Here is a 103396-nt window from a genome sequence, read left to right as displayed (position 1 = left end):
GTGTGCGTGTGGTAGTTTTTTGAGGCTGTGGCCCTACCCTTCTGTGCAGAACTACTGCTTGTGGCCAATGAGAAAAACCACGTGGTATGAAATAACCACTGTGCTTCTCCTTTCACCGTGTAGAAGGCAGCCCATGCTGTAAGTTATTGCTTGGAAAGACAGCAAAGCTGCCAGCCCCATTACACGCAGCCCCCAAACTGTTGATGCAGGGATGACTTCTTCCTAAAAGGAAACCAGCTCCCTTCAGAAAGCAGATGGAGAGGCGTGTGGGGCTTGTTCTAGTTGGCCTCCTGCCTGAGAGCATTTAAAGCATGTATTTAGGCTTCTTTCCACTGGTATTTAGAGGGATGTTTTGCAGATGTGTTATACTAATCATTCTTGATGTGTTCTCATGGAATCTCCCAGACCTCGAGCCCTCACCTTAACAACGGGCGTACATGTCACGCCTGCTCCGCTCTTCAAACCGTTTGGGTGCTTCTGTTACAATCATAACCTGGATCTCACAATATTTTCTGGGGGTTCCTTTTTTGAGACCACTCTCCTCCGTTCAGAGCTGCAGTTCCTCTGAAGGATCTTGCCGGGTTCACTGCATGGTCTCAATATCAGGTATTTAGGACACTTGGCCCAAGGCTGTCTACGTTTGAAACAGAGCTGTCGTCTTTACAAGACACTTTCTGTTCCGTAAATAAAACCTGTAGAAGTGGTGAGACAAAACACAGCGATAGAAAACTAAGACGTTGGACTATTCATGAACAGCAGGAAACGCTTGATGAGCTGACAGGTTCTAAGCCAGTGACCCAGGCAGCGGTTTGTTTTTTGCTTCAGCCCCTGAGCACAGAAAGCAACCTCCCCTCTCCCCAGGCACCACAGAGGGGCAGGCACACGTGGGTGATTTAAGAGCACTTTATTGTTCTTTAAGGCTACTTTTAAGTACAAAAAAAAAGATGGCCTGCCAAACCTTTTTTTTTTCCCAGGTGAAACAAGGCCACAAGAGAATGGTATATTACAGATTTACAAACACAGAGAGCATCTTTCCGACTGAACTGTAGATAACCTGGCTCTGTGAAGAAACTTCGCCACGTCTGCCCGTGGTGAGTTCCGTTTAGTTCCCTTCCACCTCCCCCCGACCCTTTGGCTTTCGTGACATTATTGTGTCTAGTATAGGTTTTACTGGACATATCGCATTAAATCTTTATTGCCCTCAAATCCATTTACCTATCGCAGATAAGTAAATGTAACCTTGTAAAACAGCTATTATTGAAAATATTAGCTTTAAAAACATTATCTTATTTGCGTTTACAAAGAAATATAGGAGTCACATTTTCCACAGAGTCCATCTACAGCATTAGTATTTTACTGTTACAACGCTCAGTAGCCTGTAGCAATAACAAACTAGTGGCTATTAATGCTAATGCAGTGTTCTCATAGAATAACTGTGTTCCTGCACTTTTACTGTATTACAGACAAATCTACAACAAAAAAAAAGATCAACTTTTTTCTCCAAACAAAAAAAAAAAGAATGATTACAATAAAGGAAAGGGAAAAATTAAATAGCTACATATCATTAACAAATTAATTGTTCCTCAAAAAATACCTACAAATTTCTCTGTACATTCTTTACGCACAGCGTAACGATGGTCTTAAAGTTACCTATATAAAAAAGTGTTCTTTTAACAGTCTTCCTACAGAGAGTAGGGTACTGAATGCCAAAGCAAGGAAGCGTTGACTACCCAGTCAGACGGTAGTGAAATGTGTAAAACTGGGGGCCTAGGGGGGTTGTGGTTTTTTTAATGGTTTTAAAGAAAATTGAGCAGCCACCTTCTCAGCAAGGGTAAGAGCCGATCTCCTCCTTCCCTGCGGCTTTTCCCAATTAAATAGCTTAACTTCAAAAAAAGAACTGGAAAATAAAAGCCACAATGGACCCGATCCTGTAACACAGTCCAAAATACATCGCGTGGAGTTCATCTTCCAACTCGTTCTGACTTTCTACACTGAATCGATCCTTTCAGGTAACCCAGTATAAAAAAAAGCCCAAGCTGCAACTGTACTGGGAAGATGGAATGTACGGGGAGAGTAGTTACACTTAACAAGAAGAAAAGCTCTTAGTACTAGCACAGCTGTGGGTTTACGCCTGCCTCTACTGCCTAATTTCTAGTTAGTAGCTAGTAATATAGCAAACGATAATAAATGCAGTAATACCTGTATAAAGTCTTCTAGTGGAGGAATGTATGCTGTGACTCGGCATAGGTTTATGAGTAAGCTTAACAAAATTAAAGATTGTAGCTCACAAACAGTAGCGATCTGTTGTCCAGCCAACATACGTAACGGTAGCGGCTTCTGCAGCCAGTTACAGGTGGATTACACAGACTAAGCAGACGGTGCTGCAGACAGAAACGATTACTCAGTTGTGCGCAAAGCTCTAGCATCTTGTACCACGCATCCTATATCTCTAAACTGCGTCGCTCGAGGCCTGTCCTGAGGCTTGTCCTCTGCCGCCGGCTGCCACTAAAGTGAGTATCAAATACAAATATCATAGAGTACGACTGTACCAGCAGTAAGTATATCTAGGATCATTACTGACAAAAATAAACTAATTCTGAAGAAAAGCTAGTAAGTATTATGGTTCTTACTGTCTATACATTAATAGATACCAGCTATTTTTTATAAAACATGCATCGTTAAGCACTATGGAACCCTCTGACCTCAGCTCTATTCTAACAAACTGCAGTGTTTAGGAAAAATGCCCGTGTTCTGTAAATTATGCAGTCCAGTTGCAAGCACTAAAGCACCTGAAATCTAAAGAGAGAAAGACCTATAACCTGTATGAGACTTCCCCTTCCAAAGCAGTTTTTGCTCTAAGAAAAAAAATCAAACTGATAGAAATGTCATCCTTGAACCCTTTTTTTCAGCAGTTTGCCCTCAAAATATTCGCATCTTCCAGAAAGTTGCTACGCAACCTCAGTCCTCCTCCAATAGTGCAAATCAGACATGACAGTTCTTTTCAAGTATATACATACAGAATTACTTCACAGAGGGAAAAAATAAAAAGGCAATGTAAGCAAACCAGACGAATTCTAGTCTCGAGAAGCTAAAAGCAAGAAGCATTTGGGTCAACCAACTACGTGTGATGGCTTTTGTGGATTAGCATGCGTTATTTTTTGTAAGGGGCATTAGATTTGCATCAGAGGTTTCTTTGGTAATTGAGGCAGGAAAAAAAAAAGGATGCTACATCATCTGAATCTTTATGAAATAGTTCCTGCTATCATCTTTTAAGGGCACCCTTTGACAAATAAAAAGTGAGTACGCAAAAACTTGTGTCGAAAACTAATCTCCCCTCCCCCAACACTATTTTAAGCCCTGTTCAAAGCTCAGTCAAACCATGCAAATTCACACACGGGTCGGTCCTCTCTTCATGAGACCACGGAGGGCGAGTGATTGTGATTGACCATGTGGGAGGAAGGGGAAGACTGGCCCCGCCGGGAAGCAGACTCGGGGCTGCTTGAGACTCCGTCCTTCGCGGCTTTAATCTGAAGCCACGTATCCCCAAGTGCTTTGGCAAAGTGGTCGTCGACTGATCCCGTGATGGACACGGAGTTGGCCACCGGCTCCGGCTCCTTGTAGTTCTTGCCCAGGCTCCGGCGGAAGTGCTCCTCCACCACGGGGTCACAGGCAGTGGTAGCTGCAGGGAGAAAGGAGGCACAGGACGCGTTATTTCAGTGCAGAATCCCAGTGCAGAGGACTGGACCAGCAGGTCCAGGGAGGTCATTCTCCCTCTGTACTCAGCACTGGTGAGACCGCTCCTCGAATCCTGTGTTCAGTTCTGGGCCCCTCACCACAAGAAGGATGTTGAGGCTCTGGAGCGAGTCCAGAGAAGAGCAAGGAAGCTGGTGAAGGGGCTGGAGAACAGGCCTTATGAGGAACGGCTGAGAGAGCTGGGGGTGTTTAGCCTGGAGAAAAGGAGGCTGAGGGGAGACCTCATTGCTCTCTACAACTACCTGAAAGGAGGTTGTAGAGAGGAGGGTGCTGGGCTCTTCTCCCAAGTGACAGGGGACAGGACAAGGGGCAATGGCCTCAAGCTCCGCCAGGGGAGATTTAGGCTGAACATTAGGAAAAAAATTTTCACAGAAAGGGTCATTGGGCACTGGCAGAGGCTGCCCAGGGAGGGGATTGAGTCACCTTCCCTGGAGGGGTTTAAGGAACGGGTGGATGAGGCACTGAGGGACATGATTTAGTGACTGATGGGAATGGTTGGACTCAATGATCCAGTGGGTCTTTTCCAACCTGGTGATTCTATGATTCTATGGACTCGGAACCTGTACTCTCTCCTGTTTCCTTGTCATCTCAGAACAAAGTGAGACTTCTTTACATCATTCTAGAACTGGCAGGGACTGGGGCGGGGAGGAAGATGGAGTAATAAATGGAGTTCAGTGCTCGTGCGTCTCTGTGACCCGCAATGGGTCTATCAATCACCATGGTTCTCCCTCAGGCCAGTAGCAGCCGCAGTGCTGGTTCTGTGGGAAACCCCTCCCTAAACCACCTGCAGAACGTACATTTAGGCCAGAGCAGAATTAGACATGGAAGCGGTTCTTAAAAATCAGTTCCCAAGCCTGCTGCCAGCAGTCAGGTGTGAGAAGACCCCATTCTAAACTCCAGCGTGCCCAGAGCCCGTCTCGAGGGTTCAGCTGAACTGAGACACGTGTGCTGGGAGCCAGGCAGGAAAGAGAACGAATCCTGGCCCTGGCGTTGGGCACTTTGGGCATTAAAATGTTGCAATACTGCTAGCAGACAAAACGAAAAACCTTAAAAATCAGGCTCTGAATGATAACAGGAAAAATTCCTCAGACTAAAGATGAGTGGGCTGCAGTTTTACAATTCAGAAACAATACCTGTGTGTCTAGATGAGATTTAAGTATTTTGACTAATAAAGTTCTTGGGATCCAAGCTGTTCTCATTCATGCTACAGAAAATCTGCACTGAGCCTAAAATAAATGCAAGTGTCATGCACAAAGATCTCTTCGAATGAGAGTAGACAAGTATTTTCTGAAAACATTTCCCATTCTTCCACAGCCTGTGTGAATACAGCTGGGCTCTCAGGAAAGTGGTGCCCGTAAAGGAGCAAGAGCAGTGTCCTGGAAACCATTGAACATGTTGGATCTCTAAGAGTGTGATGTATCCTGAAGGGGGGACTCACTTCAGAAGCTAATTCTAATTTTCAACAAAACACTGATATTAAATAAAGAATCACTATTATTAATAAATATCAGTATATTGTTTGTAAATATCAGTATTATTAAATAACTATTCTGTGATTGTACGATTATGTCAACACAACAAATAATTGTTTCGCTCTACGTCCAGGTGTCCTTGCGATTCCAGCACTCACAAAAGCTTCACTGATGTTACAGGTCTGTGTTCTTTTAACTTTTAATGGCATCATTTTTCATTCAGAGACCAGTCCCCTACCCACACTTCAGCCACAGGACAATGAGCCCAGAAGATGACAGAATCACAGAATGGTTTGGGTTGGAAGGGACCTCAAAGTCCATCCAGTCCCATCCCCTGCCATGGGCAGGGACACTTCCCACTGGATCAGGGGCTCCAAGGCTCCATCCAGCCTGGCCTTGAACACCTCCAGGGATGGGGCAGCCACAGCTTCCCTGGGCAACCTGGGCCAGGGTCTCACCACTCTCATGGTGAAGAAATTCCTCCTTCTGTCTAGCCTAAATCTCCTCCTCTCCAGTTTATACCCATTGCCCCTCGTCCTATCGCTCCAAGCCTCTGCGAATAGTCCCTCCCCAGCTTTCTTGTAGCCCCTTCAGGTACTGGAAGGTCACTAGAAGGTCTCCTGGGAGCCTTCTCTTCTCCAGGCTGAACAACCCCCACTCTCTGAACTCTCCAACCCCTGTCCTCGTACGAGAGGTGCTCCAGCCCTCTGATCATCCTTGTAGCCTCCTCTGGGCCTGTTCCAACAGCTCCACCTCATTCCTATATTGAGGATTCCAGAACTGGACGCAGTCCAGATGAGGTCTCATAAGAGAGGAGCAGAATCCCTTCCCTCGCCCTGCTGGCCACGCTTCTTTTGATGCAGCCTAATGCTCCCACCTCCCCCCTCCATGGGCTTTTAGGCTCCCAACTCCTTCCCACTAGTGCTGTTACAGGGATGCGTTCTGGCTGCCGAAGGCTCTGCCAGGAACTTCTGGGAATGCTGCGTGTTCAAGCCCTGCAGCAGCAGGTGTAGGACTCCAAATAAAAGGGCTGTGTCTTCCCTGGTCGCACAGTGAGAGGAAGCGAGGAGCAGCGTCCCAAGGCTTCCCAGCAAGTACTGCGTGAAAAGATCTCCTGGAAAGTACCAAATGCACAGAAGGTAGGAAGCTAAAGCTCCCTGCTTGGGTTGCCATGGCAGCTGCCTCCGAAGCTTTCGGCCTTATCCATGCAGAGAAAGGTGGAGGGAATGCACTTTGGCAGAGTCTCTGTGTCTACAGGAAGAGATTTCTGTGACTGCAGCTGAATCATGAAAGTCTAGTGCCCACGGAAAGAGCGGGACAACTGCAGCTCCCAAAATAGGAGCGTGGTTGGATCTGCCAGCCCTGTCTGCCACTTGTCAGTCCCACTGAAATAAACCAAATGATTTATTCGTCTGTGTGAGGTGTCCGGTTTTGTACAAGAGGCTTTTCAAAACAACAAAAAAAAACCCCATCTCTCCCTGCTTTGGAAATGGTTCAGCCCCCCTGGGAGGGGCTGATGGTTGGAACCGCTGCAGAGGGGACGTCTGGGGACACAGGATGGACCTGTCTGTTGTCTCCCCTCCTTTTATTCCTGTTAACACACCCTTAGGGTCAGGGAAAGGATGTTTCTTCTCACGAGTGTAGATGTGTAACTTACTGCTGGAGGGTCTCTTGTAGGCCGGCACCGCTGAACCACAGCCGCTGTGAGCAACGGGGCAGTGGGAGAGGTTACAGTTGCGGTTGTTCGCAGAAGCGCAGGTGATTACGGAGGGACGGTTCTAACAGGGGAGAGAAAAGCAAACTGTCACTTGCTGAGGCAATTGGCCAAAGCCATATTAGCAGCAGCTCATTGCTTAATCACTTGAGATGTACAGACACCAAACTGAATCCCAGCAGTGAGACGACCCATAAACTGTCCAACTCAATAAGTAGATTAAACCCCCAAATAGTCAGCTGTTAGCTCTTTGCCTGATTAAAAACACAACCACGCTGTTTTTCCATAATGGTTCGCCGTTCTTACTCCAGTGGAGAGCAGCCATATGGAAAAAGGGCAGCAGAAAAGCAAATTGTTAAAGGCATTGAAATCACTTCACAGGGACTGTTTTAACTTCACCGGCATCCGTATATACAAAGTAAATGCCAACACAACAAATCATTGTTTCGCTCTGCGTCCACGTGTCCTTGTGGTTCCAGCGCTCAGAAAAGCTTCATTGATGTTACAGGTCTTTGTGTTCTTAGCGTTAACCAACTTTTAATGTCATCATTTTTCATTCAGAGAGCAGCCCCCTATCTCCTACTTCAGCCACAGGACAATGAGACCACAAGATCATAGAATCAGAACAGCTTGGGTTGGAAGGGACGTCAGAGCCCATCCAGTCCCACCCCCTGCCATGGGCAGGGACACCTCCCACTGGATCAGGGGCTCCAAGCTCCATCCAGCCTGGCCTTGAACACCTCCAGGGATGGGGCAGCCACAGCTTCCCTGAGCAGCCTCGGCCAGGGCCTCATCACCCTCACAGTGAAGAAATTCCTCCTTATTTCTGGTCTGCCCCTCTCCAGTTTATACCCACTGCCCCTCGTCCTATCACTCCAGGCCTTTGTAACCAGTCCCTCCCCAGCTTTCCTGTAGCCCCTTCAGGTACTGGAAGGTCACTATAAGGTCTCCTGGGAGCCTTCTCTTCTCCAGGCTGAACCACCCCAACTCTCTCAGCCTGATGTCATATGGGAGGTGCTCCAGCCCTCGCAGCATCCTGGTAGCCTCCTCTGGACATCTATTCTCATACTCAGTTACACAATGTATGCTTGGTACAAAGTATAAACATATAATACTCTTGTTGTGGTTGTTTGCTGTGTTGACCTCGAAACAAAGCTGTAGGAAAAGAAACGTCCCAGTTTCTCCATCTGGCTGAATGGAAATCACACAGCTATTGGAATGTATTTGCTTTGCATCTTGCTATATTTTATGATGCAAGCGGTCTATTCTGCTATCCTTGATATGAGTTGACTAGCAAGTGTCCATACAATTAACAGAATTGACAGAATTAATACCATTTTAATTTCTTGACCATTTTAAGAATCTGCGCAAGAAATCCACAAAAATCGCTGTGTGAAGTCAACGAGGAGGGAACAAGTTTGCATTGTTTAGTGGAGCTTTAGAGAGAGTAAGACCAAGACCAAAGTCAAAAAGAGGAGCTTCCAAAGGTAGGGTTAGCAGTATCTCTCCAGACACATTGGAAATCATGGAATTGCAGAAACATACAGGTTGGAAAAGACCTTTAAGATCATTGAGTCAAACCACCAACCCAGCCCTGCCAAGCCCACCGCTAAAACGTGTCCCCAAGCACCTCACCTACACAGCTTTTAAACCCCTCTGGGGATGGGGACTCAACTGCCGCACGGGCAGCCTCTGCCAGGGCTTGATCACCTTTTCTGTGAAGCAATATTTCCTAATATCCAATCTAACCCTCCTCTGGTGCAACTTGAGGCTGCTTCCTCTCATCCCATCCCTTGTCCATTGGGAGCAGAGCCCAGCACCCGCCTCACCACAACCTCCTTTCCGGGAGCTACAGAAAGCACTGAGGTCTCCCCTCTCCAGCCCCAGCTCCCTCAGCTGCTCCTCACCAGACTGCTGCTCTAGAATGTCAGAACGATGCCACTGACATCTAACTTGCTTTTGATTTATGTGCTGTCAGTGCAATTAAGAAAAAAAGTGAATTATTTGAGTTTTTCTCTAAGCGGCTCACATGTGGAAGTATTTATTTTCTATTTTACAGGAGCCAAGATTTTGGGCATCTCTGAAGTGGTTGAGAAGCCTAAACACGCTCATGGCTTCAGCAGAGTATTTTAGACGTGGAAAGACAAGACAGAAACAGATAATAAAAGAGCTTGTCTTGAGAGTGCAGGTACCAACACCACAAAGGGCCTGAGAGGGAGGACCAGGTGTCTTGCAGCGCCCGGCGAGGCTCTGTGTGTTCAGCTCCACTGAGCCGCTACACACACCTACGTGAAAATACTGAGATAAGCTGGGAATTTAGAACTAGCCACTGCAGCTGCTGAATAACCCTACGCTGCCTAAAATAAGAAGCCATTTTTCCCTGCCTCTATTTGAAACAAAGTAAGATGAGATCCCATTCAACAACTTTCAGATTATAAACCAAAACAAATCATCAAACCTGGATTTCTTATTTTCAATACACCCTTTTCTTTGTACGATTTCTACTCCGTGCTCTTAGCAAGGTCTAACCTCAACATCCTATGTTCCCAAGAAAACAGATTCTAATCTAGCTCAAAATGTCAAAGATAACAAAAGAGAGAGAGGAACCTGCTAATGGGTGACAGGACTCGGCCCAAGCCAAACACATCTCAGCACAAGTGTGACGGTGGCCGCTAGGCTGAGCCGCAGCGCTGGCCTTATCAAAGGGCAGCGGTGCCGTCAGTGGAAGCCTGTCCCGTCCTCCTCTGTCATCGCCGGACGCCGAAAGCAAAGAAGAGCCGTCTGCCCAGAACAATAACTCTGCAACCTGCGCACCAGCAACACCAGCGTAAAGCCAGGCCTTTTGGCACAGCAAAATGCAAAAGACCCACGTACACAGCCGAGCACCGTGAAAATTTACCCAGCAGACATAAGGTATGTGGCTCCGGAGAAAAACAGCTGCCATAAACGGCACGTGAAAAATCCTGACTGCTGAAAGATTGAACACTTGAAGTGTTTCCCCTACATCGCAGGGAGGGAGGGAGGGAGGGCTAGCGGAAGAAGAGTTAGGGGGCAGGTGTCAGTTCAATTTCTCGAGGCCTTTCTCTGTCTCTCCGCTCGCGAGAGGGACAAAAGCGACTCTGACATGTAAGAAAACTACTTGTGTACCAATGGTAGAGAGATGCCCACCTTCAGCAGCTCTGCAGGAAAACAAACACCACGTACAAGGCAGCAAGTGAGAGCCCGAACAACCCCCCAGCCCTACTCCAGCGTAAAGGAAATAAACTATAAAATAATCAAAAATCATTGTTTATCTTTGGGAAAAGTCATTATGAAATAGAGAAACAACATTGATCCGAGCAATGCAACGGATGCCATTGGCTGCTTAGAACAACTAAGGCCACTTCAGCTTCTTTCAGAAGGAAAATTCAGTGCAAAATCCTCCCCTGTGCCTGCTCTTCTTCAGCAGCCCTAGCAGGAGACAGCTGGGATAGAGGGGAGGGAAGCATTCGCTGATTGGCAGGAGGAGCGCGGGTGAATCTCCTCGGTGCCTGTGACCTGCACCAGTTGCTGCCTGGCAGGTACCGGAGCTTCGTGAAACCATACAGTGAGTCTGAATCTGCTTTCCCCATTAAAACACACGTATCCACAAGCTCAGCAAAGCATCGGGAAAAGCAGAAAGACTCCAGAAATGTGTGACAGTCAAATATCAGCAATTTATTTGCATTCAACAGAACAAGGTGCGACATTCCTCGTGCATTTTAAAAATACATTTTGCTTCAAGAACAGCATCACCCGCCTACTGCAAGTCCCCCACGTTCTGCTCACGGCTGGGGAGCCCTCATTGTGGCCACAGCAAGGATTCTGACAACCTTCCAGAGCTCCCATCAACCCAAAGCCAGTACCTGCTGCCGTTCCAGAGAAGTCAGTGTAGGTGCGATGCCAACTGTTCGGGTCGCATCCATGCTGTTTTTGGTCAGTGCTAGAGGTTGATCCATGGTCAAGTTTGGGATTGAGGCGTACATGTGGTTGGCGTGAAGGCTCATGGTCGGGGCAGCAGCCCTCTCTATCGGGCTGCGACTCCTGTCTCTGTGCTCCTTCCGATAATCTCCATTGGCAGTCTTGTTTCTAACACACAAAAGAAAAAAAGGTGAAAGGAGTTACTATTGTCACAAGTGATAATGAGATCTGCAGCATTAAATCCCCCCAAGAACCGCAAGGCAACGTGCTCTGCTGGGCTGTGAGGAGGGTACGGACGCCCTCAGTGAGGCACCCGTGCTGCCCGGCCACCTCCCTCCCAGTTCCATACGCTGGCTCCAGCAACCAAGACTTTTCTTCAGGTCCTGCAGCTACAGGCACAGGGTACGGGCGACAACCAATGGTGCTTTGTTAAGGTCAGACACCTCCTCATTTAATGCCCCGTTAATCCCCCTCTGTCTCCTCACGCTGCAATGTTCTCTAAGCATTACTGAAGGCCAAGAAAAGTTGATTTTTCTCAAAAGGCATGGGGGTTGATAGCAGCAAAATGCAGCAAGGAAAGGCAGGAAGCAAAATCTTCAGAGCAGAGAATGACGGAAAAGCAAACTACACCGCTCTTATCTCAGAACCACTTAATTACAACTGTTCTTTAATAAAGTCATTTCCAATGACCACTGAACAGTGAATCTCAGTGGATGTACTCAATTAGCCTATCACTCATCACTATTAAAGTAATACTGATTTTGTACTTATGTACAAGTTATTTGTTTCCATATGGCAAGATAATCCTCATTAAAGGCAAACAGATGAGTCAAAGGGAAGGTGCTGTGCTCGTGTCACTGACGGCTGCCATTTGTAACCACTTACTAGGGATGCAGCACCTGCTGCCTCGGTGTGGAACAGCAAGTTTCATCGACCTTTCACGCAGGAAAGCACCAGGAGGACACAGGTGGTTCTAGGGAAGACACACTGTCTTCATATGACTCTTGAAGTAAGAGACGTGTCCTACATGTCCCAGCTATCAGTCTGTCAAAGCTGAGGCTCTTTCTGCCCCGTTTTTTTAAGATTATCATAGCAGATTAACTTGCGGGAGCAATCTTTAAAAATGCTCTGATGAACATTAGGCAGAGGCCATAAAAAAGTCCTTAGAGAGCAAGATATATAAAAAGTGTTTAACAGCGAAGTAAGTTACAACTCCCAGAAGCCACTGCCTGTTTCAGTGTCCAAGAAAGTCTCTTGAGAACTTAGGTTCAGGCTGGACATCAGAAACATTTTTTTAATGGAAAGGGTCATTGAGCACTGGCAGAGGCTGCCCAGGGAGGTGGTTGAGTCACCTTCTCTGGAGGAGTTTAAAAGACGGGTGGATGAGGTGCTGAGGGGCACGGTTTAGTGATTGATGGGAATGGTTGGACTCGATGATCCTTTCCAACCTGGTGATTCTGTGAGAAGGAGGCTAACAGCTGAGGGGACACAAAAGTCCAGCCAACAGAGGGAACTGAGGAACCCCAAAGCTAAGCAACAGAAGTGCTAGAGAAAAAACCTGCAGGTTTATATAAATTAAAGAATGACCTGGATCTCTCCAATGGTTACTTGTTGGTTAGAAACAGACAGGAGGGTTACTCTGCCTTGAAGCTACCTTTCATTCAGGGGGTCTTTCCGTTTCTTTTTAACATAAAACGAAAAGGCTCGTTCTGCGGCTGCTATAGCTCTTGCATTAGGAGAGAGAAAAAGCCATCACTGGCTGTTTATCGTCTTCATGCCATTCCTGAGATCATTGCTTTCTTCAACAACCTTTTTTTTCCAGGGTACTACTTTCTTCCAATAAAAACCGTTCCCATCCCTCTGCCATCCTTGTGGCCCCTCTCTTGTGAGAGCTAGAGAAGCTACAGTCCTTCTCGAGATGAGGGTCCAGATCTCCGCTGTGTGCAGGAACAGGACCTTGGCTGAACTAATCACAGGAGTTGCTTGGTTGCACAGAAACCCACTATTTCTGTTTGAATCCAAACTCAGCTCGCTTATTGCGGTACAAGTTAGGGTTAATGTGACACCAGGTACCCAGTGACCCCAAGACACAGTTGATTCTCTGCGCCAGATGCCCCTTAGGAGAGGACAGCCAGCAGGGTAACCACAGTCTGAAACCATTCGGATCCCCTCCTCATAGAATCACCAGGTTGGAAGAGACCCACCGGATCATCGAGTCCAACCATTCCTATCAAACACTAAACCATGCCCCTCAGCACCTCATCCACCCATCTTTTAAACCCCTCCAGAGAAGGTGACTCAACCACCTCCCTGGGCAGCCTCTGCCAGTGCCCAATGACCCTTTCTGTGAAATTTTTTTTCCTAATGTTCAGCCTAAACCTCCCCTGGTGGAGCCTGAGGCCATTCCCTCTCATCCTGTCCCCTGTCACTTGGGAGAAGAGGCCAGCTCCCTCCTCTCCTCCCTCTTTTAGGAAGCCTATTGCTTGCCCCTTTTAACTAATTACAAATCAGTAGTTGCAGATGAGCAGAATCAACCATAAGATCTAACCTTTACTGTTTCACAGCTGGTGCTCAGGATGTTCTTTGAAAATCACGTGTTCCTTGACTCCTCCTTTACAGGCCACATCCAGAGACAGCGAAGCAGCACACAAACCACCAGGAAACACATTCTCACAGCTTGACGCTTGCCTCGTTTGCCAGTTCTGGTCCCATTTCAATTCCCAAGGCTGCTTTGCAGTCTCAGCATTCAGAAGCAGGCAGCTTCGAATTGCATTGCTCTGAGCTAATGACGGGTGCGAGGGGGTGACTCAACAGCAGCGCGACAAGACTCCCTACTTCAAGTACAGTACCCTCATCTAGAATTACAGCCGAGGCAGCAAACTAATCCTTTGCCGCCCCATAGGAAGCCAGCATGGAACTCGGTAAACAGGACGGCTTTGCAGGGTGGTTTGGTCCCTGTACAAGAGCCATCAGGGAAGTCGCACACAGAGAGGCGTCACTAACGTCGTCCTGCGAGTACTAAAGACAAAGCTGGGCAGGGACGGCTCTTTCTTCCTGCTGCAGTGTTGTATCTTGGGCGGCTGCAAGCCAAAATCTTACTCTTCAACTAAGTATTATTTGGTTTGCTACAATTTCAGTAACTCCTTGGAGGCTGCAATCCCACATACAGCTCCAGTAGGTTCCTACTTTCCACTGCCTCAAAGGAAAAAAACCCCTGTTTGGAACGATTAAGTTTTGCTTCAACAAGCACAAGCTGATTTTCAAAGAAAAAACTGTTTCCTCCACCAAAAATACTTGTAAAATGAAACAAAAAAAATGTAACCAGACCAGTTGTTTGGGTTTTCTTCTTAGAAGGGTGATTTCAACAACTTAGTGCTGGGTGGGGAGGGGGCTCTTAAGTGAGAAGGGAGGAACAAACCTGCTGAAATTCCCGCGCAAAAGATGTTTTCCATTTTACAACAGCACCTATTTCAGTCATGCTGCTTTGAACAAAAAATAACAGCCCTTAAATATCAGTGAACTGGTAGTTCTGCTGCCAACAAAAACCCCCCAAAAACCCAAACCAAACTTTTCTGCAATGATTTCTGGAAGAAGGGACTGAGAAACTGGGCAGTGGGGTAAGTCTGACGCCAGGAAGGGCGGGCAGACCTGCCCTAAAGATACCTAAAGCTATCTTTCTGAGTTATCTCAGAAATCTCAGCAGGCCACACCCCAGCCCTTTCTGCCCACAGATAACTCCCTCTTCCTAAATTAGAACAACTCCTCTTCCAGGCAGGGAACAGTTTATACTCCACTCCTCAAAAATCCTCTCCTCAATTCATCTGCCTTCAACAAGACAGTCTCACCAAGACACAAAAAATACCTGATGCTTCTGCTACCACCTCTGATATTATTTGTTCTGAGCCCAGCTGAAAATTTTACAGCCCTGTGTAGAATAGTAACGTGATAGCTTTGCCCTTGCGAAAATACACCAGCGCTTCTGAGTCCTTTCTGCTTCAATATAAATAGCAAATCCCGCAGACACCTGACTCCACTTGTAAAACAACTGTACAGAAATTATTTAGAGAGTATTCATCAATTTCGTGTGATTAAATCATTGTAGTTTAAAATGTAACTTTAAAGATAGTTTTCTATTAGAAACCAAAAGTTTGTTAGGTTTTTAAGATGATTACTATCAAGAGAAATAATTCTTTTTTTTATATGAGATGCTTTGTCTGAAGTGGCAATCAAAATCGTGTGTGTTTGAAAATAATTACATTTCACTGAAGTGAATTAGCTTAGAAAAAATTCCACAGGCACTGGACAAGTAGAGAGACGCATCTCAGAGTTCAAACACAAGGGCAGAAAATTACAAAGGAAAGTTTCTGACCATGTTTTATAAGTAATTTAAAAATACATAGTACAAATAAACCCAGCTGTCCAAACAGCTCTACCATCCCCCGACTCCACTGTGACTTAAAAATCGGCATGTGTAAGTCTGGACTCCCTCTGGTGTGGTCCCGAGGCCAGGGCACCTCCACTGGCTCAGAAAGAGCTGGTGATCCCATCGGCCAGACCCTCACTCTTGCTGCCTTCAAACAGAGGTTTGGGAGCTACTTGCAGGTTTATCTGAGCAAAATTATCCAAGATTCCAACCTTCAATCCATTTCTCTGCCGCCTGAAAAACAGACCTTGTTTTCCATGTTTCCTCCCCAGTGAATCATAACCGAGGCTCCAGGACTTACCAAGCATCATGTGCTTGGATGGATGACAGACCAAAACCACACACATCCTGACTGCCAGCTCAAATCTTCGGTTCTCAGCAGGGACAGTTAATGGAGAGCAATGGTTCTCCTCCAGAACCTCAAAGGTAGCCCAGATGTGGTGTTGTTAACATTTCTTCGTCATACAAGCCCTAAGCACGGCTGTTCCGTCCACTGGCACAGAGTGGCGGTAACTCATGCTCATCCTACAGCAACAGAGTGACTCTGCCAAGGGCTTCAGGAAAAAGGAAAACGCAGAGGCCTGCTGAAGGGGACGGTTCTGCTCGCGCTCGCTCCCAGCCTGCAGATCCTTACGGAACAGATGCCAGATGCTGTACCTCCCAGTGAAGAAATCACAGACGTTTCACACTCCCCATGGCAGAAACTGAGCTCCGACCCAAAACGGTTGGACTGTTGGGGTGCGTTTTTGCTTGCAGGAAGAACAAGGATCCACTTACAGAGCTTTCTCATTGTCATGTTTTTCTGCACACATGCATAATGCATAACTGCATTTCATTTGTCTCACCTAATTCAAATATTTTAATATTAATTCAAAGATTTTAGTATTTTCACCATCTTGATAATATTAGTTCACTAACATCTTTCACTGTATTTATTGACAAGCTCTCCAGGCTGAAAGAGAACAGCTGCTTTTGTTAAAGGCTGTTCAAGGATTTATAATCCCCAGATACGAAGTATCTTCTCCACGTGATAGAGAGCACTTCCTGCAGAAGCATCTACTTGTGTACCTTAATTTTGTTAGTAGCAGTAGGAAAATAAGAATTTAAGGTGATATTTCAAAATACAGAGGCAAAAATCACTCAAGTTTTTTTAAGCACTCTAAATTCGCTAAAACAAAAATCCAAGCAGAGCCTGAAAGTGTGAGTGGTTTGCTCTTTGAGTGTCAGCCAACTATCTGAAGCATTCAGAACATGAAAAAATACTCCGAACAGCCTAAAACACTGCACAAACCACATCTACTACGAAAGCCTGCCACCAAAACACACAACCCTTTTTCACCCTATTCCACAAGCTTCATGCTCCCCTGTTGCTTTGAGTAGCCCTTGTCTTTTATGGCTTCGTACTCCATCCCAAAAAGCGAGGCAACAGGCAAGAGGTGACTGGTCTTGCAGAGATCTCCTCCCCCAGAGAGGCTGGACATCCAATACGGTTTCCTCAGAGAGGCAAAGAACACCCTCCCTCTCGCCATTGCTGCTGTTTAAGCATCATTATACACTTCTCCTTCCCCCACTCGAGTGGAACAAGGAAAGAAGCAGGTGGCTAAGTTTGCGCTTTCTGCCTTGGGCTAGAACCAGCTCAGCAAAGGCAGCCAGGATTTGCAGCACTGCCTGGAAGTCTCTCCAGCAATCAATAATTAAATTTAACTCTTCCCACAAAAGAGCTTTGCTTTTTTCCAGTTTCTCAACCAGAGCATCAGGCTCAAAGTGGAGGACTGAGCAAGTCCTTATTTACCCAAGTCCAGGAGTGCACAGGCACCAGCCGTCCCTATTCTTCCCCGTTCTCCCTGCTCCTCGGGAATTGGAATTCAACAGCTCCTTCTCTTAAAAGCAATTCAATTCATGCAACTTTTTTTAAGCTTCATTTTACACCTCTGAGATAAGAAGTCAAAATAAAATCACTGAAAACACGAAGGAGAAACAGGATAATCCTACATATAAAAAGACTTTCTGTATTTATCCTTACCAAAACAAGATTAAAGCCTTGGACCAGATCCTTACTTGCAAATGTAATCAGCCAGGAGAACAGACTTCAGAGTGAAAGAAACGAAGCAATAATTAGCTGTGAAATGTATAAAGGAGTGTGCCACCGCTGCCTGCCTGCACCAAGCAAAAAATATTCCGATACAGAAGAGCTTCCCTTCCTGAAGGCTTAAGAGTCACAAGTGTGAAAGAATGCAAGAGAACCGCATGATGTAAGACCTTAGTCAAAAGCCAAACCCACAAAACTGAAATCTAAATCTCATGTACAGTAAAATCAATTGACACGATCTCAGATCCTACTTCCATTTTCCCACAAGTTTTTTGTTTTAATGTTTGGCCATTAATTCTCCAGCACTCCTGGTTTCAAAAGGTAGCACCCGTTGCTGTATAATGGCAATCACTCATTCCATTCGTAAGCAAAATTCTGGGATATATTAAATAAAGAATTATGTCATAGAATCATAGAATAGTTTGGGTTGGAAGGGACCTCAAAGCCCATCCAGTTCCACCCCCTGCCATGGGTAGGGACACCTCCCACTGGATCAGGCTGCCCAAGCCCCATCCAGCCTGGCCTTGAACACCTCCAGGGATGGGGCAGCCACAGCTTCCCTGGGCAACCTGGGCCAGGGCCTCACCACCCTCACAGTGAAGAAATTCCTCCTCATGTCTAGTCTAAATCTGCCCCTCATCCTATCACCACAAGCCTTTGTAACCAGTCCCTCCCCAGGTTTCTTGTAGCCCCTTCAGGTACTGGAAGGTCACTAGAAGGTCTCCTCAGAGGCTTCTCTTCTCCAGGCTGAACAACCCCAACTCTCTCAGCCTGTCCTCGTATGGGAGGTGCTCCAGCCCTCGGATCATCCTTGTAGCCTCCTCTGGACCTGTTCCAACAGTTCTGTATCCTTCTTATGTTGAGGATTCCAGAACTGGACACGGTACTCTAGACGAAGTCTCAGAAGAGAGGAACAGAAGGGCAGAATCCCCTCCTTTGCTCTGCTGGCACATGTACACTCATATAGTCCAGAAACACTCACAAAGCCACCTTGCTGCAATAGGTAGAGATTGAAAGTTACCTGTAAAAATCAAAATCTATAATTCGACTTTAAAACAACAACAAAGACATTGCCCCACAACATCTGCTCACCCACTGATTGCACTGCTCTGAGCTGCTTCTGCCTGCTGGCTCAACTCCAGACATCCTACATTTAGGGTCCCATTTTGTGTCATCCACCTAACGGCTCCTCTTCAAGTACCATTATTTTTTGAAGAGTGTTTAAGTGAGACCATCAGTTTTAACATACAATAAACATGAGGAAAACTGCTGAATCACAGAGAATGGTTTGAGTTGGAAGGGACCTCAAAGCCCATCCAGTTCCAACTGCCTGCCAAGGGCAGGGACACCTCCCACTGGATCAGGTTGCTCCAAGCCTCACCCAATCTGGTTTTGAACACCTCCAGGGATGGGGCAGCCACCGCTTCTCTGGGCAACCTGTTCTGAAAGGGTAAGTACAGTCATTAATTCTGCTGAGGTAACTAAATAGGAACTGGCCTGTTAGGAAAATAATTTATTTTTTAAATCACTAATGGTTCAAGAAGCGAAGCTGGATCAACAGAGGCAGAGCAAAGTCAAAAGTCAGAGCAAAATCAGTCAAAGTCCCAGCAGTATGACTGCCACAACAAGTGTCTAGGTCATCACAGTTTCCCAAACACTCTATGACTTCTGGAACATAAACATAAATCCACTTCATCTCTGCAAAATTTTGTTAAACTACATCTAGGTGGAACCCGACAGCTGACTACAACTCCCATCAGTTCTGACTCAGTTTCCAAGGACTGAAGACAAAATCTACTTGGCCTCCCGCCAAGCTCATTAGTGAAAGAGGAGAAACTTTCTGGTCCTCTACCCTGCAGTGCAGCGTCACTGGTTCCCCTGTTGTAACAGCCGGTCAGAGCAACAGCGCGCTTCTTGGCAAGGAGACAGAAGGAACCACACTTGTAAGATTTATCTGATGTAGCTACCTCCCCATAACTCTCTCTTCAAAGAACAACAGTAGCTCCAGTTGCCTTTGAAAAACCGGCACAACACACTAGAAAATGTGTAAGTGAAGAACTACTTCTGGCAGCTGCGAAGACAGAAGGTGTGAACATGTCAGAAGCCAAAGAAGGCTCTGACGAGGAGGCGGCCAGTCTTTAGAAGACACTGCTACTAGAGCTACAGAGAGCGGTCTTTTGGGAGATGGTTTTAGTAGAACTGCAAAACCCAGACATACCAAGGCATGGCAGAAACTCAATCCTACAGTTGCCAGTCAGGTCTCAGAACCAAGGTTTCATTTCAGGTACAAAAGTAAACTGCATAGACATCAACATGGTACCTGGGTGCTTGAAGGCAAAGTCAAATGCAGCCAGCGAAACAGCACAGAGCCTGCCAATGTTCGCATCTGGAGAGCAAGTCACGCTACTGCATATAGTGGGGCAGACAGAACACGAGCTAGAAAGGCAATTCACTGCTGGAATGGGAATTAAAAGTGTCTGTGCAGGAGTCTGAACTGTTTCAAGTCTGTAAGGCACTCTGAATTGCTTCGGGGGTGGGGAGTGGGAAACATCCAGAAAAGCAAATGGTAGAAGTTGAGGTTAAAGGGACACTCCGAACTTTACCTAAAATTTCTAACAAGTGGGAAGGAAAATCTGACAGCGTAAGGAAAGAGCAACGAGTCTTCCACGAGAATAGCTAGAAGATCAGAGGGGAAAGATTCAGAAGCAGCTATAAAATGATTAATTTGTACCCAACTGCAATGCCCACTCGAACGCCTCTGTCAGATGCCTCCTCCTATGTTCTACCAATTCATGTGCTGGGTCACGTGCAGCTTTTATAATTCTGCCGTGTTCACACCCTTTTGAAGTCAAACTTGGCACATGCAACTAACCTTTTACACTGAGTCACTGGAAAATACTGTAAAAACTATTTCTGATCACACAGAGAAGCCTACGGGCCAATGTCAGGAGAAAGCTTGCACATAAAATACATGCGGCAGTGTGTCATGTCCCTTTGCGACAAGATCAGCCACATCCATGCGTGCTCGTCGCTGCCAGGGTACATCAGTCTGTTCTGCTGGCTCTGGGGAAACTTGGTGGTTTTGACAGTGGTGAAACTGTGCGGGACTGTTACAGGAAATAAAAAATGGCAGTTACATTCTCGTATAACATTTTCTGGGTCATTCCTTACAGTATCTTCTATGTTTTTTATACAGAGAAAATACTCTCATTCATCACTCGCTGCCTGTCATGCAATTATTTCTGTAAAGGTGGGTACTGCCTTAGGTCAATCTGTTACCCTCAAGTTCTCAGAAGTTTATGAGACTTTATTTAGTTCGCTCATCTAAAAGACTGCATCAGGTAGAATCTTCCGTAGAAGAGCAAGGTAATAATTTTCTCCAGCTAAGTGATCTGGGAAGTAAAAGCTATCAACAAGACGAGAACGGCAAGTTTATTTAGTATGAGCTTTAACGACACAAGCCAGTCTCTGAAAATAGGGTCAAGGCGCTGGAATTAACTATGTCAGATTGTCAGGAGATGGGATTCTAGAGCTTTCTTTTCCAACTTCAATAGTTCTTAGGAGAAACAGAGGGAAGGGCCTGGATCATTAAAGCTTAGAAGTCACAGTCTCTATCCCTCACTCACACATGTAAGCTTAGCTGGTGTGACGCAGGAAATGAATGCATTTTCAGAAAGAAATTTCAGACATTCTCACAAACCCTAGGCTTTAGACCGAGAACAGTGCTTAAATAACTGCTTTTAAGAAATGAAATATTTTCATGGGCTGTTTTATAAAAGGAACAAACATTTCATTACAATTTTATTGAAACTGTTTGTAATTGCTAATAAAGTCTGAATTATTGAAACCTCCAGAAGCACTATAAACACAATAACAGCTTCTTTATATTTTGCACAACTATTCATAGAATCATAGAATAGTTTGAGTTGGAAGGAACCTTAAAGCCCATCCAGATCCAACCCCTGCCATGGGCAGGGACACCTCCCATGGGATCTGGTTGCCTCGAGGCCCATCCAACCTGGCCTGGAACACCTCCAGGGATGGGGCAGCCACAGCTTCCCTGGGCAACCTGGGCCAGGGCCTCACCACCCTCACAGTGAAGAAATTCCTCCTCATGTCTAGTCTAAATCTGCCCCTCATCCTATCACCACAAGCCTTTGTAACCAGTCCCTCCTCAGCTTTCTTGTAGCCCCTTCAAGTACTGGAAGGTCACTAGAAGGTCTCCTCAGAGGCTTGTCTTCTCCAGGCTGAACAACCCCAACTCTCTCAGCCTGTCCTCGTACGGGAGGTGCTCCAGCCCTCAGATCATCCTTGTAGCCTCCTCTGGACCCGTTCCATCAGCTCCATCTCCTCCTTATGCAGAGGGTTCCAGAACTAAAATTCACCTCAATACAGTAAAATAACTCCTTTGAAAAGCTGATGACCAGACTGCTACTGCCAGGGTCGGGAAGGTTACTTCTACAGCTGAGATGCCCAAGTTCACCATCAAACTCTGCAGTTGACAGCACTCCCACAGAAACTTCTGGTTTAAGGGAGACCTTAGCTAGAAAAGCCAATGACAAGCAAAAATGCTGTGTTTTTACTTGTCTCCCCTTTTTAAAGTGATGATGTAGGAATAATATAAATCACTATGCTTCAGGAAGGACCGTTTCTTATGGTTCATGTAGCAAGAAGTCAGCTGTGTCCACACGGACCTAAATCTTCTGCTACAGCTGTGACAGACAGAGACTTTCAAGGCAGGACACTGGCAGAACACACAAATCGACCTTAACTTGGCTGTGCTGCGCAGCTCCTCTGTTACTGACTGTAACTGCACATCTGTGCCCCATTAAAGGCCGCATGGAGCAGTAATTAGAGCGCGCGGAGACTTCATAGAATCACAGAATGGTTGGAGTTGGAAGAGATGTTAAAGCCCATCCAGTTCCAACCCCCTGCCATAGGCAGGGACACCTTTCACTGGATCAGGGGCTCTGAGCCCCATCCAACCTGGCCTTGAACCCCTCCAGGGATGGGGCAGCCACCACTGCTCTGGGCAACCTAGGCCAGGGCCTCCCCACCTGCACAGCAAAACATTTCTCCCTAAGATCTTGTCTAAATCTTCCCTCTTCCAGCTTCAATCCATTCCCCCTTGTCCTATCCCCGCACTCCCTGAACGCTTCCCAGATGTTCTGGGAAGTTTTTCTCATAGCTTACCACTCCCCGTATCTTTCCCTTCCCAGCCGGGGACTGTGCCCCAAGCCAGTGCCAGGGAACACGGGGAGCTCCGTGCCTAGGGTTCAGGGATCAGACTGTCTTCCCTGCTCACATTCCATCGCATTTTAGGAACAATATTTACATTGGGGATGAGGAGTCGTGGCCAGCTGCTGGGCTGCAGCTTGTTTACAGGGCTCGTGGAGTTATGTAAGACATTTAAAGGACGACTCCAGCCGAGCACTCTGGACACGGGTATCTCATTTAGCCAGTGTTATGGGGGACAGCGGATCCCAGCGACGTTTTCCACCTGGGGAAGGGGTCAAATAACTGAGGTGCAAACCTTCAGGCTCCAATGGCGGCCAAGTCCTTTTATTTCCCTTGCTGTTTTCTTTCAGGATAAATCCTGAAGGAAACCCCGAGCGTCCCTGCGCCGCCTCCCCCCGCCCGCCCAGGGCCTCCTGGCGGCGGCACGGGCGCCATGCCTCGTCACGATAAGAGTCTCGCGTCCCAGCAGGCTCCACACGCTGCCCCTTAGCCAAGATCACGTAGGACGTCAACCGGCTGCCTCCCCGGCAGATCCGGGCACCACACGCTCCTTTCTCCTCCGTTCAATCACGATTGGGTACCAAAAAGGGGAGTGGGAAGAGCCGGGTCCCAACGAGGGTGCTCCTCTGACGCGAAAAGATGGCCACGGCTGTTAGAAAGAGCCAGGGAATGCTTTCCGCCTGTCCATGCTACGAAGCAGTGCCATTCGCTCTGAGTCAGCGCTCAGCGATGTGGCAGGAATGAGTTAAAACCAGCCCGCATGTTTTTGCAGGAGAGAAAATGAAAGGAGACAGCCCAGTCCAGCGCTTTCAGTCAGGGGAAAAAACCCACTTATTCAAGGAGAAGTTAATGTATCATTTTATTCCAAATCCTACCCGTACAGAGTCATTGTCTATAGCAACCGTGTCCATAACATTCTAACTCTCAAGAGCGCAACTTTCTAGTAAATGGTACATCTGTCAAACTGCAGGAAACATCTGGGAAAACGGTTAAATAAGAAGAAGTCAGATTAAATTTTTGTTTCCATATGGGTAGGATATACATCTACAGTATGTTTGCAGTACGTTTGCTGGTTCTTTTCTTGCCTCCTGCTCAGCTATCAGGGTTTTGGGTTGGTATTGAATTCCACCTCGGTGCAGATATATGATGATTTACACCATGTAGTATTTCCCCTTCTGGAAGATGAAGGCTTGTGGTGATAGGACAAGGGGCAATGGGTATAAACTGGAGAGGGGCAGATTTAGACTAGACAGAAGGAGGAATTTCTTCACCATGAGAGTGGGGAGGCCCTGGCCCAGGTTGCCCAGGGAAGCTGTGGCTGCCCCATCCCTGGAGGTGTTCAAGGCCAGGTTGGATGGGTCTTGGGCAGCCTGATCCAGTGGGAGGTGTCCCTGCCCATGGCAGGGGTGGAACTGGATGGGCTTTGAGGTCCCTTCCAACCCAAACTACTCTATGATTCTATGAAGAACAGCCCCATGGGTAAAAAGCCATCACTGAGGCTGCAGGGTTTCGTGTTTGGTCTGGGTTGCTCCAGGCTCCTGGTAACCTCCAGCGAGTGGGCAGTGCCTTGCGCTGGCACCATCGCACAGTGATGATGAGGCAGCCTGAGGCCTTAACGTGCCACAGAAGGTTTGTGCTTCTTTACAAACAAAGGAAAATGAAAGTGGAAAACATTGTATTAAAGCAGAATTCTGGAGCTAGCTAACAAAGCCCTTCTGTTTGCAGGTGGGGGCACCTGAGCTAACATCACCTGATCTTTCAAGTACTTCAACATATAGACAAATTTTAACAGATCAGGTCTTTCTGTGTAGGACTACAAGCCACCAATCAATTTTTAGCCGTGAAACTGTTCCTAACACACATTTCGCATGTGCTTGGCTACACTCTCCTGACCCAAAAGGGACTTGAGGACTTTCTGAAATCCCCCTTTGCATAAGAACTTCTGCAAAACTCTGTGTTAAACATTAACTCAGGCATATTGGCTCTCTCAAGTCTGTCTCTGAATGTTCGATTTAATGTACGCTTGCTGGACACGATTACAGAATAATCATGCAGTGTGTGTTCTCCATTAGTAAGCGAGAAAATGTATCTGGTTTATTAGGCCCATCATTCAAGCAATGCATACAAGAAAAGGATAAAAAATAAATGAGGAAAAGCAATTTGAAACCTGCTCTGTAATCCTTTGTCCCCTGTCATTGACAAGGGCCAGCAGAGCTGTTCAGCTTCCACAGGACTGCTTTGAAAACACCAGGTTAATCCCAACACACTTCTCCATGCCAAGAGAACAGAGTGAAGATGCCTGCAACCAATCGAGAGACATTTTGGGTGTTCTGAGTTGTGTGTTGGGCTTTTTCTGTAATTCCAAGTTGTTACAATAAAATGATAGTGTAAACTTATTTCTTAATACCACACAAAGTTTGGAACCAAAAAAAAGCAGTAGTTAGCAGCAAAGAACTTTGCTGAGAACTCCCACGCTATCTCTACAACCCAGTTCTAAATCTTTTCAGACCCTGCCTGGAGCTGGAGCTAGCCCCCACCACAACGGTGACATGATTTTCTGGAGAACATTCCCACCCTGCCTTCTCAGCAGGGTCAGGGAGTGCTAGGGAGGAAGGTGACAGAGACCTCCTCTAATAAGCAATGTTGTGTCTCGAGTACTGCAGATCTTACTCAAAATTCCTTGCTTTGGGCCACTAAGAGCTTGAAGAGGACACAGCCAGCCCGATTATGAGCAGGACGATGGATGAAATGACCTTCTAAAGCCTATCCTAACCCAATTTATTCTATGATGTTTGACTCCAGGCAACTTTCAGGACAGCTTAAGATAGATATCTTAAAAAGGGTGCCAGAGTAATTCCTATCACAGGGTCATTAAAGTGAGCAAAATACACTGGATATTCATGGAAAGAAATCTATGATACATGGCAATATCCAAACTCTGGGAATCTAGCCTGGCTTTAGGGATCAAATTTGCCATGATTCTTCACTGTAAGATATGAAGACACAACCTAGAATTTGAAAGAGAAGTATCTGGGTCTGCATAGTTATGCCCAAACCCGAACCTTATGCCATACGCAGCACACTGTCTTATCATGCGAAGATCCTTCTTTTTTCACAAGAAAAAGCAAAATTACATACCACATGAATCAAGAGACAGACTGTTCCTTGGACACCTACTTAACAGCTGCAAATTTTTGTCCTAGGATGACTTTCATTTAGAAATTAATTGTCATTGTGACCCTCATACCACTAGACCAGGTGAGAATTATGCCAAAAAGACTGAAGGGAAAATATTCCACTCATGAGGCTGCTCGTCCCAAACCAAAAATGCTAATTTTGAGCCCGATGTACTTGACAAGCAAATGGGAATAACAGCCCCTGAATTTCAATACAAATTCAAATGGCCTCTTTGCCACATAATTTTACCAGTAATGAAAAATTTGGATCCTTCTGAAGACGTCAGTGACATCAATTTACCTTAACCTTAAATACAGTGAGTGGATCCCACAACGTGCTAGCGTACAAACTGTTTTTAACACAGCTACACTGCGTGTGTATAAAGTATTAGCCACAACCACCCCTTGCCCTAGAGCAGTTCAGCGTTACAGATTTGCTAGTTCCTAGGGAAAATCAGAGAAGCAAAATCAGCCTAGTGTAATTTCTTTTAAAAAATAACGATTTAAATGTTGTGCTCTTGGTGTTTACTCAGTTTATGTGCTGCTCAGCAAACAAACCACCATAAGAAGGAACTGCAATCGGCTGCCTCCGCTCCCTGCTCAGACTCTTACGGCAGAGCTGGTGCCCGCTGGGAAAAGGCTGATGTCAGCTCTTAAGAGCTCCCTGCAAGGATAAGGAGGCCTTTGTTTTCAGCTGAACTGTGAAAATGAGAAAATACCTCCAGCCTGACAAACAAGAAACCCACATAACACAGGTCAGGCCCGAGACCTTCACTTAAAGGTACAACACGCTTCATTCATGTTCCTCTCGCGTCGCAGTGCCCAGGGAGAGTTCACTATGCACGGGAGTTGCCATGAAATGCTAAATACACCTTGGAAGTACCACAAAGCAGCTTCATGCATTAGGAAAGACTGGTATGGCTCTCCAGCCACTTCCCCCATACGTAAAGCGCTTGTAATTCTTATATAAATCAAGTTCTTAATTACTCTTCTGTAAATCAAGGTGAACTTAGTGAAGTCATATGAAAACAAAGACACGTTCCAACTTGAGGCTTAAAATAAACTCACTTCTCCTTTACAGAGCACCAGAAAGTAGAGTATAGCACAAAAAGCACATTTTACTTCAGCAAGATTACACTTTAGCGAATGCTTTTTAGGTTAAACACTTGAGGGACATACAAGACAGCGTGAAATGCAAATAAAGGATTGTCACATGACGGTGTCTAGGTTTTCATTTGGGGTGGAAGTATTATGTTTTCCCCGAGAGAGGAATGACCACAAGAATACAGAAACTGTATAAATACACTCCAGCATGCTGTCTTAGGGTAGGCAGCTTCACATGCAGATTTTTAAAAACTGATCTGCAACGTCTCAGGTATATCTTATTATCCCAAAGCTGAGAATTATCTCCTCTGAAAAGCAGAGCCTTTGATAAATTGCTCTTTGCACAGGAATTCCATTACGTACTTCAAAAACATAGCAGGATTGCCAGGGCATTTGATTGACTCTGCTCCAGCAACTGTGCTCCAGTAGTTGTGTTTTTCCATGATAAAAGTGAACGCGCCTACCTAATCACTGGAGACACATCAGGGAGTTACACCTGAGCAGGGGTTATCTCGAAGCATTCAGTTCCAGAAGTAAAGGCACTAAGATATCCAAAGTACTTGAATGGATTCATTCCCACTAAAGCACAGTGACTGAGGCACCCTGACATCTGATTACTAGTGAACGGTTCTAGCCATTTATAACGAACCTCAGCACATGATTCTTGTCCCATTTACCTTTCCAACCACAACATGCCGGAGTTAGGAGGAGGAATATACAACTGCTTCATGGTCCTACAGACACAATCACAAACACACAAATGCCTCAATGAGAGCTGTTCGCATCAATAAAGACTTCTGTCTTCCAAGCACTGACTTCCAAATGAAAAAGATCCACTCATCTGGACGTTTAGAACAACAGAGGACATTCAGCCAGAGGCGTAAGGCTTTGAACACCATTGTGTGGCAAAGGCGTGCGGTCCGCAGCACCAACACTGGCTGGGGCAGCTCTGCCTGGGAACAGTTTGCATATCACCAACTCTTTTGTCCTACACTTTCGGGGGACTTCCTCCTGACAAGTTCCCACTATGTTGACTCCACATTTCATCTTGATAGTCCAAATCACCAAAATGGCTTTGCTGTCACCAAAGATACTGCGCCATCTACTCCCCAGATTACACTCTGCATCTTTTACGGATTTGTTTTCTAAACCAAATCTTGTTGAACTTAGAGTTGTAGAGCCTCCACGTCACTACCACCTAACTGTGTGCCATTAAACAGTTCTCTCCCTAAATCTACCATCTTTTCTTCAGTGCAAACAAGCCAACCTTCTCCGACACACTCCCCATCTCCAAAACAGAATCTTTACGATACTTCCGCAAAGTTTGAGTGATCCACTGCCACAGTTAAGCTGGAAAGCCATAATCCAAAAAAGAGGGAAAATGCAAGAAACATTCCAAAAAATAACATCATTGGTGGTGGCAGCAGGGTAATGGGAATAAAGGAGGATGTTTGTGAACTTTTTGATCTATCTGAAATATACAGACATTCAGCTATTTCAGACAGATCACAGAAGTCTGAGTTTTTGCAATATTAAGTTGAAAGCGTATTTTCATGTAGCCAGGTCAAAGTTATAAAATAAAGTAGAAAGAGATGGCCTTGTGTATGTTGTGTCAGATTATGACTCATCTGCAGTAGACAAATTAATTGGAATAGATGAAGTCCCGTCACATGAACACTAGGCAGACAACCAGTGCTTTTCATTATGAGAAGAAAAGATGCACATTTCATATGCAAAATTGCAGAAAGAATCTGCTGAGTAAAAACATACTGTATTGGATCAATAAAAACATACCATGCTGGAAGAGACCAGATAGCTCTAAAACATATTGAAGGGATCAGGTGAATTAACTGCCTCTATCTTCCAGTTTTGAACGTCGGTTGCACATGAGTCTGTTTGGTCAGACTTCATTCTTTTTACAACCCCCGCTGTATAAAGTGTTATAAAGCACTTAACTGCCAGCTGTGTTTTATTTCATCGCTAGCAAACGAGTTTTTAAAAAATCACACCTTTTCCCACAAAGTTACGTAATAATTCAAAAATGCCATAAATTTCTCCAGTCATGCTGTGTACATACACCACAGAAACGCAGCACATGGTTCGTTCAACACCAGCATTCTCCACTCCAAAGAAAGGTTATAAATAGTTAAGTTTTCAGGAGGAAAAGCAAGGTATGTTGGAAATGAGAAGCCTCTCTCTGCCTGTGAGCTCTTATTGTTTTGCATTACTTCAGCGCTGGATTCCTGATCTGTAACAAATTCCAAGACTGCAGACGACAGGCCCAGCCTCTGACTAACACTGTGGTGATTTATTTGAGGATAAATACCTCCATCCGCATCTTATGACTGAACACAACAGTCCACAGCAGTGCGGAATGCGAGGAATGCAGCGGCTGCAGGAGCTGAGGCAGCAGGGAAAGGCGCACAGCTATCGGGCCCCCTCGGACTGCTGAACGCTCCCATCACTTCCTCCAGTCAAGAATGAACGGAATGCTTTAAGCCTGTGCTGGGTGCCAACCAGGCTTGTATTCCCAGGAACGCAAGGATGGCGAGAATGGCATTTGACGATTACCCAACACATGCACCTAACTCAGCGACACCTTACCTGGACGAAAAATTCCACATCTGACTGTCAGAGCTGCAGTGCAATTGTTTAAGTAAATGTTTAGCACCAACTGCAGCTCGCCCAGTTGTCAAGGCAGACTGCAGAGCAGCTGGTGCACAACCTCCCGGCCTCAAAAAAACGCAAAGGACTTCTGTTTCTCCTCCTCCTGGCTCCCCGCCCCCATAGCAGAGAGTACAGAGCACTCAGAAACAGGGGAAGTGAAAGAAGTGGATTACAAAGAACAAAGGAACTCGCAAGAAATTGCAAGGTGAATACGTATGTTTTACTATAAATAGTTAAGTTGAGCTAATTCCTGTTACTTCATGCTGTACAAAAACAAAGGAAGACAAAGCAGACCCATCTAATCAGCCTCCGCGCAGATCTTCCACGCAAACTGGAACAAAGGAAACATCTAGCATGAAGGTTTAGACCCGGTATGATTTTAGCACACACGAAGACAAAGGGGGTAGCGTTAGATTCTAGGAACCAGAGGTAACAGAATTGAGACACTTACAGATGTGGATTGAACATTCGACTCATTTTAGACACGTGGTCATTTTCACAGTCTAGCTCCTCGTCCCCTTGGTCCATGCTGAGCTTTCTCTTGTTGGGACTGATCGGAGGAGGGCCTGTTCGGTGGTTGGTTAGGGCAGAGGACACGGGGAGAGACTGCATTCTGGGCTCACCTCTTAGCGCTGCCTCACCTGCAGGAAGACGATAAGTGAGAACAGACATGACAGGGAAAGAGAGGTAAAACAGCACGCTCTTCGAAAACATCCTAGCAGAGAAATCTCCCAGCCAGATATCCGGTCTGCATAGGCACGTTTAACATGGTTGTAAGATGACTGCAGCATCATAAACCATACTTTAGTGCTTCACACTGGAATAAACAGTAGAAAAAATGGCCTGCGAGAGGGGTAACTCACCCCAGATGATCTGAAAGCTTGAGCTAACACGTCTTTCCAACAGTGTTTTTATTCAGAAGCATTCCTTCTCACAAGCTGCCATTCCAACCCTGAACTTTCATTACCTCACTCTGCAAAGCATGACTATTTGCAATGAAACACGCTTTGTTCCTTCTCTTATGGCTGTGGTTATAAATTCCAGGACTACAGTTCACATTTATGCCGGATATACAAGATCTAAAACTGAATACTCGTTCAAATTCTCAAATAATTCCTTTTATAAAATGTGGTCCCAAACAGGCTTGTCAGGTACACAACTGCACAAGGTAAAAATTAAGGGAAGAACTGCAACTCGCTGACACAAGTCTGTTTGTCCTTAAATGTCCTTCTCTATATCTTTAAACTACGTTTGGGGCAACAAATGAGCCACCACAAACCGTCAGCGCAAGAATCGCAACATCTCAGTTTTAAGAACGCCAATTTTCAACTAGGCAGCCTGGTGGCAAAGTGTCCAGCAGATCATAAATTTAATATCATCTAACACTTATCAGAAAAAGCCATTCACAGCAAGCGTACATACAATTAATGTCAGAAATGATACTGTTAGCTTGTGCATAAACACATTCACATACTGTTACTAAGCCGGCACCAAAGTGTGACCACAGCCCTTCTCCCATTTTGATTAGCTGTCTCGCTACAGGTACAGCCTGAAGCGCAGGCTTTTGCATTTCACCAGCAGTTATGGATTTGGCCACTCTCATCCTTACAGCCACAGGGCACATTTCGATTCCAAAGGGTTTCAAAGATCTTACAAAAAGCTTTGGGGGCTTCATAATGGGCTTGGAGAGGAGGAATCGAAACAAGCAAGGTCACCGCCTATTCTGGTAACATCCCTGAAACAGCCACTATAGCTGGAGTTGAAAATTTGTATTTTTCCTACACTGCCAGAAGTATTTTTTCTACATGGCCATAATTTCCAGAACTAAAATTAGGATAAAGTTAACTCCATCTACACAGCCCTGAGGTACCTGACAATGGAAACCTTTGTATGCCACCACACATTTTCACATCATCACCGAGGCAGATGATTTATAAAATGTTGCCCTAATTCCACACATGACAAATATTATTTTGTTGGAAAACAAACGAGTGAGGAGAAAAACTCCTGAATGTTTACCAGTAAAAATAAGCGTTTTGCCAATTTAGTCAGCGTAATATAAACTAGCAAACATACACTGACCTATAATATACCACAAGCCATGATTTCTATTAAAGACTCTGGCACCGAATCTAAATAGGAACTTTCCATCCCAGCTCTAAATAGCAAGAACTGTGCTCTACTGCAAATGCTCTCAGACAGACACCGAGACCCTCTCCTGCTGGAAATAACCAGAGCGTTAATTGGGAAGACCCTGCAACCACTCTAATGTCACAAGAGAAGCTTTTATCAAAAAGACCTCTCATGTGAAATAATCTTCATATTGGTAAAATGTCTGTGTTTTTCCCCTCAGCCTTTAGACTTTGCCAGTGGAAACCTCCACTTTCAGTGTTCGTACTGCAAACCTAAGAGCTACATCATACCAGTTTCTCAGGGAGGAACCTCCCTCACTTCTGTCTTCGAAAAAAGGAAGTTAATGCACATGTCAAAGGATAAAACTTTCATCCATGCTGAGGCTTGTGGCACTTCTAGTCCCACTCAAATGCAACCACTCTTCTCTCCCTAGGGTCTCAGATCGCTTCTAAAGACTCAAATGCAAAGTCCCATCACGGGAATCAGAAATCCCGCGTAAACACCTAGCTCCAACCAGCTTCTCCTAAGAGGTCCCAACAGGAACACCGGCAACTTTAATACCCATGTAATGAATACCCACCATGTTTACAACAGACAAAAATTTCTAGATATTGCCCCATTCAGTAAGTTAGAAACTTTTTCCCAAACAGTGGCTCAGAGCCTGACACAATAAAATTGCCTCAGTGGCTGGTTTGAGAAAAAAAATCATAAAAATTCACCTTATTATAGGTACCGTAATAACAGCATTTAGATTAACATGCAGAGAGAGTACAAAATCTGGTAAAGATGCTATTGCTGTTGCATGTTTGAGTCAGAGAAAACCATTTTAAAGAAATTTAGTGAAGAGAGGGATGGCTTCTAATGGAAACCTGTTGAATATTGTAACGCATTTTCCTAATTATGAAGGAAGGTAGTGCTTATACAGGGAACACTAAACCCTTCAGGTGAACACCGCAGAGCCGTCCAGCCTACTCGAAGCACTGCAGGGCCGTTCAGCCAAAATTAATCAAATTAACAGACCCGAAACAGTTGTGAGCATGTGAGAGCTGTCAGAGCTCTCAATCCCTTCTGCAATGGGTAGGAAGATGCTAAGCACCTCCCCGCGAGAAGACAGTGGCTGGTGCTCAGTGTCTTCCACGTAGCCCACCCTGCAGGGCAGGGAGAACAATACCAAACCACAGTCCAGATAACATGGTAAGATCAAGAGGAAAAAGATCTCTATGCCGTTTATGAGGATAAATCACATTTTCGTACGCTGTACGAGTACTGCAAGTTTGATTAGGGCTAAAAACATTATTTAGAACAAAACACTATTTAAACAAAAAGGCCATTTCTTTCCTCCTTACCAAACTTGAATTTAAAGCAGAGCGAGAGAGAAACCACAGCAGAGCCCACCCCACAAAATGCTGGGTTTCCAACTGGATTTGTCTCCCCAGCTGCCCACACTCCATGGAAACCAGACTCGCATCACACAGCTGGCAAGACAACACTCTTGATAAAACAACTGTGTTTTATAAAATTCCCCAACTCTAAAGTCCAGTCTTCGAAATCCATCACTGTGACAGCTTGTGTCTGCGCAGCAACTGAGAGCCAAGAGAGCAAACATGTTTATTGTGCCTCTCATAATACTTCTCTTTGTTTCAGCAAGCAGCTGGTGTAAGGCACTCCAGATCTGCTGCTTTCAGATAGTTCTGCTCGCAACTATTCATACTAGTCTTGTTTTTCACCCGCCCTCCCCTTTTTTTTTATTAAAACTGTTAGGCAACATGATAAAGCACAGACAAGCTAAAGGCAGATAACAACGTGACGTAGTGTCTGCCTGCATGGCAGTGCCACAGCAGTGGGCTCCGCTGACAGAGGGACATGCCGTCAGCAAGAACGTTCTTTATTTTAACCACTTAGGGGCCTAAACTGAAAATTAATCAAATCAGCATACGCAAATGAAAGGTTTGTAAAACCAGCGTGGCTCTTTTCAGACACACACCCCACCACTTCTCCGCCAACTCTGGATCTTCAATGGTATTTGCCTTTCTCTCGCAGTTCAGTCAGCGGTGTCAGTGTCCCTACCAAAACATCTATGCAACACAAGCATCCCAACAGCAAAAGTCATGTTTTTACAAGTGTGGATTTGATAGTGAGACACCAGAGAAGTCTTAAAATATGTCTGAGAGCTCCAGAACTTACCAAAGACTAGAAAATAAAATATACGCTATTTTGGCAGTGAGTTTCCTTCCTCCCTGACCTCGCCACTCAGTATGGGCTGCACCAAGACAGGGCCACCGTATCCGGTTCCCCCTCCCAATTTCCTCTCTCCCACTGGCTACTATTAATGTATCAAATCCCAGCATTAATTACAATCCAGTAATGAAAGGCTTAAGTCTTTCCAACTGAAGACCGACCTTAAAACAGATTGAAATTAAACTCCTTGAAAGAGAAGTCCAGCACTGCCCTGGTCATTTTACTCTTCTGTTCTGCATCTGACAAATGGCTTTGTCCACAAGAGTTAATTCATTACATTAATTCATTGACACATTCATTAACTTTGGGGGACAAAAAATAAACATGCGCTGATGAAGATCTTCAAGGGAGGTTTTTCTCTACTGATTCGAGATGAAAATTCAACCTTTGTGACACATGAGACATTTCTGCTGGAAAGCCAAAAAAAACCTATATATATGCAAAAAGGATACTCCAGAATGACATTTATTTACTAATCCAATATTCTAGCAATCACGAGGAGATTAAATTAGAAACAAACTGGAATGAATTTATAACCCATCACATCCATTCTTCCACTATCTCAAACGCAGCAGTAGGTCTGTGCCAAAAGAAATTGGGATAAATGGCATGAAAATTCCAACTGGCAGACAAAAAATCACACGATTTGGGATATCAAATACCAAGCAGGGAAACCACTGCAAGTTATTCAATTCAACAAGTCAACAAAACAAGTTATCAAAAGACAAGAATCACAGCACAGTGCTGCAGGATTATTCTGCAGATGCTGCCAGCTGCCTAGTTTGGTCATTGCTTCACCACCTGCTCTACATTGTCAGAGGATCGATATCCTTGAAAGTGTGAAATTGCCCAGAATTTCAGTTAGACTACAGATAATCTTAGAAGTATGTTATTTAAGGCAGATTTACTTCACTCGCCAGACTAAAGAAGAGAGATTAATCCATGCCCACTCCTTAGCAGTAAATCTTTGGTTCGTGATAAAACATACCTTATAAAAGTCATAAAAGGTATCTAAAAGATAGTCACAGACAATATTATTTATATAATCGCTGAACATTTCTACAACCCCCACTCAAAGAAAGAAAGAAAAATGCCTGGACTCTAGTTTCTATAAAAGATATGATTTAAGCTGAGATCAAATAAGATTTAATTCTGAGAAGCAGTCTGCCAGACGCGGAAAGCAAGGTCACAGTAGTCTGTATGTCCTTTATAGCGTATAAACTAGGCCTACCTGCAGAGCATAATAAAGCAGCAAACTACAGGAGCCACAGAAAATTAAGTATTAATGGGAAGCGCCAAACAACAAAACACTGCGAGGAAATCAGGTCTTGGCAATATTTTTTGTTATAACCAATAGATTTCTTTCAGTAGCCAACTTAACTGATTCACTGTCCAACACGTATTTTACTGACTTGCTTATAAGATGACAAAAAGCTGATTTAGGAAACCAAAAAGTCCCATGCACATTTACAGAAAAATTGGCAACAGCTTGCTGCTCTCGTCCATTTACAAAACATATGAAAAGCACTTACTTCTGGAAGAAAGCTCTGGCTACCACTGTGCACAGATCCGTGGCCAAACCCAAAACACAGTGATTAAATCAGCTATTCTGTCCTGGCTCCTCTGTCACACCATGCCTGCTAATGAGGGACACATTATGCTTGACACTGCAAGCAAGAATGTAAAATAGTGACCCCTACATTCAATCACCTCCACCCACTTTTCCCCCCTCTTGTTCAAAAGGCTGCACAAAGAGAGGAGCCAGCGTTTAGGCACAGTGATACCACTCACGAAGTGCAGGCACGCTTGCTTAAGGATCCTTTTGAAAGCCACCTCTCATTCATCAGAGGTGAGGAGCACAGGTTAAAGCAGATTTCAACTTAATATGTCTGGAAAATGCTCTATTATATACAAAACACTGAATTGTGGCAGGCAGAAAACGGCCAACCTGCCTCCCTAAACCAAGTGGATTCGCTCCTTCAAGCTCACTATGAAAAACAAACTGCACCATCTTACCTTCTCTCTCATCATACTGGAAAAGCATAGCCACAAAAAACAGACAGGCACACTCCCCGTTACATATGGGTACATATGACTTATATGGGTAACTTCCGGTTCCACAAACTACTTCATAAACACAAGAAAAGTAAAAAGTCTCTGCTCACCTCTTAAATTATGATTTAAATTAATTCTCCTCACTCTGCTAACCAGGTACCAACTGAAAGAGTCTCCTTGGTGAGTAGGCAAGAACCTGATGGCATGAAAAGAAGGACAGCAGATATGCCACAGAGAAAGAGGGATGGAATGAATTTTAACACTTTGGTGTGGCAGAGCTCATTAATTTTTCCTCTGTCAAATGTCAATTTTCACATCTCAACAGTTGCAACTGTGGGGCTGTGTTCAGTTCCAACCCAACAATGAACTTGGTCTTAGATCTAATGGTGTGGCATAAGGCCACTCCAGAAACGTGTGGAACTCCCTTTAAGACAATGTCTCATCTAGCTAACTCTTCTGCTTTGAAAGTCTAAGAATGGTTCCTTTCTTCTGCTTAGAGCACCCTTACCCATGTGAGCTATGGCTAAGAAAGATTCCAGCCACCTGGCAGACAAGGTCAAAATACAATCAATGATAAAATACACTGATGTCTGGATGATCTGGGGGCTGGAGCACTTCCCATCCGAGAACAGGCTGAGAGAGCCGGGTTTGCTCAGTCCCGAGAAGAGAAGGCTCCACAGACACCTTAAAGCAGCTTCCAGTACAGAAAGGGGCTCCAGGAAAGCTGTGGAGGGGCTCTGGATCAGGGAGTGCAGGGATAGGGGGAGTGGGAATGGTTTTAAGCTCCTCAGCCTAATGGTACTTCTAATGAAGAAGGCTTCAGACACCTTTTATTTGGTGTAAGGGCATCCCAAACAAGGGCGGGGATGAGAGAGAGAGGAAGACAAAGGGAGAAGCATCATTTACGTCTTCTGTAGAAAACAGTAAATTCCACGTTCTTGTATTTGCTGAGAAAACATGACATTAGTACTGACTGATCAGCAGGAGATATGATCCGTGTAATTCCCTGGCAAAATGTACCGCACCCTGAGTACAATCAGCGGTTCTGGTGTATCCCTACACCAGTCTCCAGGTACAGCAATACTGAAACGTAGTCATTCAAGGCCAGGTAATGTTTTCTCCTCAGTGCAGCTGAAATCTCTAAAGACTGGAGGTGAGTGTCTGTGTGCTAAACCCATGGAAAGAGGTGAAATCTCACCTGTCCTACTGTCTCATGATGAGGCACTTGCACCTTGCAATGTCACTGGAACGTTTATGGGACACGAACACCAGATGAAGCAGGAAAAAAACCATCATGCTTATCGTTACAGCAATTCCTAACACAGAAATTAATTCCAGAATATGTAACTAAAACTAGCACTATGCGAAGTTTAACTAATAAACATTTCATCAGAATTCTGTGCCCTTTAATTCATTCGCAAAACTCTTAGACAGCACGGTCTTGCTTCTGAGAAGCAGTTTGTAAAAGCTGCCAGATAAAAAGATTTACTTTTATCAGTGTGATAAGGTCATGTTATTAAAAATGTGAAAACACTACCAAGGAAAAACTGTGAATGAAATGTAACTCAGCCAACCTGCCGGAGATGCTGCTTTCCAAAACAATGGTGGTTTCCAGGTCTAGGTGTTCTTTTGTCACCCAGCTAAATGACTCACTGTTACATAAAAGACGTGGAGGCTGAACTGATCAAACACCAGCCTGTCTTTCAGTAGAAACAATCAAAGCCAGGAGACCCGCCGTCTACTGCAAAAGTAAATCCAAGTCACAGCAAGGTCACAACAGAAAAAAAAAATGTTGGATTGGGTGCTTAGGCAGTATTTCAACAGATGAAAGGAGATCTCATAACTGTGCATTCTCATGAAATGGCAAAGACAAACAAATAGGAAATTCAGTTTGGGAAAGCTCAAATTTGAACAATTCTTCCCAAGCAGAAAGAAACATTGCTAACCTCTCCCTGTGTGTTTGAGTTCTGGTTCTGCTAGCGAACAGCAAGGTAGACCTTCAGGTCTGAAACGCCCCTTTCTGTTTCAGCAGCTGGTTTCATGTGTACGATGCTCAGAGACATGGTTTAGTGGCAGATAGGAATGGTTGGACTCAGCGATCTAAAGAGGTCTTTTCCAATCCAGTGATTCTATGATCCCGTAACATCAATGAGACTCTAGACTATCACACTGGGTGATCAACGCTCCCTGTGGACATGAGCACAGCCAGTATGTTCTACAGCAACCATGCTCAAAACATGGATTTGAAGACGTTCACTTGTAATGGGGTCATATTAAAAGTAAATCCAGTAAGTTGTGCACTGTTTCTTTCCTAAGGATTTGAAGCAAATGTGCCATGCAAAGTGAAAAAAATATATTCCCCTTATTTCAGCTGGAGCCTATTTTTAGATACACTGCCAGTTTTTAGTTGTAGTTTACTACAAACATGCTCCAAATACCTTTTTTCATATTATTCTCTTTTGCTACACGTGGAAAATTTCAGAGCATCAAGGAAAATGATCTTGCTAAAAGAGCAGTGAAATCCAATGCTGTACTTCCCAGTAACGTTTCTTTTATTCCCCTTTGATTTTTTCCCAAAATCCTGTACTTGGAATCTAAAAGGTGATACAGAGAGAGGATATAAATGCTGTATTTTTAAAATAGAATCATTAAAGCAAACACATTTGAAATGTTAGTAAAAGCCAGGCGCACATGAGTGGCTCCCTTCAGAATGGACTTGGAAGGACGCAAGGTTGCTGTTTACACCACTGCACCGTGCGCAAGTCCTACAAAGCTTAGCATTCAGTTCCCTGATGGGATTCCTGTTGGTAGCTCACAAATGACCTCAAAACAGTAATAAAAAAAAAAAAAAGCAAGCCATAAAAACCAAAGAAGTCTCGGCTAGCACATTTTCCCCACCCAGCAGGTGGCCGAGCAGTCAAATACTCAAAAGTGCTGCCCCAGAGCTGGAGGAGGCAGGATTGGAGGCCAACCTTACCCATCATGTGCACACAGACACACAATGGGAGCTGCTGCCACCCTCGTGGTCCCCAACACAACAATCCCCTCCTAAACCTAGGTGAAATAAGCAATTGGTCTAATGAACACAGGCAAAACTTCATTTTCAGGTCTGCTTTCTGCGACTTGACTGCAGCTTGTCTGAAAGGGACTCATGTATCTGAGGAACACAGAGCCCCTTCAACTAAGCTGGCCAGAATACTGAAGACTTTAATCCACAGAGCAGCAGAACAATTCCAACCCATCTCCCACAAAGAATTCATTGTAAAGAACAAAATCCCTTTGTCCTTCAAAGTGGGCTCCAAACTGCCTTCTGCGCAGGGAGAGCAATGTCAACTGTGCAGGGCAGGCAGCACTCCGAATCCAACAGCAAACCCCACCAGCCATTCAGATGAAAACAAGATAGCCTTTTGATCGTGCTATTACAGAGAGAACGAGGAGGATGTGCAGCTTGCCAACTCCTCACACGCGGGCTTTTACTGTAACTGAGGCGGAGGTATGACCCAGCCAGGGCCTCAGCCAGTGGAAGAGGATATTCAAGCTCGTTATAAGCACCACAGCCCTGGGTGACATAGATCCTTCAGCCCACTGGCTTTGTCATATTCTGAGCGACAACGCAATCGTCTCCCTCACAGGTTGCTCGCATGCAGGGTTGTAATAACCAAAACCTCATGAAGGCTTAGACTAGACATAAGCAGCAACTTCTTCACAATGAGAGTGGTGAGGCCCTGGCCCAGGTTGCCCAGGGAAGCTGTGGCTGCCCCATCCCTGAGGGTGTTCAGGCCAGGTTGAATGGGCCTTGGGCAGCCTGATCCCGTGGGAGGTGTCCCTGACCATGGCAGGGCATGGAACGGGATGGGCTTTGAGGTTCCTTCAACCTAAACTATCCTATGATTCTAGGATCTGCTAGAAAAGCACAAAGAACAGCGTGGCTCTGAGGTGGAGAGGGTGCCATACAACTTTGCCAAGGATAGGGGTGCTGGTATAATAAAACATATATAAAACATCCAAAATATTGCTGCTCTTCCTGAAAGGATTGTCTTCCAAAACCAAAGAGACACACAGGCACGCACCACCACAAAGGAAAGAGACAAACTTCATTTGGTTCCTCTGATGTAGCAGTTTTCAATCTTGGACTCATAACATGCAGTGAAGATAAGTCACTATATTGAGTCACTATATTGAGTAAAAAACCTATCAAGAAATCCACAGTAAAAAAAAAAAAAGGCAACTACAGAGTACCAGAGGCTGAAAACTGCTGTTCCACTAGAACATTCAGTTGTGAAGAACCCAGTACCAGAGAACAGTATCGATTTGTCCTCAAAAGGACTGAAGGTTACGGATCTGAACGCTCCCGCCCACTCCAGCAGTCGGCACTGCTCTGCAGGGGCTGGGATTGCCAGAGGTCGTCAGATTTGCAGTTGGAATACTGCTCAAGTACTTCGGTACCGAAGCAGTACCGAAGTTACACTCTGCTTCCCAAAGGCCTTTAATTAGGGCTTTGTCTTCCTCCTCCTAACCTTACTAGTCTTCTGCTGAATCTCCCCTTTGATTAAGGTAACGCCAAGCTCCTTGTTTATTTATTTCAAAGTTGCAGAAGCAACTCAATCCTGATAAAACACAGAAAAGTCAGGGATGTGCAGATGGGTTGATAAAACCCCATCAGTTGTAGGTCCGAGTCCCACCATTTACATGATACTGGCTTCACAGGATGCAGAAATTCAATCCCTTGCTGCACTGTGATGATATCAACCCCCATTTAATTAATGGCTAAATCCTTCCCCATTTTACACAAATAATGTACATCCTAAACATTTCTGCAGATCTCTATCCTCCACCACTCACTGAAGATGTCCCACCCCATAATTAAGCTGGCACTCTATTAAATACCACTGAGAAGTTTTCAACAGTCACTTCAGGGGCAGTAGGATCCTGTAGTCATAAAAAAGGTTTGGGAGCACTGCTTTAGCTCATAAATGGGTTATCAGCTTGCCAGACATTGTACGAGCGCTGCCTCAGTCTTTAGTTGTAAGGAGGGTCGTTCCGTCTGTGTACTAACCCAGGCGCTAGAGGAGCATAATGAGGCTCCCGTGATCCAAGAGGAGGTGGTCAGAACCTTGCTAGCCCAACTAGACACTCACAAGTCTATGGGGCCGGATGGGATTCATCCAAGGATATTGAAGGAGCTGGCGGATGTGCTGGCCAAACCCCTTTCCATCATCTTCCAACAGTCCTGGAAGACTGGGGAAGTCCCACTGGACTGGAGGCTGATGTTGTGCCCATCTACAAGAAGGGCCGCAGAGAGGACCCAGGGAACTACAGGCCTGTGAGTCTGACCTCAGTGCCAGGGAAAGTCATGGAGCAGGTGATCTTGAGTGCTATCATGAAGCACATGCAAGAGAACCGGGTGATCAGGCCCAGTCAACATGGGTTCACAAAAGGCAGGTCTTGCCAAACTAACCTGATCGCCTTCTATGACAAAGTGACTCGGCTGCTGGATGAGGGAAAGGCTGTGGATGTATCTTCCTGGACTTCAGTAAAGCCTTTGACACAATTTCTCACAGCATTCTGCTTCAGAAACTGTCACCTCTGGCCTGGCCAGGCGCACACTCTCCTGGGTGGAAAACTGGTTGGATGGAGGGCCCAGAGAGTGGTGGGAAATGGTGTGAAATCCAGCTGGAGGCCAGTGACAAGTGGGGTTCCCCAGGGCTCAGTGCTGGGTCCAGCCCTGTTCAATGTCTTTATCAATGACCTGGATGAAGGCATCGAGTGCACCCTTAGCAAGTTTGCGGACGACACTAAGCTGGGTGGAAGTGTCGATCTGCTGGAGGGTAGGGAGGCTCCAAAGGGATCTGAACAGGCTGGACTGCTGGGCTGAGTCCAACAGCAGGAGGTTTAACAAGGCCAAATGCCGGGTCCTGCACTTGGGGTACAACAACCCTATGCAGTGCTACAGACTAGGAGAAGTCTGTCTAGAAAGCTGCCTGGAGGAGAGGGACCTGGGGGTGTTGGTTGACAGCCGACTGAACATGAGCCAGCAGTGGCCCAGGGGGCCAAGAAGGCCAATGGCATCTTGGCTTGTATCAGAAACGGCGTGACCAGCAGGTCCAGGGAGGTTATTCTCCCTCTGTACTCGGCACTGGTGAGACCACTCCTCGAGTACTGTGTTCAGTTCTGGGCCCCTCACCACAAGAAGGATGTTGAGGCTCTGGAGAGAGTCCAGAGAAGAGCAACAAAGCTGGTGAGGGGGCTGGAGAGCAGGTCTTACGAGGAGCAGCTGAGAGAGCTGGGGTTGTTTAGCCTGGAGAAGAGGAGGCTGAGGGGAGACCTCATTGCTCTCTACAACTACCTGAAAGGAGGTTGTAGAGAGGAGGGCGCTGGCCTCTTCTCCCAGGTGACAGGGGACAGGACAAGAGGGAATGGCCTCAAGCTACACCAGGGGAGGTTTAGGCTGAACTTCAGGAAAAAATTCTTCACAGAAAGGGTCATTGGGCACTGGAACAGGCTGCCCAGGGAGGTGGTTGAGTCCCCTTCCCTGGAGGTGTTTAAGGCACGGGTGGACGAGGTGCTAAGGGGCATGGTTTAGTGTTTGATAGGAATGGTTGGACTCGATGATCCGGTGGGTCTCTTCCAACCTGGTTATTCTATGATTCTATGATTTAACTTAAGTTTCTTATCCTGACTCATCTTCTGAAAAGAATATAAAATTAACTGCCAGCATCAGAGGACACATTCCTATTTTGCAACTCTACTGGCCTCAAAGATAACGGAGCAGACCTGCAAGGTCCCGTGGCTCAAACAGGGGAACTTGCAATTTTCCATCCCACTGTTCTTTGTACCAGCTCATTCCTTGTATCAGCTAAAAAGACTCAACAACTTCTCCCGAAACAGCTTTCATCACCTCAGTTTGGAAGGGGTCCAGGATAGATGAACCACAGACACAAAGGATTTTAGACCAAAAGCTCCCATTCCTTCCGTGACCGCTGAGCAGAAAGCATCTCGCCCATACAGCATCAGTTTGAGTTTCAAGGTCACAGTTTTTAGCTGTTTAGCTGATTAATTTTTATTAGCACGTCTCAAAATACACAGGTTACTAACAGATCACAGCAAGGTCTAGCAGCCACAGTGAAGCATGGCAATCAAGGAACTTTGAACATCGCGCTCGGCTTCATCCCTGACTGAGGTGAATTTAACCAATAATAGCTCTTTTTTTCCCCCTCACAAATAAGGATAATGATTGCTATTTATTCCACAAGGGTGGCTGAAGGTTGAATTAAACTAGGCTTCCGTGAGGACTGGAATTCTGCAGAGAGGAATACATACATACAAATACCTTACAACGAGTGTTACAATGTTTGTTATCCTACTTGCTTCTAAATGGGCTCATTGAGAAACACTTGAAACCAAATAGGGTAGCGTTCAATCTACTGTACAACAAAGAAACTCAGTACATTCCCAGATCAGCTGTTAAGGCAAGCATAATGTACCTTGAAGTGGTTACAGTCCTAGAAATTAGGGGTTTTAAGGGTTTTTTAAGGAAGATAACTTCATATTTTTTCCTGATGAGCTGAGTTAGACACATTTATTACAAAACATCGATAAGAAAAGCTTTTTCTAAGAGATGTAAACTAGTCAAGAATCTGTAAACACAGAATCATTAAGGTTGCAAAAGACCTCTAAGATCATCCAGTCCAAACATCGTTGCTAATGCTGGAATCCCTATTTTTGACACTTTGGTAAATGGCTCAGTACGACGCCTATAGCAAGACAAAAGCTAAGTGTTCACCTCTTTAACTGTAGCCACTGGTTTTAGAGTATTCAGCAGGAAAAGTGTGCACGTCAGCATTCTCCCAGCTGGCTCCAGGAGATTTAATTTATGCCGACCACAGAGTGACTGCGATAGCTCTCTGAGATGCCACAGCAGGAAAACTGCAGGGTGGGGGTTAAACAAGCAGCAATACACACCAGATGGCTGAGCAGGACAGCTAAAAGATCAGGAGCACAAGGAAGCATATTGAAAAAAAAAAAAAATCCCCTTCAATGCCATAAATATTTATACTAAATCCAAGAAATTGGCTGAGTTCAAACTTGTCCTATGTGAATCATGCAGCACTTCCCTCACCCCATCTCCAGCTGATGTGTTCTGTATAAAACCACCACAAAGGAGGCGCCATAGTTACGTCAATTTTTTTTTTTTTCAACGTGCTAAGAGCGCTTTTTGTAGAGCTCCTGCTTTAGAACAGATTACTTTCCAAAGAATATAAACAGAACAACTAAATAGCCTTATTTTACTTGGCTAGCTCTGGTGTGGCACTTACTGACTTAATATTCACAGAAACAGCTTCCTTTTGATTGGACAACTTTGACTTCCTTCATGCAGCCATTTAATTACAATTACCAATGCATCACAGACAAAACAACTCCAATTTAGTAATCTGGCACCAAGAAACAACAGTCTTCTGAAAGGTTCTGCTCTGAAAGTGTCAAACCTGCTGATTTTATAAATATCTAAATTTACTTTCAGAAGTGAGCCATACTAAACGTTAACAGTCAAGTAACAAAACTGGGAGTCACATCTCTGCAAACAGTGCACTAATGCCATTTTTAAATCACAGAATTGTGGAAAGGTTTGGGTTGGAAGGGACCATAAAGTCCCTGCCATGTGCAGGGACACCTTCCACCGCGTCAGGTTGCTCAAAGCCTCATCCAGCCTGGTCTTCAAATCAAGTAAATACTCATTCTCAAAAAGACAACGGCTATTCCAAAAGATCCACTCGGCAGCTTTGGTTTTCAGTCTTCTTACATCAACGACTGATGGTAACTACAAAGGCTACTGACAATCTGTTACTGGATTTTTGATTAAAATAGAAGATAATATTTCAAATTTGGCTTACATTCCCTCAGAGCAGAGCCCTTCCTACCCTGAGCAAAACAAGATAGGCTCATCTACTGAATTTCTCTTACTTTCAAATGCAGCTCATGTTTAAAGGCAAATAACATATTTCTGCATGCTGAGGAGCAAATATTAAGTCTTGCAAACCAGGGAGGCGTAATGCCGAGTGGTTTCTGTCAAATGAGTTTCCAGGAAAAACTACTGCTTTTTAAACAAAACTGGTTCCAAACTTCTGCTGGGAGAGCAAACATATTTCCTGGAACCTGCTAGCAAGGTTTGGAAGACAGAGGGAAAGTTATATACTACAGTGCTTGATTCTCATTGCTGACAAGGAACACTCCAAAATGACGAGTGAAAATGAACATATCTTAAAACCACTGTTGACAGACACTTGTAATGATGGGCATTATGAAAAGAGAAGACAGAGGCCACATTTTCTGCGAAGGAACTAGACTGGCTCATCCCTGCTGAAGGCATGTTTTCTTTTCTTCTCATCTGCCACAAACACTGCAACATTCTACTTCATCCCCAATATTATCCACTTTCATCCACGTACACCGCGCTGTGGGTGCCATCCTCCTCCCAAGACAAAACAAGGCACGAAGTGGCACCTAACACTATCACAGGAAAAAGATGGACCCACCATATGCTGCTACGTTTACCAAGTTCTTGTTCTTAACGCTAGCAATCACCAAGTCAAAAAATTAAGAAAAGAGATACTTTAAGAACTCCGATACCAGCAGTGCCTTGAAACTTAGGCAAAGGGTACCTTCTAAACTCCATTTTGCCCTTTTGTCTCTACACCCATATTGATTCTTACCTGAGAGTTTCAGGACTCTCATTCCTATTTAAACTAGATATCTGAAAATCTTTGATGAAGACTTACCACCACTGCATTACTTTCCTTGCCTGGAACAAATGCTGTGGTGGTCCCAGGAACACTGTTTCCTCAACTTCACCAAGGCCAAAAAAGAAAAGGCTGTATGGAGCTCCTTCTAACAACTCAAATACTCCAAGCTTGGCCTGCCTTTCAATCTGTGCCAATCCGCTGCTGACGCTAAGAATAAAACTCTTCCAAATCCAGCCATCTGGTTTACAAGTTGACACAGATAACGCAACTGCCTGCTCCAAGCTGCCCTTGTGCTGAATGATCACAGAATCACAGAATTGTTTGGGTTGGAGGGGACCTCAAAGCCCATCCAGTTTCAAACCCCCGGCCATGGGCAGGGACACCTCCCACTGGATCTTGCTGCTCCAAGCCCCATCCAACCTGGCCTTGAACATCTCCAGGCATGGGGGAGCTGTGACTTCTCTGGGCAACCTGGGCCAGGGCCTCCCCACCCTCACAGTAAAACATTTCTTCCTGAGATCTCATCTCAATCTCCCCTCTTTCAGCTCAAAACCCTTACCCCTCATCCTACCCCTGCCCTCCCTGATCAAGAGCCCCTCCTCAGCTTTCCCGAAGCCCCTTTCCATACTGGAAGCTGCTCTAAGGTCTCCCTGGAGCCTTCTCTTCTCCAGGCTCAACAACCCCAACTCTCTCCGTCTGTCCTTGGACCGGAGGTGCTCCCATCATCTCTGTGGCCTCCTCTGGACTTGCTCCAAGAGGTCCATAATCTTCCTGAGCTGAGAACTCCAGAACTGAACACAGGGCTCCAGGTGAGGGTCTCTGGCCTCTCTTCCCATTCCCACCAACACTCCCAAGCTACACCAGCCACCAGCACACCCCAAGCTACACAAGTCGTGACATCGACCTGTAGAGACAGACATGAGAATGTCGGCTCACTCTTCAAGAAAGATGTTTGGTGAAGCACCAAGGGGGATCTGCCTCCAGGAAACCAAAGCTGTGCAGTATGGCACGGTGCTTACACAACAACATCTAGCAGCTCTACATCACCCAGCCAGTTCTACTCCACAGCTTTTCCTGATGGGGAAAGGAAACAATGACTCTGGGCATCCAGCAATCATTCCATGCTGATTTGTAAAGTAATTTTCAGGAACACGATACAGAACTGCACAATGAAGAAAAAAATTGGCTGGCTTTAAAGAAGAAATTAAACTCAAAACCACTCATGATTCCTTAATGCTGAAAAAGTATAATACCATTTTTGTCCACTCTCTTCCAGAAACTTGTGTTCCTCACTACCTTACGCTATTATCAGTGAAAAATTATAGGCTCTGTCCCGCTGGATTAGCGTTAGTGTAAACAACTTTGCTAAATTGCCTGGCACACTGTCTGCATGCAGCATACTAAAACTCTGTAGCCTGTTCAGCCAAAATCAAATATAAAGGCCCATCTGTATTAATCCTTGAGAAGAAATTAATAGACGACTATTTTCATGCAAAGCAGATATTTAAAAAAGGCAAACTCAATACATATGGATGAACTTGTTCATTCATAATTTCAGATGCTACACAATGAAGACTGTTGTTCAAGCTTTATTTTTTCTCTAACAGTTCTCCATACAATGCACTGCATTGTTCAGACTCTGGAGCAATTGAGGCTTTTTCAATGTCTCCTAAAATCCCTGGATATATATCCAAAGAGACCTGGCAGTGTAACAAATTTGACTTGTGAGTAACAAGTTACAGCCTTTAAGCAAATTGCTCATTAACACAGAATTGCACTTACTGCTACAAACCTCACTACCTTTTATCTCCAAACAAACACGCTGCCTATCTTATCGACTGAAAGTTGTGGGATAGCCCACTATTACATTTGGCTTTTTAATTTCCTTGTTTGAGTTCTCAGTACAAATGCTGAACTAGCATTGAGGGTGCAGAGAACAACAGAACTCCAGGGGAAAAAAAACCTACTCAAATATGACCTAAATCTCTCTCGCCTTTGATGAATGAGGAAAATAAACTGAATTTTGATGTCAGTACTGAAAAGGATATTCCCAACTTTTTGCTAGGAGGAAATGAGCAAGAAAAGCCCAACTGTGAAGCTGGAGCTCTTTGTTTTTTTCCTGAAGATAAAAGCCATTGAAAAAGCAAACCCCAGAGAATGTTCCATAAATACGGGACATTCTGAAGGTGCATCTTGATTTACATGACTTTGAACAGAAATTTTACACTGCATTACAAATAAGAACACAATTCACCATGAAGGAGATTTTTATCCCATTTATCGTTCCACTAATTCCTCATAGCAGAATAGTGTTAAAGTAATTTTCTATATTTAGAAACCAACCCAAACTTTGAAGTTAATAGGAGAAACTTAAGTTACAGACCCAGAGCGAAATGCAAGGTCAGCAAAGAACACGGATGGAAACTATTCTTTAGAACTTAAGAAAACACACTACGTTTCATTGAAGAGCAAATGAAGTTAGTAGAATCTGTTTCAGGCTCCTCGTTTGCAATCAAACATCTCAACTGGCCTTATGGGACAGACATGCACATATAGGAAATGCCACGAGTGCTCCAAGATGACAGCGAGCCAGGCGAGCCCAGTGCCGCAGCCAGCAGAGCTTCACCCCTACAGGAAGTCAGTGCCATCATTATGTAACGTGCCACTAACGAATGTAAGCTGTCCCGAAACCAAAAAGGGGTGGTTTTCTGTAAATCTGGATTCAATTGTCTTCATTTAAAAAAAAATAAAAATCCAGTGTTCTGGAGCGTCCAGAGAACCCTCTATAACTATTTTGATTGCTCCAAGTCTCATAGCATGCCTGGGGGACTTCTTAGCATCTTATGGCATCGCTTTATACCTCCCCCAGCATGGCCGTTGAGGCCTGGAGAATGCAGCAATAACACAGAGCATTTGCAAATGGGACAGGGAGGAAGGAAGGTAGAAATCTGCCGTCCAGCACAGCTATCTGTACGCTCCTGCAGATAAAAAACAAAATAAAACAACTCTTCCACTCGGAAACTGCGCCTTTTCATGCATATTCCATTGGAAAAGAGGAGCCAGAACTTACTGGACTGCCCTGCGTCATGCAAAGAGCAGATCACCTTCGACTTGTTCCACTACCTCTGAGCCCTCCTGCCATTACCTCACACACAAGGCTCTGGGAGAAAGAATATTCGGCTGAAGTTAAGGGATTTTCCATTGCAAAACAAGATGCAGATGTTCTACCTCTGAATGCGTGCCTGTCACTTGATAGGAAGCACTGGGAGTGCCAGGCTGGTATGGAATGGTTCAGCTTCAGAGCCTTCGCGAGGACAACCATCTCCCAAGGGTTTCCTGGTGTCCCTGAGCTCATTAAGAAGTAAACAATGACATGAAGGCACTACTCATTAAAGAGGGCATTGTTAATAACTGACAGCAAAGGATTAGAAGGAAGGTATCAGATGTATTCATGCTAGAAAAAAGCATCCAGATGCAGAGTTAACAATTCTCTAATTATTTCTTCTTTTCTTTTGTATCGCATCAACTGTATTATAACAAACTGCTTGAACTGGTTGATCACTGCCAATGGAATTGTCACTGTCCCACTGGCAAAGATCAAATGTTCTCATTTAAATGACTTAAAAATCTTTCTTCCCCGGAGAGGGAGACAAAACTCAAATTTTTTTTTAATGCAACTTGTTTAAAAAACACCACCATGTTGTTAAAATTCAGATTTTCCTCCAAAATCATCCATCAGAGTTGAGATTACCATGGAGCATCATGAGGAGCTCAAAGCTAGAGACGGTATTGAGAAAACACTCAGAAGGACATAAATTATCAGTGTAAACCAAACAGCCCTGAGAAAAGAAAGGTGACTCCCTTTCAAAAGCCCTCACCTCCTCGTGGGTTAGAATCCTTCTGCTAGCTGTGGCTACCTCGATTATATGAGCATGCAGAACTTCCCATCCGACTACCGACTCACAGAAGTGTTGAGGCTAGAAGGCACCTTCTGGAGATCATCCAGTCCCAACCTCCTACTCCAAGACAGGCTCAGCTAGGGCAGGTTGTTCAGTGCCATGTCCAGTCAGGTTCTGAGCATCCCCAAAGACAGAGATTCCACAGCCCCTCTGGGCAACTTGTGCCAGTGTTAGACCAATCTTACTAGAGAAAAACAGGAAGAATTCTTGTGTTTTCTCCAACAGCCAACTTCAGCTAAGGTCCCACACTACAAAGCGATCAGCTGAACCTGCAGCACGATGTTATTTCTCAACAGTTAATGGGAGAACTTCAAGACCTTTATTTTCCCCAAACTCATCAAAAGGACGCTTCTCTACCCACAAAGCATGTCCCATCTATATAAGTCACCACTCTACGTCCTTCGCCCAGACCTCCATTGAGTAAGCCAATCAGAAACACATTCTATGAGCTGAACAACTCTCCATCAATGAAGGTTCCACACTCACTGGCCCGTGACCGTAAATGACACTACTGAGAATGTTCCCAAGGCACAGCTTAGGTTCCCTAAACCTACCAGTCAAGGACAACTAACCAGGTGTTGGCATTAACTCAGTAGCCTGCAGGTAACGAGTTGTTTGTTATCTGTACCTCTCACTGGGCAAGGAAAAGCAGGCCTTGTCTTGGGACGCAAATTATGTTCTTCTACTCCATGTTGAACTAAAGAGCCGCTAAACACACACAACGGAAGAACTTTTCCTGTTTCTTACGGAATGATCCATCTCTCATCTCTCATTCCTAAGCAGCAGCTACAGATCAATGGCACATAGTTCCAGTGGCTTGTGCCACTGTGCCAGAGTGCCAGTGTGTGTGAGGTGCCAGAGGTGAAAGATTAAAACCGCTAGTAAACCTCATAAAACGATAATGACACATTTCTCCAGCATACCAATCATCTCAACAGCAAAAGCATGTGTTTCAAGAGAGAAGCTACACGAATAAGGAACTCATCTCATTCATTTCCCGTGCCATACAGGTCCATAACTCTTTCCTCTGAAATTTCAAGCCTATTTCACATCACAGAATGTATTTGTATCTTATCCCACATATGCAGAAGTACTTCTCAGGAAAGCCTCTATTTATAAGTATTTCAAGTATGACCTTCAGGAAATCCTAACTGAGTTTGAAAGGGCGCTTTGTTCCAATACAGTTACTATCGCAGCAGCGTCTTTGAAAAGACAAGATCCATCACTGCTGACACAACTCGCTTAGAAAATAAATACTGTGGCAGAGGCATGGAGGATCTGTAGGCATCTTCAACACGCTTTGAGTTCAGTGCAGATGTTGCCAGTGTTTATACTTTTTAAACCACTGGGACATAAACACCTCGCTATAAACACCACTGAAGTTTTGCTTTTCTTTTCTTCATTTTGTGTGTGTTTATTTTCGTGTTAAAAACGCTAACTTCCATAATAAGGGAAAGAGCAACAGATGTTTAAACTAAACAAAGACTGCCCCAGCAGTGCATGCCTTAAGCGGGTCTGCTGCTTTTGAACTATTAAAGCTAAGAGCTGGTTAAATAACAATTATAAGAGGGTGGGGAAAAAGGGGGCTGGAATCTTCCATAAATATTAGGTATCATTATAATGAACTGGACCAATGAGCCAAAACTGGAGTTTTTCTGCCTTAGTCAACAAAACACTTGGGAACATGTACCACATAAGTAGAATTTTAAGCAGAACTTCACGGTCTGCACCAGAGTTGTGCATTGTCCTCAGATACAGCACCGGGTACTACAGAGAACAATGAAAAAGTTAAAGGTTCCTCCCAGCTGGTTTTTCTTTCTTGCCTTTCAATCTAGTTTTCTTGCTGTAAAGAACAAAGCACAAGATAAGAAAGAGCTTGAGAATTCAACCCTATTGAACCTCAGCTCTGACAGGCAAGTTTCATCTTCTGCGTGAATAAAGCTCTTTTACAAACAGATACATATTTGTGCAGGGGAGAAAAAGATGTGGGGAAAAAAAAGAAACAGCAATATTAACAGGCCCACAGGGAGCCCCTCCACTTCCCGAAGGAAACAAATATGGCTGTGCTGATTTAGAGAAGGAAAAGATGTTATTTTGCACAGCGAAGTTCGGCTCCCATCTTTCATGACGGTGTTTTAGCCTGGTCTCTTTCTGGAGAGCATGAGCAGAGCTCGCAGCCCTGTCTGTGCTCCTCATTGTCTCTACCCTGACAACTAGAGAAGGCTCCTTCTCCAAGCGAACATGGAAAATCAGAGGGAAGGTTTCTGCCAAGCCCGCTCGCCGTGCCATAACCCGCACTGCAAGCCGCACGTACGGCCACCCGCACCCTGCCCAAGCCCCCCAAACGGAGATGAGAGGCTGCAACCCCGGGGATGGAGCCAGGGCGACAGGGTAAGGAGTAGGGGGGGTGCAGGAGATGGGGTGGGGGGTGTGGGACAGGGGATCCTGAGCTGGTACAAGCAGGGCAAGGGGTGATGTGCTGGTGCAAAGAGGGGCAGAATCAGGGGCAGGAGGTGCTGAGCCGGTCCAGGCAGGAGTAGGAGATCCTGGGATGGGGCAAGCAGGGGCAGGGAGAGAGGCAGAGGGTCCTGAGCTGGTCCAAGCAGGGGCAGAAGTGGGGACAGGAGGTGCTGAGCTGGTCCAGGCAGGAGCAAGAGATCCTGGGATGGTGCAAGCAGGGGCAGGAGAAGGGCAGGGGGTCCTGGGATAGTGCAAGCAGGGGCAGAAGCAGAGGCAGGGGGTGCTGAGCTGGTCCAAGCAGGGACAGAAGCAGGGGCAGGGGGTGCTGAGCTGGTCCTGGCAGGAGCAAGAGGTCCTGGGATGGTGCAAGCAGGGGCAGGGGAAGGGGTTCCGGATGAGCTGGTTCAAGCAGGGGCAGAATCAGGGGCAGGGGGTGCTGAGCTGGTCCAAGGAGGAGCAGAGGATCCTGAGCTGGTGCAAGTAGGGGCAGAGGAAGGGGCAGGGGATCCTGAGCTGGTTCAAGCAGGGACAGGGGGTGCTGAGCAGGCCCAGGCAGGACAGAGGGTCCCACTGGAGCCGGGCAGCCGCCTGCGCTCCCTGAACCGACCCAGGAGCGGCCCGCAAAGTCCCCTCGACACCCGAAGAAGAAGCGAATCGCCGAGCGTCCCCGGGCGACGCCGAGCGGTACCTTCGTAGCAGAGGATGCCGATGTTGTTGTTCATCTTGTCCAGGTACTGGTAGTTGAGCAGGTCCATCTTCACCAGCAGCATTGACGCTGCCTCCCGGCGAACCCCGAAAGCCTCGTCCCGACGGAAAATAAATAATAACCCGAGCGGCCGAAGCGCGGGGCGATCAAACAAACCAAGCGGCAAAGGCGAGCGCGGAGCGAGCGGACAAAGCCCTGAGCTCACAGCCCGCTGCGAGCGGCCCCCGGGACCAGCGGCGCCTGCGCACCCGCCGGGGCGGAGCCCGAGCTCACACCGAGACCCAGGCCGAGACCCAGGCCGAGACCCAGCCTGACCCGGGTGGGCACCAGCTGCACCCAGGGGCACCGGCATCACCACAGGCACCAGCATCACCCACCCACGGGCATCAGCTGCACCCATGGGTATCAGCTTCACCCATGGGCACAGGCATCACCCACCAGCACTAGCATCACGCTCTCATGGGTACCAGCTGCACCCACAGGTATCAGCATCACCCACCCATGGGCACCAGCATCACCCTCCCATGGGTACCCAGCTGCACCCACAAGCATCAGCATCACCCACCCATGGGCACCAGCATCCCGGCTGCATCATCAGCCACAGGGCAAATGGCACCAGCATCCCGGCGGCATCGGCCACAGGAACCAGCATCCTGGTGGCATCATCAGCCATGGGGCACCGGCGTCCCAGTGGCACCAGCGGCAACAGGCACTGGCATCCCAGCTGCATCATCAGCCACAGGCATCGGTGTCCCAGTAGCATCATCAGCCATAGAAACCATCATCTCAGTGGCATCATCAGCCACAGGACACCAGCATCAGGACACCGACATCCCAGCTGCATTACTGGCCACGGGGCACCGGGATCCTGGTGGCTGATGCACAATGTTTCAAAGTAGAATATTTAGATTTAAGCTAAATTAGAGTCAAGTTTTGTCTAAGCAGTTGAGTTTTTCAAAGTTAGAATATCACTCTGAGAACATGTTTTCTTTCTCTGATCACCTGTTTTCCTTAAAACGGCATTTTTCAGGCACTGTCCTTACTTTGAAAATTATAATGTGAGAAATACTAATTCAGTGGTAAAATACTGAAAAGGACAAAGCCTTTGAAGAAAAGGCAATAATATTTTTATTTTACAATTCAACGCTGAATCAGACGCCCTTCTAGAAAAGGCATCCCATCTTACAAATGCAGTGGGTATATATCATACCCACAGAATGGTCTGGGTTGGAAGGGACCTCAAAGCCCATCCAGTTCCACCCCCTGCCAGGGGCAGGGACACCTCCTACGGGATCAGGCTGCCCAAGGCCCATCCAGCCTGGCCTTCAACACCTCCAGGGATGGGGCAGCCACAGCTTGCCTGGGCAACCTGGGCCAGGGCCTCCCCACTCTCATCGTAAAGAAACTCCTCCTTATGTCCAGTCTAAATCTGCCCTCTCCAGTCTAAATCTCCCCCATTGCCCCTCGTCCTATCACCCCCAGCCTTTGTAATTAGTCCCTCCTCAGCTTTCCTGTAGCCCCTTCAGGCACTGGAAGGTTGCTAATATCCCATCTAATCCTCCCCTGGCACAACTTGAGGCCATTCCCTCTTGCCCCATCACTTGGGAGCAGAGCCTAGCAGCCCCCTCCCCACATCCTCCTTTCTGGAGCTGCAGAGAGCGATGAGGTCTCCCCTCCTCTCCAGACCAAGCAGCCCCAGGCCCCTCGCTGCTCCCAGCCCGCTGTGCTCCATCCCCTTCCACAGCTCTGTTCCCCTCTCTCAACAGCCTCCATCCCCTCCTTGTCCTTGTCCCGGGGGCTGACCCAGGACCTGCAGCGCTGAGCGCATGGGAAAGAGGAGTTCCCTGCTCCACTGCCCCCCATCAATACCAAAAATGTTGGCCAACAAAACTCTTTAAGATTCATTTGGGAGTTTTAGAAAGCAAGCATCCTTTATCAGGTCTGGACAACATGCGGGAATGATCGTCATCAATCGTGTGCCCTGAGACAAAGGCTGTTACAGAATGTATTTCCCACTTACATGCAAATGTATAAATTTTCCCCGAAATCTTATGCATATTCTGTCGCTTTCCAAGGTCTAATATTATGAAACTTCACAACAGTCAAAACTTGCTAATTTGGAGCTGGCTCCAGCTCCCTGCTTGACCTTGCCTTTCAGATCAGTAAGGATTCCAAACAGAGATGACTACAGAAGAAGAGACATCTGTTCAGCACAGATCATTCCTCACACAATACAATATGGTGAGAATTAATTGATAAGTTTTGCTGCAGCTGGTTTGTATGTTTAATTATCCTGTCATATAAATCTGTCTTGTAAGATGCAGCTGGTCTAGGTCAAGAGATAACCTGTCTTAGGGCTGCGAGAATTTATTGATACGCTTAGTTGTCTTGTAAGATATATCTGTTCTAGGTCAGGAGAGAATCTGAAGGAAGTCTGCAGACATTGCTGGATAACCAAAAAAAGAAAAAAGAATGAATATTCTTTGATGATTTACACAGTTCTTTGTCTAAAACTAGTATCAGGCTTAGAGAGTTGGGGTTGATAAGACTGCAGAAAAGGCTCCGAGGAAACCTTATAGCAACCTTCCAGTTCCTGAAGGGGCTACAGGAAAGCTGGGGAGGGACTGTTCAGAAAGGCTTGGAGTGATAGGACGAGGGGCAATGGGGATAAACTGGAGAGGGGCAGATTTAAACTAGATAGAAAGAGCAATTTCTTCACCATGACAGTGGTGAGGCCCTAGCACAGGTTGCCCAGAGCAGTGGTGGCTGCTCCAACCCTGAAGATGTTCAAGGGCAGGTTGAATGGGGCTTGGAGCCCCTGATCCAGTGGGAGGCATCTCTGCCCATGGCAGGGTGTGGAACTGGATGGGCTTTAGGGTCCCTTCTAACCCAAGCCATTCTGTGATTCCACGATTAGAAAAAATTCTTCACTGGCAGAGTGGTAAAGCCCTGGCAGAGGCTGCGCGGGGTGGTGGTGGAGTCTCCATTCCTGGAGGAGTTCAGGAAGCGTGTGGCTGTGGTGCTTAGGGACATGGTTTAGCAGGCACGGTGGGGCTGGGCTGATGGTTGGACTGGATGACTTAGAGGTGTTTTCCAACCTTAATGGTTCTACAGTTCTAAGAAGGAGGCCGGACAGAGCCACCCCAGAGGGGAAGCAGTGCTGTGACTGTCCATGAAGCGTACAGGAGGAGGAGGAGGAGGAGGAGGAGGTGGAGGTTACTGCAGCTAGGAGAGCAGAGGGGCCTCCTCTGGACATGGGGCAGGAGCCAACCCAGCACTGTCCAACCACTCCAGAGCAATGCTTTGGCCAGGCTCCTGAGCAGGAGCACTGAGCTAAAGCCATCTGTTCGGAATAAATTCATTCTCTTAAACATTTACTTAATTTCCCAGCATGGCCTCAGACATATCCCAATACTGTTGCAGTGAAAAATAATGCTATTTCACAGCAATAGGACAGAAGAGCAGCTCTAGTATGATAGAGGCAATTAAAATTAAAGAAACAAGGCACAGCATGTACGCCTGTATGCATAAAGACAAGTACCGTGTGCTCACAGACAATTCAGTCTGTACACCATCACAGCCAGTTTGTTAAAGGGCTAGCAAGCAGTCAAACATTCTGTGTTTGGGATTTTTAACAGCTGCTAAGGCTTCGGTGTAGATGACATAAATGATGGGAGCTTTTTGCAGCGGCGGCTCTCATCGCAGGATGTGGTCTGCCCTTCTTAGGCCAAACCTCAATCACAAAGAGTGCTGCTTATGCAGATGTGCGTGACTCATCATCAGAGGGCAGAACATCTCCATGGGTGCAAGCATCTGCAAACCCAACGGGCATCAGCTTGCATTTCCTGCTGCTTGCTGATCAGCACCTGAAGCCTAATTTGACTGAAAAGAGAGAAAGAAATACTGGGGGAGTTTGGTCCAAGCCAAACAGAAAAAGCTAGTGGAGTCCTAATCTTCCCTGAGCCCCCCTCAGCCCTCTTTGGCTTGGAACAGCACTCAGCCCTGCCTCCCTTGGATGGAGAAAGCCAGTGGTGCGCACAAGAGCATATGGACAACGAGAACCAGTAACAAGCTTCCATTTCTACTTTGAGAATTCCTCCCCTCTGCTAGTGAAGGGGAAGACTGGGGAAGGGCACCTGGCGGAGGGAGATCTAGTCAGGGCGTGCTGCCGGAATGGGCTGGGTACTTCAGTGAAGCTGGTGATGGAGTTCAAGATACCGCTGAGAAACAGGAATAAGAAATTCATCTCCAAGGAAGATTCCCTAGGACCCCAAGTAAGATTTCTCCTCACTTCAGATAGAAAAAGTAGTCCAGTGCATTATCTGCCTATATGCTTCAACTGAAGAATGTCCACTAATGTCCCCCTGATCCAGTGGGACACGGGGATTGGAATTAGACGATCTTTAAGGTCCCTTCTAACCCAAACTTTCTATGATTTTAACAGTGCTGAATTCAATACAACACAAAACAAATCACCCAAAAGGTATTCTGCTTTGCTGGGAAGATGAAGGTCGAGAGCCCGTTATTGATTATTTATATGTAAAAAGAGGACTCTCCTAATTGGAAGCTCCATTAAGACTTTAATAAAGTATAAAACCTTATGGGTACTTCACACTGAGGTAACAGTACACCTCTTGGATGGTACCTAAATAAAAAGGCTGCAGTTGGGTTCTTTGCCTCACAGGGTTTGTTCCCACCATAGATGCAACCACACATCTCCAGACCACAGCAGTGCATGGCATTTACCAGAAAGAGAAATGTTTTTAAGAAAGAGATGAACGTTATGGTTTGTAAGCTGGGAGACTACAAGTTTTACACAGCAGATCATGTTGTGCATACTCAAATGCGCAGATACTAATGTTCAGATTAAACCAGACGTTTACTAAAGGCATCAAGAGAAGCCTTAGCCCTTAAAGATATAAACTGTGATGAAAATACATACCTACAACACTCAAAAAGGAGAAGCACATTTCTCCAGCCTGAAATGCAAGTTTCTCACATAAGCATGCCAGAGCTGTTGGAGAAAACACCTCTGATACTTACAGTTGTTAATGCAGAGAGCACACCTGAATTCACATCAGTACAACACATTTTATGGATCTTGGGAAGGATAAGAAAAGATAAGGATTAGATTTTCCCAGTTTCAAATAATTAGATTTTTTGCAGGAAGTGCACGTGATGAGGAAGAAAAGCAAGCAATATTCTCAACTTTTTCAGAGCAGTGGTCTACAAGACAGGGTTTGCATATAATGGGGCAAGTTCAAAATCCGATACCAATTCCCCTCAACATTCAGAGACAGACGTTTCTTCAAGTTGTTTGGAAAAGCAACACTGGGTTCTGTCCACAAATCACTGACTGCTCAATACTGCTGTCCAGACACTAATAAAAAAGGTAAATTTTCTTTACTAGACAAGTAGTCACCAGTCTACAGGTTTTTAGACAGTAATGATCACTTTGCTACATGCATAGCTTTCAGCAGCACAGTATACGCTATGATTAACACTTGTCAAGCATTGTGTAACGAACAGCTTAGAAGCTCCACATTAAGTAATAATAAACCGGTACCAAACACCAGGAGCTTTATGAATTTCTAAATTAAAACACCTATTCTGAACATAAGGCAATACCTAGTGAAGGAATAGGGGGAAAATTATCTATATAAACGCATCTCAAGCATTCTAAACCCAAAGTCCATTCACAGGAAACCTTTCTTTGAAAGAAAACTCAACAGCTCAACAAATTCAAGCCCAGCAAACATTAACCTTAAATACTGGCAGGGTCACTGCGAAGTACTCTGTCCTTGACAGCAAAGAATTTCCAGCTGCTTGATCCAAACTGCTGTTCATCACACACTTCACCAGTTGGAGAAACCTTCTGCTGAACAGAAATCAATAATCAATGCAGCAGCAGGATGGATGCAACACAGAAAACCAAGCTATTAACATCACCCCAGGCCCTCCGTCAGTTCATTCTACACATTGACAGTTGCAATCACAAGGACGTGCTGTAGTGTCTCTGCTTTGTATTAGCCAGAGCGCTTTCTATAGGACTGCACACACTTTTCTTCCGTATCTGAATACCAAACACACAGAACCCTGGCACTTGTAACACAACAGCATCATCTAGGGGTAAGGGAACATCCCTGTGTCTCCCAGAACCGCCCCGGGCCTCGCACGACAGACAGTTGATCAGGTTTGATTCCCATTAGCCCATGGCGTTCAACCTCTCAGGTATCTTCTGTTTCACTGTTATACGGACAGCAAACTCAGTCCTCACTCAGAGTCTGATTGCACGAGGCAAGGAACAACAAAAGGCAGATCCATTGAGTAGGGAAATCCACCCAGGCAAAACGAGACAGCTAACTGTGTGGACAGTCAGAGTCCACCCTCATGTGCGACTGGTGAGACTTCCGTGCAGGTGTTCCATCCATTCCACAATAAGAAGATACCAGAGCACTCTCTTGGAGCATATAAGCGGTCTGGCTTACGAACATGGTGTGAAGCCAATGGGCAGTGGGCTCAACTATCCACGCCCCGTGTGTTTTCACTGAGCTGGCTTATGGCTGGTGAGACGGGTCAGTGTCCATGGGCAGCTGGAGCATGTCAGGAGCACTCTGGCTGCACCCCTTCCAGCTTCTCTTCATCTGAACAGAACCCGGTGCAGGGCTGAGGCCATGCTGTAGCACAGAGCAAAGGAGGGCAGTCAGGAGAGCATCCACCCCAACTTCTGATGAGAAGAACAGGGCATCAGGTTTAAAGAAAGCCTGAGAGAGTTCCCTTCTCAGAGAGTTACAGAATGTGTTATGGATGTAGAACATTATTGTGTCACTGGCTCCTAAATGCTGACAAACTTTTTCACTATAGAAAGATAACGGCCTCAAGCTCCGCCAGGGGAGATTTAGGCTGGACATTAGGAAAAAATTCTTCACAGAAAGGGTCATTGGGCACTGGAACAGGCTGCCCAGGGAGGTGGTTGAGTCACCTTCCCTGGAGGTGTTTAAGGCTCGGGTGGACGAGGTGCTAAGGGGCATGGTTTAGTGTTTGACAGGAATGGTTGGACTCAATGATCCGGTGGGTATCTTCCAACCAGGTTATTCTATGATTCTATAATCCCTGCTTATTTGAGCAATAATAGACCTTACTATAAAAATAACCCCTTACAATTGTGTCTTAGTTGTCTATCTGAATTTTTGTAGGAAAAAAAAGGCTAATTCTCAATATAGTAAGTGTATAAATTTTGACAGTAAGGGATTGTAAATTTTTTTTACAACACTTAAACATGTACTGAGCTGCTGCAGAACAAACTCTTCCAAGCAAGCTAGAGTGGAGCAGTCCTTTCTGCCTTCTCTCTGCTGTCCCTCTGCCATCATCTTCCCCTCGTCGCTCCTCACTCTTCTGTGCTGCGCTGGCTGCTGTCTCAGGCAGCAGCACTGCTGAGCCTGAGAACATGGGTTTGGTGTGTTCCTCCTGGCTTGGGCTGTGCTCCATGCCTCACATCTGCCAGTGGGAGAATGCACAATGCTGGCTGAAAATCAGTGTGGTAGAAGAACAATATGCTATCCATTCACTTCGACACAACTGCAATTTCACCCCTGATGATCATCAGGCAAGAGGAACCATTTCTACAGTGATCAATTTTGCAGCTGAGAAAAAAGACAGGCTTTATATAGAGGTGAGATGCTCCGACGTAAAGCACCCTACAGTACTGCTCACTACAATCTGGTTTTAAGCTGAAAGAGAAGAGATTTAGATTAGAAATCAAGAATACATGTTTTGCTGTGAGGGTGGGGAAGTCCTGGCCCAGGTCGCCCAGAGCAGTGGTGGCTGCCCCATCCCTGGAGGTGTTCAAGGCTAGGTTGGATGGGGCTTGGAGCCCCTGATCCACTGGGAGGTGTCCCTGCCCATGGCAGGGGGTAGAACTGGATGGGCTTTGAGGTCCCTTCCAACCCAAACCATTCTGTGATCTGTTGCAGCTCCTGAGCTCAGGCAGGTGTTGATGACATACCAGCTATGAGCAGAGACCTCAATACACTCAAAGGAGGAGCAGGAGGAATAAAGCAAGAGTACTTAGATACAGGCTTTACCTTTTTTATGTAACTAAAAAATGAGCATGTTTTAGTCACCAGCTGCTAGGTGGCAGTGTGCCTGAAGGAAAAGTGCTGCTTTGTCTGTCCCACACACGTTTCTCCCGAACTGTTGCATTTATCACCTTGGGTTTTATGGCACTTAGAATACAGTTTGCAGAAAAAAAGTAAACAAAAATTTCCATTTCAGCAAGATGTGGTGTTCTCTTTTAAATCATAGCTTTATCCAGCTATGATAAGGAAATACAGTTGAAGTGTATTAAAGATGCAGCAAGCTCAGAGATGCACAATAAGGAAAATTACGTCTAGCATTCCTTACAAACAGCTGTCTTGACAGCTGCACCTCCGAGATCCACGGAGAGGAACACAGAACCCAACTCTTCCCTCAGCAAGCCAGATACCACAACACAGACCAGCTCCATATGCTTTTTACCAAGTACTGAGCAATGACAATTGCACCAGTGAAAAGAAGATATGAAAATACACATTCTTCCGCGTCACTACTTTAGGTTTTAAACATGAAGGTACATTGTGAAGGGAACTGAATCCCTTCAAACTCTCTTCCCTCTGTTACAGTCTTAAGAAGAAAAGAAATAAAGCCGCACCAGGGCAGGACATGTCTGAACTATCCCAGTGCGAGTCTTCTTGTTTGACCTGACCCTTACTCACTAAAGGTTTCAACGACACACCAGACATTACAGAACACAAAAGATGGGTTTGTTATTATCAGTGGAGTTCCTCACGAGTGCAATATCAGACTTACACACAGTACTAAGTTGTAGCAAAAGAATTTGTATATTGTCTTTCATTCCTGTCATACTGTAACTTATGCAATCCTGCTTAGAAACCAAACAGTAATAGCTAGTAAGGAAACCTGTTAGAGTGTGTGCATGTGCACATAACTGCAGCCACCCTCACAAACTGCCGGTAACTCATTCTGAAGCTCTGTTCCCTGAAAGACCGGGCCTGGCATCTGCTTTCAGTCCCCAACTGGCCTAAGAAGAACGCAGCTGCCAGGGAAACCAACGCTAGAGTGATGCCCGAGAACATCAGAGCTGCAAGCTCTTCTCAGGTCAAGGAATGGGTGGTGCTGGCTTGTCTGGACTGGGAGCTGGCTTTTTAAAAACCATGGAGATGTACTGCAGTTCTTTTTCTGTATAACTTGGACATTTATAAAAAACACATAGCTGCAAATGTAAATAAAAAACTCAGATCACTTATTTAGAATCATAGAATGGTTTGGGTTGGAAGGGACCTCAAAGCCCATGTAGTTCCACCCCTGCCATGGGCAGGGACACCTCCCACGGGATCAGGGGCTCCAAGCCCCATCCAACCTGGCCTTGAACACCTCCAGGGATGGGGCAACCACAGCTTCCCTGGGCATCCTGGAGGCCAGGGCCTCCCCACTCTCATGGTGAAGAAATTCCTCCTTATGTCTAGTCTAAATCTCCTCCTCTTCAGTTTATACCCATTGCTCCACGTCCTACCACCACAAGCCTTTGTGAACAGTTCCTCCTCAGCTTTCTTGTAGCCCCTTCAGGTTCTGGAAGGTCACTTTAAGGTCTCCTCAAAGCCTTCTCTTCTCCAGGTTGAACAACCCGAACTCTCTCAGCCTGTCTTTTTCTCTTTTTTTGTACATGTTTAGCAATTTAGAATCAGTCATTTCATGTCAGATTAAAAATAAACTGATACATTTAACAACTCAAAAAGCTTTTGGTTAATTAAAGCCTGCTCTCATCAGCAAGAGCCCTCACCTTCTGTCTTCCAGTTCTCCCCTCCATCACTTCCAGAAACCTATTTGTCTCCTAAACTAAACACACGCTTCTGTCACACCATAGACGGATTTCATGAGAATAGAAAAGACGGGACAAAGGCGGAGCGCAGACCAGCCTTCACTCTCTTGGCTCAGTGGTTTGCTGGAGGGTTTGGCAAGGGTCACATTTAGTGCTCTGGGTCAAAGTAGAAACTGGGCACATAGGTATAGGAGCTATACCATTTGAACCCCAGAGGGTTGGAAAGGCCCTCTGAAGCTCATCCATGTGATGAGCTCATGGTTAACCTGCCCACCAGGCCTGCCAGGTCCTGAGCTGTTTTCTAGCTGTGCTGTTGCAGGGGTGATTCCTCCCCAGGTGCAGGACTCTGCACTTTCCCTTGTTGATCTCCATTAGGTTCCTCTCTGTTCTCTTACTGTGGCACAAAAGCTGTACCTCCCAGCTGTTTCAAATCTTATGGTGCTTTTCAAAGCTCTAATGAATGGCGAGCAGGAACACATGGAGTACACATTCTGCTGGTCTTTCCAAAATTAAGTGACCACTTCACAACTGCTGCTGGCCGCTGGGCACTGGAGGCAATGGACCTTGTCCAAGTCCTACCAAGCAAAATACAAATGAACGAAGTATTCAATAGCACCTCATTTATCTTGAAGTCATTCTTTGATGGCCTACCCAAACTGAGCAGCAGGTTTACCAAGAATATTTTTCATTCTCCAGTAGTACCTTGCATGTCACAGTTTGCTGGTGGTTCTCTCTTTTCATTCTCTTATGCTGGGCTAAGAACACTTAAAAAATGCAGCTAGAATACATAACAGATAAATCTAGCTTATCTAGGTTGAAAAATTGTTATTTGCTAATTAAAATCTTGATAATCTTTCCTGTTATTTGCACACTAGTTTAAATTTCTGAAGGGCTGATGATAATCACAAACAATTAATCTTGAACTACAGAGAATCTCCAACACCATCAGAGCCTCCAGATGCAGGGAGTGAAGTATTGGCCATGCCCTAATATTGTGTTAACAGCTCAAAGTTTTCCAATATAACAAATGAGAAGGAAGAAAATAAAAAAAAGTAAAGAAAAAAGATTGTATTAAATAAGAAAGCCAAGCTTGATACTTGGGCATCTAAAATACTTTTTCCTTAGAAAAGTTAGGAGCCAGACCATGTTTAGAGGCTAGATTTCAAATATCTGTTTGTATACTTCAGCTTTGGGAAGAAGCAAATCCAGTTTCAAGAAACCACTAATTACAGGGTTTGGAAATAAAGCAGAGAGTTCTAAGATTGCTAAAGCCTTTGAAAAGATTTCCCCTTTATAGCTGGCCTGCTGAGACACACGATATACTCAGAGGGCCTAATTCAGCTGAGATGTCAACGTATGTAAATCTGCTTAAGTGTGTGGAGCTGGCGTTGCTGCACAAAGACTGAACATTGCAGGCAACACAGGCCCCAACTTTATAAATAATGAGATAAAACCATGAATCTCCATGCTGTCTCGCTAAGAACTGTCCAGTAAAAGTACAACTTTTGTTACAAAACAATTTCATTTTGGCTTTTAAACATTAATTACTTACCCTAAATAGTAGGATAAAAATGTTAATAAGTACCTATTAGAGAACCCAATTATGTAGCTTGCAACCTACTATTTCATTAAATTAAAATTATTTTTAAAGAATATCCTTTTCCAATTTAGGAAAAGGATACTATTTCTACTATTTAAAAAGAATTTAACATAAATTATTTTACCACACTAAAAACCCTAAATACAGGCTTACTGATCCCAAACGGCACTGCTCGCAAAACCCCAGCCACCCGGAGAACTGTGCCTTTGCTCAAGGTGCCGAGGGATCTGTTGTGCTCTGGAGCCAGCACAAGAAAACAAGGAAAAATAAACACCACATTCAGCTGTGAAAGTATTGCCCTTGCATTGTTTAAAGGAGTAATGCAAGAAAATGTGTTTTATCTTTATATGATATACCCACACGCCTTCACCCCCCCAACACACACGTGGAATGTTAAAAAAAAATGTATTAATTCCACTACTGCAGAGAATGTCCTCACCATCCATAAAAAAGTACAAATTCACAGCTCTCTGAAGTGAGAAGTCCCTTTGTGAGGGACCTTTCCAAGGCAGTCAGCCCTCCTTCTTCGAAAATATAAACCTCAGCTTCAAAGGGTCATGGCAAGCGCTGACAGTGAACGCTGTGACGCTGCTAGGAAGCGGAAAACCTCCTTTTTCCAATGGTTCAAAGTCATCGTTTCCAATTCTACAGGTGCATGAGACATTTTTCCTTCCAGAAAGGCCATTTTTATCCTCAAAATCAAACCTAGGGACTGCTGAAAATTCTCGATCAAAACTATTTTTCAATAGCAATAGCAGTAGCTTTTCTTGCTGCGCTTTTAGATTTTTTCACTCCCCGAAAAAGTGGAAGCAAAAAGATTTTAATAATTCTTTTCATGTTTTTCATTAAAAAAGAACTTAATTAAATTAACTTCCCGCTTTCTGACAAAACAGCAGACTCTATGGAATTACATTAGCATGTATTTCCCATCTCTGTGCTGCTGGCACTCACCTTCTTTTCTGAGGGAACGCAGAGGTCACAACAATGCTCATCATCGTCAGCAGGAGAGATTACCACACAGCAGGGTTAGCGTAACAGCACCACGGGGCTCCCAAACTGCTGTGCTAAAAATGCCATTTTAAAACCATAAAGAAATCGACTTTTCCCTTTGATGAACGCTGCCCATGCCGCAGATTTTACTCAACGCTACGTGGAATCACAGACAAACACTACAGTAATTTGAGAGTGAACATTACCAGAGCATAAAGCTTTACCATTTCTTATCAATTGCTTGGTTTTAATCCAGTTTTCAAGGGGAAAATGTGTTACACGACCACACTTCTTCTTAACCCAAACTGGAAAGCAGTGGGCAAATTTCAGTTGTACTCCAAAGGTACCCAGAGTCCTCAAAGTGACCACCCTCCTGTCCATGTCTGCAAACTGTGGGCAGGGAGAGCAGACTGACCACAGTTTATGTCATTGCTCCGGGAAAAGCCAGAAGAACCCACCTGCTGTCCATCTGTTTGGTGGCGGCTACCACCGGGTTGGAGGGCCTGTGGGACAAGCAGGTAACCCAAATAACTGAGGAGGGAAAACGGGTAGAGAGGAACGGACCAGAACTTCCAAATTTTTAACTACAAGGACTTAGGCGTGCAGATGTACGGGCACATCAGGTCTTTTCCCAAGAGCAGTCTCCACCACCTCAGTCACTGACGTTCACTGCTTCCTAAACAAGACAAACGTTCTGCAACGTCCCCAAAATTTCCTCAGCCTTTTACAGTATTTCCCATCTTAATTTCCCCTTTGACGTAATTCTCTTTCTCTCCTTCCAACAATCCCAACACCCTCACTCAAGGTGAGTTCTCCACCTGCCTCAAATTCCATCCTTTTCTTCCTGCACTAAGCACCTCCTTTTCTCACCAACCTCAACTTATGGATCATCCCAGAGCCTCCCACCTTCTCTCACACTGCAGCTTCCCATCCCTTTCCAAAGTGTAAAACTTCATAATCTAAGCCTTAAAATCCCCTCTGGATCAGCTGCAACTACCACCCTGCTCTGGTTCTGGGTCCTGTAGCAACAGGCCAGGTCTAGGCACACCAGTACCTAGAGATACACAAGCATGAGGCGCTGACATCCCAAAAATGAAATGGCAGCTCATGCTTTCAGCTTTATACCACCTTGCCCTCCTGTCTCCATCCTTTGTCTCTTGACCTTGTACTTGCTTTCTCTGAGCTACAGGTCTTCTCAGCTGAAGGGACAGGGACTCGACGTTTGCTTCTACTGACCTGGTCATACACCACACCTTCTTCCCAAAGCGCTGGAAAAAGGCAGCGTCATCCTGGGTTTAACAGTCCACACACTCCTCCTTCAGAGGAGAGGGTAAAAAAAAAGCATGATTTTGTGACAGGCCTGGTGGCTAAAGAGAAAGGGGCCTAAAGGTGCCAGCATCTCCTTCTGATAAACGATTCCATTGCAGATGAAATTCCTACATACACATCCCAGCTCACAAGTACAAAAAAAAAAAAAAAATCAGTTGTAGGGGGTGAGCTGAGTGGAGCAGAGAGTATTTCAGCTCATCTAGCCCTCCCATGTCTCACTCAGAAGAATGTCTCAATGTACGCTTTGGGTTTAGTGTCATAAGAGAATCCAAACAGTTGCTTCCTGGAATTACTGCTGCTACCATGGAACCAATCCCAGAACGGTCGGGGTTGGCAGGGCCCTCTGGAGCTCATCCAGTCCAACCCTCCTGCTAAAGCAGGCTGACCTACAGCAGGTTGTACAGTAGCGCATCCAGGAAGGTTTTGAGTATCTCCAGAGGAGATTCCCAGCCTCTCTGGGTAGGCTGCTCTGGTGCTCCGTCATCCTTCCATCCACTCTCCTCAACCCTCACCCCTTAGTCTGCTGGTGTTTACGTCAGTCGTATCATCTGCTGTCATCAACAAAACCTGTCCTCTTTATATGGCTGAGAAATAATTCCAGAAAACAATTTCTAAAAATATACAATGCATGCATGCAGTGTTTATTGACAGGGAACAAACTTTCTTCGTTTGCGCCTTTGCGAAAAGCTAAATTTGCAAAGGTAAGGTTCCTCATGGAAATGAACATCTAGAATTCACTACCCTACAGAAACATAAAGGGATGTTGCATACATCTCATTTGCTTTTAAAATGCTGCCTAAATCTAGCTAGACTGACATCCTGCCGGTCATCAGCCTGGGTTGGTAACCTTTGAGATGGACACACTACACAGCGTTCTTTGCACGCCACCAAATCCCACTGGCTGGAAAGGTTTGTAATTCCTGAATGTTACCATTCCTTTTCCCTTTATGCATATAACACACATGATGCTTCACTGAAACAAATGTTTTCTTTCAGAGACACAGAACATGAAATTTATTGACATCGCAGGATATCTTATACACATGAGGGTCATCAAGTGCAACTTATGATGAAATAATTGTACAGGCGAAACCTGCTAACCACGCATTTTCCACACTTGGCTTGTAAATCAGCAGACTGGATACAAGCATCGTGTGCTGGCCGGTTGTGGTGATTAGGACTGGCCCCTGCAGTCCCCCTGCAGTCTTTATTTTCCATAAAGAGATGAACAGATTGCACAGAGACAACACAATCCATCTTGAACAAAAATATTATCTTGGTGTAACTTGTATTTCTACAAAGTGAATATCTGTCTACCTCAGGTCTGCATCCAGAATCTTAAGAAAAATAGCTTTTTTTATTTTAAAGACATTTGCAGTTACTACCCTTTTTTAACAAAAAAATATTCATTTCCATAACAAACAATGCAAAGTAGTTTGGTTTTATTGTTTCTAATTACATCACACAAACTGTTAAATGAGTATCCTAATAGCACTGACACTGCTAAAGCACAAATGTTATTAGCAAAATCTAACTAAGAATATGAATGTATTAATTAAGGTGTAGGTAACGGCCACATGTTGATGTGGATCTGGAACTGAAATGTCAAGCTACTCCCCGCACAGAATTTGCTGCACGCCACCTTTTCAGAGACCTAGCACTTGGCAGGGTGGAACAGACATTGTATTTAATTCCTCAGTTTTGCCTTCCACCCACAACATAAAATTACGGCTCATGCTCGCTGTATCAAATCCCATTTTGGGACATGGTTACCAGTGAAAACAATCCAATTCCATTGTGAAATAAGGCAGTGGAGAATTACTAAGTTTTACATTAAGGTTAAATGTTTTCTAGACCTTATTTCGGCAGAAACACTCTATTAGCAGGACACCATTCAGCACAGCAAGCGTACCTACAAACACAACAACACAAACTAATTTACTATACAAAATATTACTATTTGCCTAAGATAACTCTTGGAGAAAGAAAAAAACACACTCTTTATCAACTCTTGCTTAGAGATTGCCAAAAGTATAATTCCCAAACAAACTTAAGAACAAGATTTACCTCACCATAAAGAATCATAAAATAGTTTGGGTCGGAAGGGACCTTAAAGATCGTCCAGTCCCACCCCCTGCCATGGGCAGGGACACCTCCTACTGGATCAGGCTGCTCACAGCCCCATCCAGCCTGGCCTTGAACCCCTCCAGGGATGGGGCAGCCACAGCTTCCCTGGGCAACCTGGGCCAGGGCCTCACCACTCTCACAGTGAAGGAATTTCGCCTTATGTCTAGTCTATATCTGCCTCTCACCAGTTTATAGCCATTAATAACAAGAAAACCTTTAAAAGAGATTTTTACATTTAGAAGAGTAACAAGAGTGTTTTCTTGAAGTGCTTCTGAGGAGACAGGACAGAGAATCCCATGTAAATGCAGTTCCTGTGCTTTCATACAGCCTACGCTTTCAGCCTTTCACACGTTTGGAGGGCAAAGGTTGGGTAAAAGCTTAATTACATAAGTCATATTATTGCCCAAAATCCTCGGCTTGCTGTCTCCAGAAGTTAGAGACGCTGAACTGTCCTATGAAAAGGATTGCTTGGGTGGGTGAGGACAAGCCAAGAAGGAGCCACGTCATTGGTCTGAACTGCTGATTTGTCGAAGCGATGATAAATGAGGAGGCAAACAGACACAACGTGCACCAACAAGCATTTAAACCATGCAGACAAGTACGATACCATATCCTCAAACCCAAAGGCGCTCCATTTACAACCTTAATGTTCAGCATAACGGAGTTTATGTCAGTCATGGTAATCAGACTGGGAGCAAGGCTCCAACACGTGCGAGCAGCCCCGACTGAACTGCTCTATGAACCACACAGCCCTGAAATGCGCACACACGTCCCAGAGCGAAGTCTAGGCTTGCCAGTGCTCTTTGCTGAGCTGGTTTTCTTTGGTTTCATCTTAAAAGAAGCAGCAGCAAAAAAGGCATAAAACATAATAAATCAAAAAGCCAAAAATCCTGAGCTGGAGATGTCCTACTCTTTCTGTTATGTGTCTTAGGAAGTGTTTTTAAGGATGAATAATGTTACATAGGATTTTGAACATACAGAAATGTTTAAAGAGTATCGCAATGACCGCAAAAATCAAACACCCACAAGTTCAAAAATGCCCGGAAAAGGATTTTTGGGGCAACCCTGCTTTACCACCCTTAGACAGTTGTACCACATGGCCACGTTTGATTACCTTGCAGGCTGTATTCCCACAAGACCTCACCTTGTTTTGCGTAAAGAAAGGTTTACTGGCTCTGGTCCCAACGAATGATTGAATTAAATCATATCAAAGAGGTGTTGTAGAGATTAATTAAAGGTTTATGAAGCTTTGTGGCAGTACAGTGATTAAGTGCTATACAAAAACCTACAAGGAGTTGAGCAATCCTGCCTGTTGAGCTGTGTTTGAGTAGTGGCAGAAGAGATAGTTTAGGCTCCACTTAGCAATGCGGAAAAAACCACCCAAATATCATACAATGGTTTGAGTTGGAAAGGACCTTAAAGCCCATCCAGTTCCACCGCCCTGGACACTCCCCACTGGATTGGGTTGGTCCAAGCCTCATCCAGCTTGGCCATGAACACCTCCAGGGATGGGGTAGCCACCACTGTTCTGGGCAACCTGAAATCTCATGTCCATTCCCAGCACTCTTGTCCTGGTACCCACTTGTGCCACACTCTTGCCGAAGCAGTCCCAATTCCTGTATTCCCTGCCCACAGCCAGTCGTCCGTGCAGAACCCTCACCTCGCGCTGCCTCTGCCCTCACGCCCGAGGAGGTCTGCACCAGAGAGGTCCCAGCCAGGCAGCTCCTGCTCAGCCCCTGGCTCTCACTCACCCCAGGCAGCAGGACATTCAGTCCGGGCAGAAACACTCAACACTGAGGTGCTGACACCTCTGAGTTTCTTGTTCACTTAAGCAGATTTTGAAATGGGCAGGAGAAAGTACACAAAGGTCAGATGTCAAATCCCTCCTCCAGAACAGAAGGGCACCAGAACTAACGGGGACTGAAGTACAGAGAAAATAATATTTCTTTTACGTAATATTTCCTGCATTATTTCTTTTCTTATTTTTGGAGACAGGTAACTCAATTCTGAATGAGGTTACAGGGAAAGAGTTTTATTTATAAAAGAAAAAAATGAGGTTAAAAGAAAGCCACAATACCTTATCCTAGGCCTTGAGCCTAGAAAAATCACCTCTCTGGCTGTTAAAGTCCATTGAATATATCATTCATTGAGATTAGGATTTTACAAAGCATCTGATCACTAAAAAAACCCCACAAAAATAATCAGTGCTACCTATTCTGGCTGGGTATGTGTATGTATGTCTATGTACATGCACACGCGTGTATCTGTAATGACTTCTAAAAAGTGGGCTCATTTTCCTCTATCCCATCATTGCCTCATGTGAACTGATGTGAAATGTATTTCCCCACGCATGCTGTTGCCTTAGTTAAAAATAAACAAAAAAAAATTATAAAATCTTAGCTTAAAGAGAGCTGATGACCTCTTTCTCTGTTTTTGGAAACGTTTAATTTTATTTGTCACACATTTTATTCCAGCAGATATTCTACTGAATCGTTCTATTTTCCCCAAAGTGGTTTGAAATACACTGGCAACAATGCTACTCAGTGAAGTAAAACCAAAAAACATTGAAACTGTTCACAATGGGAAAAAAATCAAAATAACGCTCTTTTCCAATTTTTGACCTAAATACGTATAAATCAAATCCTCTCTAAAATGATGTTTAGACCCTGTATCAAAGCAAGCAAAGCAAAATTGCCACCAAAATAAATCCTACAGGCTGGAAACAATTCACTGCATCTCCCCTAAGTCAGAAGGGGTTTGTCACACCAAGCCATAACCCTGTGATGGCTGCACATGTGTTGTAGCCTTCGAAGCACAGCGACAGCTCTTTGAAACTAGAGGAGAAATGAGACAGAATGTCTCATTCTCTTCCGTCTCTTCAGACTCCATCTCTTCCGTTCTCTTTCGCAGCCTCTCTACCAGTCACAGTGGCTGTGGGTTTAAACATCCATGTTTAGACTAGTTTGGGCTGGAAGGGACCTCAAAGATCATCCAGTTCCAAATCCCTTGACAGGGGTAGGGACACCTCCCACTGGATCAGGGGCTCCAAGGCACATCCAGCCTAGCCTTGAACACCTCCAGGGATGGGGCAGCCACAGCTTCCCTGTGCCAGGGCCTCCCCACCTTCACAGTGAAGAAATTCTTCCTTACGTCTAGTCTATATCTGCCCCTTTCCAGTTTATACCCATTGTCTCTCATCCTATCCCCACAAGCCTTTGTGAACAGTCCCTCCCCAGCTTTCCTGTAGCCCCTTCAGGTACGGGAAGGTCGCTATAAGGTCTCCTTGGAGCCTTCTCTTCTCCAGGCTGAACAACCCCAACTCTCTCAGCCTGTCCTCGTATGGGAGGTGCTCCAGCCCTCTGATATGATAAAGCTACATATAGAGGTAAGAAGGAATCCAAACGTGAGGTCTGTACAAAAGCTGAAGCATGCTCCTCTGCTGAGCTGCACGACCAGTTCCAGCTTCAGCTCCCAACACGTTCTCCTTGGCTGGGTGGTTGCGGTGCCGGGGGAGCTGACAGGTGCCCTCCCAACACAGCTCCAGGGCAGGGCGCGCGCCTCTGCACCCCAGACAGCAGCTCAGCCCTGCTCCTCCACCCTGATATCACACGCTCCTGTCCGCACTTGCACTCACATGAAATGCAAATCACAAGAGATGCGGATGAATAACTCACAATTTAAACCCACAGTGCTGGAATGGAAGAAGATTTCCAAGCATTTCATACACGTCTTAAAAAAAAAAAAAGTCAAGAATTGCAGGGGTACGACAGTGCTGGGCTCAACACAACAACATCCCAGCGTGCCCAGGACAGGATTTACGTTCTATATTTCCCAGTGTAACAGACCACGTAAATTTAAGTGAAATACGGAGACTCCACTACAAAAAAACCAGAAACTAGCAGTGACCTTGCCCCCCTTTTTTCCTCACTTTCTTTATGTTGCAACTCCACAATATTACAAAGTTTTGCAATGCTGATGTTTTTCTTAAAGCCGTTTTTTTCCCAAGGGCATCTGAAGACATTGCATATGATTTATTTGTATTTTGTATTTTTTAAGCTTTTAGTTCCAACAGATCAACAAAGAGTCCTGCAAATTATGCCTCCAAGTGAGTCCAAAAGCTCGAAACTAGAAAGCAGTGAAAACTTTTTAATTGAAGGGTCTTGAAGGCCAATCTGAAGTGTTAAAAAGTTTGGGTTTGGCAGAACACAGAAAGCTTTAATAACAGGCTAGGATGGATAAATACTGTAAAAATAAGTTTTCGGTTTAGGTGTCTCCTTCATCAAATGCACTTGGTTATTTCGATATTGCCTGCTTCAGGACAAATTGGCTATTTGTCAGATATTCAGACACCCATAACACAAACCTGAAGGAGTTTTCATATGGGAAGTTTATGGCAAAGGCCCTTGGGAGGGCATTTTGCATAAGAGAAAAATGAAAGCATCCAAACTAAACTAAAGCCATGTCATCAATATTTTTTAAAATGTTTATTAAAAACATTAGTTTTCTAATGTCCGATACAGACAACATATTAGAAATCTTACATGCACAGAATTTCTACCTCCAAGGAGTCTTGCAAACAAATACATGCACTTCCCTCCTGAGGCAAGTATCACACCTATACCGCAGCTGGAGAAACCAAGGCAGGAAGATGAGATTTACCTAGAGGCATAGAAGCCAGTCAGTTCCTGACTCTCTACCTGGAGCCAAAGACCACACCTTGCTTTCATCCACTGTAGTAATTAAAAATGAAAGAATTCGTGGTCTGTATATTCTCTTCAGGCAGAACCTGTCTGACCTGTTAATTTACTGACAACGTACTTAGAAAGTCACAAGACAGCCTGCTGGTGGAGAACCTTCATGAAGGGAATGTTGGTGCTACATGGTTTGAGTAGAATACCTGCCTCTTTCTCCTTCCTCCAGGCTGTGCTCATTCTGCAGATCAGCCTCTAGAGTTTTGGATGATGGAGTATGTTACTTGTGCCAGGAGGGAATGCCTTCTCTAAACATTGCTTACAAGAAGCATAGAATAGTTTGGGTTGGAAGGGACCTTAAAGATCATCCAGTTCCAACCCCCCTACGATGGGCAGGGACACCTCCCACTAGGCCAGGCTGCCAAGAAGACAAAGAAATAAATCAGTCATCAGGAAACAGACAAATAAATACAGGACTGAATTATTCCTCTTGCTCTGATAGAGCCAAAATGAAACGTATAAAAAGAAACCACAAAGCGGTGGAGACTCCCATAACACACACAGATGGAGTTCAGGTTCTTCCAGGGACCACGAGGGAGAAGATGTGATCTCCTCACAAGCAAGAGCAGCAAGCGTTTACCCTCTGCAAAGGCAACAAGACTCATAAAAGTGAGAGTGGGCAGCTTGTTCCTGCCTGCAGGTCCTGATTCACCTAGCTGATTCGCAAGGCCTAGCTTCGCATCAACTCAAATGCTGCTGTGGGCAGCCCTTGAGAGGCTGGCTGAACAGCACATCTTCTGGGATCCTTCCTGTGAACCCTCCCACATTTCAGTGAGCACTATCTGGGTCCTAACTAGGAAAACCATAGTCTGACTTTGGTCTCAGAAAAACATCCTTTCAGCTGGGATATGTCTGACTCTACCCAGATCAAATCTAAGAAAGCTCGTCAAAACGAGGACTCCATACCCACGTACATCACATTAATTAGAATTTCACAATCTTGCTATGGAAATAAGCAATGGCAAGATTGCAGCCTCGGTAAAAAAATCTGCAGGACAGATGATCAAGATCAAAGTTCATCTTACAGACTTATCACCCACAGGATGCAGCTATAACAGGAAAGATACTGTCAGTGTTGTATCACACACCCGTACCAACACGGCTCTCTGTGGGTGCACATCACTTCCTTAGGGGAAAGTGCCTCCATGGGGTAGCCTGAAGAACATAAACAGGGTGCTGCAGCCAGCTGATGTTCCTAAAAAAATAATCCTCCCAACTCAAAAGCCAATAAGCACTTTACATTTTGTCAGAGGCAGCAGGTATGCCATAAGTCAATTAATCTCATTATTAGATAAAGTAGCAGGCCAGCTGAGCTGCCCGTGTAAAACAGACTAACACATTATTCCCTGTCAAAACAGCTCTCAGATTTTTATTTCTATTAAATTGTATATCACTGAATTTTATGCCTCTGATGAGGCAGGCACTGTCTATACACGCCTCCATTTCCCTCTGAACACAAACACATACCCATGGAATGTGAATTTTCAAAGTTAATAATGGTTCCACTTTACAGCCACTGCAGTCACTATTCTCATTCTTATTTACTCCTGGGTACTAATAGCTTCATTTTTACCCCCTACTTTCTCCTAAAGTTTTCCACATAGTTAAGAAACTAAGCTCTTACAGCTTCAGAAGAGTTGAGGAATTGTCTACACTGACTGAAACTCCTCTCCAGTTAGATCAACACCAGAGAGAGCCACCACATTATAGAACAATACTGGAGCAACACTGCTTCTGTATTTACAGGAGCTGTGCTACTTTAGACTTTCTCCTGCACTCCCAGACAGTCCAACCAACTCGTGTGGAAGCCTGCTTGATTTAGGTTTCCTTTGCTTTCTTGAAGATCGAGCTTGTGTCAGGAATGCCTGTGTGGTGAAGGCAATCCCAAAGGAAGCCATCAGCCACCCCACGCTGCACAGCAGTTGGCTTGGAGTGAAATTCGTGAGAATGCCATCTGAGCACTAACAGAGGTTATTAGATAGTAGAGTTTTGAGGAAAAAAATACTGTTTCAGTAAAAAGGTGATACAGATTAATTAACTATGCTACATAACAAAACAAATTCTGTATCTTTGAACACCAGTGCAAGATCTTGTGCAATGTTGTTTACCATAAACAAGCAAGACAGTGGCTCTCGACATCCAGATCTAAGCACAGAATGTCAGTAGATGACGGTGAGACCTCTCAAGTGAAGTAAGCACATACAAAATCTAAAAGAAACGTCGCGGTCTTGTCTCAAATGCTGTATACCTCTCTAAAATTCCAACCAAAATGCTCATTCTTGATCTGATTTGATTCCACTTCAATAAGCCCTACCACGACTTGTGTCAATTAGAATGGATGCGTATTGATGTAGTTAGCGTGTGTTCATGAGTAATCTCTGAACTGACACTGCTCTGTCACCATAAGGGTCTGCACCTGTTCTACAAAGGCAAGTCTTTTGGTATTGATTCCCAAGTAAAACTGATATAACATCCGCACACAGCCTAAAACGGAGAACACACCAGGAGGGGATGCGACTCCAACACTTGTTTAAATAAATAATTTCTGACTCCTTTGCAGTTGTGGAGAGTCCTGCTCTCCTCAATGTGCATGGTGGAAAGGAATCAGAAGAAAATAACATCCCCAGCAGAAAAGCTGACTTGGCCCCAGAGAATAAAGCACCTCCTTGGTAAGGTTTCAGAGACACAAGTATCTTGCGTGGGAAAGAGTCCAGCCGATCCTTGTGCAAAGCAGCGATTCCTGTGCCAGTAGAGAGCCAAGGAGAGCAGGGAGGCACAACCCATTCACTGCCTTCCACTGAAACGTTTTTCAATGAAGAAATGCACTGATCCACCATGCAAACGGGGACTAACGCTTGGCTGAAGTTAAGAATAAAGCCTATGGCCACTCAAGACTGTTCTTGTTCAAAGCATGATTATTTTTCAGGTAAAGTTTTTCTGCGCAGCTGTAAACTAAGTTAGGAATGAAGCTTGATGTTCTAGTTGTGTGCATACTATGTACAGTCTGAGAAAATCCTTAACAGCTAAACCACAGCTCTAACAGATTAAAGAAAGGATGGTGCAGCTCTTAAAGGTTCTGTTAAGTCGCCAATTCCTTTCTACCCACCCCTCAGCCTCCAGATTAATTCTCTACAGAATTCCCTATGCTTTTCCAATTTTCTTCTTGTACACTGACTTCAGAACAACTTGGATATTATGCCTTACAGAAATATTTATACAGCTAAACTCTTATGAATCCTAGGCTAATGCAGCCATTCCACAACTCGCAGCACTGCAAAGCAGCTGTGCCCAGCGTGCTGAGAACGTCCTGGCACAGGGCAGCCTGTCTCAGAATTCCTCACTCCCCTCTTCCTATGTTTCTCCCCACATCTTTCACTCACTGTCAGCCACACACCTTCCAAGGAGCAGCTATCAAATTGCACTGAGGTACCTTTAGTTAAAATTGATGGCACAAACCTCTGCTGTGCTGTTCTAGGAATACCTTCTCCACTGAAACTAAGTATCTTCATATTATTTCTCCCTATTTCAGCAAAACAAGAGAAACTCACATTAAAAAAAAATCAAGACCAGTAAGATTAATTATTGGATAAAAGCACTAAATATTATAAACACTTCATTACATCAACGCAATTAATTTCAGCGCAATTTCTTGAAATTAAAATAATCTCTGTTACCTTACAAGTGACATGAAGTAGACTTCCTTACAGCTATACAAATACTGAAACCAGAAGGATACGAATTGACTAAAACCCATTTAACTAAAGAGTTAGCATTAGTTAGCATTGGAATTAAGATCCATGGGCTAAGCTGCACATTAATTTTCAGTCTGCACTGTTACCCCCACGTGCGAAGAACAAAAGGATAACCACACAATACTGTCTCCACAGCAGCAGGTAGACAGAGGAGTTAGAGTCAGACCCCAGTGAACGCAGAAGCTAACGCAGAAACAGCACCTGCAATGCTAATCACAAATACTAGAACTTGTTTGCATGTCCTGCAGGGCATAAAACAGCTGTTGCATGGATTATGAACGAACACGGTGCCCACACGTGCACTCCTTATGTGAAGAGCTATGCAAACACAACACGCGTGCAGCCCTTTGCCTGTGACCAGCTCTTGCCACTGCCAGGGCACGGGGCTCACAGCAGCTTCACTGCTGTTCCGCTTGGGATCCCAACAGATCCTTTTGGTGATGACATACACATGCCACTACACATACCCCCAGTCCCTCCCAGGATTAAAGCTGGTATAAGCCAAAGGGAAATGGCCTCTAGTTGCACCAGGGGAGGTTCAGATTGGATATTAGAAAATACAAGAAGCCTCCAAGAAAGCTGGGGAGGGACTGCTTACAAAGGCTTGGAGTGATAGGATGAGGGATAATGGGTATAAACTGGAGAGGGGCAGATTTAGACTAGGCATTAGGAAAAATTTTTTCAGTATGAGAGTGGTGAGGCCCTGGCCCAGGTTGCCCAGGGAAGCTGTGGCTGCCCCATCCCTGGAGGTGTTCAAAGCCAGGCTGGATGAGCCTTGGGCACCTGATTCAGTGGGAGGTGTCCCTGCCCCTGGCAGGAGGTGGAACTGGGTGATCTTTAAGGTCCCTTCCAACCCAAACCGTTCTATGATTCTATGATCTGCCTTGGGATGCTTTTCAAGGATGCAGTAAAAGTCAAGTAAGCTTTTTTTTCTCCAATGTGAGAGATAAAGAGAAACCAAAGTTTCTTTAGGAGAAGACACAGCTCCAATGGAGTTTGGGAACACCATGAAGTAACTCCCATAATGATACGAACTGTGACCAAGAAGAAAAGGACATGTTAGTGTCATGAGCTTACCCTTTTGTGGGCGTTCACGAATGAGTGACTGGAGTAGCTATGGATACAAAGGAAATTACTCAGCTTTTTCAGAGAGAGATGGAAAGGATTTCTTGCTTTGGCAGAAAGGTACTTACAGTTATTTCTACTCTGACAGGAATTATCAAGGCACAGCACTAAGCACTTCAAGCACAGGCAACAACAATAACTATATCCTGGGCATCAAGAGTCAATAACCACAGCACTTGAAAAAAGGTAACAGGCAGATAACAAACACACAGTGCTGAGTTCTCACAGTTAACGTTAACAATTGCTATCTGCAGCTTGCAGCAGGTAATGAATTGGTAAGTAAATGAAACACTAAGATTCCCATTTACACCACAGCTTCCATTTCCTGTAAGAAAAGACAGGTATTCCACATCTACTGATGTAATAACAGCAAAAAGAAAAGAACCCAGAGTAACATCATTTGTACAAATATCTTCCACTTATTTCTACGAACACGCAATTCCAGCCATAAAATGGAAGTGACAACTTCTTTCCCACTTAATGGGGAACAGGGATCCAAAGAGGAAAAGGAAATATAGTACATAAAAATATACTCAGAATCCAAATTGAGAAATAGAGAAAAGGCCTGTCACTAAAATATTTCTTCAGTACTTTATACATATTCATTATATTACTAAAATACGCATGAAATCCCATACTGTATCACAGTGGGGGACAGGGAGAATCTAATGTGGAGGACAGATTCGTCACTGCAGCGTGCTGCCCACCACCTCCTGTCTCGCTGCCACATCACCCTGCTGCACTTCATAACCTCATGAGGGCTGGCAGACCCCCAGGACACCTCGCCCCACATGTCAGCCAGACCACAGCAGAACCTTTGCTGGTGAGCAGTAAGCACATCTTTCCCCCGGCACATCCCACCAGCATCATGCTGTGCTGGAGATGACCTGATCGATCACTCCTCTATTCTACCTGAACATCCATCTCTGCCACTCCATAACCATTTCTTCAGGCTTCTTCTCACACCAGACCTTTGCTCTCAGTATTTTTTCTAGTAAAATACTGCAAGGCAGCAAGCGTGTTATCTGTCCTGCTTTAAAAGTGACTTGAAATTACTTAAGCGCTACCAGAAAGTACAAATCTACTGTTATTAGTCACTGAAACAGGTAAAGGGAGCTGAAGTGCACATTTGAACAGGTCAGTGATGTGTTAGGAGGGAACAGCCAGAAGCAGCAGTGAAGACCTATGTTTCTCTATTGTCACAATCTTCCTCTCATTACTAATTAATATTGGGTATGACTGAAAGGAGAAATACAGCAGCACTGATGTGATCACACTAAGGTCAGTGGAACGGCTCATAATACTGCTATGGCTTATTTCTCAGAAGTAAAAAGAAATACAATTTTAAAGTAGATCTGTCAGCTAGGCATGAATGCGAATGTGAACAGATCACAATAAAACAAGAATTGATAGACATCTGTACTGGAAGCACGTAAGAATAAAGGCAGCTAAACAAGACTGAAGCTGTTATTACAGCTTGACACTATAACCGTGTGGACATACCAATCTAGTTGGCTCCTGCTCCATCTATAGATCATGGAGATCTTAAGGTTTGAAGGGACAATTAAATGAAGAAAGGCTGTAATTCTTCCCTCTCCCGAATGTAACAGAGTTCTCAAACCCTTCAGCAAAGCTGCTGGTTGAGAAACCGATATTGTACAAGATTATTTTAGTAACAATGATTGTTCTATGAGTGGTGATAAAACACTGACATTTTCTTACAGCAGATTGACAAAACACATACACACACGCCAAATGACATTGTAAATCCAACCATGGAGTAAACACTCGTGCTATCGAGCACCCTGGTAAGGACAGTGGTAATTCACAAGTCCGCTACAAGTCCTTTCACATCACCCAGGATCAGTCAATGAAGCAAAGCCCCAAGACTCACAGGAATCCCGACAGAGCCTCCCCACACACGCTGCATTCCCGCACAGCTATGCCGTGCAGGCTGACCGAGCGAGCCTCCGGTGTGAGCCCATGGCTCGAGAGCAAACGCCTTTGGAATGCCTGCTACATACCTGCGCCAGGCACAAGGTGCAAAATTCGGCTGCGGTTAAACAGATCTCATGCTCCAAATGAAAAGCAAACCATGACTGCCCCTGAAAATGCATTCTGACACAAATGTTTCCCATTTTGAAAGCTGACAGTTTCCCAAAGACAGCTCACAATCTGCTGAAGCTTCATGCCTTTTTCTGGTCTTCCAACAGACAAATTTTTCTTGCTACTTCCATTTTCAAGCATGGTGCTTGATCCCATTAATCGACCTATTTTCTGTGGCTGTGAATTTAGTTATGCATATTTTTCAATGCCTGCCACAACCATACTGCTATATGCAACTGTAATGCAAGTAAACACAACTAAAACACTCTACTCCGAACTGCAATGATTCTGCCTTAAACTATTCTGAATACCAATGTGTTCCAATTATCAATGTAACCTTTTCCTTCTGACATTGCATCGTGCTTTTAAAACATGCCCTGCCAATTGTTACGAAAGCAGCATCCTGAGATTTGGTTGAAGGAAGTGAAAAAGAGATTAATGAAATTTCATTCCTGAAGTCTAGCTACATTCCAGTTGTTAACTCTGCTGACATGCTCTGGGAAGCAAGGAGCTGGTCTGGTTCAAAAGCTGAACTGACCTTTAAAGGCAAAACATCTGTTGAGAGTCATGAGAAGTGCAGACAAATGGATTAAGGCAGCTGACCCACTGCCGCATGGAACCACAAGGCGTTCATGTAACCAGTTATTGCTATGAGCTCAGACAAAGTCCATCAAATACTGCGATCAAGAAGAGGCAGGGAGTTTGGAGGTTCCCATTGAGATTAGTGAACTATTATTCTACTAAAAAACCCAGTCATCTAGATTTTTATGAAAAGAATAGACTGAAAATCTCCAGACTGCACTTCCTTTTCACAGAATGAGACAGTGGAAAGCCCCAGCGCTTTCCTTCATATTCAAACACTGAAAAAGTACGTTCTTAACCCTAAGTTTCTGACATATTCTATCTAATATTATCCATTTATAACAATTTTTAAGGACTGCTATAAATGTTAATATCTATTAATGTTATTAACTATTGATATCTATAAATGTTAATAATTATTCAATTATACTTCTAAAAATAGAGCTCATCATTTGGAAATAGAGTAACAGTTTGGGTAGGTAAACATGACCACACATAAAAATATAATTATGGCAAGTGCCAGCATTATGCAATGATGAAATTCCCACAAAGACGGTGGCCCCTGCACAGGCAGGTCCCAGACTGCAAGCAGAGGCCAACGCTGCCGAACTCAAACAGATGCGAGATTCACACCGCTATTTGAAATCCACCGTTTGTCTCGCGATGAGGTAATTCTGAGGGTAAAAGCTACTGAAAGAGGTCTGTAATTCATCCATGATTTGGAGGCGAGTTCAGGAGGAAGGGAATCTTTGTGCATGCTTCTATAATCAAACGCTTTCCAGGTCAGGCTAAGCAAGAGCTGCGCTAAGGTACAAAAACTGGACAGGGAGATAGACTGAGCCATGGATGAACTGTCACTCTCTTGCTGTTATGAGCCAGATTCATCCAGCTCTGAAGAAAGCGAATAAGGGCCAGAGATCATAGGATCATGGAATAGTTTGGGTTGGAAGGGACCTTGAAGCCCATCCAGTTCCACCACCTACCATGGGCAGGGACACCTCCCACTGGATCAGGGGCTCCAAGGCTCCATCCAACCTGGCCTTGAACCTCTCCAGGGATGGGGCAGCCACAGCTTCCCTGGGCAACCTGAGCCAGGGCCTCACCACCCTCATACTGAAGAAATTCCTCCTTATGTCTTGTTTAAATCTGCCCCTCTCCAGTTTATATCCATTGCTCCTTGTCCTACCACTCCAAGCCTTTGTAACCAGTCCCTTTGTAACTTTCCTGCAGCCCCTTCAGGAACTGGAAGGTTGTTTAGCATGGAGAAGAGGAGGTTGAGGGGAGACCTCATTGCTCTCTACAACTACCTGAAAGGAGGTTGTGGAGAGGAGGGTGCTGGCCTCTTCTCCCAAGTGACAGGGGACAGGACAAGAGGGAACGGCCTCAAGCTCCGCCAGGGGAGGCTTAGGCTGGACATCAGGAAAAAATTTTTCACAGAAAGGGTCATTGGGCACTGGCAGAGGCTGCCCAGGGAGGGGGTTGAGTCACCTTCCCTGAAGGGGTTTAAGGGACGGGTGGATGAGGTGCTGAGGGACATGGTTTAGTGCTTGATGGGAATGGCTGGACTCGAAGATCCAATGGGTCTTTTCCAACCTGGTGATTCTATGATTCTGTGATTCTAATTTATAGTAATAAGATGACAACTGTAATACAGAGATGTTTTCACATGAACCAAATGGCCAGCTTGGGCATGGCCCATTACTGCTATTGCCACAGTTTCAGGGAAATTACTCCTCCCGCACATGCTAAAATTGTTCAATTTAAAACAGGAGCATGCAATAGACTATTTCTGTCCAACTACAGTTCATACTTTCTCTCTTACAAAGCACTAAGCTTGCTTTACTTATATATTGGATTCCAGTGTTATGGAAGTATTATTGCCTAACACAACCCTGCTGTTGCGGATGGACAAAACCACTCCTGTAATACAGTGCCGTGTTTGGGGGCCTCTCAGTGCATGTGTCATTAGGTCTAAAATCAGAACAAAAGGTGGGGGAAAATCAGAGTAATAAACCACTCCTCGCTCACCAATTTGCTAACTAAGCAGTGTTTTTCATTCTTGAGCTTATGGATGATAGAAGTTTCTGCAGTGACATTGGTTAGAGCTGCAGAACAGATCTATAGCCAGAACTGTGCTTACACAAGTAATTGATTTTGGGTTCAGCAGCAAAAGAGGGCTAAGAATTAAAAGCAAGTAATTTTGGTGTTTGCTTCTTAGGGGAGAAATGTGTTCTCTTCAGCCCGAAGTAAAGTATTGCTGTCTTTTTTCCCCTTAAACAACAGAACAAAAGGCATGAGTTAGTAAAATAGAGTGTGATAATTGACTGCATCCTCCTTTTATTTCAAAAGATGTTAATTAGGACACTCATCTCAGACTGGAAAACTCATGTTCAGATCCCTTCTTCTTCAGGTCAGAGGCTGAACGATGTACCATCAACAAGGTCTGGGCCTCCAGCAAGGGAAAAGAAAATACCAACCACATCCTCATTAACTAAGAACTCGCATATTTCTGTTTACAACAGAGCTGTAAATATTCTATCATCATTTCACTAAGACTGTGCAACTGAAAAAGGAGTAAAGACTGCATAGGAGCGCCTCAATTTTAACACTGCACTGCTTCTAGAAGTATGGACTTAACCACATTGATCCTGTTTTAACATACCGTGTGTATAACAACCTATGTATTTAACTAAAATCACCTTATTTTTTTAAGCACGGGGTTTTCTAAATCCTAACAGAACAAAAAGTTTACTTAGTCCTCCTTTCTTTAACGTGATCTTTTCATTTGCTTATAAAAAAGGGTCCCTCCAGTTAACCCAGCTGGCACAAACTAAACTAAGGACTGCCCCGCTGCACCAAAGACATTCCCTTTCCCAAACAGCCCTGCTGTGCGATCTGGAAAATGACTTACAGCCACTCCAGAATGTCTGGCATCTGGTGGGCAGAACCCCAGCAGCGGGAGGGCCCGCGCGGCTCTTGGCAAGGCACTTGCACAGCACTCTGTTTCTAACCTTCCCAGAGACACTGAGAACATTAAATAAGTACCTACACAAAGAATTAAATAAGGAAAAGTCAATGAACCACAGTAAAAATGCTCCATCCAAGGTATTTCTGCAGTTTGTTTATATTCTGCTCCAAACGAACACTGGCTTTTCCTGTGGACTCTGAGAGATCCAAGCTTGTCCTGATTCTCCATGCCCTCAAAGACTGGCAAAAAATATCCTGGGAAAGCCCCCATCTCACGAGTCAGCCTGCAGTATTTCTAAGAACTTTTTTTTTTTTCCTTACTTAAAATGCAACAAGCCAATAATATGTACCACATGAAGAATGGCCGGATTCTCACATGCTCATATATTCTGCCTAGCTGCAAGAAAAGAATCCATTTATGTAGTCTCAGTCACTGCCAGAAAACTGAACAGGCAAAACCTAACGACTAAGTAATTTCCCTCATTGCTTCGAAATTCAGGATATGATATATATTACTGTAAAATACACAAATTCAGCACAGAGTTCCAAGTACAGTAGTTCAGAAACTGCAATCGTTTAACAGCACGTGCGCTGACAAGTTCCATACAGTTCCAAATGTGCTGTCACCCTTAACAGTATGGGATTCAGTCAGCTGCAATTTCCAGAGTAATGGTTGGTATCTGATATCAAATTCCATCTGAGTAAGAAGATTCCTTCCCCTCCATTTGCCAACAGCACTGGAAGAGATAGTGTTTCTGTAAACATCATTTACTGGGAGGTAATGCCACAAGCCGCTGCACATATTTTATCACCAATTAGTTCAAAAAGACTCAGAAAGAGAAGACACGCCGTCTGGCTGACACTGCTCCAGAACTCTAAGCAGCGTTTTTCCTGAGCTTGGGTAGAAATATCTGGGGCGCCGAAGGATGCTACATGTGTACAAACTGAAGGCAGCTGAGCCCCCTGTTTTGTAAAATTAATTTGAAAAACTCTTGAGACACTTTTGTTCCTGGAGCCATTCCCATCCCTCCGCTGGGTACGCTAATGGTCTGCTGCTAGTCAAATACATCAAGGCGCCAAGCAGACAATTGCCCCATTTTCCAGCCTATTTAACAAGTTGAAAACATAACTCCACTCACTCTGTAGTTCCTTGCTACAATAAATTCTGAAAGAAAAAAAAAAAAAAAGGGTGAAGCTTTCTGGAGGTAAGAATAATTTATTTATGTTTTTAATATTCAAAAATCAAACCAAAACAACCCAACCAACCAGTTCCCAATTTAACAGTTCCACTTTCAAGAAAACCCTAAAAGTCACAGAACCACAGAATCATAGAACGGTTTGGGTTGGAAGAGACTTCAAAGCCCATCCAGCTCCACCCCCTGCCATGGGCAGGGACACCTCCCACTGGATCAGGGGCTCCAAGCCCCATCCAGCCTGGCCTTGAACACCTCCAGATATGGGGCAGCCACAATTGCTCTGGGCTGACACCATTTATAGGCAGCTACCCTGTGAAACACCGAGTCATCCAAACAGCTAAAGGCTTCTGAAAGACAGAAAGCAGAAGGCTGGACATTCAGCCAGAAATTCATTGAGGCATTTTACTAAAAAATAGACTGACTGATCTTTAAAATAAAGAAGATATGAGCATTTTCTGGTCATAAATTTAAAAAGCAGAACACTATCCATGTTAATGTTTTTAAAGCTTTTGGTATTCATGCAGCAACAACAGATGATTCAGGCTGCATCTCAAGGACTGAACCACATATGTTTTTCCATCACATTATTACAGAGCTGAAACATCACACTTCCATGCTTTCCCCCCTTTCAGTAAAAAAAAGATGATTTATGCCACAAATTCTACTCCAAAACTAACAGGACTCTCCCTCTCCCTCAGCCACTGGTTAAATGTAAATGACTAGCTGACAAATCTACTTTTAACACATCCCTTAGTGGCTGAGGGATTAGAAATGTGGATTTTTGCTGTTACTGATTCTTAGAATTCAGCCTTTCCCCTAGCACACAAGTTTCTCTTTTGCTAGACATCACAGATAAGCTCTGACCACAAGCACATCGCTAATTCATAAAAGCTATTTGATTGCTTAATTGCACATTAATTTCTGCAATTAAAAAATTGACTATATTAAGCTGAGTTGCAGAACACCAAGGGCTAACCCCACCTCTAATGTTCAAAATCTCACTTTTAGCCTATATCAAATATCTGCCTCTTCTCTGAGCCAACAGACACATTTGCTCAATCACCAGTGTTGCAGGAAGACAACCAAATCAATGCTTTAATTTGCCATAAAAGAAACAAACATCCATATGGAGGGTCCACTTATTTTCACATAAGAAAATAATCACAGAACATTTCTTACACTCTTTTCAACCCAGTAAGGGAAAACTCTTCTGAAGAAGGCACACTGCCCACAGCTCACTATAAATTTACAAACCAAATGGTAGCATTGGTGAAAAGTCCTGGTGATGCTAGAAATATTTCACCATTCAGCACGAACAGCAACATTCAAGTCTAATTCTACTATAAATATTGCTTGTTTTGTACTGAGAGGCAATAAGCTTACAAAGTCATCATCCTCTTCAAAAGTGTTAAAAAATAATGACTTGTTCTCAATTCAGCCTTAAAATAATAGGTGTTTTAGGATCAGCCATCCAAAACAACCAATTGTTGCATATGTATAATTATGAGGTGGTAGCCAGCACAAAATTCATCCTCCTAACCGAACTGATCGATATGAATGAAGAACAGTAGAACAGGATCTGTGGGTCTTGTCTACATGAGGATTTTATCACCAAGTGGTTTAGAGCAGGGATTTTAAAGCACACTAATTCCTCTGTACTAGAAATATTGGCTGTGTGGTCTAGCTTAATTATCGGAAATGGATTAAACCAAACTACATAAAAGGCAGACATTAACAGTGCTCACAGGCAAGAAGCGTGGAACAGCAGTTCCAGACGTAAGGATGGCATATGCTACTGACAGTACGTAGGCAAGAAGGTGGCTTGATCAAACGTCACCTCTTCTTTTTTTTTCTACTGCAGTCCGGTATCAGGTTTTCAAAACAAATCCAGACTCAGCAGGGATGGTTTTGGTACAACATATTAGGATACCAAGCCGTTAGCCAGGACTTTATTGTGCCATTTATTAGCTGTTTCCAAACCTTTCATTTCCTCATGGAAGTATCTTTTTAGCTGTTTTCCAGCAACAGACTTTTCGCTGTATTATCCTGAGAGAGTAAGAAACAACATGTTTTTCCTCATACATTCCCACATTCTTAAACTGGACTTGCATATTGGAAGGATGTGTAAGCCAAGTGTCACTATTAAATCAGCACAGGCTGACTACACAGAGCTTCCACCACATTCTGCAAGTGCAAGTGCTCATTAGCCATTTCCTTCACTATTTTCTCAACAAGTTTATGCTTTTAAAACAGTTTATACCTGAAAGATCCCAATGTTCCCAAATGCTTTATTTTTACATGAGACAAATATAAAACTATAATCCTCCTTAATGTTTGAACATTTGCTGTTCAACACAACACCAGGAAGAAAAACTGTACTTTCAGTAATTCTTGGTCTTTACATAATCCTACCAGCTTATACTTCTAAAACCAGCCAGCTCAGAAGCTGAAGGTATAAGAAAGGAGTATAGCCCTGGTAAGAACAGTACAGGAAAAAGAGGAGGTACAGAAGAGTAACGAGTAGCATTCAAGCATCTTGCTGTAAACTTGATTTTTGCAATTGTACCATAAACCACATGTGATAACGTTTCCAGTCATGATAACATTAGAAAGACAGCACACATCCACAGCCCTTGTGGGTGTTCGCTTCATATAAAGCCACTTCTGAAGCACTGAGAAACCCAGCAAAACCTTATGGGTCCTACTTGCATTTAAAACAGTTGCACGTGATGTACTCTGACACTGAACAGCTGCTCATGGATGGCACAGACTTCCTATGCCTTTTCCAGTCCCTACTGACAAGTAAGCAATGCTTTTCTTCCACTGAAACAGACGACCAAGTTTGGACAATAAGTAAAAAATAAACTACATAAGGGAGAGGAGGAAGATATTTCCTTAACTGTTAGCACCTCTAAAGGTGCATGTCTGCTTTTGTTCAGCAGGTTTTGTTTTGTTGGTTTGTTTTAAGCACAGATCCAACGTACCATAAGCTTAAATAACCACTGCCACCATGGTGGTGATGGCTACAAATATGAAATTACAGGAATCACCTCCATAATTAATCATTTCCATAACAGCAGTTAACCAAAAGTGTTTGATAAGTTTTCTTTGACAAAAAGTCCAGTGATTTCCTGGGAGCGGTTGAAGTGCAGCACGCAGTACAGTTCATGAAAGGAAGCAGAGATGGGATCGACACGGCTAAAGTTCACTGAAGGGCAACCTCATCCACATCAGTGCAGCTGCACAAAACCCAACCCAACCCCAACAAACTCAAGGCCTTATTTCATCAAGAGGCCAATACCCATTCTGGGACACCTGCCACACATCTCACTCCTCTCTTTAAGTGCTGGAAAGTGTGCTTAAAAAAAAAAAGGTGATTTTAGTTAAATACATAGTTTTTATACACACACAGTGTGTTAAAACATTTGTTTTAAGCAGTGTGATTTATATCTACAGTGATACACTTTGACATTACGTGGCACTGCAGTGAGCGCCTACAGAGCTATAAGGATCCTTCACATTAGAAAGAATTAAATTCATAAATACCGGCACCATTCCTCTTCTGAATACACCCAGAAAAACCAGAATAAAATTAAATACCTACCAGCCTCGGAAAATAAACTTTGTTAACAGAAACCTGTAACGACTCTGCTCGCATTCAGCAAACGCACTTTATATTAATCGGTTTGAAGCAGAAGCCGAGATGGAATAAAAGCAAATCAGGGTGTGAAGACGTCTGCAAGAGGATCAAGGGCCTGTGTATAAACAGTACTAACGCCTTCAAGAAAAGAAGTAGAGAAAACTGTTGATATGTATGAATAAAAGATCACTGAACTTCAGCTTGGACAGCTTTATACCCTGGGGTAGGAGTGTTTCAGAAACTAAATTAATCTGAAATCCTTACTTAAAATTTTAGAAACAAGAAACTTGTGATATCACTAGAAATGTAAAAAGAATTCATTGGATATTTTTTTTTTTACCAATGAGTCAACCTGTATGTGTTACTTCAATACAGGAAACATCACTGAAAGAAATTTAATAGTTTGTCCAGATATGGAATAGATGAAAGCAATCTGATTTAAAGAAAAAAAAAACCCTCAAAACTAAAAGAAATTATTGTGTTCTGAGTCATGGCTGGAGCATTATGGTTGGACTCAATGATCCAGTGGGTCTCTTCCAACCTGGTTATTCTATGATTCTATGATTAGAAACTCAATGCAGAATTCTATGTGCTAGACCAAGAGAGTAGGGGACAGAAACACTGCAGGAACCCCAGGAGCAGCATGCCAGGCCCTGTACTGGAAAACTCCAGGGCTAAATTCAGGATTAAGAGTAACTTCACACTGTTCGCATCCCCTCAGTGACACAGAGTGAAGTCTGCCCGGTATCATTTCCACAAGAGTTAACACAAAAACATGCAAGCTTGGCAACTGGTCCAGATGACTCCTTCCTTTGAGAAGCTTTTCATACAACAGAATTCTCAGTGGGCAACAGGACAAACTCGAGACAGCAGAAGTTAGAAGCTGCAGAGTGGCATAAATCGAATTAAGTCTAAGTGGTAAGACTAAAGGAATGTAAATTAGAACCAGATACACATCAGCTTCCTCACATGCAAGTTGCACTGAATCAGACTTCCTCTGGGTTCTCTAAATCCAGCCCAACATTCCTACCCTGTGGAACTCAAAATCAAACTAGAGTCTTGGGCAATCCTTAACCAAAAAGAATGCATTTGAGCTCAAGAAAATTGAGAATACATATTCAAAATACATTTTTTAAAATGCAAACAAAAGAGAACAGATTAAGTTTTCGCCTTTTCTCCAAATCTATGTTAGTGTGCAAGATAAACCCCCCAGGTCAAAATCAGAGTTGGAATTATTTCCTCAAGGACTTCACTGCTGTTCGTTTTACCAGTAATAGTCAAAAAGGGCGGCAACCAGCCAAACTGTCCTCCTCAAGTGGGATCAGCAGAAATATGGTACCTATCCAGCAGCAAGGGGGACAAGAAAGAACAGCAAACCCAATATTCATTATAAAGCTGAGAGCAGTAACAGGAAGATTTTGTGCTCTGATGAGCTCCTATATTTTATGACTTCTGAGAGAACGAGCTCCTGTTATCTTGACTATTTGAACATAGAGAAAATTTAGGTCTTGTCTAAACATACTGTTTGTTTACTTCACGATTACTTTAGTAAGTTGATTAGCAACAGCAGTACAGCAATTACTTTACTCAACATTCAAGGCAGTTGCTTTTCAAGAAATAAAGGAACAAAGACTAAAAGAAGCTGAACTCATCCCAAAGGGTGATTTTATGGACAGAAGCTACACACAAAAGCAGTCTGAAATCCAGAATACCATTTTTCTAGTTAGCATCGATTCAGATTGATACCCAAGACTCATACGCTCCCCGAGGGCTCACAGAAAACCTGACAGAACAACAATCTTATCTACAGAGCAGCACTGCAATTTAGCAGAACTGAAAACCTTGTTCTAATAGTAGTCAGACGACAGTAAATGCTTACTGTGAATGTTAAAAGCAAAACTATTGCCCAGATAGCTGGCAGACTTGAACCTCTGAGGCTGCAACTGATACTCACCTTCTAGTAGCCGTGAAAGGAAAATGAACTACTAGCTACTAATGATAAGAGTTGACTTCTTAGTTTTTATGAGCTGAAAAGGCATCTTTGCAGCCTACTCATGGCCACCCAGTGATGTGTTCTTCAATAAGAAGAGGTTTAACGGGTGTTATTAGGGAGCACACTTAGACAGCAGTTCCATGACAATGTTTTGGCTACTGACAGTGTGAATGCAGTTGGGAAAGAGGCAGCTTCGCATGAGCCGTTAAGAACATTTTTCACAGTAACAGCAATGATTCTCTCTTCTGTACAAACCAATTTGAATGCAATGTATTGGGTTTGCACCTGGGGAATGTGACGTCTGAAGAGCTTCTGCAGGCATTGTTTCACATGGCTTCAATTCAGTAAAATGCAGAGGTCGATAAAGCCAGCACCTAGGCTGACATATAGTGCAAACATAAAGCACCTGGATCCCACAAAGCAGAGAACTGCATTTCAGACTTACGTTTCTCATCATCAGCATGTACTAGAGACGCTGCTCTCGACAAAACATCCAATGGAGTCTCCATTCCTCTCTGGATCCTGGAAAACACAGAGTCAAAAGTTTCAGAGAGTAAAGTCATGAAGCCCTTACCACTACACCCAAGGTGACGTGCTGCTTGTTCAGAGCACACATACAGTGGGTATCAGAGAAGGAAGCAGTAATGAACAACGAGAGCATGACAGCAGTAATAATCAAAAATACAGGCTTCTGCTACTCTTTTCATGTTACATCAGGGCAGGGTTTGTGAAAACTAAGTCATTACTAAAACCAAGGAAACACCGGAATTTACTTTCACACCAACTACTCTTCCAAAACACACCAAAACGACAAATTCTCAAGTACTTGACTGAAGCCGATGACCACAGTTCATGTATATTGCAACAGGGTTACCTGCTACACATTGTAAGACATTTTACCTCCACGTGCCATCCTTCCATCCTGATAAACAGCTACTTGAGACGATACCCAAAGGTGCAACCCATCTGAAGTGAAGATGGCAGCCAGCCTGACTACCTGCATGAGCATCAGATTGCCTTAGACCCATAGCATTCGATGAACTTGTACTCCATATGCACAAAGTAGGATCATCCAAAGCTTATAAGCATTTTCTTACTCAAACACTGGGCATATGGTATATATGACAACACAGACTGAAAACTGTAACTTGTATAAACACAATCACTCCTCAGTAGCTGCTTTTCCCTGATATTCTCCCCTCACAACACAACATCTGGCCCACAGGAGAAATGTTTCAGGCTGCCCAGAGAAGTTGTGGCTGCCCCATCCCTGGAGGCATTCAAGGCCAGGGTGGATGGGGCTTGGAGCAACCTGATCCAGTGGGAGGTGTCCAGGGGCCTTTGAGATCCCTTTCAAACCATTCTATGATTCTATGAATTCCCATACAGGACAAATTAACCCCATCACTCAAAATGCACATTTCAGCACTGTACCGAGCAACACTCTCCCATCAAAAAAAAATAAAATTGTACTACATCTTACATAAGCCTCTCAAAAGTTCCCATGAAGGCCTTCAAAACTAAAAAAGAAGTTCCCATATGAAACACCAAAAGATATGAAGGAAGAGAATAATGTGTTGTCAAGATGCTTTTGCTACCAGGCCAACAACTCATATGTGTTTTTAACTTAGAAGGCAACAGCGCAGACAGAACTATTGAGAAAACAAATGGAGACCAAGAGGAAATCCAGCACTGCTAACAATTTCATTGGTCTTTGCTCCTCCAAACCCAGTGCGCTGTTCTGCCCCAAGAACTGTTCACTGTAACTTACTTTACAGCATGATCTTAAAAAAAAAACAAAAACAAAAAAAAAAACCCCAAAAGTAAGGTAGTGGCAACTACAGAAATCTCAAACACATGTATAGAGACTTCACAACAAGCATGTGCTTAAGAAATGATTGCCTTGACTTGGCACTATAAATAATAAACCTCATTCTCCTCCCTCCCTCTTCCTATATAATGTCAAAGACTTCTAAAACTAATAAAAGATTTTAAAGAATAAAAGACAAGATTTTAAAAGAATTTTTAGGTTTAAAAATATATATTTTCAATAAAGAATTCAATCCAGTCTTGTTTCCATTGAACCATGCAAGAGAAATAATTGAAATAACTAAGGATAACGCTTCGGGATAAATTAAAAAAATGCATTCTCCCTCCCTGAAGAATCAGCTTTTGCTCAAGAACAATATTTTAGCTAAACTTAACAGATCAGTTAACTCTTCCTTTTAAAGATGGTACATCTGGGCAATACACTTTAGAAGAAGATGTTAGGTTCTTGTTTTATTAAGTCTGCTTCATTAAATATTTTTTCTTTATATCACATTTAGCCACACACTCTTCCAAATCAAATTAAAGATTTGGAAGTGAGTGCTCACTGAAGATCCTTCAGCATCATTCCACTTCAATCCCTTAGACCACGATGCTTGGTTTCTTTCCTGCTTTTAGTTTTCCTGGAGTTTAAAACATCACCACTTTTATTTCTCTCCAGACCATTGATTACTAACATTCTCACACAAATTTCTCAAAGAGAGTGAAAATTCAGTTAGAAAAGAGATTAAGATATGTCTGATCAGATGGTGCAGCTCCATCAGACAGTTGGCTAACACATAATTTAGCACAGCCAGCTTTGTCCTGAGTTTCGAAGACAGCCATACAAACCTTATTGGTCAACTCTTTAAAACAACCCTCTTGATACAGAGCAATGCAAAGGATAGTAAGATGTCTTTTACTGAAAACAAATTGCTGTTTTCTTGAAGTTTTTCAGTAGTTTTCAAATAATTGGAGCAGCAGATGCCTGATCCCTTTCCGGAACATGCTCTTAGTAAGAGAATTAGCTGGTGACAGAGTACACATTGAGAGAAGGAAACAGGAACCAAGTCTTAATTCCATTCAGGACACTTTAAAAGTGACTTCACTAAAACTGGCCTCAATATAGTTCTGCAGCTTTGTGTGTTATTGCAGTTTATATCACGAGAGCACTGCAGAAATGTTTCTCTCACAGCTAAGATTTTGTGAGGAAAAAATCCGTTCAAGAGCTTCTTTGGAGGGATGCGGATAACACAGAGATCCGAAAATTCAGTACCTGCTGTGGTTTCTCAAACACACTGCACACATTTACAGTTATGAAAATTACCTTCAAGGAGACATAAGCTCAAACAGTATGAAGTATCCCTCTATCCCCAAATTAAACCAACAAGACAGGGATAACAGTTCAGGAGAGAAAGAGAGGTCACCAAGCAGGATGAGAGAGGAGACAGTTCCCACCTGGGCAAGGATGGCCACTGCTCCAGCTGCTGCAGAGAACAGCCTGGCCATCCTTGGGGAGCCATAGGTCACAAGTGAAAGGACAGTGCAATTCCCAGGGCAAAAAAACCCAACAAAAACTAGTTAAAAAGCAGACTTCTGATAGAAGCCAGCTAATGCTCTGTGTAACAGAAAAACCTATCTTGCCGCAGAAGCAAACCCAAACCTAAGCAGATAACACCCAGCTCTCCAGCCTATCTGCAAGCACTGCTGCTTTCCCAGCTCTTGGAAGAGAAAACAAGTCAATAGTGAAATACAAGTACACAAACTTAATTTCCTGGAGATAGATTCCATTTACACACTATATCTTACTTGTTACAAAATCCAAACTGTTGGATTTGAAGAGACTCAAGCCAAAAGCACAGGTTCAAGACTTTTTTATCTACCATCATGTCAAATATTAACTTAGTATCTCACTAAGCCCTTCTATTTATCAGTCACTGCTTCCACCCAGCACTCCATGTCCGTCATCTCACCTACAGAGCAGCCAAGAGACTTCTGAAAAACAGCAAAGACTGAGAACGATAAAAATGTAACATCTGAAAGACAAATATGCTACTAAACATTGATCCATTAATAAGTTTTTAATGCAACACTTGCAGAATGCAACACCTGTTCATGTAAGGAAACCGCACCTTGCTTTCCCTCTTCTTTTCCAGCTTTTGCCAGTTCAGGAGCATACGGAGTGCTCCCAGCCTAGCAACCTCCAGAGAAATTAAAGCTTTAGCAAACGAACAGTCAAATGATTTATGGATTCCTACAGCACCTTCTGAGCATCAGGGAAAGCACATGGGGAAAACCCTAAAGTTTCTTGTGTGGAAACAGAGAGCAGGAGATAAACTGGACATGGAATGACAGGAGATGTCTTCAGACTTGAAATAAAGGGAAGAACTTGATATTTTATTAAAAGAAAAGGGGGAATAGCAAAGGGACAGAGAGGAGAGAGAAACATGAGAGATCGTGTCTGCTGCAGTAATCACGGCGACACAATGGCTTTTATCTAGAGCAGATCTTAACCAGCAACCAAACAAAGAAGTGAGATGACAGAAACAAGGAGAAAGATGGGTGACGAGAACAAAAGGCCTGTACAAACAACATGCTACACAGAGAAGAAAAATCAGAAGCATTCAGACAGAGTTTAGACCTGAAGATCTAAAGAGACGTCACCACCATAAAGATAGTTGGATTACAGATCTGAGACACAAACAGAGCAGCAACAGCCAAGAGCCACTGCACACACGTTAATAGGAAACACCTGACAGCAGACACCAGTAAAACGTCTCTCAGACTTGGTAAGTGTGAACTAGAGATAGACAGTTACACGATGCCAAGGGGAAAGAAAGACTGGGCTTTCCCATGATGTAGAGAAAATCTAGTACTTGAATTCATACACCTGGTGCAATTAGAGAGAGAAGGTCAGAAGGAGGAAAAGTGGATTCATAAACAAAGCCCATTACAACAACAAAAACGTAAAACAAGAACAAGACACTCAAGAGTGAGGAATAAGTGAACTAGGTGTAGATAAACATAAGGAAAACAAGATTAATTGAAAAGCATGGACACAGAGGTCAAAAGCAGCCAACATCGAGGAAAAGGCAGGCACAGCACTTCCCAGTCAAAAATCAGAGTCAGGAGCACGCAAGAAAGGGACTCGGGCTGATTTCAACGGAAGAGAGCTAAACTGAACAGGAAATCCAGACACACCTTATCTGCACAATAGTAAGTCTACAGGGGAAAGAAAGAAAAAGCAACAGTTTGATGCAAACCAGGTCAACATCTTTCATTTCTAAGATGGGAGAGATTAAAGCATATTTGTACTGGGAACGAGAATAATGATAAGCACACTGTGTGCGTTGTGTGCTCAGTAGCCACATTATATTTAAATTCCTTCAGCTGCACCTAGATCAGAGTTCCTACTTGTGGATGCATAAATCCTGTGTGGAGATCCCCATGCAAAATGTTAACAGTAAGTGTTCAGGTTAGATTGTGATTACCATGTAGTGATCACACTTCTGTATTTATAACTCACTGTCCTCAAAGTGAGTTCAGGCTCCTAGGCCAAAGCAATCATCAAAATACTGCTGCTTTATTTTGCAAATGTATTTACTCAGTATTTTGTTTCATTTTACCACGCTTGTTTTGCATGTGGAAAATGTGTTCAAACAGGCAAATCTTCAAACAGAAACAACTTAATGATTTAACTTATCACACAGAAAATTATAAGCTTAAAGCAAGGCTTTGGCACTTCACCTTGTGCTTTTTGTTTTCTTGCTGCAAAAATCTTCCTTAACAAGGTAACGTTCTAAAAAGAAGCTATTAACAAGTATTTGAACTAAAAGCTAACAAACATAAGAAATCAAAGGTAAGAAAGCCTAACCTGACTGTGGTCTTGATCTACAAGATTGCTTAGTCCATCCTATATATTACAAATTCCAACACAAACATACTATGCAGCATCCAATCGTAGTAAAGGGAATTGAACCGAAACTACCTTTTATAACAGAAAACTTACAAATTAATCAATGCCTGGAAACTGTATTAGTTATCAAAACTACGTATCTTGAAAAAAGAACTTCCTGGCACTTCCGAATGTGAATGTGCTTCTCCAGTTAACACGCCCCAGAAGTCTGTATCAATGTCGTTCTAAACCATTTTAGCTACCAGACAGATTTTGTACTACCAAAGGAGTGTCTGATCCACCCCTTTCAGCACCACTTCTGGGTGCTCATTGCTTACCGAGCTGGCCTAATTCCATCTCTAAGGTGGGTGTAAAACCAAGGTGGCGATGGCATTTATCTCCCCCAGATATGTCAGGCTGGTAACCCAGCACCATCTGCACCCAAACCCCCTGTGCTCATTCACCACAGGGTGTACTGGAGATGCTGCCAATTCAGCAACAGTGGTTTCAGCCCAGTAGTTTGCTTCAAGAAGCGATGCAAATGTACAGCACAAACACCCCAGTTCCACCAGGAATCTAATGGACCAGATCAATGGTTTATTTGTAGCTGAAAGCTACAATAGTCTGATGCCAACTATCGAGCTTATACCCAGGGTATCAACAGGAAGAGAGAGAAGCAGAGCATTTAAGCAAAACACACTCTACATTAGAAATTCCCTCCCAATCATGCAGAGAGGAAAATACAAATCGAGGCCAAAAAGTTTGGAGAAGAGCCTTTAAAAAAGTTTATGCTTTAATGAGGCAGGAGAGGCAGATTGCTGCCAGATTTTTTACAGCTTTGGATTGAAGGTTCTTAGTATCACTGCCTGCAATGAGAACTTCACTCACGTTTCACAGCCTCCAGTTTGTTCCTGTACGAGGAGCACTCCAAAACGACTCCCTGTTTTTCAGCTAGAGAAAATCTAACCAGAAGAGTTATCCTACAGGAATCCTGGAGCTCCTGATCAGTGAGCCCTCTTTGGCTTAATCAAATTAAGTAATTTAAAAACGTCTGTTATTTCTTCATAGATTCATGGGGTGCTTTGAGTTGGAAAAGACCTTAAAGTCTCACCCCTGCCATGGGCAGGGACACCTGCCACTGGATCAGGGGCTCAAGTCCCATCCAACCCGGCCTTGAACCCCTCCAGGGATGGGGCAGCCACCCCTGCTCTGGGCAACCGGGGCCAGGGCCTCCCCACCCTCACAGCAAAACATTTCTGCCTAAGATTTCCTCTCAGTCTCCCCTCTTCCAGCGCAAAACCGCTCCCCTTCGTCCTATCGCTCCCGGCTGTTGTAAAAAGCCCCTCTCCAGCTTTCCTGCAGCCCCTCTCCGCACTGGAGGCTGCTCTGAGTTGTCCCCGCAGCTCTCTCCTGTCCGGCTGAGCGGCCCCCGCTCCCCCAGCAGGGCAGGAGGGACGAGCCGGATCAGCGTTTTCCCCAGTGAAACTGTTATGAACTCCAGTCCCAGCGCCGCCCGCCCGGCTGAGAGCACCCAGCGGCCCCACCGCACCTGGGGAGCACTCGGCCATCCCGAGCGAGCCGAGGGCAGCCCTAGGGAGGGACCCCCGGCATTCCCGGCCCCTCCACCCCCCCACACACACTCACCGAGCCCGGAGCGAGCGGAGCAGCGGCCCCGCGCCGCCGGCCCCGCGCTGCACGGCCCGGCGAGGAATTCCAGGAACGGCGGAAACCGAGCAGGTGGGGAGAGCGGCGCGGCCCATTGGCCGGCGGCGCTATGAGCTCAGCATGATTAGGGTAATGAGGCGGCACGTCACATCCTCGCAGGTAGCGGCAGCGCGGGGAGGGCGCGGGGACACGCCCCCTCGCACAGGCCACGCCCCCTCGCATAGGCCACGCCCCCTCACACAGGCCACGCCCCCTCGCATAGGCCACGCCCACAGCCACTGACCGACAGGTCAACCCCGTTTAAGCCCCGCCCCTGCCCGCCAGGCCCCGCCCCCCGCCGGTAACACTCGGGCCCGTGCCCGCTAGCTGCCGCCCAGCAAGGCTGCGCCCTCCCTGCCGGGGAGCAGAGGACGGACTGAGAAATCGGACACGGGGTAGGGCGTAAGGTCCCTTCTGTCCATGCCGGGATGTTGGAACGTGTCAAGAGGAGGCTACAGGGATGATCAGAGGGCTGGAGCACGTCCCATACGAGGACAGGCTGAGAGAGCTGGGGTTGTTCAGCCTGGAGAAGAGAAGGCTCCAGGGAGACCTTATAGTGACCTTCCAGTACCTGAAGGGGCTACAGGAAAGCTGGGAAGGGACTGTTCCCAGAGGCTTGGAGTGACAGGACGAGGGGCAGTGGGTGTAAACTGGAGAGGGGCAGATTTAGACTAGACACAAGAAGGGATTTCATCACTCTGAGGTAGTGAGGCCCTGACCCAGGTTGCCCAGGGAAGCTGTGGCTGCCCCATCCCTGGAGGTGTTCAAGGCCAGGCTGGATGAGACTTTGAGGAACCTGATCCCAGGGGAGGTGTCCCTGCCCATGGCACGGGGTGGAACTGGATGGGCTTTAGGTTCCCTTCCAACCCAAATTATTCTATGATTCTATTTTATTCCATGGTTCTATTTAGAATCATAGAATAACCAGGTTGGAAGAGACCCACTGGATCATCAAGTCCAACCATTCCTATCAAACACTAAACCATGGCCCTTCAGCACCTCGTCCACCCGTCCCTTAAACCCCTCCAGGGAAGGTGACTCAACCACCTCCCTGGGCAGCCTCTGCCAGTGCCCAATGACCCTTTCTGGGAAAATTTTTTGCTAATGTCCAGCCCAAACCTCCCCTGGCGGAGCTTGAGGCCATTCCCTCTTGTCCTCTCCCCTGTCACTTGGGAGAAGAGGCCAGCACCCTGTATTTTATTGTATGATACTATGATTCTGCACCTGGAGTCAGGGAAGCAGGGAGCACTTTTCTTCCCTGCCCAGATGACTCCTACCCACACTTTAAAAAGCTTTCCTACAACCAAGGGGAACAATAGAACAGCTTCTTGTAAGAACAGTGCAGGTTTTAAAAGCAGAAATGTACCAGGCACCTGTGAAATTAAAACACACCACCCCTCAGCATCCAAGACACCAGCTTAACAGCAATGCACACAGCTCAAGTACACAGACCACAAGACCAAGCTCTTCTGATTCTAAGGTAACAAACAGACGTGAAAGCAATCACAGAATAGTTTGGGTTGGAAGGGACCTCAAATCCCATCCAGTTCCACCCCTGCCATGGGCAGGGACACCTCCCACTGGATCAGGGGCTCCAAGCCCCATTCAACCTGGCCTTGAACATCTCCAGGGATGGGGCAGCCATCACTGTTCTGGGCAACCTGGGCCAAGGCCTCCTCACCCTCACAGCAAAACATTTCTCGTTAATAAATAATCTCAATCTCCCCTCTTTCAACTTGCCTTTATTTCCTGTTTATGGCTATTACTCCTGAAGCCTTTTCTTTTTGTGCAGAATCCCTTCTTACACGTGGTGTGACTCATTCAGCCACCCGAGGAAACTGCCAAAAGTCAGATGGGTGTGAAACTGCAGCTGAGCTATCACTGCGGTCACAGAGCTCTCCTATCCTTCCATTTCCAGAGGAGGAGCTTCCATTTACCATTACAAAAAGCTGAAAGTTTGCCTGTGGCCAGAATACTCCAGTGCCTCAGCGCAGCATTACTGCAGGCAGTGACGCACCCACCCGTTCTCAGCTCCCCGCACTTCCCTGCCACTCGACCACCAGCACATCGCCTGTCAGTCCCATTGACCTGCAGGAGAGCTCACTCCGAGTTAGACATTTTCAAGACTTGAGCAATTTAGGAGCACATCTTGCTAAAATACTGTGCCTGTTTCATTTGGAAATTAAACTGTCAGGGAGCTTGTGGGTACAAAAGAACAGCTCCCCAGTCCCTGAGCTGAGACGGTACCAACACACTCAGAAGAACTGGTAATGCTGTTTTTGCAGCAGGCACTTTAGCTTGCAGAAGCCAGTTGCAGAGCAGGAGGAGATGTGGAAAGGAGCTTTACTTGTGTTCTGTTGTCCACACAGATCACCAGTCACCTAGAGAACCGAGTGCTGCTGCATTTTGCCTTCACAAACGCCACAAGGAACTTCAGGCGGCTCCTGGGTGTTAATTGCAAAGAGAAATAAAAGGCCAAATCGACATGAGCCCCACCACACAAAGCCTCAGGGCTGCAGATTCATTGTGGAACCCAAGAGCACAGGGCAGCACAAATACAAAGTGTCTCGGTATGATTCTGCTCGTGGTACACTAAGAAATGCATAAGACTGTAAATGGCAGCACAAATGTCTATGTTTTCTCAAGAATAAAAAAAAGTGGCAAGGCATGACAAGGTTTATTTTAGATCCTAAAACTGGGGTTTATGTACGAAATAGTGGAGGGAACACAGCTCCCACATTTACCCAGAGGTGCAGCCAAAGCGGCAGCCAGCCAAGTGGTGTGGGAGGCTGCACGGAAGGGAACGGTCAGGAATGAACCCACACACCCTGCACTGGGATTCCTTGAAAGATTGTGTGTCCATGAAGGGTCTATGCTGTCCAGTTCCCATTTAAAAATCTATCAAAATCGTGCAAAAACAACAGATATTGAAGTATTTTCATATCCTTGCAAGGACAGGCCATGCGATCTAAGGGCCATCAAAAGCCAGCCAAAAACGCATTCCAAACACTAAATTAAATCCAGATTTAGACTCAACACACTCAGTATATTGAAAAGAAAGGTTTCAGTTGCTAAAAAACTAAAAGACATAGTCTAATATTGAACATAAACATGATTTTATACATTTCTTAAACTACTCATCTGTAACACTTACAACAACGTATGGTATTATTCATATATTTTTTTAAAGTTAATATTGTATTAATAGACCCTTGGAAAATATTGTCATTACCACCAAGCAGAACAGGAGTTCGATGATCTAATAGTTGGAAAAAATGGTAGTCAAAACAGTAATGTAAGAATTATTTGAGAACAAATAAAAATACTGGACAAGAAAAATACTGTGAAATATGGAAAACAAAACCACAGGCACTGAGAAAAAAATCTGAGATAGACAGTGGTACGGATCATGAGAATGAACCGCTGCAAACTAATTACAAACCTTTTTAATATGTATGTTCAAGAAAAAAGTATGCCACTCCTGTTTTAAGTGCTGGAGGGGAATAGGCAGGAAAGGTTTCTTTGTTTAAAGAGAGAGAGCTCCTGGGATGAGGAGGAGCTTGAAAAAGGAGAGGTCAAACCAGCTTTAGATCCTTTGGATATGCTATTACAGCTCCCAGCAAAAGTTTTAGAACAGGATATTTATTAAACATCTGAAGAGTCTGAGGGAACATCAGCTTTCTGGGCAGGCTGACCTGTGTGTTCCCCTGCAAACGACGCCAGTGCAGAGACCTCCCCACTAGAGGTGGGTGTCAGCGTTTGTTAACACAAAAAACTATTAAGCGCAAGTTGTCAAACGTTGGAAGTCTTTGAAAACAAATCTTAACGGCTTACACACTGTAAGAAAACCTTGTTGAATCTCCCAAGTTGAACACATGCTAACACTCAGCCAAACAGTTCAAAAGGCAAATTCGCAAATCACTAAAGCAAACCCCATCTTGTTTGATGAACCATATTTTGGTTTGATTGGGTGTTGAAATTTGGCTTTTGTTTTGTCCAGACTTCGTAACTGTGTGATATCAAAGGCTCCTTGCCGACTCACATACTTTGCTGAAACAAAAACTGACGGAGAGAGCCGAGGGTTTGTAACTGAACTAAAACAAAACTAGTGCTTCAGCCCAATAGAGGCAGCCAGGCAGAGCAGTGATGGTACCACTCGAATCCAGGGACAGCCTGCAGTTGCCACTCCTGTTCCATGTGTACATCAACCACTTAAAAATATTGTTCTCCGTACCTTATATGGAGAGCCGTTCTCCATACCTTATAGCCCATACAACAGATGATTTAACCACTACATGTCGGGGCCAGGACTGTGAAGACCGTGCAGCTTGGCTGTAGCAGGATCAGCCATGTCTACCCTAATGTTTCTGCTGGGTAGGATGTTTGTCCAGCAAACACATGCTACCCGGAATTTGTGTAACAGCCCACGTCCCCGGGACCCACTGAACACATTACAGAACAATGGAAAGAGCCAGTGAGCAACAAACACTGCCAGGACATTTCTAGGTACATTTTGAGACATTGCTTTAGTTACTGCTCTTTCACAACTTAAGTGTGGGTTTCTTTTTTTTTTCCTTTACATAGAGAGGAGGAAAAGGAAGCAGAGGGGGAATAAAAGGTCTTGTATCAAGTGCAGTTGCAGCCTCTAGGAAGATCTGATGGCCTAATTCTACAGACCCTACTCATGCGTTAATCTTGTAATTATTATTGAAATTAAACCCAGTATCTGCTCTATGACCAGCTAAGAAAATAGTTTTCCGTATAACAACAACAGTTGGTTAAAAATGCCTCAGGCATGTATCTCCTTGCACAGCAGTGATTCGCTTTACTACCATGAAAGACTCGGTTGTTAACTACACATGGATACTCTGTGTTGAAGGGGACTCAAACCTGCTTTGTTTAACTATTTCCAAGCAATCCCAGGGCATAGCAGCAGGGGCATATGTTGCACGTTGCTTCGATTGACAATGCAAGTGTAAAACCTCACAGAGATGGTTCTTTTTTCTTTAGGTGCCCATCTCAGGAATTTTCCAGCTGGCATTCACTGTATGTCAAAGAGTGATCAGAGTTCTTCCCATTTCTTACTGCAA

At 44.6% G+C, this 103396-nt stretch overlaps 1 protein-coding gene across 3 annotated transcripts; it reads right to left on the bottom strand.

The window, feature by feature from the left end:
- Positions 1-889: 889 nt before the first annotated feature.
- VGLL4 (vestigial like family member 4) lies at positions 890-98440 on the bottom strand. Of its 3 annotated transcripts, none has more exons than XM_069865694.1 (6): positions 98247-98440; positions 91347-91423; positions 30027-30216; positions 10824-11046; positions 6883-7003; positions 890-3679 (listed from the first exon to the last, which is right to left on the bottom strand). In XM_069865694.1, exons 1-6 carry the CDS (start codon positions 98360-98362, stop codon positions 3411-3413), a joined length of 996 nt encoding a protein of 331 aa, XP_069721795.1. In that variant the 5' UTR covers positions 98363-98440; the 3' UTR covers positions 890-3410. The 3 variants fall into 3 exon arrangements, with proteins under 3 accessions (XP_069721795.1, XP_069721797.1, XP_069721796.1); XM_069865696.1 differs by having other exon boundaries at positions 98237-98287; XM_069865695.1 differs by lacking the exons at positions 91347-91423; positions 98247-98440 and adding an exon at positions 52849-53055.
- Positions 98441-103396: the final 4956 nt, after the last annotated feature.

Source organism: Phaenicophaeus curvirostris, chromosome 11 (assembly GCF_032191515.1).
Source record: "Phaenicophaeus curvirostris isolate KB17595 chromosome 11, BPBGC_Pcur_1.0, whole genome shotgun sequence".
NCBI lineage: Eukaryota > Metazoa > Chordata > Aves > Cuculiformes > Cuculidae > Phaenicophaeus > Phaenicophaeus curvirostris.
The sequence above is the reverse complement of the archived record's forward strand: the minus strand, read 5'-3'. Positions and strand labels throughout refer to the sequence as shown.

Coding starts and splice junctions, on each gene's coding strand:
- VGLL4 (XM_069865694.1), bottom strand. CDS start 98,362: ATGGGCCGCGCCGCTCTCCCCACCTGCTCGGTTTCCGCCGTTCCTGGA. Junction 91,424..98,246: donor CTCCGCTCGCTCCGGGCTCG/GTGAGTGTGTGT, acceptor TGTGTTTTCCAG/GATCCAGAGAGGAATGGAGA. Junction 11,047..30,026: donor CGAATGTTCAATCCACATCT/GTAAGTGTCTCA, acceptor TTTGTGTGTTAG/AAACAAGACTGCCAATGGAG.